The sequence below is a fragment of the Myotis yumanensis genome, unplaced genomic scaffold (genome assembly GCF_028538775.1).
Source record: "Myotis yumanensis isolate MYYU_CA2020_CCGP unplaced genomic scaffold, mMyoYum1.0.hap1 SCAF_12, whole genome shotgun sequence".
NCBI lineage: Eukaryota > Metazoa > Chordata > Mammalia > Chiroptera > Vespertilionidae > Myotis > Myotis yumanensis.
Genome location: NW_027223763.1, coordinates 337125 through 472573, shown reverse-complemented (window position 1 = coordinate 472573; position 135449 = coordinate 337125). Strand labels below are relative to the sequence as shown.

Here is a 135449-nt window from a genome sequence, read left to right as displayed (position 1 = left end):
GGGTTAGGGTTAGGGTTAGGGCTAGGGTTAGGGTTAGGGTTAGGGCTAGGGTTAGGGTTAGGGTTAGGGTTAGGATTACAGTCAGGGTTAGGTTTAGGACTAGGGTCAGAGCTTAGAGTTACGTTTTGAGTCACAAGTGGAAATGGTGAATATGCTTTACAAAAGCTGCATTTGCAGAGGAGGAAACCCTTCTAATGCCCACCTGTTCTTTCCCTCCTCAGCCCAGTGTCCTCCCCCTGAAGCTCACATCCGCCCCCTCCCCTGAGTGTCCTGCCTCCGTCCCCTGTTCCCTGCTGCCGTCCCCCCCTCTGCTGCCTGAAGCCCTTCCAGCCTGTGCCCGCCTCGCCCCCTTTGTCCCTTTCCTGGCTTCTCCTTGGCTTTGGCTCACCAGCTCCTGCCAACCAATGGCTGAGGGGCCCACAGCCCCTGGCAGCCTGGCCTGGGCTTGAGGTCACTCTGGGTGGTGAGGAGGGGCCGGAGGCCTGGACTCCGCACTACAGTCCAGCGGACAGAGCCATGGGGACCTTCGCTGGGAAGGTGGCCCTGTTCGGGGCCTGGCTGACGCCCCTCTGACCTGCCGCCTCCTGGGTCTGCTCTGGGACCGTCCCCGCCCCGTCAGAGGGGCCGTGAGTGACCTGCTGCCCTGAAGAGCCAGGTAAAGAGCCCTGGCACCTGCACGCAGATGAGCTGAGCCCGGTCACGCCCTCTCTGAGCGTCAGGGGCCCAGGAGGGCGTGGCCCTGAGGCAGGTGCCCACCTCTGTCTGGACGAGCCAGGGCTCACCCGCCGGCCAGGCCGTCTCTCAGGAAACTGGGTCGGGTGAGAGACTCCATCCTCACGTCTGGAAATGCCGGGAGACGGGTCTGACCAGCTCCTGCCCAGCGACGCCCTCAGCAGCAGGCCTCCCGCAGGCCAGCAGGGCGGCCACCTGCGCGGGTTCCGCATGAGCAGCAGCTGTGAGCGGCCCACGGCCTCCTCGGAACCAGAAACCCACGGGGAACAGAGACGGACATTTGATCACACGGCACCGGCGCACGCGCGGCCGGGAGCCGCGGACTCGCACGGAGACTGTGTCCAGTCCTGACTCGGCCCCGGGAAGATGACCGGATACACAGACCCGTGACCTCCTGCCTCGTCTCCAGGTGGAACGTCAATAGCCCGGGTTAGCCTGCACCTTGAAGCCACCCGATCCGTATCCAACCGCAAGCTTTCCCCAAACTGCAAACCTGATCAAAGCGCCGCACGGAGGGGTCAAGGTTTGGAGGTGTTTTAGAGAGGAGTTGTGCCATCTGATCTTGTGGGCAGTTAGACAGGCATGTGCAGAGCAGAACCGTGGACTGGGCGGAACCGTGGGCTGGTGGAACCGTGGCCGGTGGAACCGTGGCCGGGCTGAACCGTGGCCGGCGGAACCGTGGGCTGGTGGAACCGTGGCCGGCGGAACCGTGGCTGGGCTGAACTGTGGCCGGCGGAACCGTGGGCCGGGGGAGAGGGCAGCCAGGGCACAGAGCCCAGGCGCCTAGCAAAGGGGAAAGCCACAGGCCCTTGCGCAGCCGCTCCCTTTGCATCGGCCCCTGGAGGTGACCCCTAGGCCTCAGCTGCAGACCCAGGGAGGCAGCAGAACCCGCTGAGGCGGCCTGGCTGCCTGGGACCAGCTGCGGAGACTCACGAGCCCCAGCCCTGGCCCCGGCCCGTCGGTGGAGACCTTGGCCCCGAGGGGCCGCTGGGGAAGCTGGTGAGGCTCCAGTGGGTCCTCCAGGTGAAGCCTCGAACCCCGGACCCGGTGAGGCTCCGGTTTCAGGGTGATCGAGGGGCCCCCACAGCCTGCGTGTCTTCCCGCCGAGACACGGAATGCTCGAGCAGGAGTCAGCCCCGGCCTGGAGGACCCAGGTGTGGGCGGGCTGGCTCCTCAGGCAGCGCCCTGGCATGTGGCCCATCCCCTCCTCACAGGCCCCCCCTCCCCGTGTCTGTGTCCCCATCCCCTTCCTGCGGAACCAGGGCCCAGCCTACCGACCGCGCTTTACCACAGTCACCACTATACGCGGGTGAGCGTTGACCTGTGAACCAGGAGGTCACAGTTGGATTCCTGGTCAAGGGCACAGGCCCGGGTTGCAGGCTCCATCCCCAGTAGGGGGCGTGCAGGAGGCAGCCGATCAATGATTCTCCCTCATCATTGATGTTTCTCTCTCTCTCCCTTCCTCTCTAAAATCAATAAAAATATTGCCTCCTACATGCCCCCTACTGGGGATGGGGCCTGCAACCTGGGCATGTGCCGACTGGGAATCGAACCCGGGACCCTTCAGTCCGCAGGCTGCCGCTCTGTCCACTGAGCCAAACCCGCCAGGGCTGAACTTTCTTCAAAGTATAACACCCCATCTCCAAGTGCAGCCACATCCTGAGGTCCTGGGGCTCAGGGCTGCCGCATAGGCGTTTGGGGGGCACATTCAGGCCGTACACGTAAAACTGTGTTTCCTGTCACCAAGGGGGTCAAGAACAGCTTATGGAGATTCTGACCCTCCCGCCCTCGTCGGGCTCTGTGCCCCTCACTGTCCTGAGCCGACCCGGTGCCCCGTCTTCCTCGTTGCTTCGGGCATTTTTGAACTTGAAGAGAAATGCCCGGAAGCTCCCCGTCCCCCCTCACGGCCCCCCACCCCGGGGAACCCAGGGCTGCTTGAGGACACAGTGCTGCTCTGAGCGATTCTCCACCCGCCGTGGCCTCCGCAGCTGCCCCCTCCCCAGAGCTGGGCCCGTGTCTCCTTAACCATCATCAACAGCCCGGCCGGCCTCCCTCCCTCCGGTCGCTCAGTGGTTAGCGTGTCGGCCCTCGGACTGAAGGGCCCCGGGTGCGTTTCTGGTCAAGGGCACGTACCTCCGTCGCAGGCTGCACCCCTGGCCCCTGTTGGGGTGCATGCAGGAGGCCACCATCGCCGTGTCTCTCTCACATCGATGTTTCTCCCCCCCCCCCCCCCCCCCCCGCTTCCACTCTCACTAAAACCCAATGGGAAAAAATCCTTGGGTGAGAATTCACAACAAAACATAGATAAAATGCCGGCAGCTTTAAAAAACGAACCCGAGATCAATAAGGGAAGGAGCTGCTCGCAGAAAGCCCGCCTGTCCAGTCACAGGGCAAACGGCGTGGCGGAGGGTTAGCGGTAAACGGCCCAAACCTCGAACCACGCCGCTGCCCCCGGAGTGGCCTCGCGAGTGTCATTCCCCCTCACACCTCACCTCTCCCCCTTCGTGTCGACATAACGGAGTCTTTCTCCATGAAAAAATGTTTATTTTCTGCCTGAAATTATCTGCAGGCTACCTACCACCTACAGAACATGACCGTGCATGAAACATTAAACCGGCATCTTGGTCTTTATCCGGCTGTGGCCCCACGGGGTGGCCGACCATCGCACGGAGGAAGGCTCCTGCCGGCGGGGTGCGCGTCTCTGTCTGGGCCGGGCGGCCGGCGGTGCCGGTGCCGGGAGCCCCGGGAGCCGCCGAGCGAGGGGCCGGGTCACAGGTCCCGCTTGGCCAGCTGCAGCACCTTGACGAGCTGCACCTGCAGGGGCGGGTGCAAGGTGGCGTCCCAGTTGTACTCGGGCGACAGCAGCCGGGCGGGCTTGTGCAGGAAGAAATACTTGTTCAGGTGGCTCTCGTAGGTGCTGTTGAGCCCCTGCCGGGCGTCCTGCAGCACGCCGCCCAGGTACGCCTGCACCAGGTCCAGCACCCGCGCGGGCGTGCCCCCCACCACCGCGCCGTCGTAGAAGAAGTCGCCCTGGCCGAAGGGGATGCAGGCGGCGGAGCGGGGCCGCCGCTCGTAGGGGAAGTGGCGCCGGTCCCGGAAGTACCACCAGGCGTGCAGCTGGGCCACGGCCGCGCCCAGCGCCTCGGCCCCCATGTCGCCCTGGAACACGCGGTCCACGCTCATGCTGAACAGGAAGTCCACCTCCCCCCGGATGTGGCTGAGGATGTACTCGCCCAGGTTCTTCATGCGGGACAGGCTGCGGTCCGGCCACCAGCTGTCCGGCCGGATGGTCAGGACCCGCAGGGTGCGCAGGGGCTCGGGCGGCAGGTCCGGCAGCTGGTACCAGTCCTCCACCAGGACGTAGGTGACCACGCGGAAGCCGGGCATGAAGTGCTTGTTGGCCGACTGTAAGAAGGGCTCCAGGTACTGGTCGGCGGCCCTGCAAACGGGGGCACCGGTGGGGGAGATGGGGGGACGGAGGGGTTGGGTGAGGGGCAGGCCTCTCGGGCCGGGCGGGGACAGCGTCTGAGAGCCGTGGGCCGGGCGAGAGAAGCCTTCAGACTTTGGAAACAGCAGCTGGAGAGAGAACCAGCGCTGAATGGGCGTCAGTTCCAAGTTCACGACCCAGCCCTGACCTGTGTGCTCAGTGGTTAGCGCGCTGGCCCCGGACCAAAGGGTCTCGGGTTCGATTTCTGTTCAAGGGCACGTACCTGGGTTGCAGGTTTGATCCCTGGCATCAGTCGGGGCACATGCAGGAGACAACCAATCGATGTGTCTCTCACATCAATGTTTTTGTCTCTCTCTCTCCCCCCACTCTCTCCCTCCCTCCCTTACATTCTCTCTAAAAATCAGTGAAGCCCGGCCGGCGGGGCTCAGTGGTTGAGCGTTGACCTGTGAACCAGGAGGTCAGGGTTCGATTCCCGGTCGGGGCACAGGCCAGGGTTTCAGGTTTGATCCCCAGTGGGGGGCGTGCAGGAGGCAGCCGATCCATGATTCTCTCTCATCACTGATGTTTCTCTCTCTCTCCCCCTCTCCCTTCCTCTCTGAGATCAATATAAATATTTTTTCTAAAAATAAATAAAATAAATAAAGATCAACGGGGAAAACTGGTGAAGATTAACAACAGAAAAGGCCGTGACCCAGCCGGACGGGCGACGGCCAGGGCCCAGGAGCCCAGTCACGGGCTGACCAGCAGCTCTAGAGGCCAAAGGGCCCCGGTGCCCGTCGATCTCTGGATCAGGGCGAAGGGCAGAGGCGCGGCCCTACCTGCCGGCGGCGAAGACCACCAGGCCCACGGTGAGGTTCTGCCTCCGGTAGTGCCGCCCCAGCACCTGCCTGTCGAAGGTGCCCTCCCAGATGATGGGGGCCAGCCAGTCGGTGGTGGTCACGACGTCGGGCCGCTTCCTGTGGGCAGAGGAGCGGCAGCTGCAGCGGGTGGGCCCGTGCTGACCGCGAGGCCGCGGGTGGAGCAGCTGACGCCCCCGTGCCCTGCCAGGTGCCAGGTGCCGAGCGGAGGGGCGAGGAGTCACTCATCTGCTGTGCCTGCTGCCGTGGGCACCACCGCCATCCCTGCTCTGCATGTGGGGAAACCGAGGCACCGATGGGTCGAGGGACTGCCCCGAGTTAGCGTGCACCTCGGGTGGGAGACCCGGCCGGTCCGAGCCTCCACCACCCCCACCCCCACCCCCACCCCCACCCGCCGGTGGAGCCTCCCCTGGGCTCTGGCTGCCTCGTGGGAGCAGGACGTTCCCGGGCCACCCCCTGAAGCAGTGCTGGGGACACGGGCACCGCCTCCTGCCCCCAAGCCCCCTTTTCCTACAGAGTCTGGGTGCTTTTTAAATCCTCACCGAGGATACTTTCACTGATTTTAGAGAGAGTGGAAGGGAGGGGGTGAGAGAGAGAGAGAGAGAGAGAGACATGGATTGTGCCTCCCGCACACGCTCCAACTGGGGCCGGGATCGAGCCTGCAGCCAAGGTGCATGGCCTCGACCGGAATCGAACCCGGTACCCTTTAGTCCGCAGGCCGGCGCCCTAGCCACTGGGCCACCCCGGCCGGGGCAGGGAGCGCCTTTCTAGTCTCCCCTCACACTCTGCGTCCGCCTCTGCAGTCCGCAGACACGGGGTGACCGTCCGCCTCTGCAATCCGCAGACACAGGGTGACCGTCCGCCTCTGCAGTCCGCAGACACGGGGTGACCGTCCGCCTCTGCAGTCCGCAGACACGGGGTGACCGTCCGCCTCTGCAATCCGCAGACACGGGGTGACCGTCCGCCTCTGCAGTCCGCAGACACGGGGTGACCGTCCGCCTCTGCAGTCAATCAGCAGACACGGGGTGACCGTCCGCTTCTGCAGTCAATCAGCAGACACGGGGTGACCGTCCGCCTCTGCAATCCGCAGACACGGGGTGACCGTCCGCCTCTGCAGTCAATCAGCAGACACGGGGTGACCGTCCGCCTCTGCAGTCCGCAGACACGGGGTGACCGTCCGCCTCTGCAATCCGCAGACATGGGGTGACCGTCCGCCTCTGCAGTCCGCAGACACGGGGTGACCGTCGGCCTCTGCAGTCCGCAGACACGGGGTGACCGTCCACCTCTGCAGTCCGCAGACACGGGGTGACCATCCGCTTCTGCAGTCAATCAGCAGACACGGGGTGACCGTCCGCCTCTGCAGTCAATCAGCAGACACGGGGTGACCGCCCGCCTCTGCAGTCCGCAGACACGGGGTGACCGTCCGCCTCTGCAATCAGCAGACACGGGGTGACCGTCCGCCTCTGCAGTCCGCAGACACGGGGTGACCGTCCGCCTCTGCAGTCCGCAGACACGGGGTGACCGTCCGCCTCTGCAGTCAGCAGACACGGGGTGACGGTCCGCCTCTGCAATCCGCAGACACGGGGTGACCGTCCGCCTCTGCAGTCAGCAGACACGGGGTGACCGTCCGCCTCTGCAGTCAATCCGCAGACACGGGGTGACCGTCCGCCTCTGCAATCCGCAGACACGGGGTGACCGTCCGCCTCTGCAGTCAGCAGACACGGGGTGACCGTCGCCTCTGCAATCCGCAGACACGGGGTGACCGTCCGCCTCTGCAGTCAATCAGCAGACACGGGGTGACCGTCCGCCTCTGCAGTCAGCAGACATGGGGGGACCGTCCGCCTCTGCAGTCAATCAGCAGACACGGGGTGACCGTCCGCCTCTGCAGTCAGCAGACACGGGGTGACCGTCCGCCTCTGCAATCAGCAGACACGGGGTGACCGTCCGCTTCTGCAGTCCGCAGACACGGGGTGACCGTCCGCCTCTGCAGTCAGCAGACACGGGGTGACCGTCGCCTCTGCAGTCAGCAGACACGGGGTGACCGTCGCCTCTGCAGTCAATCAGCAGACACGGGGTGACCGTCCGCCTCTGCAGTCAGCAGACACGGGGTGACCGTCGCCTCTGCAGTCAATCAGCAGACACGGGGTGACCGTCCGCCTCTGCAATCAGCAGACACGGGGTGACCGTCCGCTTCTGCAGTCAATCAGCAGACACGGGGTGACCGTCCGCCTCTGCAGTCAATCAGCAGACACGGGGTGACCGTCCGCCTCTGCAATCAGCAGACACGGGGTGACCGTCCGCCTCTGCAGTCAATCCGCAGACACGGGGTGACCGTCCGCCTCTGCAATCAGCAGACACGGGGTGACCGTCCGCTTCTGCAGTCAATCAGCAGACACGGGGTGACCGTCCGCCTCTGCAGTCAGCAGACACGGGGTGACCGTCCGCCTCTGCAGTCCGCAGACACGGGGTGACCGTCCGCCTCTGCAATCCGCAGACACGGGGTGACCGTCCGCCTCTGCAATCAGCAGAAACAGGGTGACCGCTCCAGACAGAGCCGTTGGACTTGCTCTCACTAACAGGGTCCCGAGGGTGCGGGCGCGGAGCTGGCCCACAGGTGAGAGCCGGAGCCGGCTCCTGTCCCGGGCTCTGTCGGTGACACAGAGCCAAGCATCGCACCGAGCCCACCCACTCATGATCAAACGAAAAGCCCAGAAACACGGCGACGCAGGGGTGACCTCCACCGGTTAAACATCTGCGACATCCGCAGCTGTGTCACGCTCAGCGGTGAGGCCGCCGCCCCCCCCCCCCCCCCCCCCCCCCAGCCGGCAGTCAGGGGTGCCCGCTCACCAGCCTGCCTTCGGCAGAAGTGTGCCAGCCCCGGCAATAAGACAAGAAAGGAAACCAGCCGGCCACGTGGCTCAGTGCTGAGCGGCGACCTATGAACCAGGAGGTCACGGTTCGATTCCCGGTCGGGGCACAGGCCTGGGTTGCGGGCTCGATCCCCAGTGGGGGGTGTACAGGAGGCAGCCGGTCCATGATTCTCTCTCATCGTTGACGTTTCTCTCTCTCCCTCCCTCTTCTTTCCTCTCTGACATCATTGAAAGTATTTAAAAAAGAACAGGAATAACGGCATCGATCGGAAAGGAAAACACGGTACGGCCCCTGTGTGCAGGTGACCGGGGGTCCACCCAGAACCCTCAGACGGGGAAGCGGCCTCCTCCCCACATGGAGTCGCTGGACAGGTGCGCAGACGCCCCGTTCCTACCTGGGGTCGAACCAGTCCGAGAGCCGGAGCTCCGCCCCCCGGTTCCTGGGGCAGAGACAGACAGCGTTAGCTGTAACCACGCGGTCGCAAACGCTTGCCCAGCCCCTGGCCTGGCGGCTGCTGGCGCCCTGTGGACAGCTGTGCAGGTCCAGCCCAGCGCCCGCCCCGGGGACGCTGACCCAGAGGAGCCGGTGGTCCCCGAGGGAGGTGCTGGCGGGGTCGGGGCTTCTGGGAGCCTCAGAGGCACCGTCCACCCACTTGGCGGGGAGAGAGCCCACCTGGCCTGGAGGGAGCAGGTGGTCAGGGACGGGTTAGGGTGAGCGGGTGATGGCCAGGGGGAGGGCGAGGGGGGCCGGGGGGCACGTGGTGGGAGGATTAAACCCCGACCAACAGCCGTTAGAGTGTGTGTGTCCGGACCACATGCAGGTTCAGCTCGCGCCTCATCCCCCAGGAGTTGCCTTGACTGCGTCTACGTCAGTGGTTCTCAACCTCGACTGCACATGAGAATCAGCTGGGAATCTTTTTAAAATCCCGATTTCTGGGCCTGATCCTCCGGAAATTCTGTCTCTTTGTTATGGGGTGGGGCCACAACATGAGTAACAAAGACACAGAATTTCCGGGGGACGAGGCCCAGAAATCAGGATTTTAAGAAGACTCCCAGGTGAGTCTAATGTGCAGCCGAGGCTGAGAACCACCGGGCTACGTGGAGGTGGGAGTTCTTGCCTTTCAGTTAATTGTGTAGCCGCCACGCCCGCAGGCACCGCCCTCCATCACCGGGGCATTTAGTAAAGACGAGAACTGGGTCTGAGGGGCGTCCGTCCTGACATTATCAGAAGCGTCCAGCCCGGCCGGCCGGCGGGGCCCAGGGCTGAGCGTCCACCTCTGAACCAGGGGTCACGGCTGGATCCGGGTCAGGGCCCAGGTGCTGTCCACTCCCAGCTCCTCTCCGAGGTCGGCCCTCGGCCCAACCCCTGGCCCGCCCGCCCAGCTGTTTCCCATCCAGCCCAGCCGCCTGCGGTCAGCCGGCTCCGCACACACCGCAGCCACGTGCGCCCCCCGAGCTGGCAGACCAGGCCCTGCCCTCGGGCCCTGGGCCTCGGCGCCCTCCCAGCTGCTGGACGTCAGCGGGCAGCCCGTCCCCACTGTCTCCCATTGCCGCCTCTCGTGCCGCGTTTACCTGAGGTGGCGCCCTGCCCACAGGAGCGAGAGGGCCAGAGAGACCAGCAGCAGGAGTTTCCTCTTGGAGCCCCTTCTCATCTGGGGGAGGAGTGGGGAGAGGGCGGGAGTTACACCGTCCGCCCGACCAGGGCCACCCAGACGCTCAGCCTGCAGCCTCCTCTGGGGACTGAGTGCCCGCGACACCCCTGCTCCTCACAACACCCAGCTCACTGCACAGAACAACTGCAGGGCCGGCCGGCGTGGCTCAGGGGTTTAGCGTCGACCCATGAACCAGGCGGCCACGGTTCGATTCCGGTCGGGGCACAGGCCAGGGGGGTGGGCTCGATCCCCAGTGGGTGGGCGTGCAAGAGGCAGCTGATCCATGATTCTCTCTCATCATTGGTGTTTCTATCTCTCTCCCTTCCTCTCAGAAATCAACCAATCAATAGCCTTTATGTAATAAAAGGGTAATATGCAAATCGCCTGAATGGCGGAACAACCAGTCACTATGACCTGCACTGACCACCGGGGGCAGACGCTCACGCAGGAGCTGGTGGGCAGTGGCTCCCAATTGATTCACCTGCTTCTCTCCACCGCCTGCTACGTGGCTACTAGGAAACGGGATGTTGCCACTGTGGCTTGTGGTGTTTCCCTCGGACAGGCCACCCATCCCCGGCAGTGCTCACGCGCCCTCGCCGTGAAGCTGAAGAAGTGCCACAGGGCGGGTAGGACGGGGCCTCCGCAGTGTCTCGGGGACCTCCATCAGATGCCCCTCCCCGGGGGCGCCCTCACCGTGGTTAGAGGCGGAGGAGGCGCCCCAGGAGGACGGGTGCTCCGAGCTCCGAGCTCCAGCTCTGGGTCTCTCTGCCCCCACCCCCCTCGCTCCTGGGGCTGAGCCTTCCGCGCCGTGAGGGCACAGGCCCTTTGATGACGTGAGCGAGCGGGACGCAGTCACAATGCTCCGCTGGTTGCCGGGCGACGGCCTGTCCGGTTGAGTAACTGAAGGTGTTTTCAAATATGCTGCTTCCTCTGTGGCCCCCGCCCCGGGACTGACCTGCTTCCAGGAGGAATCTGCGTGGGGTGTGTTCACGCAGGTGGCAGCGGGTGGGGCAGTGGGCGTGGGCGGGGCCTCCGTCTGCATCCTCTGACAATGTCCATTCCCCGAGGGCCCCCTGCTCTTTCTTTCTTAAAATCCTTTAAAAATATATATATATATATTTCTTGATTGATTTCAGAGAGGAAGGAAGAGGGAGAGAGAGAGACATCAATGATGAGAGAGAATCATTGATCAGCTGCCTCCTGCACACCTCCCCGGGGATGGAGCCCGCAACCTGGGCACGTGCCCTTGACCAGAATTGAACCCTGACCTCCTGGCTCACAGGTTGATGTCAACCACGGAGCGGCGCCGGCTCTTCGGGGAGTGCCCACGCCTCCTCCTCCTCCTGCGCCGCCCCTCGTGCTGAGACTGTCAGAGGCGTGAAGGCGGGTGATCTCGGTCGGTCATCCCCACTGTGAGACGCCGCCTGGACGTGAGGCCCTAGCGCACCTGCGGTCCTGCGCCCCCTTTGAAAATAAATTCCATTTCTTCTGGAGAGAGTGACCTGCACACGCGGTGTGTTCGTGGCCCGCGGTCACCGTGACCGGAGAGCAGGCCCTGGGCTGGGAGCACAGGACGTCTTTCCTCGCCGTTGTGGGACCGAACCCGCCACCGCGGTGTCAGGGCCGCGCCCGCCGGCTCCGGGCGGTGACAGAGCCCCTCCACTCTGTCCCCACGTGACGTCCGCCCTGTGTGTGTCCGTGTCTCCGTGGCGGCCTCCCTGCTGCTCAGCCGTGTCCACGCTCGTGGCCCCCGGGAAGCTGGGTGGACAGCGCTGAGGGCATCGCTCTGAGGCCTGAGGTTCTGGGAGACTCCCGGCCTGGGCTGCCTGGAGCGTGGCCGGTGCTCAATGAACAAGGAATCGCCCGATCGACAGAGGACCTCTGCTCGGTGCTTAAACGGGGTTTGGTGTCCAGTGTCCTGGTCCGTGTCCTGCAGCCTCCCCTCCCCGACCACCAGTCCCCCTTGCGCCTGAACACCGTGCGGGGGGACGGGGACTCCCCAGCACAGCGCTGGGACCCCGGCCGGGCCGGCGACAGGGTGGAGGCCAGGCCACCTCCGTCTGAACTCAGGTCTGTCTCCTTCGGCCTCACGCCTCAGCCCCGAGCCCCTCCCCCTCGGGAGTTATCCCGTCCAGGACCCGGTGGAGTTTCGCCCCGAAGTCACAGTGATGTCCCCGAGGCCAGGGCACCCCACACAGCGTCCTGCACATGAGGCTGCACGGGGCCCCAAAATGCTCTCTGATGGGCACCCCCAGGCCAGGCAGGGCGGAGGGGGCCGGGGGAGCCCGGGGGGACCATCGGCCTCCTGGAGAGGCAGTGCGGCCTTGCAGGGGGTAGGGGGACAGGGCATCTGGCTGCCCCTTGCCCGTGGGTCCCCTCTTCCCTCTGCGGCTTCTGACCCAGCCAATTCCGAGCGAGCCGGTTGCCGGCTGCACCTGGCGAGCGGTGGGGGCGGAGGCCGCAGGCCTTGGCTGCGTTCCCTGGTGAGGAGGACGTGCGGGGGAGGGCAGTGCCGGACGGAAGGGACCCGGAGTATAAAGGGGAGGGACTTGGGCCAGGCGCCCGCCGAGGGGATGGCATTGCTGCTGCTGCTGCCGCTGGGCCTGGGGCTGAGCCTGGCCTCCGCCCAGGAGCTCAACCTGCAATCCGTGGTTCGCGGGAATTACGACCCGGCCAAGGTGGGCCAGGGCCGCCTTCCGGCACCGGACACTGTCCCCCTCAACCCGGCTCCCTGACCTCTCAGGGCGCTGCTCCTAAGGGGCCTGCTTCTCCTCCCCCAGCCGTGACAGCAGCCTGGGGGCTGGGGGTCCCTGGGGGCTGGGGGTCCCTGGGGGGTAGGGGGTCCCTGGGGGCTGGGGGTCCCTGGGGGGTAGGGGGTCCCTGGGGGGAGACAGGGTCCCTGGGGGGCTAGGGGGTCCCTGGAGGGCGACGTTGGCCCTGGCTGGGTGCCGTTTGCCAGCGGCCTGGCCCGGAGGGAGGCCCAGGAAGCCCAGAGCCGCCCTGCAGGCCCCCACGCGGTGCCTCTGCCTGCAGGTGTCGGGCGTCTGGTACTCCATCTCCATGGCCTCGAACGACATGAAGCGGATCCAAGAAGACGGGGACCTGAGGGTCTTCATCCAGGAAATCCAGAGCGTGGCCAACGGCAGCCTGCAGTTCTTCTTCCACTTCATGTGAGCGCCGCCGCGCCGCCGCGGGTCAGCTGGGCCGGAGTCCCGCCCCCCGACCCCTCTGCACCCTGTGACCAGCCCCATCCTGTGGGTGCACTGCGGGGGCGGTGAGAGGCGGGGGGGAGGGGGGGCGGGAGGGGAGGGCCAGGGGCTCACCCAGGCCGTGTGCAGGCTGCACGGGGACTGCGTGGAGGTGGCCATGGTCTGCAAGAAGACGGAGAAGGACGGGGAGTACACCCTGGCCTGTAAGTGGGGGCCTCAGCATTTCCCGGGAGCTCTGATTTTGGGCTCTAGGGGACCCCGGATGGCTGGAGCCCAAGTGAGGGGGCCCAGCCCAGCCCCAGGGCCCCATAGACCCGCTGGGCGGCCCCTGGCTTGGTCCCCCAGGGAGGCCAGGGCCACCTGAGTGGGTACCGTGTGCTCACGCTGCCCCCCACCAGCCAGGGCCCCACACCAGCCAGGCCGCCCCCCTCTGGCCACCTCCACCCTCACCCCACCCCCGGCCACCGGGCACCAGCCCCTAAGCCAGGGCGGCCCCGGCGCTGCCTGGCCTGAGCCTGGCCTCCACGCAGACGTGGGGGACAACAGGGTGTGCCTGTGGGAGACGGACTACCTGCTCTACGCCACCTTCCACCTGCACAGCGTCAGGAACGGCACCCAGACCCGCGTGCTGGCGCTCTATGGTACGCCTCCCGGAGTCGCCTCCCGCAACCCTCCCCTGAGGACGGCCCACCCTGCAGGGCCCCCCAGGCCCAGGCCCCCCCCCCTCAAGTCCCATCCCAGGGGCAGGTGCCCCGCCTGGCAGTCACGCCCCTCAGCCCCCGCTGCCCAGGCCCCCGGAGACCCTCCTCCACCTGGTCCCGAGGGGACGGACCGGGACCTGCCGTCTGTCCATCTGTCTGTCCGTCCGCAGGTCGGATACCGGAGCTGCCCCACAGCTTCCTGCACAGATTTGAGAGGCTCTGCAGGAAGCAGGGGCTGGGCCCCCAGAACATCGTCAGCCTGAGCACCCGGGGTAGGAGGCCGCCCTGGCTGGGAGCTGGGGGCGGTGGGGACCCCCAGGCCCGTCTGAGAGCCGCTCTGTCCCCAGACCCGTGTGTCAGGTACCGGCGGTAAGGAGACCGGCCGGCCGGCGGCGTCGGGTGCGTGTGCTCGGCTGCGGGTGCGTGTGGGCGCGGGGCAGGAGCAGGAGGCTGGTGGGACCGGGCGGGGGGGCGGGGGACACCCCTAGCCCAGTCCTCACCCACCCGCCGGCTTCCTGGGGCACCCCGCCCCCCCCATGTCCCCGCCCTCACGTGGGGTGACTGACAGCCACGGGTTTGTTCTCCGCAGTCGGGACACAGGAAATCTGACATCGAGGTGCCCGGCCACGCTCCCTCCGTGGTCTCCAGGGGGGTCCCTCTCGCCCCTCCCGCCCCCATGGCTCCCGGCCTGGCGGCCCCTTCCTGGCCTCTGCCCCCGGGGACACGCCTTCTCTCTGTCTCGCTCCTCTGGCCCCCTAAGGACACCTGTCCCTGGACGTCGGGCTGGACAACCTGGGATGGTCTCCCCTCGAGTTTTGTCCCTTAATCCCACCTGCAAGACCCGTTTCCCAATACAGCCCGTGCCTGGGGTTGGGTTTGAGCACAGACACACCCGGGGGCACCACGCAGGCACCCACGAGGCGGGCGGGGTGGGGGCGCCAGGGGCCTCTGTCCGTCCTCAGGCCTCCTGTGAACCTGCACTCATCTCAGAGTAAAGGGTGTCCCCCCGGCCGCGTGGCTCAGAGGCTGAGCATCGACCTAGGAGCCAGGAGGACCGGGTTCGATTCCCGGTCAGGGCACAGGCCCGGGTTGTGGGCTCCGTCCCCAGTGTGGACAGTCCGTCAATGATTCTCTCTCACCACTGATCTCTCTCTCTCTCCCCCTTCTTCTCTGAAATCAATAACAATATATTAAAAAAACAAAAACAAGGAAGTGTGTGTGTGGTTCCTCCCTCGGATCCCAGCCGGACAGTCGCCTCCCTTGTCCCATCGACGCGCTTCCAGGCGCTGGCTCTGCCCCCGGCTCCTGGCCCCTCTGCCCCCACCCAGGTTCCCTCCTTCCTCCCCCTCCCCTTGGGACAGAAATCCCGCCCCCCATCCCTTTCTCTCTCTTAAAAATCAGTGGGAAAATATCCTTGGGTGTGAGAAATAGCAACCACCAAAAAGACACCCAGGACCAGAGACGCCGCCGCCTGCAGGGGGCTGAGCCCAGCGCCGGGTCCCGAGCCGGCCCAGACCCAGTGCACAGGGAGCAGCGGTGGGCAGGGCGGCTGGGCCCGGGGTCCCGGCTCAGGGCACAGACACCATCCTCGCTGTGGCCTTCGGGCAGCTGAGGTCACACCCCCACGAACGGTCCAGACAAGACGGCGAGTCTATCGTGCAAACCCAGGGGCTCGTTCGAGGACGGGATGTGGGGGGACTCCCGTCACCGGGGTCAGCGTGAGCCGACAGGGGCACGTCCCGTGTCTAACCTCGCCCCGCTCGCTATGACCAAAAACGCTTTTATTTCCAGTTAAAACGGGCGTTGGTCACCCTGACAACCGTCGCACACACACACCGCGGCCAGTCATGTCGCTGCTGTTTAATCAAGACACACGAGGGCCTGGCCGGCGGGGCTCGGTGGTTGAGCGTCGACCTATGAACCAGGAGGTCACGGTTCGATTCCTGGTCGGGGCACATGCCCAGCCTGTGGGCACAAATCCCCAGTGGGGGGCATGCAGGAGGCAGCTGATCAATGTTTCTCTCTCGTTGATGCTTCTCTCTCTCCCTCTCCCTTCCTCTCTGAAATCCATAAAAAACATTGAAGAAAAAAAGATGCAGGAGGGGACAGGCTGCCGAGGTCCGGCCGAGGGCTAGCGCCGAGGAAGCCGGGGGCACCGGGGCCTGGCAGGGGCGGGGCTTCAAGGCCCTGCATTTTCCAGCCGCCCTGAGGTCTGTGCTGGGTCCCAGGATCACCCCGAAGGTGGCCAGACGCCACCTGTCCATCCAGCGTGTGGGAAGCCCAGGTGGGCAGGCGGGCAGGCGGGCAGCAGGCATCCATGCCTGGGGCTGGCTTCCTTCCGGAGGGGGGGGAGGGCCTGTGGGTTTATCAGACCAGGGTCAGGCATGAGCACCCTCAGACGCATTTCCTTCTCCCCAGGAGGCCTGGGCCGGAGACGGCCCCCCTGGGGCCGGGGGGTGGGGGCTGAGAGCCAGGAGGCTCCGGCCTGCGTCCCTCCCTCAGGCAGGAAGCCCGCGGAGCTGGTGGCGCCCGTGGGTGCCCCAGCTCCGGCCAGGACCTCTGTGTCCAGAGGCTGGAGGGGGACGCTGAGCAGCACCATGTGGTGCTCGCGGTGGCCATTGGGCCAAGGACAGGTGGACGGGAAGGGTGGGCGGCTCCCAGCCGCGGCTGCCCGTCACCGACGCCCACCAGAGTGTCCTGCTGAGGGGGTGGCCTGGCAGTGCCTGGGTCCTGCGGGCCCCGTGTCCCAGGAGCCGGGGCGGAGGGGGCAGGGGGATGGGGACGGGGCCTGCAAGCATCCGGCTCTCTAACCAACCGCCCTGCACTGGATCGCAGCCCACGAGAGCTGAGAGCTGTGAGCTGTGATTTGGTTCACGAAGGGCCCAGGAGCCGAGGGCGGAGGGGGCGGGAGGAAGCTGTTCGGGACCCCACGGCTGCTTTCAGCTCCAGCCGCGCGCGGAGCCCCCGCCGGCCCTTCCTCCCCCAGCTCACCGGGGGCCCCCCGCCTGTCACCACCTGCAGCCACACTCCCACCTGTCACAGCCCCCCCACAGCCCAGGTCCAGGGGGCGGGCACGGACACGCCCCATCACTCTCAAACCCCCTCCCCCGTGGGCCTGAGGCGGCACAGTGAGCTCTGCCTGGCTCTGAGTTGGGGGCTGCTCCCTCCCCTCCCATGGGGAGCCCCCTTGGACCTCAGGGCTCTGAGCAAGGGAGGCCCAGCTCCTGACTTCCTCCCGGGGGCTGGGTGAGGGCAGACCCCAGGGCTCAGGGCCGGCCCCTGGGGCAGGGACGTCACAGCCCTGCACCCCACCCCACACCTGACCCCACGGAGGCAGCCTGCTCCCAGGTGGGCGGGGCCCAGCGAGCCCAGTGTCTGCCCTGGTCCCCTCGGGGTCCTGGAACCCAGATCCACAGCGCAGGGCCCGGGGCTGCCAGCAGAGGTCACCCCACGGGCGCTCAGCAGGCTCAGGGCGCTGGGCCCCAGGCAGGGACTACAGCGTCCCACCCCGGGGCGGGGGGCGCGGGGGCGGGAGGCGCTGGCCTAAACCCAACAACACACGTGTCTAAGCCCACAGGACTGCACACAGGCACGCACACACGTGCACACACACACACGTGCACATACACACGCGTGCACACACTGGGTCTTTTTAAAAAACATGTTTATTTCAGAGAGGAAGGGCGATGGAGAGGGAGGGAGTGGAACACAATGAGGAGGATCACTGATCGGCCGCCTCCTGCACGCCCCACACTGGGGGTGGAGCCCGCAGCCTGGGCACGTGCTCTGACCGAGATGGAACCGAGACCTCTGGGTTCATAGGCTGAAGGTCAACCACAGTCACGCCGGCCGGGCCGGGGTCAGACCAGGCTGGGGGAGCTGACGTGACTATCGAGGAGCCGGGACACGCAGCCTGACCACAGAGCCAGGCCGGCCCCTGACGGCTCTTGGTCTGGATGCTCTGGACCCGGGCAGCGGGCGGGTGAGGCCCTTCCCCGTGGGGCTCCTGGGGGGGCTGCTGCCCACTGCCCAGGGCTGTGCTCAGGGTCTCCAGGATCCCGCGGGGGCCTGGGGTCCTGTGGATGGTGGTCCAGGGGGCACCCGCCCGGGCCTGGGCCCTCCAGCTCCAGGGCCCGGCTTGTGATGACGTTTTCTCTCCCTGCACATCCTCCCACGTCAGCCAGCGGCCCCACCTTTGTCTCAGGGACTCACTGGGGAATGAACAGAACCTTCACGTGGCCTCGGGGCGGAGGGGAGGCAGGGCTGGGCGGGCTGCTCTGCATGGGGAGGCCGCCCTCTGCAGGGAGAGACCCCTCTGGTCCTGGAGCAGGGACTGCCCGGGGGCCGGGAGCCTGGAGCAGGTGCCTCTGTGTGGGTGACCCCCCCGGCAGCCGGGGCCAGAGACCGGCTCTGCGGTGGCTGGAAATGGGGGGCTCAGAGCAGAGTGAGCCAGACACAGGGGCTGGGCCACCCCACCTAACCAGCCCATCCCCCATCCCGAGTCAGGAGCCGCTGGGACCGAGTGTGCACACCGGGGTCCAAACACTGCGGCAGGTGCCTCTGCCCCAGCCCCCCAGGCCACCCCCATGGACCCCGGGGGACCCCTCAGACCCGAATGGAACCGAGACCTCTGGGTTCATAGGTCGAAGTTCAACCAGTCACGCCGGCCGGACATGGGTCAGACCAGGGCGTGGGAAGAGGAAAGGTCACACCCACCTCTCAGGGGAGGGGCGGGGTCTGGGCCCCCGCACCCTGAGTTCCGGGGCTGGGCTCCTCCCGGTTCCCCAAGGCCCAGACGGCCCGGCGGCTGCCTCTGCAGGAAGCGGTCCCTCCGCCCGAGTCACGGCATCACACCTGAGTCCTTCCTCAGGACTCCTTCCTTTTAATGCTCAGCTCCACAGCCCCCCCAGCCCCCCCCAGCCCCTCACCCCCACAGCCTCTCACCCCCCAGCCCCGCACCCCCCACAGCTCCCACAGCCCCCCCACCACCCCCAGCCCCGCACCCCCCACAGCTCCCACAGCCCCGCACCTTCACCCCCCACAGCCCCTCACCCACCACAGCTCCCACAGCCCGTCACCCTCACAGCCCCTCACCCCCACAGCCCCTCACCTTCACCCCCCACAGCCCCGCACCCCCCACAGCTCCCACAGCCCCCCACAGCCCCTCACCTTCACCCCCCCCCACAGCTCCCACAGCCCCCCACAGCCCCTCACCTTCACCCCCCACAGCTCCCACAGCCCCTCACCTTCACCCCCCACAGCCCCGCACCCCCCACAGCTCCCACAGCCCCCCACAGCCCCTCACCTTCACCCCCCCCACAGCTCCCACAGCCCCCCACAGCCCCCTCACCTTCACCCCCCACAGCTCCCACAGCCCCTCACCCCCCCAGCCCCTCACCCCCACAGCTCCCACAGCCCCCCACCCCCACAGCTCCCACAGCCCCGCACCCCTCACTGGAATTAGAACACAGCTGCATCCCAGACCCAGAATAATCCGCCCAGGCAGCACGTGCGGCTGCGGAGGCCCGGCCCGGTCGCCTAGGAGGCAAAGAAGTCGGGGAAGATGCTGTCCACCTCGTCCCGGAAGGTCAGGCTGGGGCAGCCCACATCCCAGCCCCACGGCTCCAGGGGGCCGTCCGGGGTCTCCTGGGCGCTGGGCTCAGGATCCGCCAGGAAGCCCGGCTCCGTCCGGTCCAGGGGGCTTCCGGCCGGGGCCCCAGGGGGGGCACTACTGTCTCTGCCCTCGGGGGGCCCTGGAAGGAGACAGTGCAGGTGCCGGCGGGGGAGTGGGCTGAGGAGGCCCATCCCTGCCCACTCGCTCAGAGGCCCTTTGCCCACCGATGAGATGGCAGCGCGAGGGGCCAGGGCTGACGCCGGGCCCACACTCGCCGGCCCCGCTCGGGGCCCAGGAGGACCCGCGGGGCCAGGCCCAGGCGGCGTTTCCTACACACACGGAACCCACAGACGCTCCGCTCAGCACTCGCCCTCGTGCCCTCGTGGGGACGCAGTCTAGACAGAGGGCAGCGAGGCCGACGCACAGGGACACACACCCAGCCCAGCCGCACTCACACACACGCTCACAGACACACTCACACACCCCCCACACACACTCACACACACTCACACACACACTCACACACACTCACAGACACACTCACACACACCCACAGATTCATGCTCACACACATACACGCTCTTACATACATGTTCACACACGCTCACACACACTCACACACTCAGATTCACACTCACACACATGCTCTCACACTCACAAACACGTTCACACACGCTCACACACACGTGCTCTCTCTCATAGACACTCCCACAGGCACCTCCCACTGCCCCAGCCCAGGAGACCCAGGAGCTCAGGCACAGGGACCCGGTGTCACCCTGCAGGCTGGGCCCGGTCGCTCTCCCACCGTCCCAGCCCCGCGTCAGGAGGGCCGAGGCCCACAGCCGGCCCAGATGGGGGTAGGCGGCCGCCTGCGTCCCCACTCACCCAGACACCACTCGGGACTGGGGCTCAGCAGCAAGGACGGCCCGTCATCCACTCCACACGCGGGCACGGACCTGGGTGGCAAGGAGACCCCACCCTGAGTGCCCCCAGGTCATCTGTGTCCTCGACCTCAAGGGACGGGCTTGGCCCTGAAAGGCGGCTGCAGGTCCAGACACGCTGGGGGCTCCCGCCCCCCCTGCACACCCAGCACCAGCGCAGGAGCCCACTGGCTCAGGAGAGCCTCCCGCTCCCCACCCCCCGAATCCCCCCGCCCCCCGCACACCCAGCACCGGCCCATCAGCCCAGACAAGCCCATTAGTCAGAGGAGAGCATTTTCAAAAACACACGTCAGAAGCCACAGGGCCCGACCTGGCCGACCTGGGCTAGGCAGCCACACAGTGAGGGAGCGAGGGGAGCACCTTCCCGTGGCAGGCCTGGAGGGCGCACACACAGGCAGGCACACACATGTGCACACACAGGCAGCACATTTGTGCGGGCACACAGTGCACACACAGGCACACACGGGCAGGCACACGTATGCGGGCACACATAGGCAGCGCACACATGTGCACACACCAGCAGGTGCACATGGGCACACGCCCGCAGGGGACCCACCTGGTGCCGGGCATCGCAGCCTGGGTAGTCTCCTCTGTCAGGGGCCCGGCCAGGCCCAGGCAGCTCTGAGCCTCTTCGCTCACCAGCGGGGAGGTCGGCTGCCAGGAGCAGGGAGGCCAGGCTGGGGGCGGCCTCAGGACCTGGGAGGGACTCGGGCCTGGGGTCCAGGGTGCCAGACTGGAGGTCCCTATGAGAGAAGTGAGGGCTGGGCCAGCCTTCCCCCCCGGGGAGCGGCCTCCCCTGAAGACCTCAGCGCTGCCCAGGACGGGGGCTCAGCGCAGAGGCAGGCAGGCAGGTGACCAGGTGAACGCCCAGAGGGAGGCACCTGACGCCTGTGGCCAGGAAGGCTTCCTGGAGGCGGTGCCCACCTGGCCTCAGGTCAGCTTGTGGGGCTTGGACCTGGAGATGCCCGTGCTGCTGCCGCCTCCCCTCCATGTGCCCGCAACCCCTGTCCTGGCACCACCCTCACAGCAGCTCCCTGATGTGGCCTCTACACCCTGTGTCCTCTGTGCGAGTCCTGCAGCTCCCTGGTGGCCCCCGTCTGCCCACAGCAGACCCCCCCTCGGTGGGCACACTCAGGGAGTGGGAAGGCGCAGTCTCGCCTCCGTGGCACTTGGGCACAATGACACACGGCAAACGCATGTGGGCAGCTTAAATGCTGTCACCAGCGGCCACGGTGCAAAGAGTGACAGACAGCTGGGCAGGGTCCAACATGAGGGGGGACGCAGGCCTCAGGGGCACCCTGTGGGCTTGGGGGGGGGCAGGCAGGGAATGAAGGCCCCATGTGGGGGAGGGAACAGCCTGGGGTCCATGACTCACTCCTACAGGACAGAGAAGCCAAGGAGCTGGCAGAGTGGGGGCTGCTCTCGGGGAGCCGGACACAGGGGTGAGGAGGGGTGAGCAGGTGTGGCAAGTCCATGTCCCCCACACTTTCAGGGGGACCTGGGACCGTGCTTGTGCGTCACACTCACCAGGGAGGACTGCTGGCCTGTCCAGCGCCTCGGCCAGCCCCGTGGGGGCCTTGCCCTGGTCCGCACCGGTGGTCACACCGCTCGGGGGGTCCTGTGGCCTGGACGGTGCAAAGACAGGGGTCTCTGGACAGCCTGCACCCACTGCCCGGGGGCCCCAGCCGGGCAGGGGAGGGGCCCTCACATGGTGCCTGGTGCCCCCGTCCCGGGGTCCGATGCATCTGCGGGGGTCTGGCTCCCCAGGGCCAGCTGCCACTTGTGCCAATCCTCCTGGGAGGGGCCGAGAACCTGGCACGGAAATAAATGCGAAAATCACCACGGACGTGGGCACCGGGAGACCCGCAGGGAGAGTGGGCTGCTCGGCCCCGGGTCTACCCTGAGCACAGACCCTGGTCCTCAGCCCGGGGCCGGGAGGGGCCAGGAGGGGCCGGGAGGGAGGGGGGCCGTGCCACCAGGAGCCTCAGGGCGATGCTGGCCCCACGGGTGGGGCCACAGTGCCGCTCCCACAGGAGGTGTGGTGACCCAGGAGAGGTGCGGGAATCAGCCTCCCTGGCCGTGCAGGTGGGAGGGAGTGGTCAGAACCTGACCCGTGCCCGCACACTCACAGCCTGCTGCTCCCCGCTGGGCAGCAGGGTCCCCGCCATCCGGAGGAACTGGACAGACATCTCCAGGACGGAGGCCATGTCCTCGCGCCGGCCGTCGAACCGGGGCAGGAGGGCCCGCAGGCGCTCACAGCTCAGGGAGATCCGCTTCCTGCTTCCGGACAAGCCAGATGCACCTGAGCCTGAGCCTGCCTTGAGCCCACATCCCCGCCCCTGAGCCCGCCCGCATCCCTGCATCCGCCAGGAGAGAGGGCTGCAGCCGCCAGCCCCTCCAGCAGCCGCGGGGGCACTCGGAGGGAAGGACACAGGCGCCCGCCCCCAGGAGTCGAGTCCTTCAGGGTCCGTGTCCAGGCTTCCCCAGCCCAGGTCCACCTGCCCTGCCCGAGTGGGAGGCGCTGGGCCTGCAGGAGGCAGCCAAGCAATGACTCTCATCATCGATGTTTCTCTCTCCCCTCTCCCTCTCTCTTCCTCTGAAGTCAACGAGAAGATGTATACGCATTTACAGAAAGATGTCCAGGCTCCAGGTCCAGAGGGGCTGCCTGTGCCACCCCCCAACCCCCCCTGGGGACCTGCCACCGTCCCCTCCTGGGCAGATGCCCCCCACACCCCCCTGGGGACCTGCCACCGTCCCCTCCTGGGCAGATGCCCCCCCACCCCCCTGGGGACCTGCCACCGTCCCCTCCTGGGCAGATGCCACTCCCCCTTAGAAGCCCCCCCCACCCCGCCCACCTGCGCTCCCTCTCGCTGAGCACGTTCCGGGGGAGGCAGCACGTGGGCCCCGCCGCCACCGCAGGGCTCCGGACCGGACTGGAGCCCCCGCCTGGGTCTGGGCGGGGGAACCGGGCTCCCGGGGAAGAGCTGCTGCTGGGGAAGAGTGAACAGTTCCAGGTTGTGCGAACCCCAAGAACGCCACCGCGAACCCCGAGAATGCCACCGCGAACCCCGAGAATGCCACCGCGAACCCCCGGAGCGCCACCGCGAACCCCGAGAGCGCCACCGCGAACCCCCGGAGCGCCACCGCGAACCCCCGAGAACGCCACCGCGAACCCCCGGAACGCCACCGCGAACCCCGAGAACGCCACCGCAAACCCCCGGAACGCCACCGCGAACCCCGAGAACGCCACCGCGAACCCCCGGAACGCCACCGCGAACTCCCGGAGCGCCACTGCGAACCCCGAGAACGCCACCGCCAACCCCGAGAACGCCACCCGCGGCCCAGACGAGGTCATGGGCGTGGGGGGCGGGTGCAGGACAGGCCGGGGGCGCCCAGGAACATGGCCTTCGCCCCCCGCTCCTTGCCCACCCCCCGCCGGGCCCGTGGGGGGGCTCTGCCCCAGGTGAGCCGGGCTGGGCGGAAGCGCGGGGGGGCGGGGAACCCCCAGGAACCTCACCACCCAGCCCCCCGTTCCTCACCCGCACGCCCGGGGGAGGGGGCCGCGGGGGACCCCGGCGCTGCGCTGGGGGCCTCGGGACGCCATGAGCGCACAGCTGCCCCGCAGGCCCGCGCCCCGCCAGCCCCGCCCACCGCGTGCGCTGCCCACGTGCCCCGCCCCGCCCGCCCCCGGCGCTGCCCACACGCCCCCCGCGGGCGCGCGGGAGGGGGTTCCTGCTCCCCCTCCTCCCGGGATACCCCCCGCAGGTGCCCCCAGGAGACAGCCCCGGCGGGATGCTGGCTGTTTGGAGGCTGAGCCCTGCCCTCAAGGGGTCGCCAGCCGGTGCGGGGAGGGGGCGGCCTGGAGGAGAAATGGGGACTCCAGGGCGCTGGGCAGCGCGCCAGGGGGTGCCCCCGGGAGCCAGGTAAGACCCCCCCCTGGGGAAGGAACTGGCCTCACCGAGGGCGGGGCTACGGGCGCCGGAGGAGACGGAGGGGCGGGTGGGGAGGACGCGGGGGCGGCCGGAGCTGGTCTGAGAACTGTTTCCCGAGACCCCAGGGGCTCCAGGGCGGGTCAGGGGCGAGGTGGACGCGCCCCACCGGACCCCCGCCCGACGCCGCCGCGATTCCCGGCGCGACCGGCAGGGGGCGCGCGCGGCCCGGCGCCCGAGCCCAACCCCGCGCGCTCCCCCGCCGGCTCCCCGCCCCTTAGCGGAGAGAAAAGTGTTGATTTCGGGTCCCAGCGGGAGGAGGAAGTCGCCCGTCGCTCCGACTGGCTTCTCCCTCGGCTCTGGGTCCGAGCCGCCGCCGGCCGCACGATGGGCCCCGACAGGGCGCGCAGCCCGGGGGGCGTCCGCAGGGGGGCGCGGGCGGGGGCGCGCGGCGGGGGCCACACCAACCGGACCTTCGTGTTCGATGACGGCCGATGCGCCCCCAGGTACGGTCGGCGGCGCCCTCCCCCGCGCGGGGCCGGGTCTGGGCAGCGCCACCCCCACCCTCCCACCCGGGACCCGCATCCCCAAGGCCCCCACGTCCAGGGCCCGGACCGCGAGCGCCTGCCCGCGACCCCCGTGGGGAACGCGCGTCCCTCTGGCCTCGGGCGAGGCGGGCAGTTACATCCGTGACCAGCAGGTGCCCGGCGGCGTCGGTCTGTCTGCGTCCTTAAGGCGAAGTGGCCGGAGCGCGGCCATGTTAGATGCGGGGCTGTGTCTCCGGGTGCGGGGAGGTGCGGACCCTGCGCGCTGGAGCCTGAGCTGCGCCCGCGGGGAGTTGGGGGTGCGCCCCTCGCCCCTCCCGCCCCTCCCGCCCCTCCCGCCCCTCCAGCCTCGGGCAGAGCCTGGGGAGGGCCGCGTGGGGGTGGCAGGGCTGTGCCCAGGGGGCAGGGGCAAGGGTACCCCACAAAGAAGCGGGGTTTCAAGGGCGTCTTTTCCCAGGAGGCGTCCTGATTGGGGTGGGGGTCAGGGAGAGGGCGGGGTCATGGTCTCCAGCCGTTGATTTTCATCCGGTGACTTCTCCCCCACCCCCCATTTGCCCATCGCGGGGAGAGGGTGAGCTGACAGGAGCTTCCTAGTGGCCTGGGGGCCAGCCGTGCCCTGTCCCGGGGTGTCCCCGGGATCCTGCCCTCCAAGTGACGGGCCCAGAGGGCACAGCGCTCGGGAGGGGCCAGGAAGAGAGGGACAGCCCAGGCGGGCGCTGCCTCTCTCCCCTGCCCTGTGCCAGGAGCCAGCCTCCAGGTGACCGCAGCCTGCCCCTGCCCTGTGCCCCGGACCCCAGCTGGGTGGAGCCCTGTCCCTGAGTCCCGCTTGGCTGGGCTGTTCTGAGGCCAGAGGTGGTGGCAAGGATGCCTGAAAGGCGGGCAGCCTGGGTGTGAGGCCGGGGCTGACATGACCGCTCGTCCTGCGGGACTCGGGGTCCGTGTGTGACGTGCAGGTAGAGAGGTTTCTGTGGGGACCAGGCCCCGGGAGGGAGCGTTTCCAGCCCACGTGCCAAGGGTCAGGGTGGTCCTTCTTCAGGACAGCACTGCCTGGCACCAGCAGGGGTGCAGGGGGGACAGCCTGGGAGGAGTGCATGCTGGGAGAGTAGGCTGTCCCTGTGGGTCACCCCTCCTGCTCAGGGACAGGCCCCCCTGCCAGGGGACAGCTCTCCTTCTCCAGGTGCAGCCCGGCACGCTGCTGCGGCCGAGGGAACAGTGGCCCCACCTCTGCCTGGCAGGTTCCCCAGGGCGCCCCCGGACACTGGCCCTGGCTCGGGGATAAGCGCTGCCCAGCAGCTCGGCTTAGGCCTGTGTTCGGTCACTAGGCACCTCTGAGCAGCTACCGTGTGTCTGGCCAGGGGGTGGGCACCCAGGCAGCTTCAGCCTCAGGACGGACGGGACGAGGGTCCCAGGCACCCAGGGGTGAGCGCTGGCCCCGTGACCTGGACATGACCCTGCCAGCGCACACTGAGAGGTCCTCGCGGGAGTGCGGTGGGGCTCTGCCCAGAAGTGGGCTCAGGCGGGCTCAGGCGGGCGGGTGGGTGGGGTGGGTGGCAACCCATGGGCCCGGGGAAGGGCAGGGGTGGTGACGGCCCCATGCCCAGCCCGAGTCCTGGTGTCCACACCGCCGCCGCCCTTCCCCCGTTCTCTGGGCCAGCTCGGCGCCCGCGGAAGCTGCTGGAAGCGTCGGTTTTCAGAGTGCAGTTTGAATCCGCTCGGCGATGCGTCTGAGCTTCCCCCTGGGACCTGTTGCCTCTCCGAGGTGGTGTGAGTGCCAACGCCCTTCCCGGAGACACCTCGCCCGCCGAGGCTCTGTAATTACGTGGAGAGGAGCGCCTCGCTCTGTGCCCTGCGAGCGGGGCTTTCAGCAGCTTCCCGCTGGCCGGGCGCCAAGCCCAGCAGGAGACCGCCCCCACCTCAGTGACCGGCCGTGTCCTCGGGACTCTTCTGGACGCTGGGCAGGACGGGTGAGCTGTGCTCATGCACACATGTGTGCATGGCCCACGATGCCCACTGCACACGCACACACGTGCACACCCCATGTATGTGCACGCACACCCACGCACGCACATACACATGGGCACATGCACACACCCTCTCACCCCCGTTCCTCTGTCAATCGTGGCTCTCCAGACTCCTGGGGAAATTTGACGTGAGAGTGAACGACTCGAGAATGCATCTTGGGAGAGGGACTGGTCCCGCAGCCAAAGGGGGTGTCCCTCAGTCACACGCCGGGTCCTGGACAGTCAGTCTGAACGTTACACACATCCTGGGCCCCTGGAAGGGGTTTGGGGGACACTTTCTCAGGACGCCACCTGTCAGGCTGAGGAGCAGGCCCTCCTCCCTAGGCCCGCCAGGGACATCCCGTAACACAAGTCACATACCGTCGGTCTCCGTGTGGCACCGTGACTGAGACGTGCCCTTTAACCCCCCACTGCCCTCCGAACTGAGGTCCCGGAGCCGAGGGGACGGTCTGTGCCTCCTCTGCAAGCCGGTGGCCCAGAGAAGCCCCCGCTGGCTGGCGTTCCTTCCGGGCGGAGCTGTGTTTGGGGCTGTCCTGCATTTATGGACGCGCCCACAGCCCCAGGGACCTGCTGGTTCATGGCGGCACTGTCCCGGGTGAATGGCCGTCTGGGTGGGGTGCGGCCTTACCACGGCTGGTGGGCCCTGCCTCCTGCAGAGACGGGGTCCCGGCGGAGACTGCGGCTCTCAGGGCAGGCGTGCAGCATGGTGGGGGCCGCCCTTGGCTCTGCTCCGTGCTGGCCAGGGAGGTGGGAGCCTGTCACGTAAATGGTGGCTTATGTTTCCATTCTCCCCAAAGCTGCCCTCGCCCATCTTTTGTTGCCGTCTGTCTTTCCCGCCAGACCAGCGGTGTTGTGGGGTGCCCTGACCCTCACGGCCCCTGCAGACGCGCCCTCCCGTCCGTCGCTGCCTCCTGTCTCTCCACTGGGCTGTCCCCCACTCTGGGGCTGTGGTGGGTCTTATTTTAGCTCACAGAAGGCCACCTGGTCCAGGTGCTGCCGAGGCCAGGCTGGTCACTTCCCCTCCCTGTGCCTCCATTTCCCCATCAGCAAATGGGGCGCCGTCCCCACCACTGGGACCTGTGAGCCCCTGTGTATCAGCCCGCAGGACGAATTGCTGAGGAGTCCCCCCACTGCCCCCTCTGACGTCCTCAGTGCCCCTCCCTGCGCCCTTTCTTGCCCCCCCCCCCCAAGGTTTGCACGGCTGTGGCCACAAGTCCCGTCCCCCAGCAGAGGCCAGCCCCTCCTGGTTTGCTCACACCCACCCGCACTGTTCTTGCCGATGTTGACTCTTCAACACGAATTTTGGAAACGGTTGGTCAGGTTCTGGGGCGACGGCCGTGTGTTGACGGGGGCTGATGAACACGGTCTGCAGCCCCTGGACCGGGCTCGTCTCCGTCAGTGCCGGTTCCCGCCAGGAGCGCCGGGCGTCTCCCGGGATGTCCGGGTGGGCGTGGGCTCCTGCTCCCACGCTGCCTGGGGCGGGCCGGGCCCTCCGTGAGCAAGGCTCCGGCTCGGCCACACTGTCAGATGCTCTCGTTAGTTCTAATGGTGTCTCGGTGGATTCTCTTGGGTTTTCTGGTGAGTGATGGTGCCGGCTGCACACAGTTAGAGCCCGTTTCTCGCTGATGCAGCGCTCACCGCTCTCTCCTGCGTCAGTGCCCCGGCCGGACACCCCGCTGGCGGGCAGCCCTGGGCCCCCAACTTGAGTGGGAATGGGCCCCCGTTTCTCCAGCGGTGTGGTGTCTGCCGAGGTTCCGGCAGGTTCCTGCTCTTGGTTCTTGTTCATCCAAGTAAAAGTCTCTCCCTGGGCCCTGGCTGGTGCTGCTCGGTGGTTAGTGTGTTGGCGTGAGCGCTGAAGAGTTGTGGGTTCAATTCCCAGTCGAGGGCACGTACCTCCGTTGCAGGCTTGACCGCTAGCCCTGATCAGGGCGAGTGCGGGAGGCAGCCGGGTGATGTGTCTCCCTCACCTCGATGTTTCTCTCTCTCTGTCTCTCCCCCTCCCTCCCACTCTCTCTGAAAGTCAATGGAAAAATATCCACAGGTGAGGATGAACAAACAAAACCACCCGCCACAGGCCCAGCCATTGTGGCTCAGCGGTTGAGCCGTCGTCCTAGGCGCCAATAGGTAACGGGTTCGATTCCCAGTCAGGGCACAAGCCCAGGTTGAGGGCTCCATCCCCAGTAGGGGACATGCAAGAGGCAGCTGATCAATGATTCTCTCTCATCAATGTTCCTATTTCTCTCCTGCTCCCTTCCCTCTAAAATTAATAAAAACACATATCTGTAGATATAACAGCCTAAGTGACCGAATGGCCAGTCGCTGTCATGTGCACTGACCACCAGGAGCTGCCCCCTGGTGGTCAGTGCCCTCCCGCGGCCGGCCAACCTCCCACAGTCCCTCCCCCCTTGCTGGCCGAACCTCCCATGGCCTCTGCCCCTGGCCAGCCAACCTCCCACGGCCAGCCGACCTCCCGCAGCCCCTATCGGTCCTGATCGCTGGCCAGGCCAAGGGACCCTACCCGTGCACAAACCCTAGCACTGGGCCTCTATGTACTCGTACCCTGGTGCACAGATTTGTGCAAATTGAAGGGAAATTAATTAGAAGGTGGCCGGTGGAGCTGGACTGGATGAGATGGGCTGGACACACCCTGGAGCCAACCTCCCACGGTCCCTCCTCGGCTGGCTGCACCTGGGGTGGCACTGGGGCTCGAAGGGCATCTGTGGAGTGAGTGGGGCCCCTCCAGCAGGTGGGGTCCCTCGGCCCGGCCTGTGGGGATTGGGCGGAAACCGGCCCTCCGACATCCCTTGAAGGGTCCTGGATTGCGAGAGGGCAGTTCTCGGGTTACGCACCCCAGAATTGGACTCCCTCCTCTCGGTTCCGGGGTGCGTCACTCGAGAACCGCCGCTGCCAAGTCACTGCAGCTTGGCGTGGAGCGTCTGCCCCCTGGTGGTCAGTGCATGTCATAGCTACTGGCCAGACGGTCACTTAGCCTTTTATATATATAGATAGATAGATTTTAAAACTGACGTGGATTAAGCGCTCCCATGCCGGGCACAGCACCCAGCACCCTGCACGGACCAGCTCATTGCTTGTTCACCAGCACCTGTGAGGATCGGAGTGTCAGGACCTTCGTTACACAAGGGGACAGGGCTCAGAGAGGTGCCGTGGCCTCCCCGGGCACCCAGCATGGCCAACGGGACAGGCCTGAGCCTCGCTCCAGTTGGCAGGCGTGTGCCCATGGCTCTGAGGGTCCCCAAGAGGAGCAGGGGCTCCCCAGCCTTGCCTGGAGGGGGGCTGCTCTCTCCACGTAGCTGTGCTCTGGCTCAGGGCAGGAGTCCCTCATCTCGGCTCCACACCTGGCCCCGTGGGCGAGGGAGGACCGGGCGGTGGTGCCCTCCCGAAACAAAGCACCGATTCCCTGTACAACTGGGCCGTCCCGTGGTGCGGCCACCACCCAGAACGAGGCTCCCTCTAGGGCCCCCTGAGTCACGCAGGAGGAGGGAGTGGGAGGGAGATGAAGGCGAAGACTGCGAGGGGACCCCCGTGTCGGGGACCCTGTGCCGGGGTCCTGTTCTCACGCCCCCTGGACCATCTCAGCTTCTGCAGGGACAGCCCCCCCCCCCCCCCCCCCCCCAGGATGCCCAAATGCTCTCAGTGACACGGGCCTTTGGGCTCAGGGAGAGGCTCGACCAGACCTCAGAGATGAGGCTGGTGAGCAGCTGCTCACGGCCCCCCAGGCCGGGCACCATGCCAGGAGACCCGGGCCCTGCCCTCGGCCAGCACAACAGACGGTCAGGCTCACAGGGCTTTCCGCTCTGCAGGGACAGGCGGGGGGCCAGCAGGTCTGCAGGGCATCTGCTCCCACCCTGAGCTCGGATGTGCAGTGTCATAGTCACAGCCGAGGGCAGAGGGGCAGCGAGGCCTGGTCACTTCCCAGGCCACATGCCGGGGGTGGGGGCCGGGCTCCCAGATCCCCTCCTTCCCTGTGTCCCCCTGAAGCCAACGAGGCCCCACCCTCTGAGGTCTCCCACCAGCCCTGCCTGTCTGGGCTTAGAGGCAGAGAGAGAAAACCCAGAGCAGCTCCAGGTGGGCCGTGGGCGGGGCTGTGGGCGGGCCCCTGTGGGGGGTGGGGGGAGGTGGGGGGCCCTGAGGGGCTTTCAGCTCAGGGGTTGAGCATCAACCTATGAACCAGGAGGTCAGGGTTCAATTCCCGGTCAGGGCACAGGCCTGGGTTGTGGGCTCCATCCCCAGTGTGGGCTGTGCAGGAAGCAGCTGATCCATGGTTCTCTCATTCATGTTTCTACCTCCCTCTCCCTCTCCCTTCCTCTCTAAAATCAATAAAAATATATTTAAAAAAACACACACACAAGAAAGGGAGCTTTCAGCGAAAAAGGAGCAGAACCAAACAAGCACAGCCCCCCTCGGACTGCGAGGCTCCCCGCGGCCGCCAGCTTGAACCCAGGAAAAGCAAGCACGCTGATGCAATTAGGAAAATGTTGTTTTTCAAACGCTGCCAGCTCCTCGGGTTGGACCTGTGACCTGGGAGAGCAGCTCTCCCTCCTGGCGGCCGTGGGATGGGGGTGCCGCACCCGCGTGCAGCTGGCCTGGGGGGCGGGGGCCCAGGAAGGTGCCTGCCCCTCCCGGCTTGAGGAGAGGAGGGTTTCGGGCTCCAGGTGAGTGGCCCTCACACGGCCTCTGGGCACAGCTGCCCGCAGTTTTCCGGCCTCGCGCTGAGTGTGTCAGCAGACCCCTGCACCTGCCGGAGGCTGAGGTGGCTCCTCGTCCCCCTGCTGCCCCAGGCCTTAGGGGGACGGGCTTGACGGGCGGAGCACCCCTCGCCCCCAGCTGGTCCTGCCTCCCTGGGGGGCAGGGAGAGGGCCAGGAGCCCCACCAGGGTCACCCTCACTGACGGCCACAGCTGACGGACGTGCTTCCCTCCCGGGGTCCCGCGTCCTCCCCACAGCACTGGCCGGGGCGGAGGGCAGCACCGAGGGGTGGCCCGGCTGGGCTCACCTGGACCGTCAGCTGATGCCAGAGGCCGCTGGGTGGGGCCAGGATCCCTGGGGTTGCACCTGAGTCCCCCACCCACCACCGGCCCGGCCTGCACGTGCCCGTCTGTGCCCTGGACGTGAGCGGCCCCCCTGGCACTTACTAATGCCCCATCCCCCTGCCCCCCCCCCCAGAGGCCTCAGCTCAGGTGACTGAGGTGGGGGGTCTCTGTGACCCTGGCCCAGAGGGGTCCACCCTCCCCACGGGCGCCCCTCCCAGGCTCTGATCCGACCTGAGCCGCTGGGTCCCAGGGAGTTCCACAGACCAGGGCCTCGGCCTCCTGCTCACTCCCACCCCCCACAGCCTGCGGGTTGGAGAGGGGAGGGGAGGGAAGGGGAGGGGAGGGGGGGAGGAGAGGGGAGGGGGGGAGGAGAGGGGGAGGGGGGGGAGGGGAGGGGAGGGAGGAGAGGGGAGGGGAGAGGAGAGGTCAGGTCTTTGGGGCACAGGCGGGTGCTCTGGAACCTGAGGAAGCTGAGCAGGCAGCCTTGGCGAAGGCTGGGGGCGGGGGGGGGGGGGGCGGGGGGGCGTGGTGGGCACCCAGGGGTGGTGTGAGCCTGCCCCTGCGTTGGTGGTGACCAACCTCGCCCCTGCCCTGGAGGAGGTGCTTTGGCTGAGGGAGCCCTGCAGGTGTGGTGGGCACAGTGGCCAGGGCCTGGCAAGGCTGCCCTGCTGGACCACTGCGAGGGGGGTGGGGCGAGGGGCTGGGGTGGGGGCAGGAGGGGGAGGGCGGGGTCTGTGCAGGAAAGGGCTTCTGTGGGTCTGTGCGCCCCGGGGCAGGGCAGGAGGGAGGCTGCCCAGGGCGGGTGGGGGTGGGGGTGGGCCGGGACTGCCAGGCAGGGGGGCTGTGCGGGGCGGGGCTGCGGGGGTGGTGGGGTGTAGGCGTGGGGCGCCCGGGCCGCGCGGGGCGGCTGGACCAGCGGCTCCGGGCGCAGGAGCGCTGCACGCGCTGAGGGAGCTGGCTGTGCCCGCAGGCAGCCCGGCGCCGGGGACGGTGGCCGCGGAGACTGTGGCCGCGGGGACCGCGTGCTGCTGGACACCGCCGGCCTCAGCATGAGCGACCTGGACTCCGAGGTGCTGCCCCTGCCGCCGCGGTACCGCTTCCGGGACCTGCTGCTGGGGGACCCGGCCCTGCAGAGCGAGGACAGGTAGGCGGGTCTGCGCGCGGCGGGTCGCGGGCGGAGGGCGCTGTCCGCGGTGCTGGAGGCCGCGGGCTGCAACTTTCCGGCGTCCGGACCGAGAAGTTTGGGGCCGGGGCCGGGGTCTGGGCTGGGGGCTGGGCCGGGGGCGCCTCCGCCTCCGGGGTCAGCTCCCAGCCCCGCAGCCCCGCGCACTCAGCTCTTTTGGGGGCCGCGCGGGAAGCGCCCCCCGGCTGAGCCCTGCAGGGTGGCAAGCGCGGGCGGCGACCATTTATATCAATGAGGGACCGTGTCCTTCAAGCTCCCGCTGTGGCCGCTCCTGGGCAGAAACACGCACGTGCACGGAGTCTCTCCTACGGGCGCGGGGGACGGGGACGGGGACGGGGACGGTGCCCGCGCGGAGGGGGGACGGTGCCCTCGCGGAGGGGGGGGGCTGGGAGGAAGTCGCTTCTCCGTCTCTGCCCCGAGTGGCTGTCTCCGGTAAACACCCAGCTCTCCGCGCTGCGGGCCGGGGAGGTGCGGGAGGCGCTGCCGCCTGCAGGGGAGGCGGTGGGAGGACTCCCGCGGGGCTGGGGCCTGCGGGTTCCGATGGGAACACTTTGCTCGCAGGGTGTTGGGGGGTTGGGGCCGTGTCTGAACCCGCAGTTCCCCCAACAATGCAGTGATTCGAGCGAGAGCACAGGCGCCCGGGGTGGAGGACGGTCCGAGTGGGCTGACCTCGGAGTGGCCCGGGGCCGTGCAGCTGGGAAAACACCGCAGTGAGGGAGGTGGGCCGGTCCCGGCGGCGAGGACCGTGCGGGGAGGACCGTGGCCCAGGAGCGGCTCAGCTGCGGAGACAAGGAGACAAGCGCCTGGCAGCCCGGGCGGCCCTCACGTGACAGGCAGCCACACGCCCAAGTAGGTCAGGAGGAGCCTGGCCAGTGTCTTCCCAAAGAATCGAGGAATCGGGGTCCAGCCAGGTTGTGTCTTGTGGGGCCGAGCGCTGCCGTCACAAGTAGGCCGGGGCTCGGGTGGCTGGAGTGTCCCCGTGCACTGGGGGGTCGCGGGTTCGATTCCTGGTCAGGGCACATGCCTAGGTTGCGGGTTTCGATCCCCAGTCGGGGCACAATGTACCAGAGGCAACCGATCGGTGTTTCTCTCTCTCTCTTCTCTCTAAAATCAATACATAGTAGTAATCAATAGACGTACCCAGGAATGGGGGTCCAGGGGAGATTTGGTTTGACGCCCCGCATGGGGGTGGGGGTGGGTGGGGGCTGCGGACTACCAGCCCTCGGGGACAGGGGCAGGGCCGGGCTTCCCTAAGCCGAGCCAGCGAGCGAGCGAGCGTGAGCTCAGCGTCTTCCTAAGTCAGCGCCAGCCCCAGTGCCTGCCCCGCGTGGTCGATGATGAAATCAGCAGCTGCGTCGCCCAGTGTCCGGCAGGGGCCTCCGGAGCCTCGATCAACGCCAGGGACTACGGTTGGTGGCATCGGAGGGACAGCCCTCGTGTTCAGGAGTGGGTGGCGTGGACCTGCCCGGCCCGGGGAGAGGCTGGCGCTCCGTCCTCTGCAATGTCCCAGACCCTGTGGCTTGGGGTTCCTTATTGTGGTAAAATAGATAGAAGGTGAGTTGTATCTCGAGGGACACTTACTCCGTGATGCTCCATCACCCCTACCTCGTTCCAGAGGATCCCATCACCCCATCCAGACAGGCCTGGTCCCCACCAGTGTCCCCGCCTCGGCCCGGCCTCAAAGGGCTGAGGGGCCCGCGGGGCTCTCCTTCCCTCGCTGCTCAGGGCCCCATCGCCAGTGTATCTGTTCTCGAACCTTCTTTGCCCGAGCTCCGTGGTGGCACCGTGGCCGGGCTGCCAGTCTGGCCTGGCTCCTCTCTGGAACCGTGTTCACAGGCTGTGCACCGGGGTGTCAGGGGGCGGGCAGTGTGGGAAGCCAGGACGGGGTTCCGGGGGTCCTGAGGTCACCTGAGCCCCATTCGTCAGGCACACACGTGGAGGCTCTAGTTGGGCTCTGAGCGGATGCCCCACCTCAGCGGGAGGAAGGGCGGGTCAGCTGAGGGTGTGTCCCTGGGGAGAGGGAGGGGACCAGCCTCCGGGTCTGGGGTGGCCAGAGGGTCCGTGAAACCTGCCTGCCCCCCACAGGCCCCAGGCACATGCGGGACTCGGGAGCTCAGGGCTTGCTGTGCCCTGAGGGCCTGGGCCGGGGGCCTCTGGGGTCAGAGACGGAGTCTGCCCTCTTACCTCCAGCCAGGCTGCCCCTGCCCGCTCCACAGCCACCCCTCAGATTCCTGCCCAGAATGCCCGCCCCCCCCCCCAGCTGCAGCCCTTGCTACACCCCAGGGCAGGCTCTGCAGGGAGTGTGCTCGGCTGCCCCCCCCGACCTCGGCCCTCCAGACCCTGAGTGAGCAGGCGGGCAGGGCTGAGGGCTTGCTGTTCTCCAGGGAAATGAAGCCACAGCCATGAGTCACCACAGCCGCTCACGCACGGCCTTGTGGGGAGGGAGGGCTCGGCCTGCGTGGGTGAAGGAGGCTGTGCTGCTGCTCAGGGCCCCCCCGCTCCGGGAGGCGGCGGGGAGGTGGGCAGAGCCCAAGCCCGCCCCCTTCCAGGGCAGCTGAGGGCCAGGCCAGGGCTCGGGCACCAGTTCGGACAGCTCCCTGCCCTTCGCCCGGGAGCCAGGAGCAGCTCTGGAGGCCCCGGCCCCTCTGGGCAGCGCCCACATCCCGTGTGCCTGGACGCCCGAGCATGGGCACAGGGTCCTGGGGACAAACTCGGGGTCACAGGGCCTCCTCCACAGTTCGGGGGCTGCAGACCCAGCCAGGCTGTGAGACCTTCTCCGGGGAGGCAACAGCCCACCCCCAAAGGCGGCTCTGATGAGGCAGAGGGGGTGGAAAAGGGCTCCGCCATGGCGCATGCCCCTCGCCGGCCCCTGGGCTGTGGCGTGGGCTCGAGGCTTCAGTCCCCCCGCCCCCCCCCCAGAAGACACCATGGGGGGCCCGGTGGGCTCTGGGCAGCGAGGCGGGGACATGGCTGCCACACCACAAGTTCACCCCCCACAAGGAAGAGAATGAGCAGAGGCTGGGGTGGGAGCCACAGGTGAGGAGAGAGGCCCTGCCAGCTGGCGCCTCCAGCCAGCAAGCCCGGGACCCGCTGCTCTCCACAGCTGCCTGCCCGCGGGCACCCTGCCCAGCCGCCCAGAAGGTCTCAAAGCCACAGCGGGAGGCCATGGCAGGGTCCAGGCCGCTCACTCCCAGGCCAGGCGGCGGGGGTGGGGGTGGGGGTGGGGGCAGTGAGGACCGTGGGGCCAAGGCTCCAGGCTCTGGGGGCTGGGGTCCTGCCGCATGAAGGACACGAGGCCGGGCTCCCACGGCGCCAGGGCCCCCTCCCTCTGTGCCCCGAGCTCCACCCAGAACACAGGATGGAGCTCCTGACGCGTTCCTCTGGATTGAGCAACAGCAAATATTGTTTCACACAACAAGCCGAGAAGCGGGGACGGGCAGGCTGCGGCCGGGCCAGGGCATGGGGGCGCGAGGACAGACCCCTGCCTGGCCCAGCGGGAGCAGCTGTGGAACACAGTGGCTTCTCCTCACCTCGCCCCTGCAGCCTGGGGTGTGCCCCCCGTGCCCCTCCTACCACTGAGCCGGGTGGGCCAGGCCGCCCCTGGGTTCCAGGCTCCTCCCCTGGGATGAAGGCCCCAAATGAGGGGTGGAGGCACCTCCAGGGACAGCCTGTGCCAAAGCCACTCACCTGTGGTTAATACTGAACATCGCTGAGCTGGCGGGGCTGCAGGCAGCCCCAGACGACTGGCGGAGAGTTAGGAACCTCCCCCGGCCCCCCCCCGCCCCCAGTCCAAGTGCTGTGGGTCACCCCTCCTTCCCTCCAGCCTCAGGCCCACGCCTGCTCCCCTCGGGGCCTGCCTCGGTTTGTCCTCCCTGTCCTGGCACCTTCTCACTTTGTCCCCCTTCCCGCCAATCCTCCACCCCACTCAGGCCGCCTGGAGAGGGTGGGGGGAGCCGCGGCCTGGATTCCGAGGGTGGGGGCCTTGTCTCTCACTGTGCAGGGCCCAGGACTGTTTCCAGGGCCAGAAAGTGCAAGACCTTGTGTGTGGGGGGTTGACTGTCAGCTGTGAGGGGTGATGAGGGAGGAGCTGGGCTGTGGGGGAGCCAGGGAGGGGGTGCTCCGAGCGGCACGGGCAGGAGGGAGGCCTGACCCAGGGGTGAGGGCAGTGGGACCGGGTGAGGGTGGGAACAGGGAGGGCACAGCCTGCTGAGTGGGGACGTGGTGTTAGGGGCTGTGGAGGTGACAGAGGGACAGGGAGCTGCTGGGGGGAGGGGGGTGAGGCCGCAGGTGGGTTTAGGGAAGCGTGTCCCCCCTGGTGGGGCCGAGGACCCCACACTCCTCCCTGGCCTGAGCCATGAGGCTGGCCCGAGCCTTGTCTGTGTGACGCAGAGGGCACTGTCACCCTGGAGGGGGCCGAGGGGGCCGGGACCTGCCCCCGACACGCGCCAGCCGGGCTGGGGGGGCCTCATCACAAACCGTGGCCCTTGGAGGAGCCTCAGGGTGACCCCGGGGTGTTCTCTGTCTGGACTCCTCTCTCCGGACGGCCTGGACCCCTGGAGCTGCACGGCTCATGTGGGGGTGGGCGGAACAGCACCCCCAAGGGGTCCGTGTCCGGGCCTCCACCCCTGGACTTTGCAGATGTGACGAAGGGTCTTCAGATGCGAGATGGTCCCCGGTCACGTGGGTGGGACCCCTGGAACCCGGGTCCTCGGAGCGGGCGGGGCCCAGCCAAGCCAGGCGGGGCCTCTAGGAGCCGGAGACCGACTCCCGGGCCCCGCGGGAGCCCTGCCGCGTTCACAGTTCAGGACTCCCCCCCCAGTTCAGGACTCCCCCCGCCCCCCGAGCGGGAGAGGGTGCGTCTGTGGGTTTGGAGCCACTGAGCTCGCGGCCATTTGTCAGCGTCGCTGGAGGAGGCTCACCCGTGTCCTATCGTCTCTGACCCTCCGTCGTCCCTCCTTGGGCCCGTGAAGCCCTTCAGCTGGAGTCTGTACCTTTCTTCCCGGCTTCTGGGCACAAAGCCATCGGGACCCCAGGTGCAGGCAGCACCCTGCACAGCCCCGGGGTGCGCTGTCCACCCCTGTTTCCTGCGCCTCAAATTCCCCAGCCAAGCGCACGGCCAGGCGTCGGGACGTCCTCTCCAGGACTCCCATGGGCCCACACCGGCTCTGCCCACTGCACTCCCACCACCCCCTCCCTGGTCCAGCCGTCTCCTTCCTGTCTGGGGGTCTGACTCCTCAGGGACCTCCTCCGTGTGGGCCCCACAGGATGGTCCCTGTGACGGCTTCTTCCACGACATCTGGGGTCTCACTCCCGCTGCGGCCGCGTCTGGCCGTCCTTCCCGTGCAGGGTGGCCCACGTGCCGCCACGCCCACCGCACGGTGCCCTGGGCACTTTGAGAATGAATCCCACCCCGAGTGTGCTCCCTCACCCCTGGTCCCCATCTCAATTGCGGGGTGTCACCGCCTCCCCCCCTCACCCCAGCCCCTCCCCACGCCCTCCTCCGTGGCTGGCGGTCCTGCACTGGGACCCGCCCTCCCCACCGCTGCTGTGCTGGGATGAGGCAGCACTTCCAGGCCTAAGTGCTGGAGGGAAGAGCGGTCTCTGGGCCCCGCCCTGAGTGCAGCCACGGCTCCAGGTTGCCCACACTCTGCAGGGCGGGCAGTGCTGGGTCACCCGGGGCCAGGGGCCAGGGCCAGGGGCCCACAGGACCCGCCTCCCCGCCCCTGACAACCAGGCCACACAGCCTCAGTCCCCACAGGGAGCTGCCCTCCCCCACCCACAGGAAACACTTGACTTTTTTTTTTAATATGTTTTTATTGATTTCAGAAAGGAAGGGAGAGATAGAGAGAAATAGACTCATCAATGATGAGAGCGAATCATGGACCGGCAGCCTCCTGCACGCCCCACACTGGGGATCGAGCCCACTCCCCGGGCCTGTGCCCTGACCGGGAATGGACCGTGACCTCCTGGCTCACAGATCGATGCTCAGCCCCTGAGCCCCGCCGGCCGGGCCGTCAGCGGTGGTTTTCACAAGCTCCCTCCGTGCGAAAGGTGGGGCATCCTGCCTTCTGACCCCACTGAGCCTGGACCTTAGACGCCTTCGGTGCCCGAGGACGGACAGCACTCTCAGAAGCCAGGACCCTGGGGACAGGCCGAACGCTGAGCCTTCCCGCGATGGGTGACCGGGTGCCCCTGGCCCTGAGTTGGCTGCGGTTGCTCAAGGGATGCGAGGCCGCGTTCTCTTTGTGAAGCCGGGTCCTGTAGCCCGAGACCCCGTCCTCCTGGGTGCAGGGAGCGCACACCTGCCATCCCGCCCTTTCCCGGGCACTGACAGACACGGGCCTCGGTGCTGCCCCGTGGACAGCGCGCCCCGGGGCTGTGCAGGGTGCTGCCTGCACCTGGGGTCCCGATGGCTTTGAGCTGTATGCCCATCTCAGGGTGTGTCCCAGCAGCCCCCAGACACTGCCAGTCCTGTCTTCCCGCCACCGCTCCATGCCAGGCCCACCTGCTCGCCCCTCTCCCCGGGGCAGGTGGGGTCTGGCCAGTGCAAACACCGCATTCCTCTTGGGCAGACACAGGACGGGAGACCCAGGTCGCAAGACCACCCAGTGGCTTCACCAGATGTTCCCGACTCAGCCGGGTCTGGGAGGGCCTGCCTTCCTCCCACAAACCTCCCCAAGTGCCAGCCCTGGTGGTTGGTGGGGCACAGGTGGGTGAAGCAGCAGGCAGGCCGGGCAGGCTGAGCCTTCGGTCGGGCCGTCAGAGGGCCTGGCGCCCTGGCAGCTGCTGACCCTCAGAGTCCCCTCCTCCCGCACCAGCACCTGCTGGCCGTTCCCTGGCTGTCACCTGGGCGAGTCCCTTCCCCGGCCCGGCCTCGTCTGGAATGGCAGGACCTGGGCAGAGAGGCTCGGGCAGCCAGGAGTCCTTGTCCAGTCTTGGTCTCGGTCTCCTGGGGCCGCCACTTCCTCCCTCGGGGCCTCCGTCTCCCCACTTGGCAAATCGGACAGAAACCTGCCCTGTCTGCTGGGATTCACGCGCAGCGAGCCGGTCAGCGCCGCCCCACAGGGTGTCCACAGAGGAGCTGCTTGTCCCTGGCTGGGACCCCTGCGGCCCCGGCCTGGGCTGTGGGCACTGTCAGTGCCCCACGGGCTCCCTGGTCTGGCACCCCTCCCCGGCTCCTGCCCCAGCGGCCCCCTCTGCCGGGCTCCCAGTGCCCCCCACCCCCACCCCAGGGCCCTCCGGCACAGCCTGCACCTCTCTGCCCACACCAGGGTGACTTGAGGGTAGGGAACGGGGAGAAGGCGGGGCCCTGAGTGCCTGCAGGAGGGAGGACAGACCCACAGTGATTTCCCACAGGCGGAGGGGGGACCCCCCAACCTGGGCAGGCCTCGGGGTGGGGGCAGGCCACTCTGAGACCCCTGGGCACCCAGGACCCACCGCCGCTGGGAGCCGGGCACGTGTCCCAGCCCCGGTGACTCTGCCCCCCCTTCCCGCCCCGCCCCCCCCAGCAGCCCTGCCTGCGGAGGTGAGTGGCCAAGAGCCACCCCACCGGCTGTCACTGTCCCCTCTCCCAGGGCCTGCCTGTCGCTGTGACTATTGCTAACAGCCCCGGAGCTAAGAGCTAAGGCAGCCGGGGGCTGAGACCCTCCCACAGGGGCGTCCTTTGCGCGGCGGGGGGATGGGGCGGTCCCTGGGGTGGGGGAGGGCAGTGCGCCTGGGCGCTCCGGCTCCGGGTGGGGGGGTGCGTCTCCCCCAGTTTCCCAGGTTCCCCCCCAGGGCCGTTCCACTGCGGCAGCGGCGCGGGGAGCGAGGGGCGGTGCCAAGATGGTAGCGCCCGGCGCCGCCCCCGCCTGCCTCCCGCCTCCCGCCTCCCGCCGCCGTGCGCTCCCGCAGGATGGCGCGGGCCAAGCTGCCGCGCTCGCCTTCCGAGGGCAAGGCGGGCCCTGGGGGCGCCCCGGCCAGCGCCTCGGCCCCCGAGGAGCCGCACGGGCTCAGCCCGCTGCTGCCGGCCCGCGGCGGGGGCTCCGTGGGCAGCGACGTGGGCCAGAGGTAGGGGCGCGGGCCGGGGACCCCGCGCGCGCCGCGCTGCCGCCGCCGGGAGGGGCTTTCCATCCGGCCGCTTGAGTCCTGCACACGCTCCGCTGGGCTGCACGGTGCCTGCGGCCTCGGGAAGGGGGGCTGGCGGCCTGGTCTCCCCTGGAACCCCGACCCCAGCGCCCCCACCACCCCGAGTGTCTGCAGCCTGGGGGACCCTGTGGACCTGCTCCTAGAGGTGAACGCAGCGGGCCCGCCGGGGAGGCGAGGGGAGAAGGGACGTGGGGCTGGGGGATTGAATGAGTGAGGCTGCCCACAAGAAGGGTCAGCACAGGACTGGCGGTGCAGCTGATGCCCAGTGGTCCCAGCTGGACCTTGTCCCGCGGAGACCACACTCACGCTCATGTTGGTCCCAGCGGCCGCTTGCGGGGGGCCAGGCCGGCAGCCGTGTCCCCACTTCAGAGGTGAGCAGCCAGGCCCAGGAGGCCCGGAGGCTGCGGGAGGCTGCCCAGCAGATGAGAGCTGGGCCTGGAGCCGGTGGCAGCCAGGGTGCAGGAAGCTGGTCCCCTGGGGGAGCCCGACCAGGCAGGGGCAGGGTCAGTGCCCACCCCTCCCGGCCCCTCTGAGGGCGGGGGCAGAGTGCATCACCCCCATTTCACAGATGAGGACGCTGAGGCTGGGTCTGCGGCACTCGCACCAGCACCTCCTCTGGATCCCGTGGGGGGTGGAGGGTGGAACGGAGATGAATCAGAGTCACCCAGGTGTGGGCAGAGAGGTGCAGGCCGGGCCGGGCAAGGGGAGCTTCCTGGGCCCAGGTGCTTCAGGGGGACACTGGGAGCCGGGCAGTGCCCTCCAGGCAGAGGGGGCCGCCGGGGCCAGCAGCCGGGGAGGGGTGCCAGGCCTGTCAGGGCTGGGGTGGGGGTTGGCAGAGTCTTGGCCTGGCAGATGGCAGGACCAAGGGTGCCCCTCCCACCTGGCCACAGGCTGCCCAGGTCCCCCTCACCTCCACCCCTGTTTCCTGCGCCTCAAATTCTCCAGGAGGAAGTGCAAGTGCTGCTCCCAGCCCTGCAGCGGCCAGTGGGCAGCCCTGGGCAGGAGGGAGGCGGGCGCCGGTCAGGCCCTGGGGACCAGATTCCTCTCCTCTCCATCCTCTTCCTGGGCACCACGGGGCAGTGATCCAGGGGCTCTGCTTACAGCCAGCCTGGCCCCTGATGGGCTCGGCCCCCTGCACTCTCATCGTTCCCGCAGGGAAGGCAGGTGCTGCCCGGGCTGCGTCTGAGCCCACAGAGCAGCATGTCGCTGTAGCTGGGGCGCCACCTCCTCCAGGCAGCCCTCCCACCGTGCCCACCCCTGCTGCCCCCAGTCCTGTGCTGACCCTTCTTGTGGGCAGCCTCACTCACTCAGTCCTCCAGCAGTCCCTGAGGTGAAGGGCCCCTATCAGCCTCCTTTTGCAAAGCAGAGTGGGAGCTGTCCGCAGCCTCCTGCAGCCTGTGCCCTGGTGCCAACAGCCTGGTGCTTCCTGCAGCCTGGTGCCCTTTGCAGCCTGGTGCCCTGGTGCCCCACAGCCTGTGCCCCGCAGCCTCCTCTCCCCAGGGTGGCATGCGTGCTGCGGGCAGGAGCAGTAGGGAGCCACGGCAGGTTCCTGAGCAGAGGAGGACGTGCAGGGCTTTTGCCTTAGGAACAGGGGTCTGATGGAGCTTCCAGCATGACCTGAGCAGGGAGAGGGGTGCCCTCTGTCTCAGGGAGCTGGCGGCCAGAGCTCCTGCAGCTGCCCCTGTCCTGCACGCCTGGCGCCTTCTGGAGGCAGCCAGGGTCTCGGCTCGCTGGACCCAAGATCCCCAGGAGGCCTCCCCACTGCTGTGAGCAGAGGGACGGAGCAGAGGGAGAGGGAGGTGCCCGCCATGCCCGAGCCAGGACACACACCCGTCGCCTGGACGCTATGGGCCACCACCAGCCCCGCCTTGCCCACCCCAGCTGGGCTCCCTAGGCTTGGAGCACGGCCTCTCCTTCCTTCTCCATCCTCCGCTCCCCCCTCCCCATCCCGCATGGTGAGGTGGGAGAGGGTGGAGACTGGTTAGGAAGCCTGGCCTGGGGAAGGGCGAGGAGCACCATCATCTGAGAGCTTTTGGGCAAAAGAACCCAGTGAGGAAGGAGCAGCCAAGTAGTGAACCCCTGGTCAGGGCTGGGCTGGGCCCCAGGGGCCCCAACAACCCTGGGGCTGGTGGCCTTGCCCCTGGGGGAGGCACAGCCTTACACCTGCTGGGCCGGTGCCAGGTGTGCTGACCTGGACGGAAGGACGAGGTGAGGGAGGGCAGGTGAGCTGGGGAGGAAGACCTGATGCCTCGGCCCCCACTCCCAGGGATTGGTTCACCCCAAGTGAGGGGCTCCCTGGGGAATTGTTGGAGGGGACCCTGGGAGGCTGCAAGGGGGTGGCCTCGGTGAGAAGGGGGCACAAGAGCTAGGACGCGGGTCCTGGGCTCTGGGCGGGAGTCGTGGCAGGTGTGGGTGCCTCAGGGCTGAGTTTGGAGAACGGGAGGCAGCAGGGATGAGCTGCAGAGGCAGGGCCAGGGGGCAGCGGGACCCTCCTGTGGGTGTGCATAGGGCTGTGGGCGGTGCGCAGCGAAGGGGGTCCCCCAGGAGGAGGAAGATGGAGGGTGGGTGCTGCAGGAGGCGAGGCCCTATCCCCTCAGGCCCCTCCCTCCCCATCAGGCAGTTCCGTCAGGGGGTCCGTCTCGGGGTCCTCGGGGCGCCACTCCTCTGTCCCCAGGACCTCTGGGGTCAGTGTTACCCATTCGCTGTGATCCCGGCCTGTCAGAGTTGAAGCTGCTCAACCTCGAATCCTTCGTACAGGAGTGGCCCTGGGACCGCCCCCCCCCCCCCGCCCCTGCACACGCCCTGCCCGCCAGGGTCTCCCCGCCAGCACCCTCACCCCTCACCCACTCTCGGTGAGTCCCTGGTCCCAGGGCCACTGGCTGTGGTTCTGCCAGACACGTGCCAGCCCCTGATGCACCTGTTGCCCCAACTTAGAGCTGGGCAGCGCCAGGGCCAGTGGGAGGGAACCTGAGCCCAACAGAGGCTCGCAGGGACCCCGGCTCCGGCCCAGCTAAGCCTGGCTCTGTGCTCTGTGCCCAGCCCCTCCACCCCACCAGCACCTCACCCACCCATGCCGCAGAACTTGGGGGCCCTGTGGGGAGCCTGCCCGCCCAGAGGGCCCTGCGAGGCTGGTGGGCGTGCGGCTGACCCGCCCCTGCAGGCTGCCCCCTCCTTACGGTGCCTCCTTAGGAAGCAGGTCCTCTGTGGGCCTGGGTGTCCTCTTCTGGGAATTGGTTGCTTTGAGGATTAGGAGAGGCCCCTGCGCGGCCGGGTGGCTCAGTGGCTGAGCGTCGACCTGTGAACCAGGAGGTCGGTTCGATTCCCGGTCAGGGCATAGGCCCGGGTTGCGGGCTTGATCCCCAGTGGGGGGCGTGCAGGAGGCAGCCGATTAATGATTCTCTTTCATCGTTGTTCTCTCTCGCTCTCTCTCCCTCTCCCTTCCTCTCTGAAATCAATAAAAAAATATTTTTAAAAAGAGAGGGGCGGGGGCTGGACTCCTGGAGGAGCCGACCCCCTGGGTGCGTCATCAGCAAAGAGCGGACCCTGCCAGGTCCCCACCCAGGTGGGGTCTCAGCCCCAGGCTCCACCAGCCTCTTCCCCGGCCCAGGCCACACCCGAACCAGCCCCCGGCTTTGGCTGATCTGCTGGGTGGGGGGGGGGGGGGAGGGAAGCCAGCCGCTTGGAGACCAGGAGCCGTGGCCGATCAGGCAGACTCGCACCCGTCCAGCCAGTGGCCCTTGTGGGACTGCCCTTAGCCTCCCGGGTGTGCAGAGAGGGTGATGGTGCCCCTTCCTGGACGCCAGGGTCACCGGTGCTGCCGGCCCGGGAGGAGCAGGGACCGTGAGCACTCACCGCGGGCCGGGACCTGCTCGCCTGGTGAAGGGGGTGGCCAGTCCCGGTGTGCGGCCACCTCGGTGTGGTCGTCACTCCGTCTCCGGGGGGAGGTGCATGTGCCTGGGCCACGTGTGCTGTGCTGCTTCTCTCTGCACCGAGGGCCGGGCCAGCAGTGACCTCGGCCTCGCCGGGGCTCCAGGGGTCAGGGCATGTGCATGGCACGTCCCCCCCCCCCCCCAGCACCTCCCTGCTCGCCTGTGCCCGCCTGGCCTGGGGTCCAGGCCCTCGTCCGTCTGTCCGTCTCCCGTGTTGACATGTCCACCCGTCTGTCCCCAGGCTTCCTGTGGAGGATTTCAGCCTGGACTCGTCCCTGTCTCAGTAAGTGTCCTGCAGGGAGGGGCTGCGGGGACAGGCAGGACCTCCTGGCCGCAGACCTGGAGGAGGGCGCTCAGCCTGTGCCCGCCCCGTGGGGTCTCCGCTAGTGCCCTGCCTCGCAGAGGGTGGGGCAAGGTATGGCCGGCCAGCACCTCCCTGCAGGCGCTGCTGGGCCCGGGGGTGGGGCTGAGGCTGGGACTGCACACCTGCTCCAGACCTACCAGGGCCCTGGCCGTGGCCAGTGGGCAGCTGAGGCCTCCGATGTGCCCAGCCTCCCCGCCAGGCCTCCTGCCAATGAAAGGAGTGAGTGAGTGAGTGAGAATGGACACAGGAAGGACCCCTCTTGGCCTCTGCCCTTGCCCGTGGCCCCCGGTTTGCAGGCACCTCCAAGTCCCGTTCCAGGGTCACTGACCGTGTGGATTTTTGGGGCCCCGAATCCTGGGCCCCCCGTCCAGTGATTCCCGGGCTCCTGAGAGCAGCTTCCTGTGAGTGTGGCCACCAGTCCCCCCACGGGCCTTCGGGCCACAGCTGGGCCACCACAGGGTGGGGGGTGCCCTCTGCCCACAGCCCCTGGGGGCGTCAGCCACACGCGTGGTCTATGGCCCAGGGGCCGTCTTTTCTGGGCGATGGGTGTGGCCGGCGTCGGGATGCACAGGACGGAATCGGCCCTGATCGCAGGCACCATCTGAGCTGACGGGTGCAGGCCCCCAGCCACACGCATGGGTGGTGCCTCATTTAACCTCCGCCCGGAGACGAGCCGGACCTGAGAGGGGAGCCTGAGACAGAGAGGGACCTTTTCATGTCTCGTAGTCACAGACCCCCTGCCAGGCCCCCCACCCTCGGGGAAGGCCGCCCTGTCACTGCCCGTCCCCAGGGCAGGAGGGAGGCTCGGGCAGGTGCTGGCCGGGCAGGTGCGGGGCAGGCCCATGTCTGGCCTGGCGCCCCCAGGCCAAGAACTGACCCTCGACCCGCCATGAGCCCGGGACTCGGCCGGCAGCTCCGCGGGCGTCTCCCTGTGCCGGCCGGGTTGGCTCAGCACCGACAGAATCGGGCTGAACTCTGCCCCTGGCCGTAACGTGCGAGTTGGTAATTTACTTTTTGTGGTGGCGCTGGAGGAAGAGGCGGCCACAGCTCATGAAATATTGAAGGGGAAGAAGGAGGGTTTGTGAAGGTCGCTGGCCCTGCAACTCGACCTGCCGCCGTCTGTGCCTGCGGCTTCTCCCTCCGCCCACGTGGGCAGCGCCTCCCTCTGGGTGGATCCTGCCGCCGGGGCCTCGGGGCTGCCCAGAGGGGTCCGCAGCCCAGGGCAAGGGGCGGAGGGTCAGCCAGCACTCACCCGCGGTGCTGGGGGTGCGGGGCGGGGGATCTGGGAGCAAACACATCGGGGTGTGGCTAGTCCTGGCAGCAGCCTGACCCCACGGGCCCGGCAGGGAACTCACTGGGCAGGGGGTGGGGCTGTAGGGGGCGTGGGGCTGGGGTCCCCAGGAGGGGCTGGGACGGTCCTGGCAAGAGGCAGGAGCGGCCAGTGCAGATTCCGGTCTTTGCCTCGATTTCCCAGCTCTGGGCTCAGCGGGTGTGGAGGGGACAGGACCGGCTGGGTGGGGCGGTGGCTGGGAGGCCTGTGGGGGACATGAGCATTGGGGTTCCGCCTCTGAGGCTGGGCTGTGCTGGGCGGGGAGTGTGTTGGGCTGGGTGTCCTGGGGCTGGGCTGTGGGGCGCGTGCCCCGTCCTCACTGACCGGCTGTCTGAGCCCTGACTTCAGAGAGGAGGGCGTTTGACCCGCTCCCTTGAGACCCTCAGGGCCTCCCTGACCAGCTCCAGGCGGCACCTACAGAGGGTGGGGTTCAGGGGTTCAGAGCTGGGAGGCGGGGGAGGGCTCCCAGGAAGGAGGGAGGGTGCAAGCGATACCCTGACCGCTGGCTCTGGGTTGGGGCCCCGCTGGCCTATGGGAGACCAGTCCTGTCCCAGCCCCAGGAGCCCAGAGTGTGGCCGGGGGACTGTCCTGCACCAGGACCTGAGGGGGAAGGCCCTGCCACCCCGTCCTCCCGCCTGGAGCCCTGTGACCAGCAGTGGCCCCTGTGGCCTCGGGCGGCGTGGCTCTGCTCCCACGTGTAACCGTAGCCTTGGACGTGGCATGGGACTGGGCGCTGCCTCCCCGGCACGGCTGGTCCACCCACTCCCCCGAGGGAGGTGGCGCCCGTCTCGTCCTGGGGTGACGCCCACGGGCTTGTGGTTCCTGGGCTCGTCCTGCCAATGGTGGCGACGCCTGTGACAGAGGGTGCAAGAGTCACACGGGGGGGCGGCCAGTGCCAGCCCAGAGCAAGGTGCCCACCTAGCACCCCGAGTGTCGGCCTCTCGGGGGCGTGTGTTCCCCACATCCTGGAGGGAAGCTCTGAGGCCTCTGTGCTGCCCGCCCCCGGCTCCAGGGCCCGCTCCGGCCATCCGGCCTGCTGTCTGTCACTCGTGTGGAGGGTCAAGCCCTCACCTGGCCAGCAGGGCCGGGCAGTGTCTCATCACCTGCAGGACTCATGTTGTCAAGGAGACCAGATGGCCTTGCCCGCTCCCCCTCCCCTACATCTGACTCATTCCTGCTGGGGCTGCGGGGGTGGCAGTGGGGGGGCTGACCCAGGTCGCTGGGAGCCTGGGAGGGGCCCAGGGTGTCTGGGGATTGGCCGGGGGTGCAGGTGGGCCCACCTCCCCGACATTCCTGCTGGTGCAGCCACCGGGGACCACCAGCAAAGCAGCTGCCCATCGGTTTCTAGAACGTTCTGTATAGACGATGTGACATGTTTGGAGCCTGTGCCAAGGCCACACGGGGCACGTTGAATCCTGGTGGCTGGCCGTGACCACCGGGGCTGGGGCCCCGGAGAGGTGGCCTCCTGGGAGCCTGGGGGGCACCCAGGTGAGCCCTGAAGCTTTGGAAGGTCCGCAGGCAGGTCTGCTGGGGCCTCCCATCTGAGGGGGAGGCGTTGACCCCGCTGCTGTCCATCCGTCCGTCCGTCCGTCTGTCTGTCTTCTGAGCGCCTCCAGGTGGGAGAAGCCGGTGCCCGGGGCTGTGGCTGGCCCCGGCTGAGCCCCCGGCTGAGCCCACGCCCGCTCCTGCCCGCAGGGTCCAGGTGGAGTTCTACGTCAACGAGAACACCTTCAAGGAGCGGCTCAAGCTGTTCTTCATCAAGAACCAGAGATCCAGTGAGTGGGCCTGTCGGGGGGGCTGGTGGGGTCCCCGGGGAAGGGTCCAGCTATGCAGGGGGCTGGCGGGGGCCTGGCGGCGTGGGTGGTGGTGGGCACAGGGGCATGGGCAGTGCCCCATCTGGGCTTCACGCCAACTTCCACGCATCAGGATCTGGGCCTGGAACCTGTGGGGAACCTGCTGAACCCCGGGATGGGCCATGGCCGTCAGGGACTCAGCCCAGCCTCCGCCCTGTGGGCCCCGGCCCTCCCGCCCTCACCCCGGGGGGGCCCTGGCCCCTCAGTGCGGCCCCCACTCCCTTGTAGGCTCTGTCTACAGCCCTCCCGGGGAGAGCTTGGCCACTCGGGCCCTCCTGGGGTGCAGGGCGGGGTGCAGAGGTCATGCCCGAGTCCCGGCCATGGGTGTGCTCCCCAGCCCCCCACCCCCGCCCAAGGAGGGAGCGGCATGGGCACCCTGCTCCTCTGGGGGCGGCCAGCCCAGTGTCCAGGGTGCAGAAAGAGGAGCATTCGCAGGGGGACCCCAGTGGTCCGGGGGCCCTGACCCGCCCCCCACTCTGCCCGCCCCCGCAGGCCTGAGGATCCGGCTGTTCAACTTCTCCCTGAAGCTGCTCACGTGTCTCCTCTACATCGTCCGAGTCCTGCTGGACGACCCGGCCCTGGGCATCGGATGGTGGGTGGCCGTGGGGCTGGGGGCTGCAGGGACGGGCCGAGCCTCTGCGGGGCCTGCTGCCATGGCAGAGGCGATGGGCTTGGCTGGAGGTGTGACCAGCACCCAGCCGGCCCCTGGACGCCCTCTGTCCAGGGCCTTGGAGAGTCCTTCCTCCCCATGTGACCCCCAGTGTCCAAGCCCCAGGAGTGCCCTGGGCGCTGCCCTCAGGTTCCACCGACCAACCGGCTCAGCAGGGGGAGATGGTGGCCCCTTGTCCGTGGCCCGCGGCTGCCCGGGTCCTGGAAGGGTGGGTCCTCGATCGGACGCAGCGCCCGCTCCCCGAGGTGCAGGCCTCAGCCGGGCTCTGCTCCCCGCCCAGTCCCGCCTGGGCCGAGGGCTCCTCTCTTCAGTCGCTCCTTCGTTTGCACAGCTGAGCCCAGGCCCAAGGTCAGGGGTCAGGGTCGCGGCCCAGGTGGGAGACTGCAGGGGACTGGGCCTCCTTCCCTCGCTGTGGCGTCTCCCAGCGGCTGTGGCGGCTGCAGAGCTCAAGGGCTTCCACGCGGGTCCTGGTGGGAGCGGTTTCTCCCCCAGATGCTGGTGGGTCCCCTCCGCCCCTCTCGTGGCCTCCGTGGTCCCGGGGACACCCACGGGGTCCACGCAGGGCCAGGATGTCTTCAGTGAAGTCTCTGCCGGCCAGCTCCCGCCCCTGGCGCTCTGGACTCCCTGAACCCCGGGTGGGGATCCTGGGGTGACCTGTGCGTTCTGGTCCTCGCTCCCATTTCCAGCTGTGGCTTCGCTCCTCACTGTGGCTCCCGTGCCCACTGTCCTTCTGTCCGGGCGTCAGTTCTTGCTGTGGACGCCAAGGGCCCGCCGGCCACCCCTTCTCTCCCACCTTTTCCTCGGCGGCTCAGGCCCTGCTTGTCCCGCCCCCGTGCGGTGTGTTTCCTCCAATGTCCGGCCCCCCGTGCCCTCTGCCGGGGGCGGGTGCCCAAGCTGCAGCCCCACAGTCCTCTGGGTGGGCAGCCACTCAGAGAGGAGGGCAGAGGGGGAGAGAGAAACATCAGTGATGAGAGAGAATCAGGGATGGGGCCTCCTGCTCTCCCCCTGCTGGGGAGTGAGCCTGTTACCTGGGCAGGTGCCCTGACTGGGAATCAAACCCTGACCTCCCGGTTCACAGGGCGATGCTCAACCGGTGAGCCTCACCGGCCGGACCAAGCAGGTTCTTCCTGCCTCTTCCCTGGCGGGTCCGGCCGGGCCCTGGGCCTTCCCGTCTTCACCCGTGGGCAGGGCAGACCCCTCCATGAGGTTTTAGGAGGAAAAGGGGGCTCGCACCCGGTCTGTTGTCCTGGGCAGCACCTGGCCCGGGGCTGGGCGGCCGGTGAGGGCGGGAGGACGTGTGGAGGGATGGACGGCGGACGGCTGGCATCGCAGCAGCTGTTCGGTGGAGGGAAGCGGTCGCTTGAGAGACGGGGCGGGAGCTGCCTGCCACCGGGGCTCTGAGTGGGTCCCCTGGTTGGCGCCGGTGCTGGTCGCGGTCTGGGCCGAAGGGGCGTGTCTGTGCGCCCCTGCCCCTTCCCACCGAGTGGGCATCAGGTGGGGAGGGTCGTCGTCGGGAGGGACATCGGTGAGCCTCCTGGAGTCAGCGTGTGGGCCCAGCTGCTTCTCATCTCGTGGACGCTGCCTGGCCCTGTCTGTGGCCTCTGCCTCCTGAAGCCCCCCGGGAGTCCCCCCGCCCCCCCGGAGCGCCCCCTCCCCCAGGGCCGCCTGTGCCCACACACAGCCCGTCCCAGCAGCCTGCTGAGACCCGTTCTCCATAGGCTCCCCTCTCTCATCCCCGGGGGGGGGGGGGGGGTGTCCTCCTAGCTTTGCCTGCCCTTCCGAGATGCAGGGGTGTGGCCCTGGTGGGGGGAGGGTGCCCGCGGGGCCCTGGGCAGGTCCTCGGGGTGGTGCAGGGGCCGTGGCCAGGCCGCTCTGTCTCCACAGCTGGGGCTGCCCGAAGCGGAACTACACCTTCAACGAGTCCTCCCCCGAGATCAACTGGTGAGTGCACACCCCTCCCTGGGGGCTCCGGCCCAGGGGTGGGAGCCCGGAGGCTTCCGTGGCCCAGGCTGCCCGGCGGTGCCCAGCTCAGCTAGGGGGCCCCGGGGTTCCCTGAGCCTGGGCCAGCGTGCAGTGGGCAGGACTGGGGTGTCCCTGAAGGGCACCCCGAGGGATCCAGGAGCAATTGGAGAGCCAGGGGTCACCACAGAGGCCCCGCACACATCTGAGCCGCTGGAGGATGGTGGGGGGCCGAGGGGGGAGACACCGTGGGCGATGCTCTGAGCCAGGGGCTCAGGCAGTGCCAGGGGGTCCCTGAGGGGCCGGGCACCTGCTGCGGAGACAGGCCGTGTCCGGGGCGTGGCCACCTCGAGGCGGGGCCTTCTCCCTGCTGTCCTCCCCGCTGAGGGCTCGGCCCTCGGCCTCCAGTCTCATAGAGCCGCCCGGTTCTTCCACTCCCACGGCCGCCAGTGTCACGCGAGGACCCCTCCCCGTGTCACCGGACTTCGCAGCGGTCCTGCAGGCCGTGCGTGCGAAGGGCCCGTCACAGGACCGGGGAGAGGAAGTCAGTCGGGCCCCGCAGGCCACCTGGGACCTCGGAGCTGCAGCCCGGCCCCCCCTCAGGCAGGCGGGCAGCCCAGGCCCCGGCCTCGGCACCTGCCCGGAGGCCTCCTTCCCGGAGCCTCCCTTCCCTCGAGGGCCAGGCTGGACGCCCGCCCAGGTCACCTCTCTCTCCCCAGGGCGCCCATCCTGTGGGTGGAGAGGAAGATGGCCCTGTGGGTGACCCAGGTGAGTGGGAGGGGCTCCGCCCGCCCAGCCGGCCCCGCCCCCTCTAAGGCGCCCCCTCCCCCAGGTCGTCGTGGCCGTAATCAGCTTCCTGGAGACCATGCTGCTCATTTACCTCAGCTACAAGGTGAGTGCCCGCCCGCCGGCCCTTTCCCGGAGCCCCCCCATCCTCCGCTTTGACCCCCAACCCGCCCTGACCTCTGACCCTCCAACCCTACCCTGACCTTTGACCCCCACCCACCCTGACCTCTGGCTGGTCTCTCCCCGCCCTGCCCACCCGGCTCCTAGGGCAACATCTGGGAGCAGATCTTCCGTGTGTCCTTCATCCTGGAGATGATCAACACGCTGCCCTTCATCATCACGGTGGGTGAGCTGCCCGAGCTGGGCCCCTGACCCCCGGCCCCCTGACCCCCTGACCCCCGGCCCCCTGACCGGTCTCCCCGCAGATCTTCTGGGCGCCGCTGCGGAACCTGTTCATCCCCGTGTTTCTGAACTGCTGGCTGGCCAAGCACGCGCTGGAGAACATGATCGTGAGCTTCCCCCCCCCCCCCCCCCCGCCCCCTGAAACATGCCACCCATCACCCTGGGGAAGGGGCTGGGGGAGCAGGAGGGTGAAGGTGCCCGGTGAGGACGGGGGCACGGCCCAGCGAACGGGCGCGAGCAGACCCTCCGCGGAGTGTCCAAGCAGGCGCACGCTGCGGAAGCGTCAGCAGGCCCCGGGCTGTGTCCCCCCGGCCCTCACGCCAGGCCCCTGCCGCCTCCCGTGCTAACTGTGCAATGGGGTGCAGCACGCAGGGCCGGCCTCTGGCTGTGCAGGACCCCCAGTCGGTGCCCTCCGCCCCACCCCGTCCCAGCCAGGGGAGGGCCCTGGGCTCCGTGCAGGTCCCAGCTTCTGCCACCGGCGCCTGCCCCACAGAACGACTTCCACCGCGCCATCCTGCGGACGCAGTCGGCCATGTTCAACCAGGTCCTGATCCTCTTCTGCACCCTGCTGTGCCTGGTCTTCACGGGGTGAGCCGCCCCGGGCCCCTCCTTGGGCAGGGCCAGGCCCGGGACAGAGGTCAGGAGGCCTTGGGGGGGGGGGTGGCTGAGGGCGGGAGGACGGGGCCGCGGGAGGTGGCTCAGTGGCTGGGATTGGCCCCTGGCAGGCGGGGGCCCTTGGTTTGAGGTTTAGCTGAGAGCAAGGTGGGGGGCCCGGCACCCCACATCGTCCCATGTTCCTGCTGAGGCGTTCGTCCTGCCTGGCGTGGTGAGGCCGGTCAGGGGTCAGGCTCCAAGGCTGTGCACTTCCTGTCTCCCCCAACACCAGACCTCTGCAGGGGGGATGCGGCGTCCACGGGGCAGATTCAGCCACTCCCTCCCAGCAGCCAGTCCACCGTGCGCCCCGGGTGGGGGTCCCCGAGCTGCCCCGTGGTGTGTGCTGCGTCGGCACCTCTTGGGGGTGGCCCTCGGAAGGCCTGTCCAGCTCCAGGCCACTTGGGGTCTGAGCACCCCACACCCTGTTTGACCTCCTGGGTGGGGACGAGGCCCTGAGAGGTGGGGTGGAAGCCCCCACTGACCCCAGGCCCACACTCGGCCATGCAGCTCTGCGCCCACCCCCTGGTGAGTTATGCAGGGTCTCACCGGGCAGGAGGGGACCCCCGGCCGGCGGTGTGGCTCCGCGGGAAGCACTGGCCCGGGGTCGGCTGTCGGGGGCTGGGCTCCCGGGCTCGGCCCCGTGCCACTGTGTCTCTGGGTGAGGCAGGCCCGTGGGCAGGCAGAGCTTCACCCGGGGCTCAGGGGGCCAGGCCCTGCCACGCCCCTGACCTGACCGCCCGCCCGCAGGACCTGCGGCATCCAGCACCTGGAGCGGGCGGGCGAGAACCTGTCCCTCCTGACGTCCTTCTACTTCTGCATCGTCACCTTCTCCACCGTGGGCTACGGCGACGTGACGCCCAAGATCTGGCCGTCCCAGCTGCTGGTCGTCATCATGATCTGCGTGGCCCTCGTGGTGCTCCCGCTGCAGGTGAGCCCCTTCCGGGGGGCGGGGAGGGCCAGGCCGGAGAGAGCGCAACCCTGCACAGGACCCTGCCGTGGGGTCTGGTGACCACGCAGCCCTCAGCCGTCAGCGCGGAGAGCGAGGGGTGCCCTGTGCTCTTCCTCCCGGGACCTGGGCTGAGTGTGGGCAGGAGGGGCTGGCCGGGTGTCCCCAGGGCTGTCAGGGTGTCCCCAGGGCTGTCAGGGTGTCCCCAGGGCTGGCCGGGTGTCCCCAGGGCTGTCAGGGTGTCCCTAGGGCTGTCAGGGTGTCCCCAGGGCTGGCCGGGTGTCCCCAGGGCTGTCAGGGTGTCCCCAGGGCTGGCCGGGTGTCCCCAGGGCTGTCAGGGTGTTCCTAGGGCTGTCAGGGTGTCCCCAGGGCTGTCAGGGTGTCCCTAGGGCTGTCAGGGTGTCCCCAGGGCTGGCCGGGTGTCCCCAGGGCTGTCAGGGTGTCCCCAAGGCTGTCAGGGTGTCCCCAGGGCTGGCCGGGTGTCCCCAGGGCTGGCCGGGTGTCCCCAGGGCCTTCGCCGGTGCAGCAGCAGCTGTGGGAGCACGTGAGGCAGGCGGCCAGCGCCCAGTGCTTCCCTGTCACACCTGTCACCAAGGCCAGTCTGCGGCTGACGCGGGAAGCAGGCGAGAGCCTAGCCCAGTGCCCACCTGTGCGTAGGCCCAGAGGGGCTGGCTGGTCTGTGCTCGGGGCGGGGAGAGGACCCCCAACTGCAGCCATCGGACAGTCCACCAGGGGGTCCTCTGCTGACCCTGAGCTTTCCCCAGCCTTGTAGCTCAGAGCCCTTCGCTGGCCCCCCCGGCCCCTGCTCCCCCCTTGTCCAGAGCACAGCCCCGTCCACAGCAGGACGGCCTGCATGTCTCAGGGACACCTGAGCCGCGGAGGGCCCTGGAGGCAGCCTCACCCCACTTTCCTCCCGGGACCTTGTCAGGGGGGCCTCGGGCTCAGCCTCCCCACCTCCCTCCACCCCACGGCCACCTCCCCTTCCTGGACCCCTCCCTCCGCCTGCAGACAGGGAGTGAGACGGTGGAGCGAGGCCGGGGTGGGCCAGCACCAGGCAGCTCTGCCATGAGCACTTTTAAAGAAAAACCCTCACCCAAGGATGTTTTTATTGACTTTAGAGAGAGGAAGGGAGAGGGAGAGAGAGAGAGAGAAACATCGATGTGAGAGAGGAGCATCGATCGGTTGCCTCCCCTAGGCCCCCGAGTATGTGCCCTGACTGGGAATCAAACCCGTGACCCTTCGGTGCTTCAACCAACTGAGCCACACCAGCCAGGACCCCACGTGCACCTTTAGTACCTTTAGCACCTTTAGTACCTGTCATTTTCCTCATTTAAAACGACTCCCAACCTGAACCTCACACCCGGGAGGCGGGGCCAGGTGGGCGGGTCCCAGACCTGCAGCCCCCACCGCTCACCTGCTGACGTGGGCCCGGGGCCATGGTCCTGAGTGTCCCTTGGTGCCCGGAGCCTGGGTTCTTAGCGCTGTGGCTGGGAATTCCCTGGCTCTGTTCCTGCACCTTGGTCGCGGGCACCGACGGAGGCCCAGCCCCTCCTGAGTGACACCCCATGTCCGGAGTGCAGACCTCGACATCCACTGCCGGCCACTTGGACTCTGGGGCCGGGAGCTGGACGAGCAGCCTCTCGCTACCCCACACGCCCACTGCGACGTCTACCCTGTCTCTGCGTGGCCTGTGCCACTCACACCCCCGGTTCCCAGTCGTGGTCGGGGCCCAGCTCTCCGTGGCCTGGCCTGCTCAGCCCTGCCCTCCTCCCTGCTCCCCGTCTCCCAGCACGAGCTGCCCGCCAGCGCCCGCCCCACTGTCTTGTCGGGGACTCTCCGCCTGCTGTTCCCACCAGGAAGGGGCCCCACAGCTGGGGCCCGGGTGCCTCGCAGGCCCTCCCAGTCCCCTGGGCCCAGGCCACTGGCGCTCACCTGCTCCCCCTGCAGTGCGAGGAGCTGGTCTACCTGTGGATGGAACGGCAGAAGTCGGGGGGCAACTACAGCCGCCACCGGGCCCAGACGGAGAAGCACGTGGTGCTGTGCGTCAGCTCCCTCAAGATCGACCTGCTCATGGACTTCCTCAACGAGTTCTACGCTCACCCCCGGCTCCAGGTGCGTCCTGCGGGGGCCCCCACCCTGGGGTGGGCCTGGGGGACCAGGGCGGCCGGTGATGGGACGGCTGGGCTGGCAGGGCCAGGCTCACCCCCACGCCGCCCGCAGGACTATTACGTGGTCATCCTGTGCCCCACGGACATGGACATCCAAGTTCGCAGGGTCCTGCAGATCCCCCTGTGGGCCCAACGCGTCATCTACCTCCAGGGCTCGGCGCTCAAGGACCAGGACCTCATGCGAGCCAAGTGAGCCCCCGCCCGCCGCAGGCCCCAGCCTGTCTCGGTTCCTCTCAGGTTCTAGGAGGGGCTCAGAGGAGACGGGGTGGGGCGTCCCCGCGGTGCCTGGGGGACGAGGTGGCTGTGGGCGGGTGTCTTTAAAAACAAGCTGACAGGGTGACTTGAGGTAAGACTGGGTTCTTAAATGGAACTTTCCAGATTGTGCCCGTGCTTGTTCTGGGACTTCCAGGATCTGACACATCCTTCGTGGGGACATGTGGGTTGAGGGGAGGCCCCGGCCCCCTCCCGTCTCACCAATAAAGTGGGCACAGGAACCAAGCCCCTGCCCAGAGGTGTGGCAGCTGGGCACAGGCTCCCGGGTGGTCCACGCCCAGCTCCAGGCCCAAGGGAGAGACAGTGGCTGCCAGGGACCGGCAGGTTCCCGGTGATCGGTGGGGAGGGCCGGGCCTCTGACCTCCCCTGTCCTGGGCCCCGCTGCAGCCAGGGGTCCTCAGGGCTGGGAGGCGGGGAAGGTGGAACTGGGTACAGGTTGTGAGACTTGGACAGCTCACCCCAGGAGGGGACAGGCCGGTGGTCGGGGTCCAGCGTCTTTGCCAACATGTGTTCCCCTCCGTCCACCCCAGCCCCGCCTGGGTTAGTGGGGACACGGAAGATGGGGCGCCCACAGCGGTCAGGGCCCCGACAGCACGTTGTTAACACAGAGAGGTGGGGTCTCGACGGGCCCACCCCTTCCAGCCTCTGCCCTGAGCCCCTTACGGCCGAGAGGGCGTGTGGCGGGTCCGGGCCAGCTCCGGTCTGTGCTCTGCAGGATGGACAACGGGGAGGCCTGCTTCATCCTCAGCAGCCGGAACGAGGTGGACCGCACGGCGGCGGTGAGTGCCCCGGCCCTGCCCCGAGCCCCGGCCGCCGCCCCACACTGACCACACCCTCTCGGCCCCCAGGACCACCAGACCATCCTGCGAGCCTGGGCCGTGAAGGACTTTGCCCCCAACTGCCCCCTCTACGTGCAGATCCTCAAGCCTGAGAACAAGTTTCACGTCAAGTTCGCAGGTACTGACGTGGGGCCACGTGTGCCCCAGGGAGTGTGCTCCTCCCAGGACTGGGGGCTGGAGCACGCAGAGGAAACGGGGTGCACCCACCCCCACCGAGGGCGGTGGAGAGGGACCCCGTGCAGGCCTGCCGCAGGGGCTGGGGTCAGTGAGGGCAGGAGCCCAGGGCCGGGCAGGGCAGGGACATCTGCTGAGCATCTCGTGGGCGTGTCTGAGGGGGGCACCCGGGGGGCAGGTGAGCAGGGGATTGTGGCGCAGAGGGGGCTGGGGGCGTCCACCGACCATCCTGCCCGCAGACCACGTGGTGTGTGAGGAGGAGTGCAAGTACGCCATGCTGGCCCTGAACTGTATCTGCCCGGCCACGTCCACCCTCATCACCCTGCTGGTGCACACGTCCCGCGGCCAGTGAGTGCCGCCCCCCTGCCGCCCGGGGAGACGAGGGCGTGGTGGGGAGGCCTGGGACGGAGAGGGCCGTGTGCAGCGGGCAGAGGTCTCATCCAGAGGTGGGTGCTGTGGGGGGCAATCACAGGTGCGGGCCCGGCTGTGGACGCCAGGCCCACTCAGGACGCAGGTGCTGGGGACCCTGAGCAGCCAAGGGGCGGGGGGCGGGCTGGGGACTCCAGGCCGGGCCCATCTAGGGCAAGGGGGTGCGGTGGCCGGGGGTGCGTGGTGGCCAGGAGAGCTGCACTTGGACCCAGTACCGGCTGGCAGGGCCTGGTTTTGGGGAGAAGGTGTGTTTGGTTCGCAGTATCTGGGGGGCGGAGGGGCGGGATCCCAGTTGAGCCCTGGGACAGAGCAGCTGCTGTCCTTTCTTCGGGGGAGACCAGGCTGGGGTCCCCCTGACAAGGGCCTGGGCTCGTTATGGGACCTGAGCAGCCCTGGGGCAGGGCCCAGGCAGGGGAGGTCGCCGGCCCATGGAGGCCAGCCGTGACCCTGAAACCTCTCGGTGTCCCCTAAAAATCCTTGTGTTTACGGCTTTTAAAAACTAGCCAAGTGACCCTTCAGGCTTCCGAGGCCCAGCCAGGCAGGGAGGGGTCCGGGTCCGGGTCAGGGTCAGGCTGGCCGTGCTGGGGTGGAGGGCGGCTGAGCGCCGTGTCTCCCGCCCGCGCAGGGAGGGCCAGGAGTCCCCGGAGCAGTGGCAGCGCATGTACGGCCGCTGCTCGGGCAACGAGGTGTACCACGTGCGCATGGGCGACAGCAAGTTCTTCCGCGAGTACCAGGGCAAGAGCTTCACCTACGCCGCCTTCCACGCGCACAAGAAGTAGGCGCCCTGGGGCGCGGGAGCGGGGCGCCCCGTCTCCTCAGTCCCGGGCGGGGCGGGGCCTCGGGGCTGGAGGTCAGAGTCTGCATTGGGCCTGGATCCACCCCCCACGTGGCCTCGGGTCATTGGGTCAACCCGAGGGGAGGGCCCCGAACCCTGGCCTCCGAGGACCTGGCCCTGCAGAGTGGACTAGAGGCAGGCCCCTGGGTGAGGCCTTTTCAGGCCACGCCCCTCCAGCGTGGGTGGGGCCTTTTCAAGCCACGCCCCTGCAGTGTGGGTGGGGCCTTTTCAAGCCACGCCCCTCTGGTGTGGGTGGGGCCCGAGGAGCCCCGCCCCCGTCCGGTATTGGTGGGCCCTGTCGGGCCACGCCCCCAGACGTTGTCGGTGGAGCCCACGAGCCGCGCCCCCCCAGGTACGGCGTGTGCCTCATCGGGCTGAAGCGCGAGGAGAACAAGAGCATCCTGCTGAACCCCGGCCCGCGGCACTCGCTGGCGGCCTCCGACACCTGCTTCTACATCAACATCACGAAGGAGGAGAACTCGGCCTTCACCTTCAAGCAGGAGGAGGCGGGCCGGGGCCTCGGGGGGCCCGGGCGCGGCCAGGCCTCGCGCCTGCCGGTGCACAGCATCATCGCTTCCGTGGGTGAGCTCCGGGCCCGGCCCCGCACCCTGCCCGGCCCCCCTCTTCTAGGCCCGGGCCGCCGTGTGCACGTCCGTCCAGGGCGCACCCCGGCCGCCTGCGGGGCCGTCTCTGGTCGGTGAAGCCTGCCGGGCGGAGGCCACCCTGCACCGGGCCCTCGGCCCCTTGTCCGGAGGGAGAAGCGGGCTCAGGCCCAGACCCCCTGGGTGGCGCAGGTGGGCGTGACCCTGGGTTTCCGGCCAGTGTGCCCACCTCCTGGGGAGACCGCTGCCCCCTGCAGAGCCTGGGGGAGGGGTGCCAGCCGGGTCGCCCCTCTGTTCCAGGGACAGTGGCCATGGACTTCCAGAACCCAGAGTGCCAGCCGGCCCCGGGCGACCGGAGCAGCAAGCTGGCGCTGCCCACGGAGAACGGCTCTGGCAGCCGGCGGCCCAGCATCGCGCCTGTCATGGAGCTGGCGGACAGCTCCGCCCTGCTGCCCTGCGACCTGCTGAGCGACCAGTCGGAGGACGAGATGCTGCCCTCGGACGACGAGGGGCTGTCGGTGGTGGAGTGAGTGTCACCCGGGGGCGGTGGCTGAGGTCCTGGTGCCCAGGAAGAGGCGGGCAGCAGAGGTGCACGGGCTCCAGTGTGGGGCAGTCCTGTGCCGCACCCACCCTGTGTGCCGAATCCTGGCTCCCAGGCAGCTTCAGGAGGGCCTTGTTTAGCTTATGGGGACCCACCACCCAGACACCACGCACGGCCCCCTCTTGGTCTCCTTGGTGTGGTCTGCAGAGGACACAGACGGAACCCTGGGCCCTGGATGAGGTGCTGTCCGGGCCTGGCCGCCGGCCCAGCTGCAGCTGCCGTCTCGGCCACTAGCCTGGGTCCGGACAGACAGGCGGTGCCCTGACAGCAGGGCCACAGCCACTGGTCTGAACATCTCTTCCTCCCAGCCGGGCCCTCGCCACGGCCACTCTCCGCTCCTGGTCTTCGCGGCCGGGGTGCAGTGTGTAAGGACAGACTGGCCGCGGGTGCCGGGACAGAGCTGGTGGAGTCAGGGAGCGGCAACTGGGCCGCCGGGCAGGCTCGTCCGTGGGTCTGCGCTCTGTGCGGTCACGGCTGCCGGCCCGGAGGGCGTGGGGGGCTGGTGGCCACGGGGGAGGGGGCAGGCCTTGCTGAACGCCCATGTCCACCCCAGGTATGTGAAGGGCTACCCCCCCAACTCTCCCTACATCGGCAGCTCCCCCACCCTGTGCCACCTCCTGCCCGAGAAGGCCCCCTTCTGCTGCCTGCGGCTGGACAAGGTGGGTCCCGTCCCGGCCGTGTGCCTGCACAGACGTGACCCCCACATGGACTCACGACCTGGCTCTCGTGCCCATGGGCCCCCCCCCCCCCCCCGAGTCCTTCCTGGACCCTGTTTCCACCCTAGGGGCGTGTTTTTCCCAGATGGCAGTTCCCTCACCAGTCAGGACACGGCGTCTGGCCCGTGAGCCATCCTCCCAACGCGTGTGGTCCAGTAGTCCTCGTCCTCGATGGGCCCCAGTTCCGGGGGGGAGGGCGGGCGTGGTCCCGGGAGCCGGGCCTGGCCGCAGCGTCAGTGTGGCCCCCTCCCCGCAGGGCTGCAAGCACAACAGCTATGAAGACGCCAAGGCCTACGGCTTCAAGAACAAGCTGATCATCGTGTCGGCGGAGACGGCGGGGAACGGGCTGTACAACTTCATCGTGCCGCTGCGGGCCTACTACCGGTCCCGCAAGGAGCTCAACCCCGTGGTGCTGCTGCTGGACAACAGGTGGGCCTGAGGGCGCCGGCCAGGCCCCGAGAGCACCCGGCTCTCACCCGCAGCCGCCCCGGCCCCCACCAGCTCTGGCTCCCGCACCCTCTGTCCCTTGATATCTGTCCGTCTTCTCTCGTAGCTTCTCATGTCCTGTGCCCCCCACACAGCCGTGAGCCCCAGGACCCCCCAGAAGCCGGGCAGCCCAGAGCCCGGGTCCAGCTGGTTGTCTGGCCTGGCAAGTCCCCCCGGGCCTCGGTTCCCCCTAAGAGAAATGAACAGCCCACTGGCCTCTAAAGGCCCCCAGGCCCCCAGGAACCCCTGCCCTGCCCGGTCCTGCTCCCCAGGACAGCACCCGCAGGACCTGCTGTCCCCCCAGGCCCGACCACCACTTCCTGGAGGCCATCTGCTGCTTCCCCATGGTCTACTACATGGAGGGCTCCGTGGACAAGTAAGGCCCCGGCTCAGCACCTCCACTGAGCAGGACCCGCCCTCCTCCTCCCTCCCAGGACCCCGCCCCTCCCCTCCTGCTCCCAGACCCCGCCCCTCCTGCTCCAGACCCCGCCCCTCCCCTCCTGCTACCAGACCCCGCCCCTCCTGCTCCCAGACCCCGCCCTTCCTGCTCCAGACCCCGCCCCTCCCCTCCTGCTCCCAGACCCCGCCCCTCCTGCTCCCAGACCCCGCCCTTCCTGCTCCAGACCCCGCCCCTCCCCTCCTGCTCCCAGACCCCGCCCCTCCTGCTCCAGACCCCGCCCCTCCCCTCCTGCTCCCAGACCCCGCCCTTCCTGATCCCAGACCCCGCCCCTCCCGCTCCCAGACCCCGCCTCTCCCCTCCTGATCCCAGACCCCGCCCCTCCTGATCCCAGACCCCGCCCCTCCCCTCCTGCTCCCAGACCCCGCCCCTCCTGCTCCCAGACCCCGCCCCCTCCCTCCCGCTCCCAGACCCCTCCCCTCCTGCTCCCTGGGGTGGAGAGGCAGAGGGGGGCCCAGGTGCACCCCGGCATCCCGACCGCCACCTGGCTCTCGCCAGCCTGGACAGCCTGCTGCAGTGCGGCATCATCTACGCGGACAACCTGGTGGTGGTGGACAAGGAGAGCACCATGAGCGCCGAGGAGGACTACATGGCCGACGCCAAGACCATCGTCAACGTGCAGACCATGTTCCGGTGAGGCCTCGCGCTCACATGCAGGGACCCCGGGCCCCCTGAGTCCCCGACCCCTCACCCGTGGTTCCTCTGACTCCCTTCCCTACACCCACAACTAAAGGCCCCCGGAGTCCTCTCCTCAATCTGTGAGCCCAGGACACCCCCTGAGCACCCCTGACCTGTGACCCGGGACACCCCCACGCCCTCCCCGACCCCACCTGTGACCCCAGGACCCCCACTCCCTCCCTGACCCCACCTGTGACCCCAGGACCCCCACTCCCTCCCCGACCCCACCTGTGACCCCGGGACCCCCCCTCCCCGCCCGGGACCCGCCTGCCCTGAGCGCCTGCCCCCACAGCCTCTTCCCCAGCCTCAGCATCACCACGGAGCTCACGCATCCTTCCAACATGCGCTTCATGCAGTTCCGGGCCAAGGACAGCTACTCCCTGGCTCTTTCCAAACTGGAGAAGGTGAGCGCCCCCCCCCCCCCCCCCGCCCCCGCCCGGCCTGCTGAACCACCAGGCGCAGAGCCTGGGCCCGGCACCTGCCCTCCTCTCGGCCCCCGTGAGGCTCTGATTGTGTCGCCCCGAGTCTTGGGGACCATGGCTGGGAGCAGACATCACCCCCCGTCCTGTTAGTGACCCCGACACAGGTGACACTGGGCCTCATTTCCTCGGCGTAGACACGGCCCGAACCTGAGACATGTCCATCTGTCAGCCTCCAGCAAGTGCGCCTGGCCATCTCCGCGCAGACCGGGGGCCAGACCAGAGAGGGACTCGCCTTAAGTCACAGCCCAGCAGTGCAAGCTGGGGCAGCCCTCTGCTCCTCCGGGCTCCGGGAGGGCATCAGCCCAGTGGGGGTGGAGCCAGGAGCATGGGGAGTGGCCAGGGGCAGGGAGCGGCCAGGGGACAGAGGGACTGGCCAGGGGCAGGGGGACCGGCCAGGGGCAGGGAGCGGCCAGGGGCAGGGAGCAGCCAGGGGCAGGGAGCAGCCAGGGGCATGGGGACCGGTCAGGGGACGGGGAGCGGCCAGGGGACGGGGAGCGGCCAGGGGCATGGGGACCGGCCAGGGGCAGGGAGCGGCCAGGGGCAGGGGGACCGGCCAGGGGCAAGGGGACCGGCCAGGGGCAGGGAGCAGCCAGGGGTATGGGGACCGGCCAGGGGCAGGGGGACCGGCCAGGGGCAGGGAGCAGCCAGGGGTATGGGGAGCGGCCAGGGGTATGGGGACCGGCCAGGGGCAGGGGGACCGGCCAGGGGCAGGGAGCGGCCAGGGGCATGGGGACCGGCCAGGGGCAGGGAGCGGCCAGGGGCAGGGGGACCGGCCAGGGGCAGGGGGACCGGCCAGGGGCAGGGAGCAGCCAGGGGTATGGGGAGCGGCCAGGGGTATGGGGACCGGCCAGGGGCAGGGGGACCGGCCAGGGGCAGGGAGCGGCCAGGGGCATGGGGACCGGCCAGGGGCAGGGAGCGGCCAGGGGCAGGGGGACCGGCCAGGGGCAGGGGCCCCAGCTCTGCGGGTGTCATCTGGTGCATTCACTGACCCCGGCCCCTCCCAGGCCCCTGCTCAGGACAGTGGCAGCATCACCCTCCACAGCCAGGGTCAGGGCTGATGCTAAGGTGAGGGCGGCACTCAGGTTGCCCTGGGTGAGACCAGGGAGCTGGTGAGTCGCCACAGAGGAGGCCCCAGACCGCCACCGTCCAGACGGCCTGGAGTCGGGAGCAGGTTCCCTGCCGGCCCAACTCCCCAGCCTGCCCTCGCTGACCCCGTGCCACACAAGGGTGACCCCGGCACGACCGCCCGCCCAGGCCGGGCTGCTCGTCAACAGCGGGCAGAGGGACCGCCCTAGAGCGCCATCCGCCTGAACCTGGTTGGACAGCGGAAGCCTCGACCCGGCCGCTGGGGCCCGCCGCTTCGTCACTGTCACGGGGTGAACGGGGCGAACGGAAGCCGGGCAGGCAGCCCCCTTGGAGGCCTCCGCTCCGTGTCCAGCAGTGGCCCTGCCCCCAGGCCCCTCAGGACAGTGTCGCTGAGATCACTCAGAATTGCAGGGTGGTCACAGAGAGCATGACCCGGTGGGGCCCTGGGTGACTGCCCCGGGTCTCGTGTCCCGGGCCCCCCTCCTCCCCACAGCCCCCCATCTCTTTGCTCCCGAGCTGGGGCCCCCGTGTGACCAGTGGGGACACAGAGCCGGTGCTCAGGGCTTGCTCAGCTGCTGGTGCATGTACTCACGCACACGAGTGCATGCCACACACCAGGCACGGTGCACACCTCCCGCACATGCCTGCACATACGTGTGCCCCTGGGCCGAGGGCCCCGGCCCCGCTGAGCCGCCCTTTCCCGCAGAGGGAGCGTGAGAACGGCTCCAACCTGGCCTTCATGTTCCGCCTGCCGTTCGCCGCCGGCCGTGTCTTCAGCATCAGCATGTTGGACACGCTGCTGTATCAGGTCAGCGGGCAGAGGCAGGGAGGGCCTGCGATGCGGTGCCCGCCGGCCCCGCAGCCACTCTCTCTGGCCAACATCTGTCCCCGTCCTGAGTGACCCGCCTCCCCCTGTGCCACCCTCCCTGGGTGTCCGGGAGGCCACGGTCCTGGGTGGCTCTGGGCCCTGTCCCTGCCCAGGCCCAGTGGGGACTCACCTCCCAGGTCCCTCTGACCTGACTGACCAAGTGAATGAGGGACGAGGCCAGGGAGGCCTCCGCTCGGTTGGCTGGCTGAGTGGTGCTCGGGACGGGCATGGAGGCTGGGGCGCCTGGCGGGCGTGTTGGGGGACGGGGTGTCCTGGGTGCGGGTGCGGGTGCGGTGCCGCGGCCTGGCCTCACCGCCCTCCTTCCTCCCGCCAGTCCTTCGTGAAGGACTACATGATCTCCATCACCAGGCTGCTGCTGGGGCTGGACACCACGCCCGGCTCCGGCTACCTCTGCGCCGTGAGTGACCGGTGGGCTGGGCGCGGGCTGCTCTCGGGGGCACTGCGGGCACCTCTGGCGGCACAGGGGCCCGGCACCTGCCCACTGCGGCCGCCCCACTCAGGCGCCCCCCCTTCCAGATGAAGATCACGGAGGCCGACCTGTGGATCGGCACCTACGGCCGCCTCTTCCAGAAGCTCTGCTCCTCCAGCGCCGAGATCCCCATCGGCGTCTACCGGACCCAGAGCCACCTCTTCTCCACGGAGGTGGGTGGGGGCAGGCGGGGCCCGCGGAGCCGGGAAGCCCCACTTCTCTGTGCTCAGCGTCTCCATTGTAGTTGGGGGGCCGGTCCACGTGCCCCATACGTGGGTACCTGGTGGGGCCCCTGTGCCTCCCCAGAACCGCAGTGGGCGACCTGCCCTGCAGATGCCCATAAAGGGCTCAGGCAGAGTGGGGAAGGGCACCCTCAGGTACCCAGGCTGCCCTTCGTTTCCTTTGCAGCCCCACGACCTCAGAGTCCAGGTGAGCAGCCCTCCACGCGTAACCCCGAGGCGTCCTGCCATCTGCGGAGCCGGCCTGAGCCAGACCCACCTGGCCCGGGAGGTGCCGGCCCTGGGCAGCACCAGGGAGCTGGTCCTGGGACGTGTTGGCCACGGAGCAGCCCCGAGCTCAGGGCGTCCCCTCCTGTACAGATGGGGAAACTGAGGCCCGGGGAGGGGAGCCCAGGTCGCCGAGCCACACGTGCCACCTGCATGTTGTGCTGTGGCCCCATCCCGGCGGGACCCACCCTCCCTGTCCCCAGCCCCCTGCCTCTGAAGGTGCTGCCCAGATGGGGTTCCCCACCTCACCCCCAGGGCCCCACCCGTCCACTGAGCCATGCACAGGCCCTGTGCTTCCCAGTCCACCGTGCTCTGGTTTCTCCTGCCCCACAAAGTGGGGAAACTGAGGCAGAGAGGTGGGGCCCCTTCATGGCAAAGTCGGGGCACGCAGGGCCCAGACGGGACCCCCTGACACCAAGGCCCAGAGGTGAGGGAGCTGATGGCAGACAGGCCTACAGCCAGGGCGGGAGTCTCTGGGGCTTAGAAGGGGGCTCAGCCTGGCTCCCTCGAGATGGAGAAGGAAGGCACTTGTGTCCCTGGGCCCTGTGGTCCCCCACAGGAGGCTGGGGCTGTCCTCCCATCAACCGACTGGCTCCCCAGCTATGCCTGCTCCCCAGCCCTGCACGCCCCCCCGGGTTCCTCATCCCTCCCAGGCCCTGCACCCCTCCCAGGCCCTGCACCCCTCTCAGGCCCTGCACCCTCTCCTTGGCCCTGTTACCCCCTCCGTCACCCTGCCGCCCTCTCCCTGGCCTTGCACCCCTTCCCGGCTCGGCATCCCCTCCCCGGCCTCTTGCCCTCTCCCTCCAGCCCTCACCACACCCCCTCGGCCAGTCCCAGGTCTTGGTGAGCATGGAGGACTTCGAGGACACGCGGGAAGTGAAGGGACCCTGGGGCACACGGGTGGGGTCTGGCGGCAGCACCCACGGCCAGCACACCGTTGGCAGCGACCAGGCCGAGCACCCGCTGCTGCGGCGCAAGAGCCTGCAGTGGGCCCGGAGGCTGAGCCGCAGGAGCTCCAGGCATGTGGGCCGGGCGGCGGCCGAGGGCATCAGCCAGCAGCGGGTCAGCCTGTCCCGGCGCTCCGAGCGGCAGGAGCTGTCCGAGCTGGTCAAGAACCGCATGAAGCACCTGGGGCTGCCCACCACCGGCTACGGTAAGACCGGCAACCGCCACAGCCTCCCTTCCGTCCATCCGTCCGCCTGCAGGCTGGTCAGAGCCCCCTGCTGGGAGGGCACAGGGCCTCCCAGAACTGGTGCCGCAGCCCATACAGGAGGGCTCAGCCCCACCCCGCTGGGGCCTCAGTTTCCCCGTCTGTAACGAAGGGGCAGGAGCCAGGAGGCTGCGGGAGGGGCGGGCCAGGCTGGGCGCCCTGAAAGCCTCGGGCACTGATTTGGGTTCGGGACCGATGGGCCACCTCCGGCCAGACCCACAGACCATCAGCAAGGCAGGGGCCACTGTGTCCTCGCGGAGAACAGGGACGGGCAGGGGCACCCTTGCCCAGCCCTCCATCAGCCGGAGCTTGGGCACGTCGGGCAGCTGGGCGAGCGGCACCAGGACACTCTGCCCTTGTCCTTGTGGGACCCACTGCTGTTCGCACGGCACAGGGACCCCTTTTCTGCTGCTTCCGGGGGATGCCGCCTTCGTCAGCAGGTTCAGGGCCTCCCTTCTCTGTAGCTTGTTTTGGGGAGATGTTTGTGAGCTTCACCGAGAACAGGCCTGGTGGCCCCACTGGCTCAGAAGAGAGCAAGCCCCTCCCTCCTTCTGGAGACGCTGCCTCTGTGGATGGGCCGAGGGGCCCAGCTCCTGCCTGTCCACACCCTGGGCTGGTCCAGCCGCCGGCCTGTTTTGGGCTCCATCGGGGCCTCTGCTCTGCTCGGGCCTGGCTCTGTCCTGCTCCCCACGCTGCTTCCTGCCGTCGCTTCCTGGATCGGGGCCCACAAACCCCTTCCCAGTGGGATCAGCTGGCTCAGGGCTCGTCCGGGAGCTGCCCAAGGATCACTTGGGCCGGGCTGTCCACTAGTCGTGCAGCCCTGGGCCTGTGGGGGACTTGGAGGTCAGGGTGTGGGGGACAGGAGACCCATAAGGGCCTCCTCAGCCCTGTCCCCCCGACACCCAGCCACAGTTTACCTGTCCCCTCTGCTGCCCCTGCCGGGCTGGGAGCTGTCACCCCCCCTTTCCAGGGGAACACGGACGCTGAGTGGGGTGTCTGGTGTCCATGGCCCCATGGGGAATGTGGGCAGGTGGAGTTCCTAGCCGCCTCCCCCAACTGCCACAGCCGCCAGCACTGCTCCTGGCCTCACGACCCCGCCGCCCACAGAGCTGGCCGAGGAGCCGACTTCCACTCGCTTCTGACTCGCTTCCCAGGCGGCCGGCCTCCCGCGTGCAGTCGGCTGCCCCTCCCTGCTGAGCTGGGCCTGCTGCTTGCTGACCTCTCTCTCTCTGTCTGTCTGTCCCTCTTCCTGTGTGTTCCGTAGAGGATGTAGCAAATTTAACAGCCAGTGATGTCATGAATCGGGTAAACCTGGGATATTTGCAAGGTAATTCTGCTCTGGCTGACGGGCCGCCGCCTCGGGCACGCACACCCTCTGCCCGGCCCGGCCAGGCAGGGGACGGGCCAACGGGAGGGTCCCTGCAGGCGGGCCTCGCGCTCCCAGGCACCCACTGCAGGGACTGCAACAGCCCTCCTCCCCCAGCGGCTCTGCTGGGACCGGCTCCAGGGTCTGGTTGGTCCGTCCGGACAGTCCACCCAGCGCGGCCTTTCCTGTTCTTGTCATGTTGCGCTGACCTCGCGGGCGGCCCACCTGGCCTGCAGCTGCCCCCTGGACCCCCGAGTCGCCCCAGGTCTCTCTGGGAAGCATCCAGATGGATGGTCCCAGGCCAGGATCCCCGCCCTGGTGGTCGACGTGCCCCAGCGGGTGGAGGGCTGACGTCCTGCCCTGAGACCCCAGCAGAGTCCAGGCCACAGGCCTCGCCTCCCAGACCCCTTTCTTCCTCGGGGACTCCTTGTGGCCCTGGGGAGGCCCCTCCATCCAGGGGTGGCAGGAGCTGACAGGCCAGGGACGGGGCCTCCGGGCCGGCGTTGGCACCGCAGGGCGCGTGCTTTTCCTTGTGCCACCCTGATGGTGCTCCTGGAAGCCCTGCAGCCCCAGCCAGCGTCGGCTCCCACCAATGGGGCTGCGAGCCACCCCCCTCCCCGCTTCCTGCCGAGGCTCCCTGGGGTGGCTGCCCTGCAGGGTCACTGGGGGTCACCAGGTGGTGTTTCCCGAGCCCCCCACCATGTGTGGGCCTGAGGGGTGCTCGGGCCAGAATGTAAAACCGGAGGGGAGGCATGACCTTGTGGGGGGAGGTGACCCTCTTAGCTAAGGCTGCAGGGAGGTTCCCCCAGAGGGTGTCGTCCTAGGGCCCCTCTGCCCTGCACCCCCAACCCAACCCCTTCCTGACAGCCACTCAGAGGGAGGCCCGGTTACCCCCAATTTGTAGAGGAGGAAATTGGGGAGGTGTGAGAGGAGAGAGTGTGGACACCCAGGGCCAGATCCCCGTGGAAGCTGGAATGCAGGGGGAGGAGGGGGTGCAGGGGGAGGTGGTACCGCCCTTGGTCACTTGCCAGGCGAGGTGTCACCAGCCCCGCTCCCCCACCCCCAGCCCCACGTCGGTGTTAAAGCCGCTGGTCCTGGGGGAATCACGGTCTTGCCCTGTGACTGACCACACCCCGCGTGCCCCCACCTTGCAGCCCACACCCCCACAAGCACAGCCAGCCTGGCTTGGTCCAGTGTTCTAGACTCAGGACGCTGTGGCCCATCCACCGGGAGAAGCAGGGCCCAGGGTGTGGCCGGGAGGCTGGCAGGAGTGCGTCCAGCTTTCAGCGGGCACCAGCCCACGAGGGTCCCAGTGGGCCAGCCTCTCCATTCCCATTGTCCCCACTGGTGTGTGTGCCCGCGTGGCCGGCCTGCTGAGGGCTGTGGTCCTCGGTCGGGCCCTTAAGAGCCACCTCCATCCTTCCCCTGCCTGGGCCTCGGCTACTGCAGGGTCCAGGCCCCGTCTCTGCTGCTCACCCCGGAAATACATGGGGGGCACTCGGGCCGGGAGGGGCCTCCTTGCACAACCTCCAGCGCAGCCGCCCACTCGGCACCTGGCAGCTCCTGCCCCAGGGCTCAGGCCAGCGTTTCGGGAGGAGAGACAGCGCGGCTGTTGGGCAAAGGGCTGGGGGCTGGCACCTGGTTCCGCCCAAGGGCGCATGTGCGTCAGCCGGAGGCCTCCCTGTGCCCGCCTGCCCTCCGGGAGCGGCTGTGCTGGACCCGCGCTGGGGCTCGGACGCTGTGGGGCCAATTCGCTCTGCAGGCTCCAGGTCAAACCTGCAGCCCGTCCCCGTGTCAGTGGCCCGGCCTTACATTCCTGCCAGGGGCACGGGGGCAAGGCCACCAGGGCGGGACCACACATGGTGGGAGGCCGTCCCTGTGTCCCGACGGCTGCTCTGGGGCAGGAGGTGCCTCAGACACCCCCAGGCGGGCAAACACAGGCCACAAGCCGTGCAGGGTGCTCGGGCCTCTGCCGGGATGGGGCCGTCCCCGTGTTTGGCCAGGAGACCGCTGTGAGGTGACGGTGTTTCTCCAGAACCCGTCCTCACCCCTGCGGGCCGCATCCCACAGCCACCCAGGGAGTGGGGCGCCGGCTGTCCCCCCACAGGCCCTGCATGTGCCAAGAGGTCGCGGGAGCCGGTGTTAGGCAACAGGACAGGAGCTCAGAGCAGGAGGGAGAGCAGGGCCCTGGGGGCGGGAGAAGCCCAAGGCTGGGTCAGGAGTGTGCGCAGATGTACAGAGGCGTGTGGCATGTGTGGTTATGTGCAGGTGATCGATGCGTCTGTCGGGGCTGCCCCATCTATGAGATGCTGGCTGCTCTGGCTGAGAAGCTGCCTGGGTGTGGGCAGGAGCCAGTGCCACTGCCCCTCAGGGCCAACGCCTGTGCAGGCTGGGGGCCCGGGAACGGTGTCCATGGGGGGACCCCTGTGCAGGCTGGAGGCCCGGGGACGGTGCCCCTGGGGGGACCCCTGTGCAGGCTGGGGGCCCGGGGACGGTGCCCCTGGGGGGACCCCTGTGCAGGCTGGGGGCCCGGGGACGGTGCCCCTGGGGGGACCCCTGTGCAGGCTGGGGGCCCGGGAACGGTGTCCCTGGGGGGGCCAGTCCTGGCTGAGTTGCCAGGTGAGAGCTCGGGCAGGATGGCCAGAAAGGCTGGGAAGATTCTGTGGCAGAGCCTTGGCTTCTCTGGGCAGAGGGGTGACCGCTGCTGGGGCCCTGTCTCCTCTGCAGACGAGATGAACGACCAGCAGAACACCCTCTCCTACGTCCTCATCAACCCCCCGCCCGACACGAGGCTGGAGCCCAACGACATCGTGTAAGTGCCAGTCCCGGAGCTGTGTGGGCACCTCCATGCTGGGCATCCGGCCCCCACGCTGGCTGCCTTGTGTGGGGGCGGCATTGACACCCAGGGCCCCGCCCCGCCCGCAGGTATCTCATCCGCTGCGACCCCCTGGCCCACGTGCCCAGCAGCGCCCAGAGCCGCCAGAACAGCTGCAGCAACAGGCTGGCCTCCTGCAGCCCCAAGACGCGTGATGAGACGCAGCTCTGAGCCGGCACCCGCCCTGCTCGCTGGCACGCGGGGCGGGGCGATGCATGAGCGGCATGTTCTGGCCCAGTACTGCCCGCCGGCCGGCCCGCCTGCCCGCCCGAGGCTGCTCCAGAAACGTGACCAAGAGGAGGCCTCCCCTGGGTGAGGGAGACCAGGCGGAAGCCTTTTTAACCTGTTTTTATGAAGCTGCACGGTCCGTGTCCGCACGAACGTACCTACACAGCTGTGACCGGGTGGCGTGGAGCCGGGACGGAGCCGCGGACGCTGTCCCTGGCCCCGACGCACACGCACAGGATGGGAGAGGCGCCGCCCACTGAGCCCGTTTTCATGTCCGCTGTGGGCCCGGCTGGTCTCGGGCACAAGGTCGCAGGGCCTGGGTCACGGGTGGAGCTCCAGCACCTGCAGCCGGCAGCCCTGTCCACAGGAAACTCAGAAGCACAGGGGCCCCCGGCTCCGCCAGGAGCCCAAGGGCGGGCGGCTCTGGACAGCTGTTGGGGGAGTGGAGGGAGGTGGGGCCCCAGGAGACCCCCAGAGGGGCCCTGGACACACGGGGCTCCCGCAGCCGAGACTTGGGGAGAAGGCATTTCCCACGGGACTCTGCAGCCCCGCATCTGCGGGCACCGGGCGGACAGGCTCCCCCAGCCTGCTCGACGCCCTTTTAGCCCTGACCTGAAGCACAACCCGGCCGCTGGGCTGCTGGCCACATCGCTGGAATCAGAGGGTTTCTCTTTGAGGGCGGGGCTCTGGGTGGGGCTGCCTGCCGGGTGCCCCTGTGGTTCCCTCGGGACTGTGACTGACAGGTTTGCGTGGTCAGTGCCGGAACCTTCTATTAAACGATGCTTTCTGCAAACACAAGGCTGGTTGTCGCGTTCCTGCGGGCGGCTTCGTGCTCCAGGCTTGGTCGCCCCTCCCACCTGCTGTGGCTCCCACCCCTCCCGGGACCGCAGGGAAGCTCACCCCCAGCACATGCCACTGGCTGGGCGCCTGGAGCAGGAGGCAGGGCCTCGAGGCCCCTGCAGCTGGGCAGCAAGTCAGGGGAGGGGAGGGCTCCCTGGCGAGCCCTGGGGTGGGCACAGGGACCCCGGGTGCTGCCCGCAGCTGTGCGGCTTGTGCTGGGTGCAGCCTGGGCATTCGGGCAGGGCCGCCTGGGGGGACGTGGGCCCAGCTGCCAAGGGAAAAGCCCGACTCGGCTCCAGGTGGTGGTGGGAGAGGGACCAGCCCCGAGGGCGGTTGCAGGCCCCCGAGTAGCCGTGCTGGGGGCGTCAGGAAGGGGCTGGCAATGGGGTGGGAGCCTCAGAGCCCTGGATGGCGTGAGGGCTGCGAGTGTGCAGTAGGGAGGCCTGAGGCCCAGCCCAGGAGGGTCAGTGGCTCCTGGGTCCCCTCTGGCATCATCACCTGCAGCGGAGCCCCCCACCTCCTGGCACCCCCGTCCCAGGTCCCTGTGAGGGGAGGGGACCTGCCTGTTCACTGGCCGGGCCTCCATCTGGTGCTCACCCCGGCCCCCACGCTGGGAAGACGTGTCCTGGGAGGTCACCTGACTCGAGGCCGTTGGGGCTTGGGTGCCCCTCACACCGAGGGGCATGTGGGCCGAGTGAGGGGAGAGGTGAAGACGCCCAGAGAGGCTGCCGTCGGTCCTGCCCCCTGGGAGCCTGTCTGGGCCCAGAGGCAGCGCCCCTCCCTGAACCTCCTCTCCACCCTGGTGCACTCCCAATGGCCTCAAAGGTGCCTTTCCTTTGGGGGCTCAGGTCTGAGCCCCATGAGCTGCAGGCTGTGATGGGTGGAAGCCTCAGGAGTCGTGGGTTTTCTCCTTGTCCCTGAGGGCTGGGTGGGCCCAACAGCTTGCAGGGTGGAAACCAGCTGGGGTCCGAGGTCCAGGCGGCAGCCGAGTGGCTCCAAGTCCAGGACCTCAGTCCACCTGCCTGGGGCCTCGTGGGCTGGGGCTGGGCACACTTCCTGGCTTTCGCGGCCCAGGGCTGGCCAGGCCCCCTCCGTCCCCAGCGAGGTCAGCAGAGCGCCCAGGGTGGGCCCTGGCCTGAGCCTGTCCACCAGGCCCTGCAGTGTCCGCCCGAGTCCCCAGCGCTGCAGGGCCTTCCACTGGGCTCTGGCCGCAAGCACTGAGCTGGGAAGGACACGTCATGTCTGGATGGGCAGCCCCAGGCCTGGCCGAGCCTGGGGCCTGCAGAGGCTGACCTGGGGGGCGGCTTGCACAGCCTCGCAGGTGGACAAACCGCATCGAGAAAGGCCCGGAGTTTGGTGGGGACGTCCTCCCTGGCCGGGAGGAAGGGGCCGGCCTGGGGACAAAGCGGCCCCTTGGGAAAGGCTGTCAGCCCTGGGAGCTGGTGTTGGGACCTGAGCAGGAAGGTGAGCCAGATCAACACACATGTGCGTCATAAAAAGCAAGTTGTTCACTTTATTACAGTTTAGTGCTTTTGTAAAATAAATATCATAGAATATCAAACAGACAGTGAGGGACAGCACGCTGTGCAGAGCGTGTACCAGAGTTCACGGGACCTCCCACCGCACTCGGGCGGAGCCGCCGGGCGGACCAGCGGCCCCTGGGAGCTGGGGAGACGGGGGGGGGGGAGGGCGGGGGGGAGAGGGGTCAGGGGGTCCCTACATCCCTTCAGGGTTCGTACCGTTTCCCCTGCCCCCTCTCCACCTACAACTACGGGACAGTCACGTCATCTGACGTCCTCTCTACTGACCTTCGCTTTGTTCTGCAGTTGGAGACAGATTCAAGTAACACTCCCAAGAAAACATGTGCAAAACCAACACGCGTGACTCCAGGGTCTGCGGCCGCCGGAGCAGCGGGTGTCACGCAGGGGCCGGGGAACGTCTGCTCTGAGGCCCGGAGCCTCCCACGTCCTCGGAGCTCCGAGGACACAGCACGTGACCGTGTGAAGGTTCTAAGTCGGCGGCCAAACCGAGTGGCCAGCGTGGGTGAGGACGCACGCTCCAGGCGCCGCTCCGCCAGAAGCAGGAGCCGAGACGGACGAGTCGGACAGAAACGCGAAGGGAGCCGACTCCAGGGTCACCTCCGCAGAGAAACATGCTGAGTGGCAAAGTGCTGTACCCAAACCTGCCTTTATCCCCGTGGACAAGCCACCAGTGTCCTACCCTCCTCGCCGACGGCCAGGCCCACGCCCCTCGTCCCGCAGCCCTCGGTGCGGCCCAGTGGGAGAGCCGCCCAAGGCTGAGCGTCTCTTAAACTTCTGAGCAGCAAGAACGAGCATCATTTTCAGAAACCTTGGGATTGGACGTACACGTTGGCAGTTGACACCATCAATAAATATCAGTTTCCAAGGGAACAAGACCCCAGACGCCCGTTCCTTTCCTGGAGGCGGGTCGAGCTCCCGAGGGAGAACCGTCTCCTCCCGAGGTCGCTGCCCGCCCGCAGGGGCTGGGCCGAGTGCAGGGGGGTGGGGGGGCAGAGACAAAGGGAATCGCTGTGGTTTACGCTGACGGACTTCAAGTAACAGGAACCTGCCGCACGCACAGCCGCCGACAGGCCTGGGGACAGTGCGACGGCAGCAGCCTGGCCCGGACCCGGCGTGCACCATCCCGCTCCTTCTGGCTCCTGGGCGGGAAGGGACCCTGCCCTCTGTCCAGTCTCTTCAAGGTCTGTGCCTCTGTACCCCGTACCCGACGGACAAGAATGAAGATGGGTGTGGGGCCTCACTTGCGCGCCTGGGTCTTCTTGGGTGCGGCCGGCCGCTTGGGCTGCCACAGGTGGTTGTGGATGGTGAGTGCGTCCACGCTGACCGACATGGTCTTGGCTGGGATCAGGTTGAACTGCTTGCGGTCCGAGCTGTACTTGTACAGCTTGTCGATCATCTTCTTGGAGATGCTCCTGGGCCCGGTGCCCGTGAGCTTGCAGATCTCCTCGGAGTCGGGGTAGTAGCAGTACAGCGCCCGGAACTGGCAGCCGGCGTCCCGGAACAGGATGATGTAGTGGTTGGCCTCGCACTTCTCCAGCTCCTGCATCACGGGGGCGGGGGGGGGGGGGGGGGGGGGGACACCTCAGAGGGGTGCCCACGAGAGCCCCGCCGGAGCTCGCCAACGCCCACCGCAGCCCCATTCCCAACTGCCCCAGGCCTTCCTGCTCACTGAGCCCTCCTGCAAGGCGGAGCGGTGTGGCCCTGGGAGGTAACAGCGACCGGCACCTGACCAACGACTCACATCCCCGAACTTCCATCCTCCAGGCCCCAGGCTCCAAACGGAGCCACTGCCAGTTCCCCACCTCACGCCCCAGCCTGGGAGCCTCCCTGCTCCTGCAGCCCCATCCCCGCCCGACGCCTGCTCAGGAGCCATCCTTGCCGTCTCTGTCTCCTCTGCTCTCCACCCCAAACCACCACCCCTTTCCCACCCCCACCCTGGCCCCCAGCCCGGCTCGTCCTGGGGCAGCCCCTCCCATCTCTGTCCGGCTTTGTGCTTCCCCGAGGCCGCCGGGCGAGGGTGGCACAAGGAGGCCCGGGCACCGCTCATGCATTGAAACCCACACGAGCAACGGACGCGGGTAAGTCACCAGGATGCTTCCTTCAGGAGGCACCTCACGGCTCAGACACCTTGTTTCTCACGGAACCGGTGACACGGGCTCACCTCCAGGATGGAGTTCTTGTGAGGCTCGTTCACCTTCCCGGCCAGGCAGCAGTGGGAGACGGCGTTGTGGATGATGGGCTTGTTGGACTTGCTGCTGGGCTCCTTGAAGAGCTTGGGACCTAGGAGAACGGCCGAGACGGTGCGTGAGCGTCCTGGGCACGGAGCAGCGCGAGGCCCGTTAGATGCTCGTGATATTTTGGAAGTGGTTGGTTTGAAAGAATTCTGAGTTAAAACTTTTAAATAAACGAAGGAAAAGACCACTGTTGATCATTTATCCCCTTCCTCACGTCAGCTTCTTTGATGTAAGAACAAGACAAAGCCAAGAATTAACTTTAAAATCTAAGGTTCCAAAGGCTCAGGACACACCTGGGCTCGGGCTGTGCACGTTGACAGGCCTGTCACCGCCCCCCAGGCCGCTGGAGTGACGGGCAGCGCAGTTCTCAGATGGGGACGCGCCCGCCACCCCGAGCGGGTGTGCCATGACCTAAGGGGCGGGCGAGGCGTCACCTGTGTACTCGGCCACGGAGGCGAGGGAGGACGCGGCGGACGCTGTCTCCCAGTCCCGGTCGGTGCTCCTGCTGGGGTTGCGGCTCAGTATGGGCAAGGCTTCCAGGGACTCAACCCTGAGGAAAGGGACGGGGGACAAGGGATGGTCACGTGCGTCCTCTCCCACCCTGACCGTCGGCAGTGGGAGGGGACACCATGACCGACCGACCGAGTGGTCTGTTCCCCACAATCATGAACCTGGTGAAGATGCAGAAACCAGCCCCTCCAACACTCGTGACAGAGCGGACAGGCTGCAGGGAGCCACCTCCACAGAGGCAGTCCCTTCTGCAGGCCGGGCGGAGGCAGCCTCAGCCTGCAGCAGGGGAGGCTGGGCCCTGCAGCCGCCACACAAAGGCCAAGACCCTGGAAGGAGGGCAGGCACGGGCCTGCACTGACACAGCAGTGTCTCCGTGCCGAGCAGAGGGAGCCGGCGGCTGGAGCTGGGATCCAGCTCAGGTAACCCATTCCCGGAACGAACCCCCAACCAGAACCCAGTCTGAGAGGAATCCTCCACAAAGCTCAGGCGACAAGAGGCCACCGGACATGGCAGAGGGGGACAGGCCTGGCCAGAGGGCGCAGGGAAGGACAGGTGGGGGGACCTGCGACCAGCAGGCTGCAGCTTCTCCTCCCCAATCACTCGTCAATCACAGGGGACTCTCAGGGCCGTGAACAGCCGCCTTACACAACCCTCATCAAAGTGTCCGCGGCTCTGAGGACACACCCTCCCCACGCTGTTCGCACCCAAGGGCACAACCTGAACCTACGCACGGGACCCGCACTGAGGGGCGCTCAGCAAGCACCAGCCGCACACCGTGTCCAGGTCGAGAAAGAGAGGGCTGAGGGGGCTGTGGACAGACACCCCGGTGCACAGGGCTGCGGGGACCATCCACGGCGGACATGGCTCAGGACACCGTCCGATGCCCGACACGTGACGGTGGCTGTGGGGCCCACAGTGCTGGCTCACGCGTGGTGGCGGGGGAGCACCCTCCTGTCCTTACCGCGGGGCGGGTGTGCCCCCTGAGTGGACGCTCTCGGGCTCGGTCGTCGCCGCGGAGGCCAAGGACAGGCTGGAGCCCGACTGGGCCCGGCTCAGGTTCTCCGCTGCCAGAGACAGAAATGCTCTCGTAAGACGTGGGTTCGACCCGCCAGGTTTGTGCAGCAGAAACAAAGGGACAGCACCCCCCCCCGCCCCCCCCGCCCTGGACCAGTGCCGTCCTGAGCTCTGAAGCCCAATCTCCCGGCCCAGGGAAGCCGCCTGCACGTCACCCCACTCCCCCGCAGCGTAGCGCCCCTGGCGGAGGGACTGGGCACTGCCCGCCCGCCGGCCCCCTTACGGGTGGAGGAGCACTTGGTTCCCGAGTCGCCGCGCGGCTCCTCCCGGTGGACGGACTTTGGCCGGGGCTTCCTCGGCTTCGCCTTCTGGTTGCCCAGCCCCTGCTCCTCTAGGATCTGCTGCTGTTTCCTCCGCAGGTATTCCTGCTTGATGAGCTCTCGCCTCGCCTTCTCCTCCTCCTTCCGTATCCGATCTTCCTCGGCTTTGCGCCTGACAAAACGCCCAGACAGTCCTGGTTAGAGGCACGGCCGCCGCAGCGGTGCCTGGGGACCGAGGGCCTCCGCCACACGGCCCAGCGGCACGTGCCGTGTCACCTGGCGGCGGGATAAAGGCTCAGCTCCCAGGGTCGGGGGTAGAGACCAGGGCGGAGCAGGATGAGGAGAACGAGACAGGAGCCTGGCCCCGCCCATCCTGCCGCACCCCCGCCCACAGCCAGGCTACCTGGCCTCGTCCCTCTTGAGCTCAACTTCCGCCTCCAGCTGCTGCTTCCGCATGCGGGCTTCCTCAGCCTTGCGCTGCTGCTTCAGGAGGAAGGCCGCCCGCTTCTTGGCGAGCTCATCCTCCGCCTTCTGTTCATCCTGCGGGACAGATAGAGTGCAGTGGTGCCACCACCCCCAGAGCGCCCACCCCCGCCCCCCGGGGCCCCCACAGCCGACCCAAGGGCCCCCACATCTGCCCAGCAGTCTGCAGCCCAGGCTGAGACTCAACACAGTCCAGACTTGCGCTTCCTCCTTCTACCTGACGAACCAGCCCACCTTTAGGCCAAAACACAAATGGAAAAGGCCGCTCACCGAGCTGTCGACTCCCCCGTCCACCCCGTGTCCACAACAGGAGCTCGCCCCCCAGTCTGGGTGTCTGCGGCCCGGCCCCGAGTGATGGTCTTGGTGGCACCCTCACCGCTAAGGTGCAGTGGGGACACCTGGCCACGCCGGACACGGCTGCCAGCTGCTCACCTTGAAGAAGAAGCCGACACCTGACTTCTGGTCGCCGTCCGTGCTGAGGTCTACCGAGCTCTCAGGGCCCGTCGGCCCGTCCTCGTCGGGGGCCTTCAGGTCCGACAGGTCCACCTCGATGAGGCTGGCCTTGCTCCGCGGGGGCCCGTCCACGGGGACGCTCTCCTTTCCAGAGACAGCGGGGGCCCCGAGCCCCGCCTCTTTCAGGCCCAGGCCCAGAGCTTCTTTGAGGCTCATCTGCTCCGACAGGATGTTGGCGTCTTTGGGCGAGGGCAAGGTGAGTGCCCGCTGGTTGCTGGCATCGTGGAGCCGGTAGCTGTCGAAGAAGCCCTTCTCGGGAGGGTCACTCCTGGGGTCTGCCACCCCGTCCCAGCCCGGGTCGGGGGGCGTCCGCGGCGGGAAGGGCCGCAGGTGCGGGAGGGCCTCCACACTGGGCGTCGGGGTCTTACTTCGGGAGCCCTGCTGCCTGTCTCTCGCGACCTTGAGCTCAGCGGGTCTCCCCGACCGGGAATTCCGACCCTGCCCCAGACGGGGAGGCCTGCGGTGCCCCGTCACTCCCGTTGGAGACAGAGGTTCCACAAAGTGGATGGACGCCTTGACTTTCGGGTCCGCGGCGTTGTTTCGGGCCCCAGGGGCGGGGGGCACAGGGGACTTCATGAGCAGCTGCTCCTGCTGCTGGGAGATCCTCAGGATGGCCTGCTGCAGCGTGCTGATGGTCTCGTTGAGCTTCTCGATGGAGAGGTCCCCCTCGCCCGTGTCCAGCCCGTCCCCGGCCACCTCCAGGAGGGCCGCAGACAGCGCCTTGCTCTTCTCCAGCTCAGGCAGCGCAGCCGGGTCCTGCCGGTGCTGCTGCAGGAGCGCCAGGCCCTCTCTGTCCGTGTCCTGACACTCGCCTGCGTCTCCCCGGCCCTGCTCCCGAGCCAGGAATTCCTCGGTTTTGGACACAGCACCGCTGAAGTCCTCCTCGTTGGGCTCCGGCTTCAGGGGCTGGGGACCGGCCTCGGCCTTGCCCTTCTTGACCACGTGCAGGAAGGCGGCCTTGCCCAGCTTCAGGCGCTGCCGGGCAGACAGCGCCTCCATCTTCTTCTTCTGGGCCTCGATGGCCCTCCGCTTCTCCTCCAGCTGCATGTGCAGCTGCACCAGCTCCGAGGCCAGGAGGCTGGCGTGGTCCCTGCCCTGCCGGCCGGGGCTCTGCTCCCTCTTCTGCTTCCATGTGGTCAGCGGGGCCGGGCAGCTCTCCGAGGCGTCCGGTGTGGTCTTCTGGGAGCTGCTCGTACTGGACTTGGTCTCACAGCTGTTGAGCCGCTGGAGCTTCCTCTCTGCGAAGCTGGTCATTCTTGCGCTCCCGCTGGCCACGGAGGCGCCGCTGAGCTGGGAGACGGTGCTCAGGCAGGGGCTGGAGCGGCCGCTGGCACCGTCCTTGTCCTCGTGCTCCTTCACCTGCATGTCCTCCTGCAGCTTGGCCGACTCCTCCTCGCCCGCGTACCGCCCCATCAGCACGGGGAGGTCCTCCCCGAGGAAGTCGTGCTCGGCCTCCTCCAGGTCTGCGACGTCCGAGTCCGAGTCCTGCCTCAGGACGGTCCACGGTTCCGGGTCGAGGGCGAGTGGGCTTCTTGCCCGGCTACCGTGCAGCCTGCCCTCCGGGGCCTCGTCGGCTCTGGCCACGTGAAGAAAGAAGCCGTCGGGGGACTGTCCCTGAGATGAAGGATTGAAACTGCAGCTGGCCAGAGGCTCCCCGCGGGCTTCCCCGGCCGGCAGCCCCACCTCAGCACACAGCTCCGCGGAGGAAATCGGGGTGAAAGTCCTATTCAAGTCCCGAGTGCCGGAGCTGCCAGGCGCCTTCCTCCGCCCCAGAGGCGGGCCCTCGCTGGGCCTCCTGGCTGCGCAGCCCCTCAGCCGCCCTTCCCCGCACTCGTCCTCCTTGCTGACCGCCTGCTTCTCCTTGGCGGGCCGCAGCACGGCCGGCATCAGCGGCTCTAGGAAGAAACTGTCGAGCTTGCTCTCTAAGGGGCCCGCCGGTCTCTGGGGAGACCTGGCACTTGTCGTGGGGCCCAGGTCACTGCCATGGGGAGCCCCGTTTGTCCTAACAATGGCCATGAGCTCCTCGTCCTCGTCCTCGATGTCGACATTGTTCAGGAGGCTTTTCCCGCTGGCCCTCAGGGCGGGGGTTTGTGGCTGGTTCTGCGGGGTCAGGGGGAGGATGTTGGAGGCCAGGCTGTCCTTGCTGATGGAGCGGGCCAAGCTGACACTGTCGCCAGAGCCGGGGTCCGCGTCACAGCTCGCAGCGTGGTGCAGCGCGAAAGGCGCTGGCTGAGACGCAGGCCTGCAGCGGGAGGAGCCACTGTCAGCCGGAGGGACTCAGCAGTGAGCCAGCAGCTGGGCTGGGAGCCCGGGCTGGGCAGCTGGACCCCCTGCCCTGAGCAGAGGGCAGAGCTGGCTTCAGGGAGCGACTCAAACATTTCACTCCCAGGACCCCTTTACACCCTTAAAAACGACCGAGGACCCCAAAGAGCTTTTACTTGTTATGTTTATCCTTACTAATCAATGTTTACCATACTAGAAATTAAAGCTCAAACATTTCTGATTAAAAGTTGCAATAAAAAACCTATTACATGAAAAAGGACTACATTTCCTAAAACCCAGGAGTTACAGTGTGAAGAGCAGTGCGGCCTCACTTCTGCCCGGCGGGTCCTCACGCCTGGCTCTGATTCACCACCCGCCAGGGTGCCCTCGCCGCTGCCCACGAATGCCCTCCAGGCTTCAGTGCTCCTGGGTCTGGGGGTCGAGGCCACAGCAGGAGACGGCTGTTAGTCTAGGGCAGTGGTCGGCAAACTGCGGCTCGCGAGCCACATGTGGCTCTTTGGCCCCTTGTGTGTGGCTCTTCCTAAGCCTTAGGAGGACCCTAATTAAGTTAATAACAATGCACCTCCCTATATAGTTTAAGTTTAAAAAATTTGGCTCTCAAAAGAAATTTCAGTCGTTGTCCTGTTGATATTTGGCTCTGCTGACTAATGAGTTGCCGACCACTGGTCTAAGGAACAGTTTACACGGTTCACCTGTGTTTTTTTTCTGGCCACGCCACCGCTGCTCCCCGTGGCTGCCCATCCACGCGGGTCAAGGAGCTGGACCGGTGCCGCTCATCTGCAGGCGGAAGAGGCAGGGGTGTGCTCAGCAGGAGGAAGCCCAGGTTATGTCCTTGGAGACTCGTCAGCACAGTAACCGTTTCCCACGCACCCACAGCTGCCCGAGAGCAGACCATCACACAGGCCGCTTCCAACAGCGTCCACGGTGAGGAACGTGAACTCAGCAGTGACCCCTCCGCGTCATGACAAACATGGCCCGCCCCCTAAGGCACCGTGAGTGACTCGGTTCTCGCTCAGGCAGGCACAGCGACTGCGCACCTCACACCGTTCACCGGGTCAGTGGTGTTTCCACTCTGAGGACAACAGACTCCATGGCACACGGGTCCAACTGAGCTCTCCCTGCACAGTCCTCACTAGCTCCCTGCCTGCTGCGCCCCAAGAACTGCTGTCCCAGCAACTGTGAGGAGAGGAGGAAGGGCCGCTCTTACCCGGTGGGTCCTCCCCCGGTGCCGCCCTCTGCTGTCGCTGCCGCAGGGGCAGTAAGGGATGCGACGGGCTGAAGGCAGAGGCCCCTCTCCCCCTGTCAGGAGAGAATCGGTGGGTTAGCCACCTTCACGGTCAAAAGCAAATACAAAAACCACAGAGACCATTGCCAATTCACACCACACGTAAGAATCTCACTGATTCTTTGAGAAAAATTAATTATTAAAAAAGAAATAGCCGAAACCGGTTTGGCTCAGTGGATAGAGCGTCGGCCTGCGGACTGAAGGGTCCCAGGTTCGATTCCGGTCAGGGGCATGTACCTGGGTTGCGGGCACATCCCCAGTAGGAGGTGTGCAGGAGGCAGCTGGTCGATGTTTCTCTCCCATCGATGTTTCTAACTCTCTATCCCTCTCCCTTCCTCTCTGTAAAAAAATCAATAAAATATATTTTAAAAAAAAGAAAAAGAAAAAGAAAGAAACCAAAAGAGTACCAAGAACTTCAAATTTGGAATAAGTAACCCAAAACTGCAGCTGGGGACAGACTGGCTTCTGGTCACCGTCTGTGATAAAGACATGAGTTTCCAGTTCTAACAGCAAAATTCAAGAGTGCCTCCCGCCCCTCTCCTGCCTCTGGGAGGAAGCCTCACGAGAAAAGGGACAGAGCACCGTGACTCAACTCCGAAAGCGACAGGCAACTCACAGGGGGTCAGGCTCCTCGGGGTGCAGGTGCTGCCTGGGGCAGCCCTCGGCCGGTGGCTGAGCAGGGGCTGGCGGCTCGGCCGGGCTCGCTGCCGCGGGGCCGCCCAGGAAGCTGCGCTTGGTGGCGTTGGAGATAGGGACGGGCGGCCGGCTGCTTTTTTGGTGTGACACTGTTTTTGCTGCAGAAATAGAAATTTTACAGAAACGTCCATATGATTCACAGTTTCTTAAGTCAGCAAGAAGCATCTAAAAAACCCTGCCGCTTCTATAAACACCAAAAATAACATCGCTTTTACTCGAAACCAAGCTTCTCCAAAAAAACTGGTTGTGAGTTCAGTGCTGAGGCCTGAGCTGGGACAGGGTCCTTCCTCAGGTCTGGCGCGGCCTCAGCGGGCTTGCTGGGACCACGGAGGAGGTGAGCGCCTTCCGTGAGCAACGGGCACGTGGAGTGCACGGGCATGGAGGGCCCAGTCGGGTCGAGTCTGTGGGTTCCTTTGCTCATGCTGCAGTGAGCTTCCTGTACAGCCAGGGGCCGGCTACCTGCTGTCGGCGTGCAAGTATCTGCTGTGAGGGCAGGCGATTTCTTTTTCTTATTTTTTATCATCTTTCCGTGAAAAAAAAGGCCTCCTTTATTGTGGCTGCTTTACCCACGTTCCCCGGGGCCAATCTCCTGACAGTCTTAGGGAAACCACAGGAAGGAACGGCCTTGCCCGCACCACCTGGAAGCCGTCTCCAGGCCGCAGGCCCTTACTCGGGGGAACATGGGTGCGTCCCGCCTTGTTGGCGGCAAGCGTGAGACCCTGCAGGGCGGAACAGCCAGCACACTCAGCCCAGCGGCCCCGCCTCCCAGACGCTCAGCAGGTCCCGGGGGCCCTCAGAGAGGCTGGGCGCTCCCCCCAGATGCAGCCGTTCACACCGGCACTGTCGCTGCACAGGAGCGCAGGGAGCCTCCGGGGAGTAAGCTCACGGGAAGCAGCCGCCAGCCGCCGAGTCCCACTCACCGTCCTTCAGCTCCTGGACATCCCTGGGCTGAACAAAGTCGGGCCTGACGTTCTCAAACCACCAGAAGAGCTCGGCAATGAAGACCATCACGTTCGGCTGCGAGAAAAACACAGAACCAAGGGCGCGATGAGCAGCTGTGCACTCGGGGCTTCAGCCGTGTGCTCCGTAGTCATGGTTACCTTCAGCACCAGGGGAGCGTACAGCATGTCTTCCAAGGTGAGGTAAAAGCATCTGTTCAGGTATTCGTTGGAGAATTCCCTCAGAAGCCGGATGTTATACAGACTGTCAGCCATCGACGTGACCTCCTTCAAGCACACGTCTAACAGAGAGACAGAAAGCATGCTGCTAGAAACAGAAAGGACATCTGCTTCACAGCGTCGGGAGGCAGCGTGGCGTTTGGGTCACAGTGACTGACCACAGACAGGAACCACTCGGCAGGAAGACCTGAGCAATCTCAGGATCGGAACCAAACTGTCCATCTCTAAAGAGCCACAGAAATCACTGGAAATCTTAAGCCTCCCTTCAGTTTATGAAAGGACACACAGAAAGCTGGTGCGTGTTTAACCATCGGGCACCCCCGCCTGGTTACCTATGTGTGGGGGAGGGGCGTAAACTGAGAAATGCCAGGCGTGCCCACGGAACGGCAGGGGGGAGCTGGTCACAGCACCGGGACAGGCTGCCAGCACCCTCCCTCGGCCCCCGGGGTGGGAGTGCTCTTTGGGGGGCCCTCAGGCAGGAACCACTAGGACAGCTGAAACAGCTCAAGACTAAGTCAGAAGCCGCTGCAGCGACAATTTATGTGAACTCTGCCCGTAAATAGGGAGGGAGGGGGGAGGCAGGTGGCAGAGGGACCCGAGGAAGTAAACTCGGGAACTGGAAGGTGCGCAGGTGAGACGGGAGCACCCAGACTCCGGGGCTTCTGTTCCTGGCGACACCCCTCACTGGGCGCTCCCAGAGGAGCCAGTTACAAGCTGAGTAACAGTGCACATGTCTAGTGCTAAGAGATGTTCCTTTTTAAAAAATTCTGATCATGAAATATTACAAATGTTTTAGATCAGTCCCCCAGATGCCCTGTACCGGGTGGAACAAATATCACCACCGTCAAACCGCATCTGATTCAGATCCTGCTCTGTCAGCAATAAAACCGTCGACGCTGTCAAAGCCCAGCTCCCCAGGCAGCCGCCCTCGTCGCTGTGTCCGTAACAGTGTGTCCGTAGCAGCAGGCTGCTGACCCCTCTCTTACACTGACACTCCTGGTGGCATGTGCCTGCACTGTGCAGCCTGTCTGTTCCCTCAACTCAGCACTGTGTTTCCCCCCACATCCGGTCCATGGGATGGACTCAGGCCTCCGCTTGAACAGCTAGCGTATTGCACAGTTCTCACTGTCACAGAAAATGCCATGAAAACCAATCGGTGTGCTCTCTGCACCTGCACGCCGAGGTCGCCCAGCCAACCGCCCCACCTCCACCCGGGGGGTGTGAGATGGGTGTTGCTGGGGTTGCGTGCTGGCTTCCTCCCCGTGAAAAGCCTGCTCTCCCTGCAGCTCTGATTGTCTGCCTTTTTCTTATTGATCTGTAGGAGTTCTTTATGTGTCACTAGTGTCCCAGTGCAGATTCATGCACACTGAAAGGAAATTAGAAGAAATATTTTAATATCGCTATCTACCCTTTCTCTGCAATAGAAGTGTCAACCAAATTCACGACTGACAATGAGAGCTTTATATGTATCGTGCATGTGTGAGTCAACTTAGCCTTTTATGTATATAGAATAAACTTGCTTAATTAGACCCGCTTTCTGATTTAGCTAAACTTTTTCGAGCCCAGTGAAGCACCCCAACTTCTCTTTCAGGTAATTGTCAGCAACACAGCAGTAAATATCAACACGAAGCAGATTATTATTGTAGATCACACAAGGAGAACAAAGGGTAAACTATTTAACTGCAGCCGTGTCTATCTTCTGTGCAGTGAGAAAATCTGAAGTCATTTTCAAGGACCACCATTTCTTTTCAGTCGGGTCAAGTTTCTAAGCTTTCTAAATCTCCGTTTTGAGTCTCCTATCTACCTTCTCCAGGACATCTGTGAGCATCAAATGAGATGAGGCACAGGGAAAGCTTCATAGACATTTGGTTACAGTGTGAAATGTTTGCACCTGGCTATAAAGCAAGTCGTGTTCTTGGGCTGAAGAAACTGCAAGGAGGCTAGTTGCTAGGGAGAGGAAGCCGGGCGTTGCTATGTGATGTCATTACCCAGCACCCACAAAGACAGTTTAAGGCTGGGCTGGGCTGTAGGCCGCATTTTGCGCCATGAGGTCTTGGCAGCGTCAGCTGTGATTTGGTGGGGTGCCACTTGGGGGAAGAGAAGTGTTGGGTTGTCGGTGCCATGTCCCTGGAGCCGTTTATTTTTAAATGGCCAGTGTGCGTCATGGCAGCTCCTGTGTTGAGTGTCTGCCACCTGGTGGTCAGTGCACGTCATAGCTACTGGTTGGACGGACTATTAGCCTTTTATATATATAGACTAGAGGCCCAGTGCACGAGTTCGTGCACGGGTTGGGTCCCTCTGGGTGGCCTGCAGGGATCGGGCCAAAACCCGCAGTCCAACGCTGCCTGCAGCTCCTACCTGCCGCTCCTGCTCATCTCGGGCCCAATGAGTCCCGATTGGGAGAGCCCTGCGTCTGGCACCCTCCCAAGGGGATGGTCTGCGGGATAAGGCTGAAACCGGCTCTCTGACATCCCACAAGGAGTCCGGGATTGTGAGAGGGCACAGGCCAGGGTGAGGGACCCCACTGGTGCACAATGGGGCTGGGGAGGGACCGCGGGAGGGCTCCAGGGTGTGTCTGGCCCATCTCACTCAGTCCTGATCGGCTGGACCCAAGCAGCAAGCTAACCTACCAGTCGGAGCATCTGCCCCCGGTGGTCAGTGCACGTCATAGCGAGTGGTTGAGCAGCCTTAGCATATTACGCTTTGATTGGTTGTTCAGTTGTTCTGCCGTTCAGTCTATTTGCCTATTACCCTTTTATTATACAGGAGAATTATTATATAGGACTAGAGGCCCAGCGTGTGAATTTGTGCATGGGTGGGGTCCGGCCAGCCTACCCCGATCAGGGCCGATCAGGGCTGGGCTGGCCGGAGGGAGGGGATGCAGGAGGTTGGCTAGCTGGCCCCGCCCCAGATCGGGGTGGAGGGGCCAACTGGGGGCTGGGCAGCCAGGGGAAGGGGCTGCAGCAGGTTGGCCAGCTGGCCCTGCCTCCTATCGGGCTGGTTGGCCGGCCACAGTGCGTGTCATAGCGACTGGTCATTCTGGTTGTTCCAGTCACTTGCCTTTTATATATATAGACAGTCACAAAAGGGCTGTGTGACGATCCTTTGACAACTACAGTGGGGCCTTGACTTATGAGTTTAATTCGTTCCGTGACGGAGCTCGTAACTCAAATTACTCGTATGTCAAATCAAAAGTGAACGAGTGAGACACGTGGTGCTGGGCTGATGCTGTGGCGTTCACGGTGACGTTCGCTGCACCAACTAGCGGTGGGGTATCTGAAGCTGGCTCGTAACCCGAATTTTAGCTCGCAACTCAAAGCAAAAAATCAGCCGAGAGACGGCTTGTATCTCGAAAAACTCGTTAGTCGGGACACTCGTAAGTCAAGGCCTCACTGTACTTTCTCATGGATATGGTTTATCACAAGTTTGTTTATAATGTCCGGGTCACTGAATTTTAATATGGTTAATTTAAATACAAGAATCTTTTCTATTATTTGTGCTTTTCTGTAATTTAAATAAGTAATCCATCCCAACAACAATGTCATAAAACTGTTGTCCTATATTTTCTTTCAAAGTTCTCAAGTTTGGCTTTTCAGGGTCAGGTCTTTCCTACACAGTGGGGGGCTCCGTCTCCTGGGGAGGCCTCACTGCACTCCCCACACAGGCACCTTTGGGCCCATTCTGCACAGTCCAGTCCCCTCACCTGTGAGATGTGGGCCTTCCCACAGTCACATGACCACTCCTGAGCCCAAATCACACAGGCTTAGCTGAGTAAAGCTAAACAAAGCTTGGCCCACCCTCCTCTTCTTCAAAACCCACCCGCCTGAACCTGGGGCAGCCCGAGCAGCAGAGCAATGGAGGCGAGGGCCGTGACCCGAGTACCACCGCGTCTGGAGGTGCTGGCAGCACGCGGGAGAGACCGCCATGGACGACACCCGAGAAAGCGGGTGCTGGCGTCCTCAAAGCCTCTCCCCCAATGAGCACTAATCACAGAGCAAGAACAAAGACCTGAGTGAGACCCATCCCAGCGCCTGCACGTGACCGAGTGGGTGCCACCCACACCGCGCACTTCATCCCCAGCGGTCTCCACGCAGCCCCTGCCCAGGGGCACCGAGGACGGGGTGTGACGGGCGTTCTGCACTCACCGTCCAGCTTCATGTGCTCGGGGCAGTAGTAGTGGACCACGGCCAGCAGCGCGGCCCCGTCGCTGCCGTCTCGCATCAGGTCCTCCAGCAGTGGGAAGTAGGGCGGCTGCCTCGCCGACAGGTGCTCTCGGCGGTAGCGCACCTGCGGTCGACAAAAGGCAGACTCTACACATGAGGTGCCCCACTCCCACCCACGTCCCAGGCAGGCTGAGGCGAGAGCGCCGTGCGCTGGACAATGCTTGGAACAAGGCAGTTGTGGGGAAAAAGCTCAAAATGTTGGGATTACATACTTTGCCCAGAACCCACACGTCAAGATCTGGGAACTGCGCTCATGGCAACCCTGGCTGACAGTCATCAGCCGCTAAGGCAGCAGCGTCTCGCTCTGAGGTGCCGGCAGAGGGGCGGGGCACGTCTACAGAGCCGCTGTTGCACGCGGAGGAGAAACAAGTTAAGTGTGAACGTCCTGTCACTCGAAGCCCCGAGGCAGCCACTGAGCTCAGTGCTGGCAGCGTTCACAGTGTCGGCCCAGCCGTTAAAAACATGCAAATGGCTTCAGTGTGTGGTGGAGAAATTCCCGAGAGCAGGGCAGACAATTTCGTGCACGAGGTCAGTGGTGCCGGGAGCAGGAGACCGAGAGCTTGTGGGCGGAGCCCACGTAGAACCAGTGCTTCTCAGGGTCTCTGCACCCCCTTCAGGAGAGGCGGGTGCCAGGTTAGGCTGCCCCAAGCCCCATCCCCAGGGCAGGTGAGGAGTGAGGCCAGGCCACCTGGGAGGGGGCGCAGTGCTGTCCCCCATGTCCTGCTGCCCCGATTTCTGCATGAACATTCACAAACCACTTCACCTGGGGGAGGAGACTGTGGGGGCCAGGGCGGCGCAGGAGGAAGCCGGCAGCTGCCCCGGCGCCAGGGCTGTACCGAGCGAGGCCAGCCCGGAGGAGAGGACCTCACCACGTGCCTCCAGGCCACACACGGCAGAGCCATGGGTGCCGACTCTGCGTCACAGGCACTGGCAACATCCTGCTGAGATGAGGAGCGGGCTCCCTCGAGTCGCTAGGGCTGCTCCACTGCAGACCTAACTTGTTTCTCGCCCGCGGCAGAGGCTGGCAGCGGCCCCGGCCCCAGCATGCAGACGCGGCATGCGCCAGGCCAGCTCCCACACGGACACACAGCACACACGGTGACAACCACAGCATGCAGTGAAGCACATGATTTCTCGGCTGAAGATGGATGGAGTGAACTGAGAACCAGGGAAAGCCCTGTGTAACTGACCACCTGCCGGTCAGTTTGTTAACCTCTAGGCTGTGGGTGACACGGTGAAACCTCAGAACCTGCCGCCCTGCCAGACCTTTCCCCGCAATCCTCGCCGCCCACTGGCTGGGCACTGTGGTCCGGCAGCGAGGGGTCAACCACCACAAGGAACTGAGGGCCGGCTGCGGGCCGCCCTGGTCAGTGCCTACACAGCTCTGCTCTGCACCTGCACCTGCCTTCCTGTGGGACAGCCAGGTTCCCACTAGTCCTTCCTAAACCTCGTAACTTGTAACATTTCCCTCGGCTTTCAGCGTTCAAAAAATTAAAAGATATGAAAATATCCATAAAATGCTTTCTTCCTTGTTATTAACATATCTCAGAGCAAAATCATCAGCCACAAAGTAGGCCAGCCCACTGCTCACGTGGACCCATCCGCCAGCCTGTCCCAGGGCACCGCCTGGTGGCAGAGTTCGGAGGCCAAGTTGCCCAGACATGAAACCAAGGCCTGCCAAGTGATCTGGGTGCCACCCTCTGTGCCTGCAGGGCGGCACCACGGAGCTGGCCAAGCCACACCTTGCTTTCCTCTCGGGGACCCACTTCTCACTGGGGACCCAGAGCCCCTGCCAGGAAGGAGGGTGGCCTCCCCCACTGCGCAGGCGGCGGCGGTGATCGCCTTTACCACAGCGGCCGTGCCGCAGGCACTAAGACAGGGCAGGTCACCATCAGGGCCAGTCACATCAGAAAGGACAAAACAAAGCCGCCTGGGCCCTGCCCGGTGTGGCTGTGATTGGCAATCGGCCTGCGGACTGAAGGGTCCCAGGTTTGATTCCTGGTCAAGGGCATGTACCCAGGTTGCAGGTTGGATCCCCAGCCCCGTCAGGATGCCTGCAGGAGGCAACCAATTCATGTGTCTCTCACATCAGTAGTTCTCCCTCTTTTTCCTCCTACCTCCCTCGCTTCCACTCAAAAAAAACAAACCCCAAAACCAAACACCAAAAGAACAAAAACCCAATGGAAAAATATGCCCAGGTGAGGATTAGCAACAACAACAAGAGTCGCCTGGAGGGCATTCGTCCTTCTCAGGAGAGAAGACCCTGCTTTACATCACGTTCATCACGTAGAGTAGCTAGCGCCCACGAGCCGAAACGCAAACCCTATCCGACTGCACGCTGCCCGTGAAATGCGACCCAGAACTCCTAGTGCCCACCGTGGGAACCAAGCCTGTCTGTCAGCCAGACGCAGGCCGCACCCACACGGCACACAGTGCAACTACACCAGGACATCCAGACACAGACAGGTGGGCGAGCGACTGGGAATGGAAGCAGGTGGCAGTACAGGATGGCGTCTGATGGCAGCGGGGCACGGAGTCCACTTACGGGCACCAGCTTCCAGTACCACTTGGAGGGAGACTGCTCGGGAAGCAGGGAGAAGGCAGGAGAGGAGGGTCAGCGGGCCGGCCCACGTGCGGACGGACAGACGGCGCACACACGTGGGTGCAGTGTGGACACAAGGGATCAGTGCCCGTGACCCACAGTGGAAGGTATGGGCACCTCTACACTAGTCTCTGTGGGAGCAACGAGCACTCCGGGAACTTGGTGCGGCTGGGCACCAGGACAGACGCCCATGCACCGAGGGAGGAACCAACACGGTCACGCATGCGGTGCCCACGCATCCCCACAGCCAGGGACGTGGGCAGACCGCAGCCACGGCTGGGCCACATCGTGCATGCGTCCAGGGAGCGTGGTTCCAGTCATGTACGTGCGTGACCAGAAAAACAATGTCAGGGAAGAAAGGACAGAAGTGACAGGGACGCACCGACGCCACCTGCCCCATTTCCTCAGGTGCCACAGGGCCCTGCCACCACCCCGCGCGGGCTTTAGGGCGCCACGCCAGCCCCCCAGGACCTCGTGGGCAGTGTTGAGGTCTGGGAGGTGCCCCTGGCTGACGGCAACATGCGCCTCACTTGCTGACTGGTAGAAGCCGACTCCCGGACCCTGGGTCTCCCACAACCCTTCACCCCCCGGGTGACACACCGGACGCCCTGCCAGGGAGGGGGTGCAGGCTGCGTGCCCACTGCCCCTGAGGTGCCGCAGAGCCAGGCTGCTGGCAGGAGAGTCATCTGTCTGTGAGGAAGGCGTGACCAGCGGTGCTCGTGGCGACCCTCTACAGCGAGGAAGTGCCGCTGCCTTTACCTTCTGATGAGCAGGGCTTTCCAGGAACTGCTGTCTGAGCTTCCCTTCTTTCTCTGTTATCTCTCTCATTTTAAGATTTACCTAGAGGAGAAGAACATGCATTTAAAAGATGGCTGCTGCCGTAACTGGTTTGGCTCAGTGCACAGAGCGTCGGCCTGCAGACTGAAGGGTCCTGGGTTCGATTCTGGACATGGGCACATGCCTGGGTTGTGGGCTCCATCCCCAGTAGGGGGCATGCAGGAGGCAGCCGATCCACGATTCTCTCTCATCATGGATGTTTCTGTCTCTCTCTCCTCCCTTCCTCTCTGAAATCAATATAATAAATATATATATATTTTTAAAAGGTGACTGCTCTCCGACACTGGTCGCCGCATCTCCTCCCAGCACCCAGCCCCACTGCTCACTCCGACTCCGAAGCAGGTATTACCACCTCTCTCACACCCGCAGACACCGAGGCCTCCAGGTGACCTGACAGGTGGAAAACAAGATGCCCCAAGCGCCATGCGGGCTGCCGCTCCCTCCCGCCCGCCATCACCCGCAACAGAGGCCCCTGACAGCACAAGACGCCCTAGATAGCCTGAGCCATGTTCACAGTGCACGCCGTGGGCGGCTCATACAACCTGTAGAGTAAAATGCTCTCTCCTGGAATCACGTTAAAGATAAAATGAAAATTGCAATGATAAAACAACACCATGGGAAGTACTCGCCCATACTTACAGGGCCGGGTCAGAGCCCTGGGATGAAAGGCACAGAGCTGAGCTTTCCACCATGAAACCAGGTCCAGTGAGTGAGCGCAGGCGATTCCCATCAAGAAGGTGGGGCCCCAAAACATGGCGGCAGGAGCAGACCTGGCCTTGGGTGGTGGGCACACAGGCCCTGGAACATGGAAACCCACACCTGAAGCCTAATGTTCGTGCTGACCAATGTCACCCCAATAAAATAATAACATTTTTAAAAAGAAGGTAGGAAAATGGTTTATAAAAGGAAAAAAAACAGCCCAGCTGGTGTGGCTCAGTGGTTGAGCATTGACCCATGAACCAGGAGGTCACAGTCTATTCCTGCTCAGGGCACATGCCCAGGCTGCAGGCTCAATCCCGTGGGGGGCGTGCAGGAGGCAGCCGACAGATGTCTCTCTCTCTTTCTCTATCCTTCTTTCCTTTCTCCCTAAAAAATTAACAAAAACATACTTGAAAAAGACAAAAGAAAAATCAATGCAGATCAAATTAAAAAAAGGAGTGCCAGGGGAGACGGGATGCAGCAGCAGGAAAGGCTGCCACCTCACCAAGAGTGTGGGCCACCTCCTCCTGCAGAGTCCACCCGAGGAGCCTGGACGGCAGCGGGTGCGGGAACCGCCCCGTGAGCGAGAGCGCCCGCCCGAGGCGACACCTGTGCGTCTGCACGGGACGTCAGCTGTGACAGAGGGTCTGTGTGGCCACAGCAGGATGGTGGGCCCAGGGAGGGTCGAGGTAACAGCAAGCAGAAGGCACTGTCCACCAGACAGCCTGCGGCCAGAAGCGAGGCGTCTCTTTAAGGCCGACAACCCCACGGGAGGTGGCAGTGCTGCTGCTGATCTGTGAGGCCACGGACCTGCCAGCGAGGGACCGGGAAGCAGAGCCCACAGCTGGGGAGGTCACTTATCAAATGTGGCACAGGAATGACACCCTCGATGGATGAGAAACCTGATCAAACTGGAAATAAAGAACCTCCCCAAAGAAATATGGCCAAAGATAAGCAGCAAGCAATTTACCCAGAAAGAAAGGTAACGAGCCAAATACACACTATTTTTATTCATCCGTCCCCTGACCCTCTCCGCTTTGGCAACCACCAGCTTGTTCTCTGTGTCTTTGGGTCTGTTTCTGTTTTGTTTATTCACTTTTCTCCCCCCCGCCCCCGATTCCACATATCAGTGAGATCACAGGGTACTTGTCTTTGACTTATTTCACTGAGAATAATACCCTACAGGTCCATCCATGCTGTTGTAAACAGTAAAGAGGGAGAGGGAGAGAAACATCAGTGGGAGAGCCGTGGATCGGCTGCCTCCTGCACGCCACCACTGGGAATCGAGACCACCACCCGGGCATGTACCCGACCGGGAATCCAACCAGCAACGCGTGGTGCAAGGATGTCTGGCTCACAACTCCACAAGGAGCTGCTCGATCTTCTGTGTCTTTAGTAGCAAAGTGTCACCAACTGAACACCTTCTTGCAAATAAGATTTAACAAACCAAAAGGCTTTTGGTGAGGGATCCCTGTAATCACATGCTACTAAAAATAACCATTCTTTCTTAAAAAATATATCTTTATTGATTTCAGAGCAGAAGGGAGAGGGAGAGACAGAAACACCAATGAGGAGAGAGAATCATCAATCAGCTGCCTCCTGCACGCGCCCCCTGGGGACCGAGCCCACAACCCAGGCATGTGCCCTTGCCTGGAATCGGACCCGGGACCCTTCAGTCCACAGGACAACGCTCTATCCACTGAGCCAAACTGGCCAGGGCACAAACAACCATTCTTTATATACATTGCATAAAAGATTACATTGCAAGCTTCTAAATATAAAAGGAAAACAGCCTTTAAGAAGACAGTTTTCTCTTCCAACACCATCTAAAGCGGAGCGCCTCCTTACGCGCAAGGGGAGACAACAGGAGGAGGAGCAATGTGGACCCCACCAGGCCTGGATTTCCCACCCTCAGCCCCCCCCACCCCGGGCTGTGCCCACTCCTCAGGGACACCAGTCGTCTGCTCGACGCCGGCAGGCGGTTCTGGGTGCAGCACACGCAGTCTGGTGGCCCCAAGTGGGCGGAGACCTCAGCCTCCCCCACGAGACCCGGCCGCAGGCGCACTCACCTTGTTGACCCAGAACACCATGGCGTCCTCCAGGTCGTAGGGAAGCTCCTTCGAGGCACTGAATGTGGAGAAGCGCTTGACGCTGGCCACCACCTTCTCGATGCTGATCATCTCCACAGTGTAGGCCATCATGAGGGCGTCCACCATCGCCATGTGGGCGCTCTGCAAGCAGGGCGGTCAGAGCTGCCACCTGCCTGTCCCACCAGGCCCCACAGACCCCACTCAGGCTCCTTCCTCTCCTCCCCGTGCGGAGGCAGCGAGGCCTCATCTGCTCGCTACCCCTCCTCAGGGTCGGCCCGCTGGGTGCCCTGCAGTGTGGGGGCTTCGTCCTCCTGCCTCATCTCCCTGACAATCCTGGGGGGCTGGGGGTCCTTACTTCAGGGCTGTGGTAAAGGGACAGGGGGCGGAGAGCCCTGTCCGAGGCTGCACGACCACTGACAGCCCTGGGCACCGTCAGCAGCGCTGGCACTGAAACCACGCGCCACCTTTGTGCCGATCCTTCCCAAACCTGAGGGACACCCTGACCCACACACATCAGCCACCAAGACCAAGAGTGAAGCCACAAAACCTAAACGCAGCCAACGCTCCACACAGCAGCGAGGAGGCACCACACGGCCCAGCCCAGGACGGCTGGGCTTTCAGAGGAAGACGAGAGGGCTGCTTAGAGGACAATCACAGCGCACACATGAAACACTCAGACAGCACGAGCGCAACAAGGACACCTCCCCACGCCTGCCTCCTCGGGAGGCGTCCTCGGGGCGGCGTTCGGCGCTCACCCGGGCCAGAACCACACTCAGCCACGCGTGACAGGCGCCTGCCGCGCACTCAGACCCAGGCCAGCTGCCACACACGCGTGTGCACCGTGTGCACCTGAGGTTTCGTCGTGCCTCGTCGTGCAGCTCAGCTGCAGAGGGACAGCTGGGGACGGGACAGGTTGGGCACCACGCGAGTGCCCGTGGCACTGGAAGCCGTGACGTCACTCACCCCAAACATGCACAGGACACCCTGGGGCGGGGGGGGGGGAGTGCGGGCAGTGCACAGGCACTCACCATCTTGATGGGGGCGTGGCTGAGGTCGGGGTCCGTCACGGGGGTGTCGTCGCTCTCCATCACGTAGATGCCCTTCCGGGACAGGGCCTGGATGACGGACTGGTGCCCCTGCAGGGCGGCCGCCTGGTCCCCCTTCAGGATGAGGCTGCAGACGCGGCAGTACAGCTCGCCCGCCAGCAGGAGCTTGATGACGGGCGGCTTGATGTGCTCCTGCTCGTACTGGTCGATGTAAAAGGGGTCCCTGAGGTCCTCGGGGATGTTATCTGAGCCAAGGGAAAGATGAGCAGAGCGTGGCTCGCACCTTCAGAACGCCCCAGAGGACAGAGGGCCATTAACAACCACGGCGACCAACGGCATAAAAAGACACCAGCGGGTCCCAATCCCCATCTTCTCTACTGCAAACCAGCTACTCAGACCCCATGGGGCGCGGGCAGCACACCCACTCAGGGACCTCACGGCCACGGCCTCAGGAGCAGCGAGAAGCAGGTGGGGGCCCCGAGGGGAGAGTGGGCGACAGGGAAACCAGACCAGCACTGCGCACGCTGGGGAGGACGACGGGCAGGGCGCACCCAGCGGCAGCCCTGGGAGGAGCCACATACATGCCCCTCTGATGGCAAAGGGGAGGCGGCAGTGAGGCCGCCGGCATGGTCTCCAGAGGGGGCACAGGGCCTGCGGCTATGGCGACGAAGCAGCACAGTGGCCCCACCTCCATCTTGGACCCAGTGGCCTTAAGCTCCACGTGAGCCTGTTACTTAAGTGTCACAATTCTACTAAATCAAGACATCTGTCTCTACGTTACAAACAAGGAAACTGAGGCACAGAGCAGGCAAGCAGTGTGTCCAAGGTCACGAGAGGCAGAAACCGAGTGTGAACCCACAGCATTTCTCCCGCCTCCCACTCCAGTACACCAGCCGCCTGGGGACAGCCGGGGACCCCACGTTCGGGTGGTGAAGGCTCACCCCCAGGAAGACTACAATCGACCCTGAAGGTGTACGCACCCCACCACAAGTCCTCAGAACAGGAGGAAAAACGGACAGAGCTGAAAAGAGAAGCAGACAGGTCTCCAGGTCCAGTTAGAGCTTCAACACCCATCAGCAACAGACAGGCCACCACAACCAGCCACAGACTAGCCTGGCACGCGCAGAACACTCCGCGCAGCGCCAGGACACACAGCTCTTCAACTGCCCAGGGAACCGTTGCCCAAACAGACCTCGTCTAGGCCGGGAGACAGGAACCCGTTATCTTACCATCATGGAGTCGGACTCAAAGGAAAGTGAAACACGGAACAGGGAAATCTCACCCTTGGCGATCACACTTCTAAATAACTCACGGGTCCACGAGGAAGCATCAAAGAAAATAAAGGAAAATAAACCAACGGGATGAAAAGACATCATATGGGAAAGGCAGCGAAGGCAGCACCACGCGGGAGACGCAGCACCCCATGCTCAGGCTAGAACGAGCAAAGTCTCCACGCCGGCACCTCAGCTCCCACCTCGGGGACCTGGGAAAAGAAGCGCGAGAGACACCGACGTGGGGGGGGGGGGGCAGGTGTGGGCACCAGACGAGGCCTCGTGGGCTGGAAGACTGTCAGACGACAGGTCGGTGCCCGGCTGCAGCACCGCCTCAGGGTTTCGTGAGAAGCGACTGCTGGGGAACCGCAGGCGGGTGCCCAGGACTCCCTGCATGACTCTTAGAACTGCATGTTAACAGACAACTACCCCAAAAGCTTAATAGAGTTGTTTAAATTGGCCAATGGTCTGAAAAGACACTTCACAGAAAAAAGATTCAACTACCCAATAAGCATATAAAAAAGGCTCATCGTGATGAGTCCCCAGGGAAATGCACACCACAGCCAGCGAGCGCGGCCGTCCTCGTGGCTGAAGTAAAGGCTGACGCTGCCACGTGCTTCGAGGAGGCAGGGCAGCGGCCGCACCCACACTGCTGGTGGAATAAAAAGTGACACAGCCACTCTGCAAACCACTGGGCTACACACTCCTTTCCAAGGCACACGAAAGCCCATGTCCACACAGAGAATGTATTCATAACAGACACGAGCAGCCCCAGGTATTCCACCTGACAGCCCCGCCCACTCCGACCTGCGAGGAGGCTCCGGTCCGGCTCGCTCCGCACCACGCCCCCCAGGAGACCTTCCCGGCACACGCTCACCAGCGTGGACACCACAAACAACCTGGCCGACTATCTCCAAAGGAACCACTAGGATTTCAGTCCACAAATCCTATCACAAGGCCCAGAACACTTGTGCACAGAACCCGGCCTGACACCCTCTCCTCCCCTGGGGGGGTACCCAAACCTTACCCATCTTCCAGGGCCTATCACCCACAAAGCTGCCACACGTGCCCCTCCCACAGTGACCACAGCCCCTGGAGCCCAGGCACTGCGACCCCACTCATCGCCCTGACAGCTCCTGTACGAATGTCAGGCGGCCGGTTTTCAGTCCTTGAATTATTTCATTATAGTCCATAGTTCATATGAATTTTAAGCAACTAAGGAGACGGCATCATTAACTCCCCGCCTTGTGTTTCCTGTAGAGCAAAACCCAAGTATGCTCATGACACCTCTGCGATTATTGGTGGAATGAATGTAATATTGGCTCCATCCTGGCCACCTTCAGGTTTGATGAAAAACGACAGCAATCTGAGGTTTCCAACAGTTCAACTAGGAACCAAAAAGAACGCATGAGATCACGTGATATGACCCGAGAAAAGTCAACAGCAGGAGCAGCCTCTGAGCTCTTAGGGAGGTAAAGGTGATATAAAAAAGTATTAAAGTAGGGCTTTTTGGAAGAACGTTTACGCAATTTAACACCCTGAAGCACAACAGTCACTCCAATTTAAAGGGTTGGGACAGTCTGAACCGAAAGGTGACCTACTTTATGTTCTTTGGTCAGTATTTAACCTGTGGCCTCAGGACAGGAAAGCGAAGGTGGGCAAACGGGTCCATCTTTACAGACACACATGCACTCACGTCAGCCACTGGGTCAGAACCATAGAGCACTCTTTCGAGTCCTGGTCCAAGGTGTCTCCAGTCCCCTGCACATCTGGCCAGCAGGCGAGCACTGACTGTCCTGTGGACAAGGCCTGAGGGCAGCTGAAACCCCTGGCCCCAGGACCCAGTGGTCCTAGAGGGCCACGCAGAAGGAAGGCCATTGGAGGAGACCAGCCGGCCACCTCACCTCCACAGGACCTAATGCCACTGACACATACACTCAGGTTGCCCTGTGACCTCCCATCAGAAGCACCCAAATCCCTTGCTGAGAACAAGATTACACTAATAAAACACAAACATGCAAAATGACCATACCGTCACTATGCCTTAAGCCACACCCACCAGCCAATCAGAGCAACTATATGCAAATGAACCCAACCAAGATGGCGGCCGGCAGCCACAGAGCTGCAGCAAGCAGGAGGCTGGGGTTGCCCCTGGCGATGGAGGAAGCCAAGCTTCCCTCCCGCCCGCCCTGGCCGGCTCTGAGGTCCTCTCAAGGCTATAACATTTCAATTATAGAGGGTAAATAAATCCGAGAATAAAAAAAGAAAAAAGAAAAAAAGGAGAGGCTGGGAGCTTCCATTGCCGGGGAGGCTTGGCCAGCCTGAAAACAGCCCTCAGCCCCTCACCCAGACTGGCCAGGCACCCCAGTGGGGACTCCCCACCCTAAAGGGGGTGTGGCCAGCCTGCAAACAGCCATCAGCCCCTCACCCAGGCTGGCCAGGCACCCCAGCTAGACCCCCACCCTGATCTGGGACACCCTTCAGGGCAAACCAGCTGGCCCCCACCTGTGCACCAGGCCTCTACCCTATATAATAAAAGGGTAAAATGCAAATTGACCCTAACAGCAGAATGACTGGGAATGACTAGTCACTATGACACAGACTGACCACCAGGGGCCAGACGCTCAATGCAGGAGCTGCCCCCTGGTGGTCAGTGCGCTCCCACAGGGGGAGCTCTGCTTAGCCACAAGCCAGGCTGCCAGCTGCCAGCTGCCAGTATAGCGGTGGTGGCAGGAGCCTCTCCCGCCTCCTCAGCAGCGCTAAGGATGTCTGACTGCAGCTTAAGCCTGCTCCCTGCTGGCAAGTGGACATCCCCCGAGGGCTCCCGGGCTGCCAGAGGGAAGTCTGACTGCCAGCTTAGGCCCAATCCCCCCAGGGAGCAGGCCTAAGCCAGCAGGTGGTCATCCCCCAAGGGGTCCCAGACTGCAAGAGGGCACAGGCCGGGCTGAGGGACCCCCCCCCCCCCAGTGCACAAATTTTTGTGCACCAGGCCTCTAGTTTAAAAATACAATCTAAACTCATACACCAATGATCTGAGTGAGTCGCTGGACTAAAAAGGGAGAGTAGGCTGCGAGGGAGGCTCCCAGCCCGCGGCCAAGGCCAGCAGCTGCGCTCACTTCCAGTTCTGGGCCTGCACAGGCTTTGAGCGTGCGACTCACTTAAACCAAATGTCACCACACAGCAAAGTGGTGACCTGATGGGCTGACAAGAGAGGGGTTTTGCACACAGACTCCTCGCTGTCCTGTGGCCCACGGGAGAGCTGCAGCACTGGGTCACAGACACCCCATCGGGACAGAGGCCCAGCGTCCTCACAGACTTCCCACCCACAGCAGTGCCCTGTCAGTTAACAGCTCCAACGAGAGTGAGGACCAGTGCCAACCCCTCATGAGCAGTCGGCTCGGACAGCCCAGGGCCTCTCCATCCGGTTGCTGCCGGTAAAGGAGACGGTGGAATTTGGGGGCCCCTGAGGCCCTGCCCTGTCCAGGTGGCTCAGCCCCGTGAAGAGTCTCCAGTGGTTCCCAGGGCTCCTCAGGGCTCACCGCCATGTGCAAATAGCAACGCGCTTGCGACAGCTGAGTGCCTTCCAGCGTTTTCCCTGGGTTACTTTTCAACACTGTCCTTGAGAGATAACAAACACTATTGCTCGAAACCCCAAACCAAGACCTAATATCTTTAAGCTTCCTAAGGTCATGGAGGAAAATAAAAAACAAAACAGGAGCACACAGAAGCCCGTCCAGCACTCTGTTCTGAAACAGACAGTACTCCAAGCCACCCCTTTAAACTTCCTTACCAACCTGTATGACTTTCACCCAAAAAGACATCACAAGACTCCAGCTAATAAGCAGGTTCTACTCTTTCTTACAGATACTTTCAAATGAATAAGTTTCAACATGTCCATTATACTATTTATAAGACAATAATTAAAACACTGTCAATGACACGGGAGTCACCCCCCAAAAGGAGGGGCGGACGCTAATATCAGCACAAGAGGGCCCACAGTTCCTGGCTGTGGTGCAGCGAGGAAGAAGGTGGGAGGGAACGTCTAAGCAGGTGCACCTCAGGCCTGGCTGAGGGTGAGCTGGGCTGCGAGTGGGGACAGCGGCCCCGGGGACTGTGAGGTCCGGAAAGGCAGGTGAGGAGAGGCCGGCTCGGAGCACCTGCCCTGGCGGCGCGGGCCTCCCATTCCTGCACAACCAGAAAGACTGTTCTGTCTCACTGAGCTGCTGCACGCTGAAGCTCTCGGCGAGAACCACGCTGACTCACTGGAAACCAAGCCCGAGAGGCCATGGAGGCGTCCAGGAAAGGAAACAAGGAGGGCCCTGGGTGAGAAGCGTGTGGGGGCCTCTCTCCTGGCTGCCAGAGTCCCCCCACCCCGTCTCCTCAAGGACTGGACCCATTGGGGAGCAGCGAACCTCCCCCTGGGCGTGACCCCCGCGCCAAAGACCCAGACGGAACCCCTTCAGCTGGCCGAGGTGAGTCGCCCCTGGTCATCTGAATGGGGATCGCCCACATTTGTAAATTTAAAGAGAGATTTTCAATGAGAAAAATGTCCATCTGCTCGCCTCCAGAAGTAGGTACAGACGGAAAAGCAGACATGAATGGAGGCCAGACCTCCTGACACCGGTGTGGAGGGCACCGCGCAGCCGAGGCGGCGAAGACGGGATTCAGCCTCCATCCCACGGCTCCTTCAGCTCCCGCCTGGCCTTCTATAAATAACGCCTGTGTCGTGTCCACACTGCAGAGCCTATTTTAACATCAGCTTTGCATTACTTCTCAGTGAGTCAACAGGTACAAGAGCGATCGGTACGGGAAATAAAACCAGGCGAACCCGACAGGCACACGGGGAGAGGCGCGGTTACTCCCCGGCAGCTGACAGGCCTGCGGTGCCCGCCCAGGGCAGACACAGGCATTGGCTACAGCTGGAGGGAAGGTGGGGAGACCGCCTGGGGCCTCGAAAGGGTGCCTGCATCCATGCATCACCCCCCAAGCCCAATGGTCCGGGTGCCAAAGCTTCACCCACGAGGGGACCCGGCCAGCAGCCGGGCACAGCACGGAGCCCGAGCAGATGAGCAGGTCGGCGTGGCCTCGCGTGAAACCCGACACAACAGCGCAGGGCAGTGCGAGAGCCAGGAGGCGAGTGGGCACGGGGCTGCGAAGACTGTACGAGGGTGGAGACCTCAGAACACTCACCAGGAATGGCGCTGACCACGTCACCCGCAGGACACGGGTTCGTGATGAATTATCAAGAAAGGCCCAGAGCGGCCGCACCAGGCGTGCGTGGGTGTGAGGGGCGGCCGCGGGGCGCTGCAGAGGTCAAGGTCAGGGCGGGTACCCCGGCCACACCCGTCACACTGGGCAGGCCTTGCTCTGACGCTTCAGACCTTTCTCCCTAAATTCAGACCTTTCCCCCTAAACCACACGGGTGGTAGCGCTGCCCCGCGGTATATGCGGACACTGAATGCAGTTCGCGGGGCAAACACAAGACCCGAATCCCTGAACGCGGCGGGGGGGGCTCCCCTCGCCTCCATCCAACCCGGGGACACGCTGCTCAGCCAGTTCCCACAGCCGGTCAACCGCGCTCCGCGGAGGGGACCAGCACCCACTCGGCCGCACTCAGGGGTGTCGTCCCCAGGACAAAGGCAATTTCAGGAAACGCTTCGAATTGGAAGGACGGGGTGGCGCGCTAGGAGCGCGATCCCCTGCAGACACAAAGCACCTGGAATGAATGGGGAAACCTGGGCCCGGCCGCCGCGGGAACCACCTGGTCCGCGCGGGCCGCGGGCCCGACAGGTGCGGCCAACCACGGGGCTCCCGAGGCCTGAGGACGCGGACTTGACGACGGGTCCCCGAGCTTTCCGGGGGGCTGGCCCGGGGAGGGCCCGGTTCCGCACACCCGGCCACAGCCCCTCGCTCGGCGGGCGGCCAGCGTTTGCGGGGGGCGGGGGTCGGAGGAGGTGGAACCAGCGCCCTAACCTGCGCGGCTCGGGAGGAGCAGGGAGGCCTGCCCCGCGCCCCCCGCCCCCGCCCCCGCCCCAAGGCGCCCCCGGCCCCCCAGGCGGCCCACCTCGGCCGTAGGCCTTGGCGCACAGCCACTGCAGGTTGGCGGCGATCTTGGCCCGCGCCGGGTCGTAGCGGTCCAGCGGCACGACGTCCGCGGCGCCGTCGGGCGCGGCCTCCATCCTCCGCCAGCCGTCCCCGCCCGGGCGGCCGCCCGCGTCCACCATCTGCGCGCTGGCAGGCGCCGCGGCGGGCGCCCGGCAACAAAGGCGCCGCGGGGCCGCGTGGGGCCGGGGCTGGACACTCGGGCACGACCGCCCCGCGCGGGGCCCGCAGGCCGCCCCGCCCCCGCCCGGCGCTCCGCCTCGCTCAGAGCCGCCGCCGCCGCCGCCGCCGGTGCTGCTGCTGCTGCTTCATGCTGCGGCCCAGCCGGGGCTCGAGGGCCGGGGGGCGGCGGGCGCGGGGCGCGAGCCGGGCGGGGGCGCGTGCGCGGACTCGGGGGGCGGCGGCGCCGGCGACGGCAGAGACCGCTGAGGAGGCGGCCAACCGGCGGGAGCGCGCGCACCGCCCGGATCCTGCGCAGGCGCAGGGGGCGCGGGCCGTTGCCCCGCCCTCGACCTGCGCTCGCCCCACCCCTTTCCGCAGGCGCAGTGAGAGCTGCCCAAGGCCCCGCCCCCGGTCCGCCCTCGCCCCGCCTCTTTCCGCAGGCGCAGTGGGCGCCGGCCGAGGCCCCGCCCATTCCCGCGGGTGCCGGGCGCGGGGTCGCGCGGCGCGGGCGGCCAGGCCCCGCAGGGTCCCGCAGCAGCCCTTTGTCTGAGCCGTGCCGCCTCCTCCTCGGCACCGGGTCGGCGGGACGAGAGGTTCCGGCCCTACCCGACGGGGCCGAGCCCCTCTCGAAGGCTCCTGCGTCCCTGGGGGACCGCGCGGGCCCAGCCCCAGCGCCCCAGGCGGCGACCCTCCCCCCTCCCCGGGGTTTCCCCTCCCAGTTGGCAGCGCTGACAGCCTGCGGTCGGCCCCTCCCACAGCGGGGCTAGGGGTCGGGGGACCGCCCTGGGAGCAGCCCCGGGGATGCCCTGCTTCCCCTTAAAGCCGCGCTGGGAGCCTTGGAACGCCCGCTCCCACAGCCGGGCGGGGAACCGGGACCCCGCCCAGAGCAGCCTCCGGCATCTGCCCCGCCCCCTGCAGCTCTGGCAGCGGGGAGACACCCCTAGGGCATCCCGCTCCCCCCCCCCCCCTTCCCCTGCAGCGCTGAGAGCCCGGAGCGTCCCAGGTGGTCGCCAGCCAGGCTCCAGGGCGGGGTGAATACCTACCCGGCCTAGACCGGGACCCTGGAAGGGCCGGCTTCCTCCTGGCAAAGTCGGCAGCCGAGGGCCGGCCTCCAGCCAGTGGTTGTAACCGTGAAACCTGGGTACGCAGTGCTTATCTGAGGACCCGACAGGGCTCCTGGCTTCGGTGCCCCCGACCAGGGGCCAGAAAGCCCAGCCTTGATGGAAGCAGGGAGACACCGTTTCCTCTGCATGAGGAGCCCCGGGAGTGAAGGCAGGGCCCCCAGCTTCCAGGGGCTTTAAGGTGCCACCAACCTCCCCTTCCTTGAGCCAGAAGGAAGCCCCAGGCTGAAAAGTGATGTCAGCTCAGGGCCCAGCCACCCAGCAGTGACAGGTGCATCCAGAGCCCCGCCCTCCCGCCCTGCAGAGCCGAGATAGCGCTGGCTGCCCAGGGCTTGGGACGGCGAGCAGCCCTGGGGGAGGGAGACAGGAGGGCTGGGACCTGCGGGCAGTGAGGGCCAGGAGGGCATATCTGGGCAGTACAGGCAGAACCCTGAGACAGGCGTGCCTGGTGTGCCAGAGCGGAGAGGCCTCTGAGTCAGGAACCGGGGTGGAGAGGCCAGGGAGGGACTGGGGGGAGGAGGAGTGGAACTCTGCGTTTTCTGTAAACCCAAGTGCTCTAAAAATGTAACTTAGAGCCCACGGGTGTGGCTCCGCCATTCAGCATCAACCCATCAATAGGTGGCTCGTTCCATTCCCCATCCGGGCACGTGCCCTGGTTGTGGTTGCGGGCTTGATCCCAGTAGGGGGCGTGCAGGAGGCAGCAAGTGATGTTTCTCTCTTCCTCTCCCTTCCTCTCTGAAAAATCAATAAAAACATACGTATTTAAAAATAACTTATTAAAAGAACAAAGCCAACCTGGGACCCAGCTCCACAGCTTCAGCTTCGACACCAGCCCCTTCTGTTGAGAGAGGAGCCCGCAGGCTGGAGGGGCCCGGCCAGCTGAGCCAGCTCTATCCCCCATCGCCCGGCTTCCCCAGGGCTGTCCTGTCCTCTCCTCGGCTGGCCTGGCCCTGCTGTTCTCTGGCCACTCTTCCCTGTGCTCCTCCCTCCAAGACCAAGGGCTGAGGTCCCCGTGGGTCCGTGCTTCACTGCCGACCCTCTGTCTAATGCTCGTAACCCATAGACACGGTGGGATGCGGTGTTCGCCCTGGCTGGGCACAGTGGGGTGCTCACCAGCACTGCAGGGTGAGCCCGCGATGCAGCAGAACTGAGCGCAGACCCGGCGTGGGGAGGCCTGGCCAGCAAGAGCTCTATCCTCAAAGTTACCATGGAGCCGATGATCCCACAGCTACCCAACCGCTGGGAGAAGCTGGGGGCATCTGCAGTGAAAAATGTTCCCCTGAACGCACGCAGGAGTGTCAGCCACTCCGAACCCAGACCTGGCCGACCACCAGACCCATGGCACCCCGACACTCGGCCCGACATTCCCAGGCCAGGAGGTGGAAGGGCTCAGCCGCCCAACCCTTCCTTCATTACTGCTCCCCCAGGGAGAAAAATGCTAATCTGACTGAAACCTAAATAATTGAATTAATTAATTAATTAGGATTTACTTTCTCCGTTGGGAGAGAACACAAGGGGAGACCTCAAACCACTGTAATTCTTCACATTTCCTTTGCTTCCCCTCCCTGAGGGAGATGGGATTCCCCCCGCTGGGGAGAGGATCACCCCCTTGGAGAGAGCAGGGCTGAGGGCACCTGGCCAGACGCAGGCCCACGAAGCAGGGCTGGCAGTGCCCCCTGGGTTGCACAGTCCCCTCGTGACCTCGAGGCCGCCACAGGCCCCAGGTTGTGCAAAGCCAGCCCCAGGCTCCACACGACCCTGAACCCTTCCTGGGGGCCTGCATTAAGGCTGCCCCTGTATAGTCTCCTATCGCACCTGGAGGAGAGGGTGCACTGCAAGGCTGCAAACTTCATTTTATACCGTTTTATGAATGCAAATTACACACCTCTTGGGGATATATGAATGCTTTGTTTTTCCTGTTTCTGGGTGCATTATGGGAAGGGCCACCAGAGCCACCAGAGGCTGGCCACCCTCCTGCTCCCTTAACGGAAGGGGAACTGGAAGGGAGGCACCAAGTGTCACATACTTGTCAGGAGGCACCTGGAGGGTTGAGTTGTGAACATACCTTCCTGGTCCTGATGGCCTCAGCAGTGGCACCAACAGCCCACATGCCAGGGCTGCCTGCACCTAGGGCCACAGGAGGGAGGACGGGGAGTCCCCGGGCAAATGTTCTCTCCCTGTGGGGCTAGGAGTCCAGACCAAGTGTCGGGAGGTCCCCCTGAGGCTGAGGGAGACAGCTCCAGGCCCCTCCCTGCCTCTGCGGAGTCCCCGCCTGGGCGTGCCCTGGTTTGTGGAGCCTCGCTCCACTCTCTGCCTCCACCTGCACACGACCTTCTCCCTGTGTGTTCACGGCGCTGCCTCCTTCCCCGCAGGTGGGGCCAGGTCCACCTGATGACCTTGCTGTACCGTGCCTCTAACAGCGGTCACATCCCAAGATCCTGGGCTTTGGACTTGAGCATCTCAGCACAGGTGACATGGGATACGCAGGGTCACCCCCAGGGCTTGGGCCCCCTATCCACCTGCTCATACCCATCATCGTGGTACTCCCTCACGTTCCCCTAACCATACATCAGGCTTCCAGGAGCCCAGAGCAACGCCAGGGCCTGTCCCGCTCGCTGTCCCCACGCACCCAGGACGTGGTGTGTGCTGGAGCTGGGAACTACAGGGCCTCACGGAAAAGGCAGTGCCACCTCCTCCCCACGGTGGAGGGGGGCTGTTTGGCTCCTCCATCCTCCTGGGTCAGCCTGTCCATCATCACTCAGACCGCCTGGGGTTGTGAGCCAGGACTGCCCTGTGGTTCCCCTCGAGCTCCTGAGCAAGCACAGGTTTGCTCCTGCCTGGCCTGTCCTCACTGCATTCTCCATCCTGCACCACCGCATGGCCGGCAACTGGGCCACGAAGGGGTGGACACTGCTTCCTGCCAGAGCCCATGCCGGCCCCGGGCTCTGCCCCTCATGGAGGGATGGGGAGAGCGGGGGGACGCCTCAGAGTGGGTGTCAGCATAAGTGCCAAGACCCCGTCACCCCAAACCTAACCCTGGGGTCTCCAGCCCTGTGGTCAGGGCTGCCCTTTCTGGAACACTTGACTCTGGCCAGATGACCCCAAGTAGCTCATGCCCAGCTGCCCCTGGGACACAAGTGACTCAGGCAGAACTGCTTGCTACCTCCCCTTCGTTAGGTCCTTCCGAATTTTGGAGGCAAAATGCTCTTGAAAAGGCTAAATTCTGTAGATGTGCCCGGGGGGCTGGGGGCTGTACCTGTTGACTAGGGCAGACACTCCACACTTCTTTGGGGCCCATTTGACCTAAAACAGCCCCTCAGTACCCGTGAGGAACCCGTGCAGGGAGGGCCACTCTGGGGGGTATTCCAGCAGCCGCCAGGCCCCAAACCCCGTGTCATCCGCTGTCTCTGGAGAGGACGGCAGATGGCACCGTGGAAGCCGCAGGGAGTGGATCCAGGTCCGAGCGCCAGCTGGCAGCTCCGGAGTCCCTGGTCCGGGCACAGGAAGGAGAAGCTGGGCGGCCTGGTCTTGTCTTCGTGCAGGGCTGCAGGGCATCTGTGCTTCATGGCGAAGCACATGAAGGGGGCGGCCCCGAGCCAGAGACCTCTGCTGTGCCCTGGTGTGAAAGGCACAGGATTGCTCCAACCAGAGCCACCACCCGGCTGCTCCACCGGCGCCCACGGGCCTGTCTTGCTGGGGACTGGCCGCCCCCAGGCAGCACTGCTGCTCCGGCCCTACCAGGCCTGCTTCTCCACAGTCTGAGAAGCACCGAGCCAGCCCCCGGGCCGTGCTGGGCTCTGCCCTACGTGCAGGTCAGGACTGTAGCCCCCGCTACCCCCCGCCCCGCACCCCGCAGGCAAGGCAGTGCCCCAGGAGGAAACAGACACAGCAGAAAACCGCCTGCGCAGCTCTCTCCGCCACAGCTTCAGGGGCCTCTGTCTGCACATCCTCGCTCAGTGGAGGGGGGTGAGCACCCAGCCGGGCTCCCTGAGTGCAGGTGGGCAGGTGCGGCTGCTTCCAAAGAGAAGTTTAAAAACACACCTGACAACCAACTCTTTCAGCAATAAGTAATGAGCAGATTCAAAAAAGGGGGGACTTGCTTTCTCATTCTAAATTATGGGCGGTTTCTTTAAAAAGCGGCCAGCCCCGGCCAAGGTCAGTTGGTTGGAGCATCGTCCAGATGCTCCCAAGCTGAACTTCAGTCCCTGGTCAGGGCACTGGAGGAGTCAGCCAATGAATGCATAAGGAAGTGAACAAACCGAAGTTTCTCTCGCATGCTCTCTCTCTCACTACCTCTCTCTGAAATCAATAAATTAAATTAAATTAGAAAAAAAAGGAAGTGGCCAGAGGCAGCCGGGCGATGCTTCAACCCTGCCATCGCAGCCTGGGTTGGGCACCCGGCTCCAGGGACCGCAAGGACAATGAGAACACGAGGTTCTGCCAACCCAACGTTGAAGTGGCGGCACCGAGCGCCCAGGTGAGTGCAAACGGGCCACTTGCTGGTATGAATGATGACCAGGCTGCAGAGAAGGCAGGAGGGGAGTTTATTCATGGAAGGAAGTCGCCCTGAACCCTCTGCCTGACCGAGTGCCTGTGCTAACACTGGGCTGGAACATGCGACCTCCAAAGGGTAGCCCACGGGCCCGGGCTGTTCAAGTAGCCTTTCAAGAACCTGAAGGGGCCCCGGGGCGCACCTCCCCCATAGCCCCAGGTCTGTAAACACTGTGGGGGCTGGGCTGCACCTGGCACACCAGGAACAGAGCATCTACGCAGTGAGGTCAAAGCAGGACAATCAGGGCTGGGTGCAGGGGTTGGGGGTGGGGGCAGGGCAGAAGCCCCTCCAGCCCTGGCCCCACCCCTCTCAGCCCACGGACCCAGGGTCTTCACACTGTCCACAAGTGGCTGAGAGTTAAAAGGGCCCCTCCCCGGGGCCGCTGGGGCAGTGGAGATGCAGGCGCCGCCTACGTGCGGTTCATGGTCTGGAAGATCCTGGAGATCTGCAGCATGACCGGCCCCGTCTCTGGGTCATTCATCCACTGGGTGCTGTTCAGGGGGTTCTCGAGCATGTCCTCAAACGCTGTGGGGACAGAGCCAGGCGGAGTGAGCCGCTGCCCCTCCACGCGCACACATGCACGCACACGCAATGTGTACACACTCATACGCACGTGCACACACACGTGCACACAGTCACGCACACAACACGTGTGTACAATGTGTACACATGCATAAATGTGCACACACGCGCACACCCAACACACACGCGTGCATGCACTGGAGAAAGTCTCCACAGCTGCTTAGTACAGACGCGGGCTGGGCACCCACCGAGACCCCCGGCCCCACCACACTGTCTGACCTGCTGTCACACCAGCAGCTCTGCGGTCAGAGGGCAGCGACCCAGCTCTGCAGGGAGCCCGGGCCTGTGTGCTCACCGGACACCAAGTCTGGAAAGCAATTTGGCAACAGCTACCAGGAATCTTAAAAATAGTCAGGCCATGACTCAGTGATTCCAGTTCCAATCAGATGCGAAAGGACTTACATATAAAGACATTGTTGCAAGTACGATAACATCACGTTGGGAAACTGTACGTGCTCATCTCAAGAAGGTGACTTTAAAGAAACAGCACGCTAACAATGCACCTGAGCAGCTCTGTAACACGAGAACTCTGACTTTCTAAAGTTTTGCAAAACTGTTTTCTCCAAAACCACAGGTGCCTCCAGCAAAAGCTCTGGGCCACAGCAGCCCTGGCCCCGGGGAGATGGGTCAGACCCTGTCCCCCAGTGCACGCACGCGCGCTCCCCCCTCAAATCAATAAATGTGTTCTCAGGTTTAAAAAATAAAATAAAATTGTTTTAAAATATAAATAAGCAAAAGTATCAGGCAAGTCTGAACAGGAGCCTGAGGGAAGCCGTGTGCTGGGGCGCAGAGTCGGCTCAGGCCCACGGACCTGGAGCCACAAAGCAAACCCTGGTGAGGTCGCACAGAGGGAAAGAGCAGCGAAACGGAGGTGCTTTCAGGGCTCCAAGCTCAGCACCCAGACTGGGGGAAGGGAGCTTCCTTAACCGACCAAGTATAGCGTGAAAAATCACCAACCACCGGCGGCTGGTGGCAGCCTCAAAGACAGCCCTTCCGAAAAGGCTGGGAGAGCCAGGCCGCGTCCCTGCCAGGGGAGGGGAGCCGGAGGTGCTCCAGGGCAGGACCAGGGCCCACACAGAGCACAGAGATGAGCTCAGCAAGACGCTCACCGAGGGCAGAACTGTGTACAGAGAAGCCCCGCCCCCTCTCGCACACCTTCCCGACCCTGGACCACAGGGCTTCCGTGTCATCAACGAGACACAGCCAACTGCACTGGACCCAGGACCTGCGTCCGTGGGAGTGAGGAAGGCGGGGCCGGTAAGACCAAGAGGAACTCCCGGGGGAACAAGGAGAACAACCTGCCAGAGAGGCCAAAATCGAGCCGACAGCCTTTCGGGGCTGAGGGCCTGGGAGTGCTGGCCTCCAGGGGGGCTCGGCCTTGAGGGTCAGGGAGACAGCAGCGACCACAAGCACCTGGGCCTGCCAGGCGACCAGTGCCCTCCCATGTGCTGGGGAGCACGGGGTTCTGAGCGCTGCACCCTCCTCCCTGCACACGCCCTGCATGCATACGCCCGGCCCTAGGTCCCTGCCCAGACCCCGCGTGTGTGCCCCGGAGGGCGGGCATGAGAATGAGCAGGGTAGCCCTGACAGGGGCCGTGTGAGCCCCCCCACCCCGCCGCCACCCCACCTCACCCCCCGCCCCGGGACAAGAGCAGAACGGAGCCGTGGTGCCCTGGCTTCAGAAGGGCTTGGCTCCAGGAGACTCAGTGCCTACAGCCAGGTGGGCCCAGACGCGTTCCACTCACAGCAGGCACTGCACACAGGCTGCCTGGACAATGCACACGTGACAACACGCCCAGAAACAGCAGAGCCGAGGACCTGGGCGCTCTGTAGGGAGGGCGCCCAGTGGCTCTGAGGGCCTGGAACGCTCTTGGCTTTTTAAATACAGTGTTTTTTTAAGCCGAAGGCAAGATGCAAGCTTATTAGTTCCCTTGTACCTGGAGGACCACTGTGCTGGGTGTGCCCTCCCTGCACCTGGAGGACCACTGTGCAGGTTTTCAGAGTGTGGGGGTCAGCGCACAGGAGCTGGTCCACCACGAGCAGAGCCCGATCCCGGCCCCACAGTGACGCAGGCAGCAGCACACGGAGGGCCCACGTGCGCAGGGACCGCTCTGGGCTGGGCTGTGGCGTCTATCACGCAGGAACATCTGGGTATTCTGGGCGGGTCCCATGGGCAGCGCAGGGGAGGCACACGTACCGAGCAGTGTTTTGGGGTTGGTGAGGCCCAGCTGCACAACGGGGTTATCCAGGATGGCTTGGAAGAGGGGGCTGTTGGGGTCGATGCCCTTGTCCAGCTCCTCGGGGGAGGGCTTCCGGTCCCCCAGCAGCCACTCACACTGCAAGCAAAAGCGCAGCCGTCAGCCCTGGACGGTCACCACCCAACAGGCCCCGCTGACTGGGAGAGGCCTTCCCGGGAGAGCAAAGCCCCGACTCGGGGCGCTGTAGGAGGGAGGGCCCCCCGGCCTTCTGAGCGCGGCCACTGCCCCGTTGCTGAACGGGTGCAGCGCCTGCCCGAGTGCTGGGAGGAGAGAAAGAAATGCGGGCACTGGGGAGGTGGCCTGGGGCGTGAGCATTCCCGTGACCGACTCGTGACCGCTGGCTCTGCCACCCGAAGGGACGAGCCAGCCACCGCTGACACACCCAGGCAGTGCCGTCAGCAGCCGGGGTGTTCGCTGAACGGGACCCAGCCCAGAACTTGTCTAACAAAGCGAATGGGTTAGAGCCCAGAATCCCGAGTACTTAAACTTTTCATACAATCAGAATCTACCCACTGTCTCACTTTAAAAGCGAAACAGCGGCCTGCCTGCGAGCCCCCCAGGAGCCTGCCGACATGGGGCGCCGCCGCGGCCCTTGCCCTTGTACTCACAGCGGCGCTCTGCTGGTTGTTGCTCACTCTCAGGGCGTCCATCACCTCCTTCTCGTCGAAGCCCATCTCCATGAGGGAAATGACGGCCTAAGAAGAAGCCACAGGCCCTCAATGCCGTGCACTGGGACCCGGATCGTGCGGACCTGGTCCACGGGCTAACTTAGCAGAGGCTTCACCCAGCACCACGGTCCACTTCACAGCTGTCTCCTCACAGGCTTCCTGACACTGAGGGACAAGGCCAGGAAGGCAGAGGGCGCCTGCCCTGGGGACAGACCGCGGGGACGGGACGCCACTCACCCCAGGGCCAGAGGGGCCAGGCTCGCCTCAGAGCCCTCAGTGAGCTCCGTGGTTGTCGGGGTACAACCGCCTCACCACCCAGGCAGGCCCTAACGTCCTCGCTTTCGACTGCCCCCACATATTGTCTGAGGCGCTGGGCCTGTGGGCACAGGTGCTGCCGTGTGGGGTGGCCTTTGCGGCGCGCTGGCCTGGCCTGGGTGTCAGAGGCTCCAGAGAACTCGGGAAAGAGCCTGTGGAGCCCACCTGCTCTGTGAGCTCACAAGCCAGTGTTTTCTTTACATACATTTTTCTTGATTTTAGAGAAAGGAAGGGAGAGGAACAGAGAGAGACCCAAACATCAATGATCCCGTCCTGGGGATCGAGCCCACAACCCGGGCATGTCCCCCGACCGGGAACCTGACCCCTGGGTGCACGGGATGATGCGCAACCATGGAGCCATGCCAGCCGCAGCCTTGAGCCAGGACTTCCTCCTCCCAGGCTCTTCACTGGCTCTGGCCCCTCCTAGCTCCAGGCCCATCATGAATGACTGGAGAAGTCCTCAGTGTCGCGCACAATCACCAGGAACCCACTGCTGAATCAGGACAGGGTGGCCTCTTCCACTAACGTCACAGACTGTCCTCCATCTTGGCCGGGAAGAGATGCCCAAACGTCCAGGCGGTGACACAGGGACGCCCGCCATTCTCACGGGAGCACCGGGCAGGGTCCTGGCACCAGGGCTGCCCGTCTGCACACGGCACACTTGCTGGACCTTCCCCCGACTGGACAGATCAGGGAGAGGCCGACGCCCGGCCCTCAGACCCCGCCCCTCGTTTACAACTGCTCTAGGAGGAACATCTACGAGGGTTTCCACCACTCAGAGGTGAACCCCCACAGCTCACAGGCCCTGGTTACGCGACAAGGACCTGCTGTGGGTTCAGCAGGTGGCAGATGTGCTGACTGGCTGCTCAGAGGAAACAGCCTCCGGGACCCAGTGAGGACTGAGAGCGGCCCCAGGGCTGGCGGCTCGGCTCAGCGCGTGGCCCAGGCAATGCCACCCAAGGGGACAGCGGCGGGTCTCCCTGGCAGGACACGTACCCGAGCGTCAGCCCGAAATGCCCTTTTCCTTCGGATCTTCTTGAAGATTTCTGTGAGCTCATCTCTGGCCTCCTCATCGTCCTCGCTGGAGCCGGCAGCAGCCTCGGCCGAAGCTTCAGCCCCTGTGGTACCCGGCGAGGTGTGGCCTGGAAGCGGCGTGTCTATGGCGGGGTCGTCCGCGTGCTCAATCAGCCACTCCATGGCTTGAGGAACTGACATGCTGAAAGGTAAGAAGCCTTTCCAACACGTCCAGGTGTCCTGAGGCCCTTTCCCTCCCTCAGGACAAGCCCTGCAATGGGAGGAGCCTCGAGCAGGTGCTGCCGACCCCCTGCAGTGAGGCCTCCACTCAGGCCTGTGGGGGCCGGGCCAGACCACAGAACCCTTGTGAGCAAAAGGAGCCTGAGGGCTCAGGACCAGGGAAGAGGAAGGTGGCCACGGCCCGTCCTCTGGCTGACGGACCGTCTCAGCTCTGACGTCCACGAGGACACGTAACCAGAGACAGGGACTGAGGACTGTTAGCGACCACACGGCCCTCCCCCTGGGGCGCCCCCCTCCCCACTCACGAAGCAAGGCCGTCTCCCCAGAGCGAGCCGAGTTCTGACCTGCACACGTGGTGCCAGGCCAGGGACTGCGGGGCTGGCGTTAACTCACACATGGACCTGACTCAGGGAGTGTGGGACAGGGAGTCACCACAGGGCAGACCCTCGACCAGCCCCGGGCGGGCCCCACGTACTGGTTCAGCCGAAGCGCCTTCACGGCCCTGCTCTCGGGGAAGCCCATCTCCGTGAGCTGCCGCAGGGCCGTCTCGTCCACCCGCTCCTCCTCGTCCTCATCCAGCATCGCTGTGGACGACATGTGGCCGGTGAGGGGCCCTGGCAGGGCCGTCCACGAGGGGTGCTTCCCAGGCACCCCTTGGAGTTCTAGGGTCTCGTCTGAGCCCCAAAGGTTGGTGATGACTCTGCCGGGCCTTGGGACACCTGAGGCGCCCGTCAGCTCTCTCGTAGGAACAGGAATGTGGGTGAGCAGTTCCCCGCCCACGTCTACTGAGCAGAGACAGCAGCCTGGGCAGCTTCAGCTTCAGGCTGTGGGGAGCAGACGCCCGGATGTGGGGACACGCCACCCACTCGCACGTACCGTTGGCCTTTGTAAATAACTCCACGGCGCCGGGGCTTAGCGCCAGCAGCTTCTGCGCCACCTCGATGAGGGACAGCAGGATCTTCCGCAGCTCCGTCTGGAACTGCAGGGAAGGGTGGGAAGAGGGTGAGCAGGGGAGGGTGTCTCAGGGCTCTGAGCCGGGGGGAGGGGTCCCGTCCCTGGGACCTGCACCTTGGACGGGACTGGGAACCGGCCATCCCTTCCCACAACCAGCCTCAGCCACCGTGTGAGACACCACGTGGGGACACACCCAGGAGACAGTGCCAGGGCCCCAGGCCCTGCTCAACACGGCACCCTGGACAGAACCCAAAAGAGGCCACTGCTACAGTGGAGCAGGGCTGTGGCAGTGCCGAGACGGGATCGACGGGGCGCCCACCCTGCAGGGCACAGGCGCCCGAGGGCCGGGCACGCCCAGAGGAAGGCGCTGCTCCCTCACTTACGACCTCCAAGGCGAAGTCCCCGAGACCCTGTCAGACCTTGTCTAGGTTCCTGCCAAACTCGGGACAAAACTCGGGCACTGAAGCACCCATCCTTCCAGCCCGGGCTTCGGTGTCTTTTAAACCTTTTACTTCAAAAAAACTTCAGGTTTACAGAAAAGTTGCAAAAAGTACACCGAGCTCCAGTATCCCTGTCACCCAGCCTCCCCAGTTCTTTCAAGAACTTCTGGGCCGACCCACAGTGGTGACCTACCCCCCCGCAATGGTGACGAGGACCCCCGCCCTCCCCCCCGCAGTGGTGACGAGGACCCCCGCCCTCCCCCCCGCAATGGTGACGAGGACCCCGGCCCTCTCCACAGTGGTGACGAGGACCCCCGCCCTCCCCCCCACAGTGGTGACGAGGACCCCCGCCCTCCCCACAGTGGTGACGAGGACCCCCGCCCCCCCCCACAATGGTGACGAGGACCCCCGCCCTCCCCACAATGGTGACGAGGACCCCCGCCCTCCCCACAATGGTGACGAGGACCCCCGCCCTCCCCACAGTGGTGACGAGGACCCCCGCCCTCCCCACAGTGGTGACGAGGACCCCTGCCCCCCCCCCCACAGTGGTGACGAGGACCCCCGCCCTCCCCCCCCCAGTGGTGACGAGGACCCCCGCCCTCCCCCCCCCACAGTGGTGACGAGGACCCCCGCCCTCCCCATAGTGGTGACGAGGACCCCCGCACCCCCCACACAGTGGTGACGAGGACCCCCCGCCCCCCCCCCGCAGTGGTGACGAGGACCCCTGCCCCCCCCCCCGCAGTGGTGACGAGGACCCCTGCCCTCCCCCCCACAGTGGTGACGAGGACCCCCGCCCTCCCCCCCCGCAGTGGTGACGAGGACCCCCGCCCCCCCCCCCCGCAGTGGTGACGAGGACCCCTGCCCTCCCCCCCACAGTGGTGACGAGGACCCCCGCCCTCCCCCCCGCAGTGGTGACGAGGACCCCCGCCCTCCCCCCGAGCAGCGCTCACATCTCGGAGGCTGGTCTGCACCACAGCCCGGTCCATGTTGCAGGAGGGCAGGCCGGCCGTGGCTCGGACGATCGCATCTCTGTCGGGGGCTTTCTGCTCTTGTTTTTTCTACACAGAAACGGAATCAGAGTCAGAAGTTAACGTGAGGGCAACTGTGGCAAGATCATGCAAGTGGGACAGACAGAGCCTGACCCGGGACAGTGGGTCCTCTCTGGGAGCTGGAGAAGGTTCCGGAGGGCTCTGTGCCACCCTCACAAACAGACCACGTGCCGTTCAGGACGCAAGCACCGCAATCCCCACTCCGTAATCAGCAGTGGCAGGACAGGGGCAGCGCAGGCTCCCCTCGAGGCCACGGCTGGGCTGGGGAGCGGCCAACCTCTGAGGAACACAGATCTGGGTCCCACGAGCCACGGGAAACTCACCTTTTGCTCCTTCTGACCCGCCCCCCACGCAAGGGAAAAGGAATAGACGGCAGAACTGATGAGAAAAATAGGGCAGGAAACGAACCGGATGACGGCACGGACTAACTCTGAGACCGAGCGCACGGAGGGAGCAGCCCCCGTGGCCAGGCCAGAGCAGGGGCACAGCAGGGGCAGGACGACCTCCTCCACCAGCCTGCTCACCCCGATGCCCGGCCTCTGAGCAGGATGAACTCACTCTGGGGCCGGTCTGTCCCCGGCACAGCCACTTTAAGAAAAGGCGCCCGGCCCTGGCCGGTTTGGCTCAGTGGATAGAGTGTCAGCCTGCAGACTGAAGGGTCCCGGGTTCGATTCCAGTCAAGAGCACATGCCCAGGTTGTGGGCTCAATCCCCAGGAGTGGGCGTACAAGAAGCAGCCAATCAACGATTCTCTCTCATCATTGATGTTTCTATCTCGCTTTCCCTCTCCCTTCCTCTCTGAAATCAATACAAATATATTTTAAAAAATAAAAAAATAAAGAAGGTGCCCATTGGTGGGCCCGACCTAACCAGGCTGGCCTTGGGCCAGAGGGAGGCAGCCCAGGAGATGCTCTGCTGCAGGCTCTGAGGATACCGGGCTGTGTGGCAGGCACACAGCAGCCCCAGGAGCTGAGAGCAGCCCCAGCTGACGCCAGGAAGGAGTCGGCTTCTCAGCCCCTCAACTGTGAGCCACCAGACGCGGACCTGGCAGCCTGGGAGTCGCGGTTTTGCTGGGAAGTCTGGGCAGTGATTGGTGCAACCGGACGCAGATGCAGACCTAGAGGCTCAGAGGCCGACACAGGAGGGTCCGATGGGGGAGGGGAAGGCCGGGCTGCACACAGGCCTGGAGGCAGCTGGAGCAGACGACCTGGAGGGCACCCCCTGGGAAGTGAGCTGGCAGGGCCTCACACCCGGACCCCGCTTTCAGACGGGTATACCAATTCTGGTGAGGAAGTGAAAAATCAGTGATATGCCCGCAGGAACCAGACAAAACGACGAGGCAGCTCCTGGCGCTCGGAAGAGGGAGCTGCATGACCGGCTGATCTGGGTGCGTTTACTCGGAGGGAAGAGGCGGCTTACTGACAGCACTGAGACCTGACTCTGCTTCAGAGCGCCGTGATCTGACCCCAGGGGCGGGGCGGGGGGACCAGATCTTCTGGAGCCAACAGGGTGACACCGATCGCGGGGGTGGAGCTGGGGGAGCGTTAGGGGAACAGGTGAATGAGGTCCGCGGCTGTGGCCTCCAGGATGCCTGGCAGGTGGGGAGCAGGCTACCTTTCCTAGGAGATTCATGGCACTATTGGACTTCTACGATGCCTGCTCTTCACTTAAAACGAATAATAACCCATAAAACATACCAACATCACAACGTTCATGCAGAGAAAGGGGCTGCAGGTGGCAGCGAGCTGGCGGAGGCTGAGGACGGCCGTCCGCCCACAGCTCCCGACGCGGCAGACCTGCAGGCAGAGGCAGGCCCAGGCCTGTCTCCCAGAGATGGGCTGAGCGGCCTGCGGGGGGGGCAGCTGTGCTGGCAGATAAGAAGGGCCCCTCCCTCGCCGCCCTCCCAGGAGACCCTGCAGCAGTGCCGTGCCCTCCCGGCCCCATGCCCAGCCGCGTCGGCCTGCTTCCTCCCAGGGAACGCTCTCCCCAGCACTTCAGAGCGTGAATAAGAAACTCTGTGTCTGAAGATGAGGAAGGAAAAGCTGTGAAGTTAATGTGGCTTGGCACCAGGCACAGGTCTGGACAGGGGCCACATGTACCGGCCTCCTGCACGCAGCACGCAGCTTCGGGCGGCTGTGCACGCCTGCTGAGTTGAGGTCCCAGAGCGAAGGCGCAGGTGCATGCGAATCCCAGGGACCTCGGGTTCCGCCCCAAGATGCAGATCAGACAGGCACGGGCCCTCCAGGAGTTCATCAGTGACGCCGACACGCACCCCGTCCCTCTGGAGTGGTGAACGTGCCCCCCACCCCATGTGTACCCCTTGTTTTGTGGGGTGTGGTCAGCGACGACCTGAGCTGTCAGCACAGGTTTGGGGCACACACGGCACACAGTGAATTTGCTGGGGACTCGGCACGTAGGCTCCACCACGAGAACATCCACACGCTCCTCCCCGCTCCAGCCTAAACGCAGAGCCAGGTGGTCCAGGGCCAGTCACGTGACCAGCAACCGGCCAGGCCTCGGTCACTCAGCTCAGCCCAGACAGAACCCCTTGTGCCCACTTCGCCTGCCTGTGAACGACTGGCACACGGAACGTGTGTCCCCGAAGGCTGGGGGAAGTGGGGGGGCCTCTCACTCACAAAGCTCTCAGTCCCACTGTGAGGCTCACCTTTTCCTCGGCCGAGACGTCGGCCATCTTAGGAAGCGGAGATGGAGCTCGCTTTTTCACCAACAGCAGGACATCTAGGGAGAAACAGCCGTCAAGCTGGTTATGGTTTCATGTCCACAAAGTAGCCGCTGGCCACGGACAGAGAAGCAGGGCTCCCCCGGGGCCTCCTGCCCAGGCGTCCACACCAGCCCGCCTTCCCTCAGTGCTCACGTCTGCACGCCCCTGGCTCACACACAGGCTCCAGGCTCGGCAAGAGCCGGCTGTGGGTCACAGAGGTCACCGGTGCCCAGGAGGCACACTCAGCGCCTCCCCACAACCGTGCAGAAAACTGGGGGGAATCGTGCACAATGTTCTCATTTCAAGGGGCCACTGGAAGTCTGGGAGGTTGGAGGCGCAGTCCGTTCGGCCACAGCCCAGCATGAGGTCAACTCCCACCTGGTTCTGGCCTTGACCTCCACACTCGATGGGGTCAGCAAACGCTTCCAGTGCTTTCAGGACAGATTTAAGGGCATCCAGGATCCAGACCACCCTTTGAGATAGAAAACCAAGGTTTCGCCCGGCATGTGTGGCTCAGTGGTTGAGTGTCAACCTATGAACCAGGAGGTCACGGTTCGATTCCTGGTCAGGGCACATGCCTGGATTTCAGGGTCGATCTCCAGTGTCGGGTGTGCAGGAGGCAGCCGATCAATGATTCTCTCTCATCATTGATGTTTCTCTCTCTCTCTCCCTTCCTCTCTGAAATCAATAAAAATATTTTTTTTTTAAAGAAAGAAAACCAAGGTTTCTTCCCCAAATGCCTCTGGACAGAGAACAGTGAGTGAGCGACAGAGGGTGTGTAGAGGAGGAGCAGCTCCCGGGGGCTGAAGCAGCCGCCAGACATCCCAGCAGCCTGAATGGAGCGGCCGCTCTGGACACCTGCGTTCTGCTTCGAAACAGGATTTACAATGGAGTCACCTTTCCCTTCGGACGGACGCTGCCTGTTCACGTCCAGTTTCCTTGTTCTCACAAACATCCCGCCACGCACGCTGATTTGAGTAAAGGGAGAAGACGAGCCGGTCTCCCGCTCCGACCGGACGTGGCCACTGAGGGCCTCTCCTCTGGGCCCGCCCGCCAGGGCTCCCGAGGCGCTTACCGTGGTCCTGGACGTTCTCCTCCGCGATGGTCTTGGCGTCACTCAGCACCCGCTTGGAAGCAGCGTGGATCAGCTTGTGTTGGGTGACACTTTTGGGGTCTTCTAAGCTCCCATGAGCACACTCGGGGGAAAATCAAATATTTCAAGACAGAAAACAAATAAATAGTAATGTTAGCAAGAGAGAGCCTGAACCACAAGCCACAAGGAACCTCACGGGCTTCCTCACCAGCCCAGCAATGAAATGCCACCACCCCAGCCCCGGCCGAGACCTGTCCACCACCCCAGCCCGGGACCGCGACCTGTCCACCACCCCAGCCCCGGCCTCGACCTGTCCACCACCCCAGCCCCGGCCGAGATCTGTCCACCACCCCAGCCCCGGCCGCGACCTGTCCACCACCCAGCCCCGGCCTCGATCTGTCCACCACCCAGCCCCGGCCGAGATCTGTCCACCACACCAGCCCGGGACCTCGACCTGTCCACCACCCCAGCCCCGGCCCGTGATCTGTCCACCACCCCAGCCCCGGCCCTCGATCTGTCCACCACCCCAGCCCCAGCTGTGATCTGTCCACCACCCCAGCCCCAGCTGTGATCTGTCCACCAAAGCCCCGGCCTCGATCTATCCACCACCCGCCGAGGGCCCTGAAACGGACGAGCCAACAGGAAACACTCTGTGGCGATCAGGGGCAGTGCCAGTCGCTTCCCTCTGGTCTGGGAAGACCCGAGGAGTCATTTTAACATGGAAACAGCAGGCCCTTGTGTCCTGAGGATCTGAGGGTCTAAGTATGACTGTGCGCTTGCTTTTCTTTCTCACACAGAAAGGGAGCGAGAGAGACGGCGCAGAGAAGCTGGCCCACAGGGAGGCCCAGCAGGGCCTGACCACCACATGCCCGCAAATCCCCACCGAGAAGACACCTGCAGGCAGCTCCGCCCTGGCTCACCAAGCGACAGCCAGAGACCCCAAAGCTGCAGGTGCTGTTGGGGGGCCTCTCCGGGAAGACCAGAGGGACACAGTGGACCAGGGCTGGAACTCCAGAACACAGTGGGGGAATGGGACAACTGAAGACCCGCCTCCCGCCCGTGGAAGGCACTGGAGACAGTGTAAGGAGCAGGACAGACCAGCAGTGTGCCCCAACGCACACACGCCCCTTGCCCTCCCCACACTGGAGCCACAGCCCCCAGGCCCCTGCCCTCCTCTTCTAGGCCTGCCGTCAACCCCACCAGGGCCTCTGCACACAGCAGGCATGGCCTGTGGTGACGTGCACCCTCACCGCCCCGGATGGCGGGTCCAGAGCTCTCTGCTGCTTCTCATCACCAGCAGCTCACCTTCCCTGAGGAGCCAGCAAACACTGGCAGCCCTGGCGTGGAGATGTGGGAGCATGAGCTGCTCACCTGCACCACCAGGGGGGCACCCGGCACACCAGACACGGCACCCACCTGCCAACTGCGGCCCTTCCCTGAGTCAGAGCCCGGCTGAGCAGAGTGGGCACACCTGGGCACTTGAGGCAGGACCCACAGACGTCTCTGCAGCCCAGGCTGACACCCTGCGGCTCTGAACACAGAGGGAACATGTCCTTGCCCCTGTGGCTTCCCCATCAGGTGGGGGTATGAGCACCAGGAAGCAGCACCAGGCCCTGCTCTCGGGCCCTCGGAGTACCTGCTGGCCGTGGCCGAGGGTGGGAGCACTGTCCAGGCTGGAGCAGCTGCAACAACACGCAGGACCTACCCAGCCCCGGGTCCTGGAACTCGAAGTCCCAGTCATCTAGCGCTGGACTGACCCCACAGGAAGCTTCCTCTCTCCCTCCTTGGCCCCGGGGGAAGCTTGAGGAGCAGCAGGAAGAAAGCCTCACACACACTGCACCGCTCGGGGGGGAGGGGGAGGCCACTGCACCGCTCGGCCCACTCTGCACCGCTCAGGGGGGAGGGGGAGGCCACTGCACCGCTCGGCGGGCACTGTCAGAGGAACTCAAGTCCCAGTCATCTAGCGCTGAACAGAGAAAGGGCCATGGAGGCCCCAGGGCCGCCATCCATGCCCAGAAAACTAGCCAGGCTCTGCCTCCAGAAACACTGGGTGTGCTTCCTCTCATTCCTAATTGTGCAGGCCAGTTGATTGGAATATAGTTCAGAATACAGTCCGTGAAGCACAGTTTTCCAAAACAACCCCTATACTGGTTCCTGAGAAACACTGTGCTCTGCAACACGCCAGGAGCACGCCAGGAGCACGCCAGGAGCACAACGTATGTGTGTGTGCGAGTCACCCACACAGGGCACGGGGGTTTCACTTGGTCAGAAGCATGAGCAAACCAAGGCACAGCCACAGAACGCCCTCAGAGCCCGTGGCCGGGCGGGGAGGCCGACACCTCCGAGCCTGCTTCTCCCCGGAGCAGAGGCGGAGCTTCCCTGGCACCTGCCGTAACTTGTCACTTGCAGACACACCTTCCCGTGACTGAGAAACGCCCCAGCCACCCCGGCAGGTGCCACGGGAGTTTACCAGACGGGCACACCCAGCACCTCACAGGGGCCATTTTCTTAAATGAAGCGCCCACGGACCTCGCACAAGACGGTTCCCTCTGTCCCTTCCTGAACTCCCAGGCAAGGGGGGCTGGAGCCCACGCTGAGATCCCCAGATCCCCGTCTGTGTAAAACCAAAGGGGAGTGGCAACCATGGGGCTAACTTCATTCAGATGATGGGAAGAGCCCTCCCTAGTAAAGCAGTACTGCCCTGGCCGGTGTGGCTCCGTTGGCTGAGTGTGTCCGAGGCACCGAAAGGCCACCGGTTCGATTCCTGGTGAGGGCACGTGCCCAGGTTGTGGGTCAGTCCCCAGTATGGGTGCCGATGGGAGGCAAGTGATCGGTGTTTCTCTTTCTCTCTCCCCCTCTCCATTCCTCTCTCTCTAAAATTAATAAAAACATTTTTTAAAAAATAAAGCAATCCAGCCCAGGAGAGGGGAGGGAGGAGGAAAGGGACACCAGCTGAGCACCCGCCTGGGAACCCCTGGGGGAGGAGCCTGAGCTCACACCCACCTCACTGCCCCTCAAGTCAGCAACGAGCTTCCAGGGTGACATCCAAGTGCTCAGCTGGAGAATTCCCTGGGCTGCCTCAGGCCTCTGACGGACAGCTCAGCCCGCAGGCCCTTCTTTGGCGTGACACTCCCCTGGGTCAGATCCTACCCGCCCCCCCCCCCCCCCCCCCAGCCTGCAGACTGGAATGACATCTCAATCTAAAGTAGGACAATGCCCCCCAAATCCCAAACGATACATCTCAGCAGCTGGGGCTCAGTCAAGCACCCTCACTTCCTGCTCCCCTTCATGAAATAAAGCTACAATAGTTACGTAAATCTACCCTCAGTGAGTGGAAATAAACGCCACGTGGGTTTACCCAGACTCCTCCCCACCCGGTCCGTCCCGGGACAGCTGACCTATTTCCATGTGTTCCTTGAATCCACACGTTTGCTCGGGCCCTAAGGGCCTGGCCCTGGACGTGTGGCTACAAACCCACCCCCGGGGAACTTCCTTCCTGGGGGGGGGGGGGGGGCGGGAGGGCACAGCACTGGTGCCGGGCTCTCAGGCAGGAACCCAGGGACACCCCCTCCTCTCGCCTCCTGCTGACCTGTGGTTTGCTAGAGGGTGACTGCGGAGGGAGGGGGTGCAGGGGAACAGGGTACAGAGGGATAAATGGTGACGGGAAAAATAAAATAAAGGGGAAAAATAAAAATGAAACACACACACCGACTGGGTCAGAAGAAAACCAAGAAAGTGGCCAAAACGTCCCTGCCCCTCAAGCACGGGAGCCCCCTCCTCCCGGCCGAGACTGGGGGTGGGGGTGAGGGGTCAGCGGGGGCAGGAGGCGCCGGCCGGCCCGGAACCACACCCGCCAGCGACTCTGGGCGGTCCCAGCTGGAGGTCCACCCCGAGGGCACAGCACCGTCCAACACAACGCCCGGCACAGGGCGGGCTCGCACCCCACAGGGACCTACCCTCCCGGGGGCAGTTCTCGGGGCGGCCAGTCCCCCCCGGGGGCAGTTCTCGGGGCGGCCAGTCCCTCCCGGGGGCAGTTCTCGAGGCGGCCAGTCCCTCCCGGGGGCAGTTCTCGGGGCGGCCAGTCCCTCCCCGGGGGCAGTTCTCGGGGCGGCCAGTCCCCCCCGGGGGCAGTTCTCGGGGCGGCCAGTCCCTCCCGGGGGCAGTTCTCGGGGCGGCCAGTCCCTCCCCGGGGGCAGTTCTCGGGGCGGCCAGTCCCCCCCGGGGGAGTGTGCGGACAAAGCCCGCGAACTGCCTCCAGCCCCGAGCGCCGGAGCCGCTGGCTGGGCGGCAGCATTTCCTGTGAATCAACTCACGGGCCCGCGAGGGGACCTTCCCCTGGGGCCTCCGCCGGCCCGGGTGAGGCCACGGGCAGCCGGGCGCTATTTTCGGTGACCCCGCCGCCAGGTCCCCGCGGCCGGCCAGCCAGCCGGACGCCGCGCCAGGGGCCGGCCCTGCGGGGAAGGCCGGGCGACCCCCGTCCTCCTCGGGCGCTCCGGCCCAGCTCGGGGAGCCGCCGAGGACTCGGGAACCTCCCGGACCCCAGTCAACACGCTGCTGGGCCCCCGGGCCTGCCCCGCGCGCCCTCCCTCTGCCAGCCTGTGTCCCGGGCCGCCCCCGCCTCCCGGGCCGTAGAAGTTACTCGGGAGGGCGGGACGGGGGCGCCCAGAGGCGCGGGGGTCGGGGAGGGGAGGCCGGGGAAGGGGCGGAGGGCGGAGGCCGGGGCCCGCCGGCCTCACCTGCTTGAGGCAGCGCTCCTTGAGCTGCTCCACGGAGGTGTCCTCGGTCGCCTCCTCCAGCCACTCGGCGCCGTCGGACGCGCAGATGTGCAGCCGCAGCACTTTGCCCGCGAAGATCTTCTCCTCCTGCACGAACATCGCGCCGCCGCCGCCGCCGCCGCCACTCGGGCCCTGAAGGTCACCGGGCAGGGCGGGCAGGGGCGGGGCCAGGCCTCCCGCGCGCTCGCTCGCTCGCGGGCCCCGCCGCCCCGCCCCGGCCCCGTCGGCCGGCCGCCTGTCACTCGCGGCGGTCTGAGCTGTCGCCTTGCTCCGCCGCCGAGCCGCCGGGGGCGCGCTGTTGCCGCTGCGCCGGAAGTGCGTCACAGGGCGCGCCTGGGCATGCTGGGATATGTGGTTCTTCGCATCCGGCTTGCATCCGCCGACGCGCCGGAAGTGCGTCATGGTATGCGCCTATAGCTTCCCGGGAGATGTAGTTCTCTTGCCGCTCCCTTCTTCCTGCACCTGCTTGCCTGCGCTTTGCAGCTCAGCGCCACTAGCCACGCGGGACCGTTGAGTTTGCTGTAAAATACACACCGGGTCTCCGAGAGTTAGGAGGAAAAAAACAATGTGAAATACTTTTTAAAATATATTTTTATTGTTGATAGTATTACAGATATCTCACATTCCCCCCTCTTTTTCCCCCTCCTCCAGCCCCTCCCCTCTCCCAGGTCTTCAGCACCCTATTGCCCGTGTCCATGGGCTGTGCATGTTAGTATATAAGTTCTTTGGTTTATCTCTTCTCGCCCCCCAACCCCACATTGAGGTGTGTCAGTCTGTTCCATGCCTCCCTGCTATGGGTCTTCAATGTTAAATACTTTAATGTTTTTATACTGACCCCCACCTTGAAATAGTACTTTGTATGTATTGGGTTAAGTAAAATATATTGACTTGATCTCACCTGTTTCTTTACACTTGTTAAAGAGGTGGTTTCTAGAAAACGTTAAATTGTGTGTGTGGCTGCTATTGTATTTCTCTTCGGAGACACTGGCCTTGAGCAGAGTTTCTCAAAGTGTGTTCCCCAGACCAGCAGCAGCAGTGGCAGCTGGGGCCTTGTCAGCCGTGCGGCGTCTGTTCCGAACCTCCCCTGTCCGGCCTCCGCTCTATCTGGCCTCTGCTCGGGTGCAGAGCCACTGACGAGACTCAGGCCGGCCTGTGGGCACCCATAGGAGCGGAAGCTGCCCAGGGCCTCCGTGCACACCCTCTCTGTGGGGTGACAAATGTCAGTGCTGCCACTGGGCCCGACCCCGACCAGGTGACCAACATTCACTCACTCGTTTCACTCCTTCAGAAACCTTGACTGAGCAGAGATGAGTTGGACACAGGACCCAGGACACAGAGATGAGTTGTCCCCGGGGGCTGGCAGTTTACGGGGAGCCCTCCCAGCACCTGTCACCCCAGGCATTTATTCTTCACACAGTTGGTACACACGTCCTCAGTTTCCCCAGGCGATCATTCCGACCACGTCCGAATTCAGTTTGTCTAGTGTTTACTCATTGCCGCCATGAGCCAGACCCGCTGCTCACGGAAAACAGTAATGATGGAGCTGGAGGCCAGGATACGCTCCTGGGAATGCGGGTCTCTCGCTGCTGGAGACAGAAGTGCTGCCTGCAACACAGTCTCAGAGGACAGAGGGGACCCAGGCCGGCAGGGCGAACAGGAGCCAAACCAAAGACAGGAATCCCCCAGTGGGGTGGCAGGGCTCCATCGGTGCCACCACAGAGCAGGTGGGTGGGAAGCCTGCTGGGCCCAGCCCTGCACGTGGTTACCAAGGGGTGCAGGGGGCCTCCAGGGGGATGTTGCTGGGAGGGACTTGAACACAGGCCTGAGTCCAGGAGAGCTGGCCAAGCCCACCCGGCCCTGGCTCCCACCCAGCACCCACCGTCTCTGAGAAGAGCCTGGGCACTGACTCAGCTCCTGGACCCTAGGCAGCCACCAGCCAGGAGGGTGTCCTGGCAAAGGGGCCTCCAAGTCTGGCCCAGGGGCACCGCCCTGGTTCTCCTTGCGGCCAGCGTCCCACGCCTGTGAGGGGCCCTGCCCCAATCCTCCAACAGCCACCGCTAGCAGTTCCTGAAGACGGCCACGAGAGGGAAGGGGCGAGCCGTGTCCTGCTGGGGCAGCGAGGACTGGGGAGGAGCAGGTGACTGCGTAGACAGTGGGTTCTGCGCTCCTCTCCAGGGCCCTGCTGGGAGCCTGGGAGCCGGTGTGTGTGCCAAACTCTGAGGACATGGCAGCTTGGTCAGCACCCCGAAGGGAGGTCATGGAACTGGGCAGTGAAGGATGGCCAGGACCCCACCAGGCAACAAGCGGGTGGAGGTGGAGCAGTTTGGGGGTGCATTCCAACAAGAGGAAGTAGCCCCACCACCCCCTTCGGGGGGAACCCAGACCCAGAGAGAGGAGGGCAGTGTCTGGTCACTTACCCAGTTCCCAGCAAAAGCCAGCACCAGGCCCACTGCCGGGGCCTGGCCCCCGTCCTCCCCCCACCTCCCCTCTCGTGGCCCCAGCACCCCTTCCAAGGGTCACCAAGTGGGGAGGGTCCTGGGGCAGCGGGCACAGTCTCACAGACCAGGGGGCACCACGCAGCAGGAATTCACTCCCTCCTGGGTCTGCACGCAAGGGCCCGAGAGCCAGGTGTCCGCAGGGCTGGATCCCTGGGAGGCTGGGAGGGAGGGTCTGTCCATGGCCTCTCCCAGCCCCGAGTGTCACCAGGCACCCTCGGTGCCACTCAGCCTGCCCCGGCTCCCCCTGTCCTCCCCTCTTCCAGCCATCGGATTGAGGGCCACCCTAATCCAGGTGACCTCACCTTGAGACCCTTAATTAACCACACCTGCAGAGACCTGGTTTCTGCATAAAGTCGTGAGTTCCCATGCAGGTGAGTTTGGGGGCCACCCTATCACCCCCTGACTGAGGTCTCGGGCATTTGCTAGTGTGGGGTGTGGGCCTGTGCCCTCAGCAGGCAAGCCTCCCTCCAGCTCCCAATGCTCCTCCGGGCTCCAGGGGAGGTCAGTGCGGCCACACGTGTGGGGCTGGGCCACGGAGGAGCCAGGCCTCCGGAACCCGGGAAACGCGTGGCCCCAAGGTTAATTAATTATTACATTAAATGCACCCGCTCCAGCCCCGCAAACAGGAAAGTATTAATCACCCATTTCCTCGGAGTGACAGGTCCATTTCCCTAAATTCCTCCGCTGCTGACTTAACCAAATGATCGTCTTCCGGCTGCTGCCACTTCCCGCCAAGCCACAGCTCATGAATATTCCGGCGTCGCAATCTGCTTTATAAAAGAACAGACTTATTATTTCATTTTTAAGTTTGCTGTCAGGCGTAGGAATTTTCCAGGCACCCAAATAATGGGACGCGGTGACTGTCCTGGTCAGCCAGACCATTCCCAGGAGAGCCAGCCCTGCCCTGCGGGGCCCGGGTGGGGTGCCAGGCCTTCCTGGCCTGGCCCGTGGGAAACGGAACGCTGCTGAGTGGGCAGCCAGTGCGCCCTGCCCAGCCTGGGCGCCTCAGGTTCTGAGCAGGTCCGCCCTGGCTCGTGCTTCTGGGCAGCCCCTCCGTGGGCTGGACCACAGTCTCACCACCGCAGCACGAGCCCCCTCCCCCTCCTGTACCCCCCGCTGAGCCCACCCCGCCGCCCCTCAGCCAGGCTTGAGTTTGGGATCCTCTTAGTGCCCCCAGATCAGGCCATGGGGACAGGGGTCAGAGCCCCTTCATCCTCCACGACAGGTTCATTCTGCACCCCAGCCCCTAATACGGGGTGCGTGGGAGAGCAGACAGCCGCCAAGTTTCTGGTCGTCTTGACTGACTGACTGAATGAATGAATGCATGCATGAATGAATGAATGAATGAATGAAAACGGAGGGAGTGACAGGCTCACCTGCGTCGATGTGCATCTGCACAGTGTGGCCAGGGAGTCCCGTCGTCCCTCCTCACTCGGTGAAGATGGGATTCGGTGTCCAGGGGCCCACAGTGCCCTCTGCTGGCAGCCGCCGTGTGGCAGCCCAGTGGCCGGGACGGGACTGACCAGTCGCTCTCTGCGGTTGGGGACTTCCGAGCACTCAGCCAGCCTGCCCTCCCCTTCGCCACGCGAGCAAGCGCACCCAGCGTGGGAAGTGCGTGCGGGTCGGTGACCAGGTGACCTCGAGGGGCACACGTCGCCATCAGTGACCCGGGAGGAAATGGCTGACCCAGGACCAGAGGAGTTCCCTACCCTTCTCCGGGGTGGCCATGCGGACAGTCCAGGGGCCGGGCCTCCTGAGGCCTGGATTCGGAGCAGCGTGCTCCCTGCTGAAATGGCATCTGTGCAGCTTGAAGCGAGTTGTCACAGGGACAGCGTCAGCCCTTTCCGGAGGGTCTTAGGGGGCAGAGCTGGCTCATGCACGAGGCCTGCCCCCCTCAATGCCAGAGCGCCCCCTTGCTTCCCTGTGACGAGAACAAGGAGCTATCCCGGGAGCCAGGGCCACCCCACCCCAGGTGAGAATGTAAGGGGGTCTCGGACAGGGGAGCACTGGTGGGACCCCCGGCCTCCCCGCCCTGGGCTGCCTCACCTGCGGCCCTGCCTGGGCAGGGAATGGGCACCTCTGTGGCCCAGAAGACCCAGTGTCTGCGGGGGGAGTGAAGAAGCCCAGACTTTTATAATTTTATTAACCAATAAATTCAATACATTTTTTTTAAAAAGAAGCCCAGAGAGCCCGGCCGGTGTGGCTCAGTGGTTGAGCGTCGACTTATGAACCAGGAAGTCAGGGTTCGATTCTTGGTCAGGGCACATGCCCGGGTTGTGGGCTCGATCCCCTGCAGGGAGCGTGCAGGAGGCAGCCGGTCCATGATTCTCTCTCATCACCGATGTTTCTCTCTCTCTCCCTCTCCCTTCCGCTCTGAAATCAATAAAAATATATTTTAAAAGAAGAAGAAGAAGAAAGGCCCAGCCCCTGCCGGCCCAGAGGTCCTGCCGGCAGCAGGTGCGGCCGCCTCTCTCCGAGGTGCTGAAACACCGGCCAGCACCTGGCCCCTCCGGCTCCTCCCTCCCACCACTCCGCCCGCCCCCACTCTCCACCTCCTCCTCTGCTTTTTATTTTTATGTCTGAACGTGAGGTGCTGGCCTGGCCAGCACTGCTCAGTGATGTGTGTCCGCCGCTCACCACGCGTCTCGGGTTCAGTTCCTGGTCCAGGGCATGCACCTGGGCGGCCGGCTCGCTCCCACCCCGGTCGTGGCGTATGCGGGAGGCAGCCTAGTGATGTGTCTCTCCCGCCCCCTTCCTCCCTCCCTTCCACTCTCTCCGAAAAAGAGGGTGAGGAATAACAAAAGGAGATTGTGGTGCAACATCCATAACACGGAAGTGACCCACGTAACCACGTCCAGCCCACGGCTCAGCGGCTTCACGGACGTCCACCCTGCTGCGCGGCCACCGCCTCCTCTCCAGGGCCCTCCGTCGTCCCACACTGGCTCTGCCCCACAAGCACCCCCCTCCCCCAGCCCGCCCCCCTCTCCTTCCTGTCTGTGGGTCTGACTCCTCCAGGGTCCTCCCCCAGGTGGGATCCCACAGGATGGTCCGTGTGATTGCTTCGTCCATTCGTCATGACGTCTGCGCGTCTCGCTCCTGGTGTGGCCGCGTCCAGGTGTCCTCCCTGCTCAGGCCGGCGAGCACTCCCTCGCGTGCAGAGGCCGCATTTGGCTCACCTGTTCTGCCAGGGGACACGGGGTGTTTGCGCGTTTGGCTTGTGGCTCACGCTGTGGGCGTGGCTGTGCGAATGTCGCCTCAAGACCCACTTTCAGTTCTCGGGGGGCGGGGCGGGGTGTGGTGTACTCAGAAGTGGGGTTGCTGGGTCCCGTGCCCATTCTATGTTCAATATTTCGGGGACCGCCACAAGGCTCTCCATGGCGGCTGCCCATTTTCCCTTCCCCCATCGTGGCCCGGGCGCCCCAGTTCCTCCGCATCCTCACGGACAGATGCTGTTTTCAGTGTGTTTGATGGTAGCGTCCCACGGGGGTGTCCCCATCTTCTGTTTTTGTCGTTAATCCTCACCTGAGGGTATTTTCCATTGACTGTTAGAGAGAGTGGGTGAGAGGGAAGGACAGAGAGAAACATCCATGTGAGAGAAACACATCGATGGGTTGCCTCCTGCATGCGCCCGACCAGGGCCTGGGCTGGGGAGGAGCCTGCAGCCAAGGTGTGTGCCGCTGACCGGAATCCAACACAGGACCCTCCAGTCCACAAGCCGATGCTCTAGCCACTGAGCCACACCGGCCACACCCCCATCTTCTTTAGCGCCCGGTGATGTCGCGTTGTGTGTTATCTTGTGTTTGTTCAGGGTGGGCAGGTGGGGGTGAGAGCCCACGGGGATCCTCACCGGCCACACGACCTTCGACTGTCAGGACGAGGCGACAGAGGAGTCCGGAGAAGCCCAGTGAGACCACGAGACCAGGCGGCACGGGCACTGCGGTGGCTGATGGGAAGGTGGCGGATTGAGGCGGCCTGGCCTGTGGAGATCGCTCACACGGGTGGCTGACGAGCAGGGAGGCCCCGAGACGGGCAGTGCCCCCCATCCACCTGCCACTCCCTGGAGACAGCACATGGGGCCCAGGAGCCGGGCCATTGGTGGGAGCTGGAACCGTGGGGGCAGCCGGCAGGAGTCGAGGCAGCGACATGGGAGGGAGGCAGCGACATGGGAGGGAGGCCTCTGTCACCCACCCCGTCACCCGCCCTGTGCGAGGCCGGTCCGCGGCGATGACCTCATGCCCAGCTTGAGCTAATGGCCCTGGAGAGGCACCAAAGAGCTGATGTTCGGGCGCCTGAGGCAGGAAGCCTCCGGCACCGGTTCTGGGAACATGAGACATCTAAGCGACTTCCTTGCTGAATATTTCATGATTTACATTAATGGCTTTCTGGTGTTTTTCATAACAAAACTCTCCACATGGTGACGGGTTAAAACGTGGGAGTTCCGGCCACCCTCCCTCCAAGCGCCCGTCCTCCCGGAGCGCCAGACCCAGGCGCCCCTCGATCGCCAGGTCTCCACCCAGGCCTGTGGGACCCTCGTGTCCCAGACGAGGCCCTCCTCCAGACAGGAGCCTCCCACCTGTGCATCCGGTCCTGCAGCCGCAGGGGCTTGGACACAGGGAGGGTGGGGGACGGGGCCTAGGGGCTGGGGCTGGGGGGACCCACACAGGCCCTGGGCTCAGCGTCCAGTCAGGAGGCCATGACTTGCCCAAGGACATGTCTTACCCGACGCCCCAGGAGAGTATGTAGCTATGTAGATGTTGTTTAAATATGTTTTTATTGATTTCAGAGAGAAGAGGGGAGAGGGAGAGAGAGAGAAATGTCAGTGATGAGAGAATCATTGCTCAACTGCCTCCTGCACGCCTCACACTGGGGATCGAGCCCACAACCCGGGCCTGTGCCGTGACCGGGAATCGAACTGTGACCTCCTGGTTCCTAGGTCGATGCTCAACCACTGAGCCACCCCAGCCAGGCCCCCCAAGACATTTTCGACCAGGCTTTCATTGACCACCTCATCCGGTCAGTTCCCAGGAGGGTGCCCCCCTTCAAGGAGGTGTGCACCCCCAGACCACAGGGGGGCTGTCCTGGGCCCTCGGATACACCGCGGCTGACGTCTGTCCACACATGGCGGTCCCTGGCTCAGCCCAGGCGCTGCTCTTCCTGCCATGGTCCCTCTCCAGGGCCTCCAGCCCCGCCCGACCCCTCCGGACCCCGGGACCTGGTACATTTCGGGCACCCAGGCTGCCTGGAGCCCCCCCCCCCCGCCAGCCCCGAGGGAGCATGTGCCTCAGCCGTCTCCCCTTCTCCTGGGGCTGAGAGTGCAGCCGGCTCACAGGAGCCCGTCAGCCCGGAGCCAGGCGTTCCTCCTGTTTCGTGGGGGAGGACGGAGGGTCCCTCCTGGTCCCACGGCCGTGGCCATCGGGGAGTGGAGGCAGGATGAGTGCCCAGGCCACTCGGCCCTCCTGCCCCGGGGTGTCCAGTCTCTGGGGCCACCTGGCCAGTGGGGGAGGCCCTGGGGAGTAGAGTGCAGGCACCACCGGGCTGTGCCCCGCCGTCTCTCACGTGGTCACCCCTCCCACCTGGGACACGAGACCGACTGACTCGGAAAAACAGAGGCACAGAGATGGGGGTGCTGCCTGTCGGGCGGCTTCTAGAAATTAACCGGCTCCCCTTTGCACCCCCACCAGCAAGACCAGAGCTTTCAGGACGGGGCGGGGTTCTGAGGGGCCCCTCATCCAGCCGATTCTGCTCTGGGGGGACCTCCCCAGGCCACGGGACTAAGGGGGGGCTGCCAGGGAGCTCACAGCCACCCCTCCCCCACCCGCGCGCCCCTCCCCCAGCCTGGCATCGCTGGACTGGCCCTGGGCCTGGCACAGGCCCCGCATTCAGATCGGGCCCCTGCCAAGGAGGTGGTGGGAACACGGCGTTCCCTGGGGCCTGGCCAGACGGCCGCCGCCCCCTCCTCCTCCCAGGGCACTTGCAGCCGCAGCAGCCGGTTCGCGGGCACGGCCCCCCCAGACACACTGTCCCAGCCCAGGCCCCAGACCTCTGGCCTGGAGGCGAAGGAAGCAATGAAGACAGGTCCCGCCCACCCTGAGGCTGGGGTGCAGGAGCCCCAGGGCATCAGCCTGGCCCCGCGGCCCGCCAGGCGGGACTGGGCCATGGCCACCCCCCATCCTCGGTCCAGCGGCCCTGGCCTCCGGCCTGACTCGGGTGTGATGCTGGCTCTGCCCCTCCCGCCTCTCAGGGGACACCTGTCACTCTGAGTGTCCAGTGCCGAGCTCAGGGTGTGGCCGTCCCCTGGCACGTCCGTGGCTGTCCACCAGCAACCAGCATGGGGAGCTGCGTGTCACCCTCCCTGGTGGCCACGCCGGCTCTGAGCCCGGCACCTGCCCCTTCCGCCTGCCCTCCTCCGCGTTCCCAGCCCCCTCACGTCCAGGCTGGCCCCTTCCCGCCTCCTCACACGGACACAGGGCCTTCCCCCGGCCCCTCCTCCAGGAGGCCTCCTCAGATTGCCCCTCCAGCACCTCCCGGCGGAGCTGCACCTGGTGACCTTCCAGGGCCCCGGGGTCGGAGCCAGGCCTGAAGGTGGCGTGAGGACATGGGGTGGGGCTTGTCCGGGGCCACAGATTCAGCCTGGCAGGGGTGGTCCCTGACCACCGGCTTGCAGGGGCCCTGAACGCAGGGTCAGTGGGTCCCCCTCTGTAGGGAGGCTCCGGGGTGGGGATTGGGAAGCCCCTGCCCAAGTGAGCGGCTCTGGGGGGAGGGCCTTGTCATCCCCAGGGCAGGTTGGGAGGAGAGGGGGTGGTGGCCTGGACAGGAAGGGGCCTGGGTGTTGGAGGAATGGCAGATGCTGCCTCAGCCGTGCGGAGTATGAACCGTGGTCTGGGCATCGGGCACCACCTCCTGCCCCTCCCACCACCGCCACTGCTGGCCGCCTTGGGATGTCCTCGAGCCATTGGAGCCCCCAGACCAGCCACCCGCCCCTCACACACAGCCTGGGAGCTGGGAGGCTGCTGTCTGCACCCCCTGAGTGGATGCCCAGGGCCCAGGACGTGCCCCACCACTGTGTGTCCTCAGGGCCTGGTGAGGAGTCTGGCCGCCCGCGGACGGAGCCCAGGGAGGCCCACTTTATCCGCTCGAGCGCCGCGGACGACTCGGGATTAATAACAATATTTAATACGGAATCAAGATGGTTTGTCTGTAATGCAGAGGGAACCACGTTGCCTGTGTGTTTATTACGGAAACACGGGGAGCGGGAGGCAGCAATGATATAAGCTCCTGTATAAATGACAGAAGCACCCATTTGGGTCCCGCGCTCCGCACTGCGCTCTCCTCGACCCCATAAACATAATCTATGCGCCCGCCTCGCGCGACTCGGGAGCGGCTGCTGGGGTTTAATATCGCCCGCTCGCAACAGCGCGGGGAAGTGATTAAATAAGAAATAAATTCGGCTGTCATTGCATTTAAAATCAAATCAAGGGCCATTTGTTACCCCAAATGAACCGGCTCCCCGGCCCTGCCCGTAAGCAGGCTGCTGTTTGCCGAACCATTTAGAAATGTATATATAGTCAGCTCGGCGCATAATGGCTTGTACCATAATATCATCTTTATGGGGCTGAGCGCAGAGCCGCGGGGGAAGCCCATAAGCACGCACGGCTTTTTAATTTAAAGTTATAGGTGTGAGGCTGGGCCCTGTCTCAGCTCCACTGGAGCCTCGTAGGTGGAGGCCACAGAAGATATGGTGGTCGCTCGCCGCACCCCCTGTGGCCTCCCTACCTGCCCTGGAGGGAGGAGGGGCCGCGGGAGTGTGCCAGGACCCTGAGCCCGAGGAAGCAGGCCCCGGAGGGGGACGGACCCCTGGGGGCTGTAGCTGACCTCCAGGTGGAAGGAGAGAGAGACAAGAGGGGCAAAGAGCCCCCCGCCCGGTGCGGTTTCCTCACCTGGAGTTGAGTTAGTGTCTCCAGGCTTCAGGGGGGCAGGGAGGTCACCCCAAGCCTGGCGGCTGAGAAGCAGGCTGGGGCTGGAGGAGACAGACGGAGGGACCGAGGAGGCAGGAGCTCAGGTCCTGTGGTCCATGATGGCCGTTCATAGCCGCTTCCCCG

General features: G+C 65.3%; 6 protein-coding genes across 12 annotated transcripts in view; 3 read left to right on the top strand and 3 right to left on the bottom strand.

Moving 5' to 3' along the window:
* Positions 1-1083, top strand: part of LOC139020924 (lipocalin 1-like) — a 3873-nt gene extending 2790 nt beyond the window's left edge. Inside the window, exon 6 of the mRNA XM_070430999.1 lies at positions 911-1083. Coding sequence (XP_070287100.1) covers positions 911-1083 — 173 coding nt within the window. The remainder of the gene's footprint in view (positions 1-910) is intronic.
* A 2418-nt stretch (positions 1084-3501) lies between these two features.
* On the bottom strand, positions 3502-9559 carry GLT6D1 (glycosyltransferase 6 domain containing 1). Its single transcript, XM_070430998.1, has 4 exons — positions 9480-9559; positions 8303-8347; positions 4999-5136; positions 3502-4171 (listed from the first exon to the last, which is right to left on the bottom strand). Exons 1-4 carry the CDS (start codon positions 9557-9559, stop codon positions 3502-3504), a joined length of 933 nt encoding a protein of 310 aa, XP_070287099.1.
* A 2573-nt stretch (positions 9560-12132) lies between these two features.
* LCN9 (lipocalin 9) lies at positions 12133-13842 on the top strand. Its single transcript, XM_070430997.1, has 5 exons — positions 12133-12237; positions 12593-12729; positions 12898-12971; positions 13299-13409; positions 13640-13842. Exons 1-5 carry the CDS (start codon positions 12133-12135, stop codon positions 13840-13842), a joined length of 630 nt encoding a protein of 209 aa, XP_070287098.1.
* Positions 13843-40646: 26804 nt separating this feature from the next.
* Positions 40647-71939, top strand: KCNT1 (potassium sodium-activated channel subfamily T member 1). Of its 6 annotated transcripts, none has more exons than XM_070430208.1 (32): positions 40647-40801; positions 45050-45091; positions 48198-48277; positions 48848-48947; positions 50910-50966; positions 51704-51752; positions 51817-51876; positions 52038-52112; positions 52196-52279; positions 52666-52760; positions 53574-53754; positions 55720-55884; positions 55993-56129; positions 56929-56992; positions 57062-57170; positions 57466-57574; positions 58281-58430; positions 58843-59072; positions 59393-59618; positions 60247-60352; positions 60666-60838; positions 61200-61271; positions 61851-61985; positions 62323-62434; positions 64305-64406; positions 64801-64884; positions 65004-65129; positions 65365-65385; positions 66294-66615; positions 67937-67999; positions 70766-70850; positions 70964-71939. In XM_070430208.1, the coding sequence occupies exons 1-32, from the start codon at positions 40647-40649 to the stop codon at positions 71082-71084; spliced, it is 3690 nt and encodes a 1229-aa protein (XP_070286309.1). In that variant the 3' UTR covers positions 71085-71939. The 6 variants fall into 6 exon arrangements, with proteins under 6 accessions (XP_070286309.1, XP_070286308.1, XP_070286311.1 ...); XM_070430207.1 differs by having other exon boundaries at positions 66270-66615; XM_070430210.1 differs by lacking the exon at positions 45050-45091.
* A 1532-nt stretch (positions 71940-73471) lies between these two features.
* Positions 73472-103146, bottom strand: CAMSAP1 (calmodulin regulated spectrin associated protein 1). 2 transcript variants are annotated; one of them, XM_070430205.1, is made up of 18 exons: positions 102871-103146; positions 95518-95780; positions 94469-94630; positions 91623-91703; positions 90807-90839; positions 88184-88325; positions 83961-84100; positions 83781-83877; positions 82781-82958; positions 82087-82178; positions 81572-81656; positions 78516-80838; positions 78004-78140; positions 77564-77772; positions 77228-77330; positions 76191-76306; positions 75684-75802; positions 73472-75062 (listed from the first exon to the last, which is right to left on the bottom strand). In XM_070430205.1, the coding sequence occupies exons 1-18, from the start codon at positions 103028-103030 to the stop codon at positions 74760-74762; spliced, it is 4743 nt and encodes a 1580-aa protein (XP_070286306.1). In that variant the 5' UTR covers positions 103031-103146; the 3' UTR covers positions 73472-74759. The 2 variants fall into 2 exon arrangements, with proteins under 2 accessions (XP_070286306.1, XP_070286307.1); XM_070430206.1 differs by lacking the exon at positions 90807-90839.
* Positions 103147-108716: 5570 nt separating this feature from the next.
* UBAC1 (UBA domain containing 1) lies at positions 108717-125120 on the bottom strand. Its single transcript, XM_070430203.1, has 10 exons — positions 124814-125120; positions 120060-120180; positions 118928-119001; positions 116165-116272; positions 114697-114799; positions 114296-114404; positions 113563-113782; positions 112192-112278; positions 111523-111661; positions 108717-109268 (listed from the first exon to the last, which is right to left on the bottom strand). Exons 1-10 carry the CDS (start codon positions 124949-124951, stop codon positions 109153-109155), a joined length of 1215 nt encoding a protein of 404 aa, XP_070286304.1. The 5' UTR covers positions 124952-125120; the 3' UTR covers positions 108717-109152.
* Positions 125121-135449: the final 10329 nt, after the last annotated feature.

Coding starts and splice junctions, on each gene's coding strand:
- GLT6D1 (XM_070430998.1), bottom strand. CDS start 9,559: ATGAGAAGGGGCTCCAAGAGGAAACTCCTGCTGCTGGTCTCTCTGGCC. Junction 8,348..9,479: donor TGGGCAGGGCGCCACCTCAG/GTAAACGCGGCA, acceptor TCTCTGCCCCAG/GAACCGGGGGGCGGAGCTCC. Junction 4,172..4,998: donor GTGGTCTTCGCCGCCGGCAG/GTAGGGCCGCGC, acceptor CCCCGTTTGCAG/GGCCGCCGACCAGTACCTGG.
- LCN9 (XM_070430997.1), top strand. CDS start 12,133: ATGGCATTGCTGCTGCTGCTGCCGCTGGGCCTGGGGCTGAGCCTGGCC. Junction 12,730..12,897: donor CAGTTCTTCTTCCACTTCAT/GTGAGCGCCGCC, acceptor GGCCGTGTGCAG/GCTGCACGGGGACTGCGTGG. Junction 12,972..13,298: donor CGGGGAGTACACCCTGGCCT/GTAAGTGGGGGC, acceptor GCCTCCACGCAG/ACGTGGGGGACAACAGGGTG.
- KCNT1 (XM_070430207.1), top strand. CDS start 40,647: ATGGCGCGGGCCAAGCTGCCGCGCTCGCCTTCCGAGGGCAAGGCGGGC. Junction 52,113..52,195: donor CGCTGCCCTTCATCATCACG/GTGGGTGAGCTG, acceptor GTCTCCCCGCAG/ATCTTCTGGGCGCCGCTGCG. Junction 61,272..61,850: donor ATGGAGGGCTCCGTGGACAA/GTAAGGCCCCGG, acceptor GGCTCTCGCCAG/CCTGGACAGCCTGCTGCAGT.
- CAMSAP1 (XM_070430205.1), bottom strand. CDS start 103,030: ATGGTGGACGCGGGCGGCCGCCCGGGCGGGGACGGCTGGCGGAGGATG. Junction 91,704..94,468: donor TGGTGTTCTGGGTCAACAAG/GTGAGTGCGCCT, acceptor CTTCTCCTCTAG/GTAAATCTTAAAATGAGAGA. Junction 84,101..88,183: donor CGAGCACATGAAGCTGGACG/GTGAGTGCAGAA, acceptor TCTCTCTGTTAG/ACGTGTGCTTGAAGGAGGTC.
- UBAC1 (XM_070430203.1), bottom strand. CDS start 124,951: ATGTTCGTGCAGGAGGAGAAGATCTTCGCGGGCAAAGTGCTGCGGCTG. Junction 120,181..124,813: donor AGGAGCGCTGCCTCAAGCAG/GTGAGGCCGGCG, acceptor TTTTCCCCCGAG/TGTGCTCATGGGAGCTTAGA. Junction 113,783..114,295: donor AAGGCGCTTCGGCTGAACCA/GTACGTGGGGCC, acceptor CTTACCTTTCAG/CATGTCAGTTCCTCAAGCCA.